This window comes from Lampetra fluviatilis, chromosome 43 (assembly GCF_964198595.1).
Source record: "Lampetra fluviatilis chromosome 43, kcLamFluv1.1, whole genome shotgun sequence".
Taxonomy (NCBI): domain Eukaryota; kingdom Metazoa; phylum Chordata; class Hyperoartia; order Petromyzontiformes; family Petromyzontidae; genus Lampetra; species Lampetra fluviatilis.
Genome location: NC_136317.1, coordinates 6,630,687 through 6,770,156, shown reverse-complemented (window position 1 = coordinate 6,770,156; position 139,470 = coordinate 6,630,687). Strand labels below are relative to the sequence as shown.

Sequence of the window (139,470 nt, the reverse complement as noted above, 5' to 3'; positions counted from 1 at the left end):
GAGGCTTGAGGGCGTGGCTACGAGGCTGGGGGCGTGGCTACGAGGCTTGGGGGCGGGGTAGGGGCGAGGGAGGGTGGCCGCTAGGAGGCGGCAGTGCACGCGGCAGCGGGATGCGACCTGGACCCACGTGGTCAGCGGATAAAGCGATGACGCCCGCGAGTGACGAGGGCGCGTCGCTGCTGAGATCGCGAATGACGAGGGCGACCGTGGGCAGCCCTTTCTCGTCGTCTCTTTCCACAAGAAACATTCACTTCGTTTCGACACAATCCGTCGGATGTGTAAACAGACACAATATATATCCATAATACAGGGTTTTTTGGGGTTAGATCGCGTTAATATATTAATGTGTCGTTAATATATTTACACGATCTAACCGCAAAAAAATGGTATTATGGATGATATTGGTCGCGAAAGCCTACGTGTTAAACTGACACAATGTATATGTTTGTGTGGAGAGAGAGATGTATGAATTAAAGTAGATGCATGCATTGTCTGCGTGACCTATTTTGTGAATAAATCGTGAGCATCGCAATGCAGCATGTAATGCAACTCTTTCCGATACCTACCTACGGCATGACAATTGTTGCGACGTTTTGATTTCTCTTTTCCGTTATATATTAGGCAAGATAGAGTACAATATTTCATAAACTTCGTATATCCTAATATTAAATGCTAATAAGTCAACATACGGTAAAAAATGACTGATCTAAATATTAAATAACGTATTTAATGTTGTCGATAAAACTACGGGATCTTTCGTCCTGTATGTATGTTGCATTTATTTCGGAGGTGCGGGGGAAGGACAACAAACCAAACACAAAAATAAATTATACAGAAATGAGTTCATCAATCTCGATGATGTAAAAGTTCATAGCTCCCAGTGGCTTTTCGACACGTGCCAGATGTTCACAGAGCTCACAACGCCGAAGCCGCTGGGTTGATACTCATAGGTTTTTTTCGGTAAAGTCACGTAGGTAAAAAGAAAAAAGAAATAATAAAAATAATAGAAATAATAATAGAAATAAAATAATAAATCACGACGTTTCGGAGGCAACACAAGTCTCCATCATCAGGTGGGACCGTCACAGCCAGATTAGCTGCATCAAGTGATGCAGCTAATCAAGTGATGCAGCTAATCTGGCTGTGACGGTCCCACCTGATGACGGAGACTTGTGTTGCCTCCGAAACGTCGTGATTTTCATTGTTTTATTTTATTATTTTTTATTTCATTTTTTACCTACGTCACTTTACCGAAAGAACTAAGAGTATGAATCCTTGCAGTCACGAAAGCTTCAAATCTAGAATCTCCGTCATCAGGTGGGACCGTCACAGCTAAATCTACTGTATCTTGCCAACAATCTTCACCGCCATACAGCAGTGGAAGCACCAAGGTTCTGCAGCAGCCCGCAGGCTCGTTATTGCTCGGCCCAGTGCATTGTGGGTTGCCTGGTTCATTCATTGCAAGACACAATCCGGTGATTGTGTCTTACCAACACAATCACCTGATTGTGTTGACAAGACAGCAATAGAGGCGACACGCAATGCGCTGTACCGATGCAGGGAAAGCGTCAGGGGGCGCCACGATGGTGAGATGTTATCTCGCTCGCCGAAAATGAAGGAGGGTGTGCGTTCGATCCCGACCCTGACGCCTGCTGTTGTATATTTGGAGTTTGAGTGTCTCTCTCATCATCATCACGGTGGCTAGGAGATGTTAACTACCTCGCCTGGTGTGCAGGAGGTCTGACGCCTGCTGCTGTATATTTGGAGTTTGCGTGTCTCTCTCATCATCATCACGGTGGCTAGGAGATGTTAACTACCTCGCCTGGTGTACAGGAGGTCGTGGGTTCGATCCCGACCCTGACGCCTGCTGCTGTAGATTTGGAGTTTGAGTGTCTCTCTCTTCATCATCACGGTGGCTAGGAGATGTTAACTACCTCGCCTGGTGTGCAGGAGGTCGTGGGGTCGATCCCGACCCTGCCGCCTGCTGCTGTATATGTGGAGTTTGCGTGTCTCTCTCTTCATCATCACCGTGGCTAGGAGATGTTAACTACCTCGCCTGGTATGCAGGAGGTCGTGGGTTCGATCCCGACCCTGACGCATGCTGCTGTATATTTGGAGTTTGCGTGTCTCTCTCATTATCATCACGGTGGCTAGGAGATGTTAACTACCTCGCCTGGTGTGCAGGATGTCGTGGGGTCGATCCCGACCCTGATGCCTGCTGCTGTATATTTGGAGTTTGTGTCTCTCTCCCCGTGGTCGCGTGGATGTTTCTCCCGGTTCTCCGGTTTGTCCCTTCAGAGCATCACGCGTTGAGAGTATTTGGCTGCTATAAAATTTCCACGTGATATAAACCACTTCTTTGAGCCATCATTTGAGACCAGGTTGCTTCTGAAAAAGAGCGATAATGCTCAATGGGCCTTAACATAAAACATTCATTTTTTTCATTGGACAGCTCCCTCTTGCACACTGTAGATCAGTGCAGAGAAAGCCTGTTTTCCCGCTGATATGTTAATGATGATAATACAAATTTACATTGTAAAGCGCATTTCACCCATAGGGTCCCAATGCGCTGTGCATGAAAAGAGGAAATAAAGAGAACCATGGTGAACGGTGAGAACGAGGGCGTGAAAAGCAACGTAAAGAGGTGAGTTTTCAAGACGCGATCATGTCGTTGATAACAAGGTTTGGAGACTGCACTTGTGTGTATCTGTGTATGTTTAGGTGCCTGAGTCGGGTAATATTCCTTTTTGAACCAGTAAAGCCGTGCTTGCTGAATTCAATAATGTTCAAGAAATTGCATTGAGACTCTCATATCCATTAAGTGCCTGCTATTTCCTGCCAGTAACGTCTTCATCACAAACACCTGTCGGGTGGTTGCCACGATGCACCCTTTGATGTAGCAAGGCGCGCTTCTTTCAAACTGCAAGACATTCAAAATGTCGACAAAATACGTCTTCACTTTGACCCACCAAATAAAAAAAACTGCCGTTTAACTTAAATGAGTGCAGCTGTTCGAAGGAAAATTGGCATTTTTTTGTACATTACATTGGTACATTAAAGTCCAACAAACCGGCATGAAAGTTGTATATTTTCAAGTAAAACTTTACGATGCACACACGCATTAAGGCGCCACGGTGGCGAGATGTGAACTACCTCGCCAGGTATACAGGATGTCATTGGTTCGATTCCAACCATGACGCCTGTATATTTGGAGTTTCCGTGTCTCTCCAGTCGTGGTCACGTGGATTTTCCTCCTGGTCCTCCGGGTTTTCCCCCTCCACATTTAGAATCAACATCACGCGTTTAAAGTATTTAGCTGCTGTAAATTCCCACGTGATTAGCCACTTCGTTGGGCGTTGTATATCTCAGTGGGTTTTACCTGGTAAAAAAAGAAAAAAGTTTAGTTTATTTGTGTTGCCCCTGCTGGTCCATCCCTGTTCCCTATGGCCCCAAAGTCAAGACGCTCACAGCGTGACCCGTGGCACCACCACGCGATGGGGAGTAGAGCCAGTTGCCCAATAGGGCAGCAGACCGCGGGGCAAGGTGCGCGTGAGAGGGAAGGGAGGCTGGGGCGTAGGTCCCCAAGACAGACAGAGAGGAGGGCTCGGCTCAAGATGAGCAGCAGGAGGAAGAGAGGATGAGGACCGGGCAACATGGCAAATCGGAGGTGCGGGGAAAGGACAACAAACTAAACACAAAAAGCAGTTTTAAAAGAATGAGTTTTCAATCTAGAACACAGGAGGGAGCTGGTAGGAACGTTGGGTTGTTCGGTCAATGGCCAGGGTCAACGGCGGCGTGGTGTATTCCGCAAATATGGCCGACAGTGAGGGCGGGCACAAGCCGGCGTGAATAGGTTAAACGTTGAGTTTTATAAGGGCACCACGAGGTGACCAGTCCCTCCTCACCCAGCCCTACCCCTCCCACCCCCCACCCAGCACCACCCTCCCCACCCTCCCCACCCAGCCCAGCCCCTCCCCACCCTCCCCTTCCCACCCAGCTCCTCCCTTCCCACCCAGCCCCTCCCTGCACGACGGACGGACGGACACAATAATCCCCTGTGGGCTGGTGTAACCAGGAGGTTCCTACCAGTATTATTTAAAAGTGCATTGCTCCAGTAGCTTCCTGATATGAAAATGGAAGAACGTTCCAGACAGCCGCAGAATCGCATCTGAAAGTGCGCGATGCGGTGATCGTCTTTGCTCGAAGTTCGATGGTGCCGAGATGTCGGGGACGAGAGGGTGGTGATGATAATGAGAAGGGAGGGAAGAGAGGGAGAAGAGGGAAGGAGTGAGCAGAAGTGAGCTGCACGGAAGAGGAGCGGCGTCTGTTCTCACAGGGGGCGGTGGCAGGGAGTGGGGAGGGATTCAGAGTGGGGGTGGCCACATGGAAGTCACGTGGTTTACGAAGAGGAGGCTTGAACTGGCTGAGATGGATTTGTGTAAATTGTTATTGTTGTATCGTCTCGTCAAGGATTGCCATGATACAGGGATACTGCATCGTACGGTATAAGATCCTCGATAATTGTGTCATCTGTTTCGCTAAATACATCATCATATCGTGATCGTTATTTGCTCACATATGACTTGCTGGAAAAGAAAGTGTTAGGGGGAATATTTGCTCCATTTATAAATCCCATTAATTTTTTTTACAACATGTTGCATTACCAGATGATAATTCTGAGACACTGATAAATGATTTGAAGCTTTCGTGACTGCAGGAATCCATAATCTTTGGTTATTTCGGTAAAGTCACGTAGGTATAAAATAAATCACGATGTTGCGGGCGCAACACAAGCGTCCGTCATCAGGTGCTTTCCCGAAACGTCGTGAATTATTTTATTTTATACCTACGTGACTTTACCGAAAGAACCAAAGAGTACTGCTAAATGGCATTATGACTGCAAAACAGCACTGGACATCAACGATCCCAATTTGCCGACGGGAGGATCCGTTTGGCGTTGTGTAAGTTCGAGTTGTTTACGTTTTATCCAAGACCCGTTCTATCCCAAAACCTATTAGTGACAGCAGTGGGCACTAATTTGTCAAGAGGAATGTGCAGGGAGTCAATCCACCCCGCAAAGAGTAGACAAACACAAATTCAGGGATTGCACAGTAGCTGCACGATGTCATCCGTGAGCCACTGCCCTTTTTGGATGGCGCCAACAACAATTTTGCAGTAAGTGGAGGCAGTCATCTTGTGTACGTGTGATGTGTCATAATACCCCGACCGCTATGCAAGCATGGATGACGAAGCGCTTGCAAGTTTTTGCATGCTAGATCAGCAGTTAGCCAGCATTGATTCAAAGTGGGCCTGGCTCTGCCGATGAGACGCCGCGTGTCGCAATCGGTCCAGAGTGCTGCTCGTCTTGAAACAATGCCGCTGAAAGTTATTGCACTCCCAGAAGGTCGTGCGGCTGATGGGTTTTGTCGGAAATACTTTTACGCATTTTTTTTTTTACGTCGAGACGGATACGTGAAGTAAGACGTCATGTCTGCTCGTTGATTTCGTTAACCCGTGGAGCTGTTCCACCAGATTCTGAACGTGTTGCTGAAAGCCCGCCCTAGTAACGGGCGGGTGGAACTGAAGAAAGCCACAGAGTCGTACAACCGCACGGTTGCCCTGCGTAGGTACGTAGCGACTTCTCTATCTCAGTGCATTGAGGCCAAGGCGATGTCATGGCCAATGCTGTAGGTGCGAGCGTATGTTCGTTGACCTTGCCCCGCACCTCCCATCTGCACGGTTGCCTTACGTTCGGTGCGAAAGAAGTTCAGCATACAGTACATACACAATTTCCCCAACCATTCTGCTCACGGTTTCCTTCACATCTTCTTATTCTGTCTCGGGCCGGCTCTCCTTCTCACGCGCTGGACATTCATTGCGTCCTCCCCAAAGAAATGTGTCTTCAATGTTGATGTCACATTCTAGTTCAAACCCCCCAGGGTACGCACCTCATATTGCTCGCCAATGTCATCCCCTGGGCTGGCATTCCAAGTGTTCTCTCTCTGATCATCCGTACGGGAAACACAGACATCGCTCATTATTCACCGCGCCTGTTTGCGTTGTCTGAGTCAGACTTTACGTATTCTGTAGTCAGTCCATTTCTGCCGAAGCTCGAAATGGTGCAATTCATTGGCTTTGGTTTCCGGAATATTTTTTTTTTGGAATGCGCAATGGCGTAACGCGACGTGGTCGTAGAGAGTTCATCACCACACCCACTCGGCACTTGCTGAAGGGCTTAATGATGACTCCAGAGTTTTTGGGGACATGGTACATATCTGACGTTCCACCCTAATTCGTGCCCACTGTGAGCCATGTTGTCGTATCAGCTCGAGGCCTTTTGCAAAAATGGCAAAATTATCTCGCCGCATGTCAATCACTGCAGCTCAATCTACGGGATCGACGCACGCACCTTTGAACTTGGGAACACGGCGTCAGCGGCGGCATAATCACCACTCATCGTAGAAGCTCACGGTTCGAATCCGGCAGGCCGCCCTTGGTTATCGCTGCGGTTGTATTTAACCGTGAACAAAAAAGAATATCGATAAAATACCACGTGGTGCCCCTCGTGACTGTGAACTTTAACCGTCACGTGACCTCATTCCACGTGAGTTGGAGGGGGCATCGTGTGCCGGCGTCACGGCTCAAATTCGCACGCATTTATACACACACACACATTCATACACACACACACATTCATACACACACACACATTTATACAGACACACACACTTATACACACACACACATTTATACACACACACACACATGTATACAGACACACACACTTATACACACACACATTTATACACACACATTTATACACACATTCATACACACACATTTATACACACACACATTCATACACACACACACATTCATACAGACACACAAATTCATACACCCACACATTTATACAGACACACACATTTATACACACACATTTATATAGACACACATTTATACACACACACATTTATACAGACACACACATTTATACAGTCACACATTTATACACACACACATTTATACAGACACACACATTTATACAGTCACACATTTATACACACACACTTATATATACACACACATTCATATAGACACACACATTTATACACACACACATTCATACAGACACAAACATGTAGCTGCAAATGATTCGCTTAGGATTACACACGGCGACCTCGTAGCAGACTATATCCGTCCGTGAAACATCGCGGGAACACGAAATGTGCCTAATTATCGCGGTGATTATTGCCGTGCCACGTGGAGCCCTTTAGAGAAGCTAAGCCGCATCGTCAAAAATTGCCACTGCCGTACGATCAAATGCGCGATGGTCAATGAAACATAAACACTAAAAACGACCTGAATCTGACTCGCCCTTGTGTCTTCATCACGTTCACTACAAGCCCATGGCCTTTGATTGCTCATCGAAGGCAATGCTGTGAAGTCAACAGAGGCGACATCCACACTGTGGCAAAGACAACGTGTGACATTTGCATGCACCGCCTCGTGGCCTCTGCTACTGCTGATGCGTCGTATCCTGAATCTTGGTGCGAATTCATGCTGGGAGCAAGGCGCCGGCTCTTCAGCACTCCCGCTACTGGCTTGCAGAGGCGGTGATGCCCCAATTGACGTCTTTCCCATTTTACGTCGTTTCGCAAACACGTCGTCACGTGATCGACACCACTGCTGCCCGATTGCGTCGCCTCAATCCACACTCACGTCGTTGACGGCATCGTTCGTCCTCCTCGTATCCGTCGCATCACCCTGCCCTGTGCACAAACTACTTTGCGTCGCGCATAAAGAACACATTCCTGCGGAGGGAGCTGGTAGGAACGTTGGGTTGCTCGGTCAATGGCCAGGGTCAACGGCAGAGTGATATATTCCGCAAATATGCCTGACTGTGAGGGCAGGCACAAGCCGGCGTGAGTAGGTTAAACGTTGAGTTTTATAAGGGCACCACGGGGTGACCAGCCCCTCCCCACCCAGCCCCACCCCTCCCACCCCCCACCCAGCCCCACCCTCCCCACCCAGCCCCTCCCAACCCTCCCTACCCAGACCCTCCCCAGACCCTCCCTCCCCACCCAGCCCCTCCCTCCCCACCCAGCCCCTCCCCACCCTACCCTCTCCACCCAGCCCCATCCCTCCCATTTTTGGATGCACGACGGACGGACGGACACAATAATCCCCTGTGGGCTGGTGGAACCAGGAGGTTCCTACCAGCAAATTGACTGTGCTGTAGGGTACAATATATGATTTATGTACAGTATTTTGCTGGTTTGGAAAAAATGTTCTGATTGACGTTTCGATATTTGCCGTCGCAACCTTTTGGGGCGCATCCCTGACGTAAACCGGGGTATTGCTGTAGTTATTTATGCCATTATATCATATGTTTTTAAAATTATCATTTCCACGTATCACGTGCCGCCGCACCACAGTTTTGTATTTTCTCAGTCTCGTAGACAGCGAACGACTCGGAGGCGCGAGGAAGAACCACGGGCGAGCGGGAAGGCAGCCAAGCGGTGAGCCGACACCCCTCAATTCCCCGAGCTCTGCCGTCCGCTATATATGAAGCTTTTATGGACCAATGAATGAGTGTTTACGTGTGGCAGGAAAGCGTAGCACCCGGAGACAACCCACGCGTGTGAGGGGGCAACGCTCTATCCCATCCAGATGGAACAGGGGGAGTCCACATGTTTTGCTGCGCTGTCTTCTCCTGGCGAGCCAGGGTACGGCTCCTCATCGACGCCTACGGGACGAAGGGAGTTGGTACAAAGTCTGTGTGCGGCCATCCACCAACTCTCGCTGCTGCCCCCACAGCGCTGGATCACAGGCAGCCGCGTGCACTTGACAGTAGCAGGGCTTCATTTCTCAAGGAAAAATGTTTCCATGAAATCTCACGGTCTCCTGTTGGCAAAATTGTTCTCTGGATCTCAGGCCTGGATAGCTCCGGCTGACACGAAGCCCCCCTCGACAGTAGTAGGCACACAGCGTTGCGTCTGTTTGTATCTATGTACGTTGAACTTCTTTCGCACCGTACGTTGCCAACCATGCCAATCGGGGGTGCGAGAGAAGGACAACAAACTAAACACAAAAAATAGTTCTAAAGACATGACTTTGCAATCTAGATTTAAAGTGCGTAGCTCCAGTGGCTTCTCAATATTGGAAGGAGGAGCGTTCCAGACGGCCGCAGAAGCGCATCTGAAAGCGCGCGATGCCGTGACCGTCTTTGTTCGATGGTCAGCCGAAAGCAGAGGTGGGACAAAGTCATTGTTATGCAAGTCGAAGTCGAGTCGCAAGTCATCAAATTCATGACTCGAGTCTGACTCGAGTCCAAGTCACATGACTCGAGTCCACATCTCATAGGTGGGACAAAGTCATTGTTATGCAAGTCCAAGTCGAGTCGCAAGTCATCAAATTCATGACTCGAGTCTGACTCGAGTCCAAGTCACATGACTCGAGTCCACATCTCATAGGTGGGACAAAGTCATTGTTATGCAAGTCCAAGTCGAGTCGCAAGTCATCAAATTCATGACTCGAGTCTGACTCGAGTCCAAGTCACATGACTCGAGTCCACACCTCTGGCCGAAAGCCACTGCTGCGACGATGACCGGCGTTCACGTGATGCTTTATACTCCTTGACGAGATGAGCGAGGTATTGTGGTTGATTTGTGGCAAGCGCTTTGTGTGCAGTGAGTGCGACCTTTTTGCAAAATATTTGTTCGGCAACCGGAAGCCAATGCAGTTCTGCGAGCGCTGGACGGACACGGTCGGACCTTGCAGAGTGTGGTAATGTATGCATGTTTGTACCGTGTGTGTCATACAAACATACATACAAATAACGCGACTGGGATGTCGAGTGTTTGCTCACGCAGGCTGTGACGTGGGGCAGATGTTTTCCTAGTGCCCGGGCCAGGCCCAGAGGTCGGTGGCCCTACACGTGGCCTTGGGGTGCCAGGCGCGGCTTGTTTGTTATGGGGCTCGTTTGACCCCAGTGCTGACGGAGGGCGTCGGCAAAGTGATGACATTTCCCTTTCAACATCAAGAGCGTTTGTTGCATTTTGTGCCCGCAAGAGTCAATCGAGTCTGCGTCCAGATAAGCAGAATGGAGATCAGGGCTGGCTGAAACCGCTGGTATTTGGAATCATGGGCATGTGGACTTGTTACTAACCCTAATTGAATGAGTATTTGACAGACAGGGTACTGGTGGCTCAGCTCTCCCTTCAATGTTCTTAAGAGTCAAATACAAAAATGTTAGTACAATAGTTCAGACCCAGTGGTGGGGCATCCTTCAGCCTTTCATCATTGAATTATATAAAGGGTGAGAGCGAGAGCAGAATACATGGCAAATCAAAGCAGATAATACTGTCATCCATTTAGTGTTGAGTTTATTCGTGTTATAAGTATTAACCAGGGTGGCCATGGAGTTTGGACCACGAACCTCTGCAACAAGTGGCAAACGTACTACCGTCAGGCCATGTCACGACCCTCCTAACACTGTTCAAACAAATCGAACAAGTCGGCTTTCATGACCAATTTGATGATTCATAACTTCATTTTGGCTCAGAGCGTGTACGTAACACATTCCTGCAGAGGGAGCTGGTAGGAACGTTGGGTTGCTCAGTCAATGGCCAGGGTCAACGGCGGCGTGGTGTATTCCGCAAATATGCCCGAATGGGAGGGCGGGCACAAGCCGGCGTGAGTAGGTTAAACGTTGAGTTTTATAAGGGCACCATGGGGTGACCAGCCCCTCCCCACCCAGCCCCACCCCTCCCACCCCCCACCCAGCCCCACCCTCCCCACCCAGCCCGTCCCCACCCTCCCCACCCAGCCCCTCCCCACCCTCCCTACCCAGCCCCTCCCCACCCAGCCCCATCCTCCCCACCCAGCCCCTCCTCACCCTCCCCTCCCCACCCATCCCCTCCCCACCCAGCCCCTCTCTGCACGACGGACACAATAATCCCCCGTGGGCTGGTGTAACCAGGAGGTTCCTACCAGTATAATGTGTCATAAACCCTCCTCCACCCGACGTAGACATTTTTTAAAAGTCACATAATGAACAAACGTGCCAGTGTATGAATGTTATAGCACCACCGGTAGTATAGTTGTTGGGTAGCGATTTCACAGCATGTAATCATTGGGTGTGGACGTTTCAGCTTGGTTTTCATAGCCAGCATTGTCAGGCAGTTTCCAGAAATCTGGCAATGTCTATTGGAGGGCATTTTCAGGTTTCTGGCAACTTCCTGACGATGCTGGTTGTAACTAGTGGTGAAACATCCTCTACGCAATGTTAAAGGCTGCGCTGATCGCTCTGTGACACCACCACCAGAGGTGCTGTTGTGGCATTCATAAATTGGCCACGTGTGTTCGTCACGTGACAACTTTGTTATTTTATTTCTATTATTACTTTTATTAATTAAATTTTTTACCTACGTGACTTTACCGAAAAAACCTAAGAGTATGAATCCTTGCAGTCACGAAAGCTTCAAATCTAGAATGAAAAAGTCACTCGATATGTCACTTAATGTCACCTTCTCAAAGCAGGGGCTCCGCGATAAAAACAAAAAAAAGATAAATTTTTTTCGAATTCGGTAAAAAAAACCCTTCAGTATTTTAAAAGCCACAATGCAAGTGGTGAACACGAGACGGTGGTCATTGATACGCAACATCACGGAGCAGTCTTTAAAGGGCCACGTGCTGCTCCAGAGCCGCAGGTTGTCGACCACTTGTCTGGAACCATCAGAAACACCAGGAGACAATTTGTCAAGTGTTAAACATATAATAGTTCAAACACCAATTCGCTGGCCGAACGCATCCTAATATATATAGAGGACTACGGAGCTCGGGCAATTGTTGGCACCGTAGGCTGCTTGCCGCCTGGGCGGCTGCCTCCCCTCGTTTCCCGGTACCTCGGCGACTGTGAGAGACGCGATTCACACGAACGACGCTGCCGCCAAATACAAAATGAAACGTCGCCATCGTGGGTCGATCCCACATCTGCGCGATGTCCCCGTCCCAGAAAGACACTCGCAAGGAGAACTCAGGAAGGGTCGCCAAGATCTGCTGAGAATAAATGCCGAGTTGGCAACAGCGGCGAGGAGAGACCGACTGTGGACGATGGCCAGGCCCTGTAGTGTCATCGCCAGATGACTGGATGGAATTTAAACTAAGCCACTCAACTATTTATTGTTATTATTTGACCAGGTATGGCCCAGTGAGATGTGTATCTCTTTTTCAGAAGCGACCTGGCCATAAATGATAGCGCAACGAAGTGGCTTATCACGTGGAAATTTGTAGGAGCCAAATCTTCTTATTTAAATTAAAACAACCCGTTCATAATGAACGTTCATAATGAACGTTTTTGGATTCGATCGCGTTATTTATAAATGTGTCGTAACCCTCCACCATCCGACACGGCCAATCAGCAAAAAAGTGTCACGTTGACAAAAGACAAATAGTTCACTACTTTAGCCCACCGGTGTGGTGGAGGGTTACGACACATTTAAAAAATAACGCGATCTAACCCAAAAACGTTAATTATGAATAATATTGGTCGCGAAAGCCTACGTGTTAAACATATTTCTACCCGGTACATTTTCAGAGCCAAAAACAACACCCCCACAAGTAAAAGTTTCTTGATTTACAATATTTGCCAACGAATGATCCGCAAAAAAAACATTTTGAGGAGGGGGGGGGGGGGAAATTAACCAACATACGATTCTAAAGCGCGTGCTCAAACACAACTTTATCAATTTCCAGCGCATGACGCTACATTTGCAACGACACACATTTTAGTAGACTCGTGCAGCTTGTCCGTAACATCGAGTCCGGAGTTTAACATTGGAACCTTTGCTGGTGAGCAGACGGGATCTCTCTCATCTGGTTCGCAGGAGACCGTGGGTTCGATCCCGGACCCTGGCGCAGCCTGCTGCTGCTGCTGTATATTTGGAGTTCGCGGTTTCTCTCTCCCCGTGGTCGCGTAGATTGTCCTCCGGGTTCCTCCCGTTGTTCCCTCCACATTTAGAAACGTGCATTTAGAGTATTTGGCTGCAATAAATGTCCACGTGATAAGCCACTTGGTTGAGCTATCATTTGTGGCCAGATCGCTTCTGAAAACAAGCTACATTGCTCAGTGAGCATTACCTGGTCAAATAAAAAGTTTAGTTTATGAAGTTGAATTGCTCAGTTGGCGTTATCGCGTACATGAAAGTGTAGTTTTCATTTAGTTTATAAACCGGCAAGGGGGAAGGAAGAAGTGGGGGCGGGGGGGGGCACAGAAAAGGGGGGGGGGGTAGGAGAGGAGGGAGGGGTGGGGGGGACATCGCCCACCTTGGACAGATCTCGGGAAGTCAGGGCACGAGGCAATTGCCGAGGTATTGAGCAATATGTGTGGTGTGTGTGCGTGATCAATGTGTGTGTGTGTTCAATGCGTGTGTGGTGTGTGTGCGCTCAATGTGTGTGCGTACATTAATGTGTGTGTGCTGAATGTGTGTGTGCTGAATGTGTGTGCGTGATCAACGTGTGCGTGGTGTGTGCTCAACGTGTGTGTGGTGTGTGTGTGATCAATGTGTGCGTGGTGTGTGTGTGCTCAATGTGTGCGTGGTGTGTGTGTGCTCAATGTGTGTGCGTGCATTAATGTGTGTGTGGTGTGTGCGTGATCAACGTGTGCGTGGTGTGTGCTCAACGTGTGTGTGATCAATGTGTGTGTGTGGTGTGTGTGTGGTGTGTGCGTGCGCAATGTGTGTGTGTGCTCGTGACGACCACGGCACAGGAATGATTAACAGGCACTCGCGGTGGGGAAGCACGCACGCGGGCCACTGGGCCAGGGAAAAATGTTTGTACCGTGAAATATTCGCGCTCTTGGCAATGCAAGCGGAGATGGATTTTTCTTTCGTAAAATAAAAAGGGGGGCAAATCTGGACGCTGAAATGGAATTTTTAAGATAAAGGATTTCAATTTGGATAGATATTACCGAAGTCTCTTTAACACCATTGTTTGTTCGTTATTTCAATTTGTTTGTATCTTCCCCATTGCATGCAAGCGTGTGAATAGTACTTCGCGTACGGTGGGGAGATGTTAACTCCCTCGCCTGGCATACAGAAGGTTGTGGGTTCGATCCCGATCCTGACGCCTGCTGTATGTTTGGAGTTTGCGCGTCTCTCTCTCCCCGTGCTCGCGTGGAATTTTCTCCGGGTCCTCCGGTTTTATTCCCTCCACATTTATAATCAACAAACGTTCAGAGTATTTGGCTGTTGTAAATGTACACGTGATAAGCCACCTCGTTGAGCTGTCATTTGTGGCTAGGTCGCATCTGAAAAAAATCTATACAGCTCAAGTGGGCCTTACCTAATAAAATAAATCCTACAGTAGTTTATCGTTAGTCGTATGGCGAGTGAAACGGCAGTTACTCTTGCTTCTCTCAACGAGCTCCTGTACTTTGTTCACATTTTCCTCTCTTTGGCGAGAAATGTATTTCTATATGTGCCCTACGGCGCTTTGAGTACCCTGTCATAGTTTAGTTTATAGTTTTAGGTTAGTTTGTTCCCATTTTACAGGTCTGGCGCAGCATTTTTTACATCGCAAAATGACCACCTACAGAGTGGACAAGACTGAGAAACGAGGATGTGAACGAGACAGTTAGAAAACAATATCTATACAGGACTTGAATTGTATCACGAGCCATACACTTTATAACTAATTGTTTTCACCGGGAATGGTTCGTTGCTAGATGCCTGTTCGAGCATTGCAGCAGCAACCAAACTCAACATCAATCACATCATCATCATGATGAGCAGCAGAAGTCTTCATTTCGCCCACGTCCCTCATCCCTGATGTGTTCATAAAGGAAAGAACGGCTAATCCTGTAAAAGCTCAACCAGAGGCTCTGTGATGAAGGACGCGTAAGGCCCGTAACGTCAGAAGGGTGTGTTTCTTGTTGGAAGTTCGTAGCACCCGTCGGACACGTGACTAGAGAAATCGTTTACAACAACAATAGAAACATCAGAAACAACACCAAGTGCGCCATCAGCTGCAGCAGAAGTCCTCATCTTTAAAACCAGAAGCAACATCAGTCGCAGTTGCCCTCCAGAATAAAAAAAACGGAATGGAGGACGATACGCTGTAAAGCTATAAAACGTGACCCTCAAGTATGGAGGAATCAATTACGCGAATGTTAAGTAGGTGTGTCATGCCCCAAATAAAGTTTCCTCGCTCATATTAGGAATTATGGATCAGGAGTTGACCATCTGCGATTTCGATTACATGCTCAACCCCATGCTAGATCCCATCACATTGCTCGTAAACTATTTCTTTAATGAAGAAACTAAAAACTAAACAATTTTTTATTTCATCATGTAAGGCCCACTGAGCTATATCGCTCTTTTGTAGAAACCACCTGGCCACAAATGATAGCTCAAAGAAGTTGCTTATCACGTGGAAATGTATCGCAGCTAAATACTTTGAACGCACGTTTCTAAATGTGGAGGGAAAAGCCGGAGGACCCGGGGAAAATCCTCGCGACTATGGGGAGAACGTGCAAACTTCAAATACATAAGCGTCAGGGTTTGAATTGAACCCACTACCTCCTGTATACCAGGCGAGGTCGTTAACATCTCGCCACCATGGTGGCCATATATCACACGTGGACAATCCCCCCCTCCCCCCATATACATTGCAGACTCATTCTGTCGCGCCACTCACAACGGCGAGCAGACTGATGATGATGCGATGATGATGCAGAGGATGTCAGTTTCAGTGGTGGGGACACTGTGTCAAGTCAGATTTCAGCCACTGTTTGGATCACAACTCAGAACCTTTACCAAATGTGTGAAAGTCGAACGGTGCCATGTGGACAACCCCAGGACGGTGCCTATAGCAGGCGTCGAAAAATGTGTTGGCTGGAACGGATAGTTGAGCGGTGGTCACGTGTGCACAGCGAGCTGGAGGGTTTGAATTCCACAAAAAATCCCCAACAGATTTGTGTCAAACCAGCCAAGTTATGTAGCGTTCACGAATCATTACGCAACCGAATGACAACCCCACGTGTTCAGTCTTCATTCTTCTTCGTTCGTACGGCAAGGCGAAATTTGCAACATTATATGTGTATTATTATCACGCGTGTTATTATCAGCTACGTATAGATATTCATTCACTGAACACGTTTCATTAGCAATGCCTTCCTCGAGCGCGTGGCGAGCACGTGTCAGCATTACACGTGCAAGTGTAAGTTTGTGAGCCGTGCGATCTATAGTCATAGCTTCGGGGGTAGCGCGACAAACGCCGCCCAGTCCGCCGGAGAGCGGCCGTAGTAGAACGATGGAGTGGTTCACTGCGGTGCGGTCCATTAGGCTTCGGGGGTTCGGAGGATCGGGGGGTCAGAGGGTTGAGGAGTCTCCTTCAATGTCCCACTCCTGGAAGAGGCGTGCGCAGCAACTGGGTTGGTCGAATATCAACGCGTTCGGTGGATCACATCTGGACAGACATATCGGTCCCACGATATTGGCGTCGTAGACTGTTGGGGCACTGCTGGGGGTGGGGGGGGAGTGGCATGACAATGATGGGGGACTGAGGAAGTCAGTCCACCGAGTGAGTCCCACTGAGCTACACGGCCCCACTGCCAGGGCCACTCGGCCACCAGTGGCAGCAAAAATGGGCCACTGCTTCACATTACAAGTTGTATACTTGAGTAATGAGTCCACCAGACGAAGCTGAAGATGACACAATCGTCTTTATTTTCCACACGAGCTGACGCTGCGTGCGACCACTCCACTTCAGCTCCCACCAGGAAGCCCCCAAATCGCCCCACCTCATCCGGTGACGTCACCACTCTCCTCCTGGGCATCCCCTCCCTCTCTCTCATGCCTCACCTTCTCTTTCCTTTCCTTCGTGACGTCATCTTTAACAGTAACCTGGGATTGCGTGGGTCTTTCTACACCCGGATCATGTAAGAATTAGCACTACATCACCCCCCCCCCACTCCTCCCTTTGAAGAAAAAGTTGTGCTCAACCAATACAACCGGTGATAATCCAAGGGATTCAGGGTAATTCTGATGGCAGGGGAGGAAGGAGGTATGAAGGAAAATAAACTACTTTTGTTGGTCAATAAACAACCAATTTTTAACTCAACCGGAGTTCTGTCACTTTGGGTGTGTAAGTGTGGAGAGCATGTGTACAGAACAGAATTTAAGACAGAAATAATTGAGAAACCGTAACACGAGACTGTACACACAAAGGTTCAACTGGACCTTCCAACCGCAACAAGCGAACAACCGACGACAATCTCCGGCATGAAGGAACGACGACGTCATTTTCCTCCATGGTCGTGTGGTCTTGCATGCGGTGGTTGTTCATCACTGTGGGATCATCACCCGAGCCCATGCTGGGTAACCGGGCCGTGTAGCCGCAGCTCGGTTAGATGATGCCGCACTTCCTTGGTCACGGGCGGTCCTGGGGAAAGAAGGCAACCTTGTTGAGGTTGGTTCGTCGTGGCAAGTGGCTTCCCCGACCTCAGCAGTGATGATGGTGAATGAAGGGGTGAAGGTGTAGGTATTCGTGATGACTCGGTTTTTGGTGAGTGTAGTGGGTGCTCCTCCGAGTCTAGTGGTACATCCATGGTGGGCTTTGACCGGTCAGGCTTAAGACGGCCGGGATGTACATACCGTCGCTGACTTCCCAATTGGACAAATACACATTGAGGCCTAAGGATCTCTAAACTTTTACAGGGCCTTGCCACGGATGGTGCAGATTGGGTGAGGTCCCTAAAGGTACCTGTGGGCAGTGTAGCCATGCACTATCTCCCACTTCGAAAGGCAGGGGCGTCACTCCCTTTCACCTAGCCCGTTCATTGGTGAATAGGCAGAAGCTGCTGCAGTTTGTGCCGCTTTCTTCGCCATCTCCCAGTGCTGCATGACCTGTCGTATCACTATCGGCCATTTCGCAGCTCTGGCTGGGAGGTAAAAACGTTTTCGCTCAATGGGAAGGTCTGGTTCCCTACCATACATCAAGTAGAACAGAGAGTATCCTGTCGCCAGGGCCCCACCTATGTGTAAGTCCCAGTCTGCCTGGGTGTCATTGACCACCTGACACAGCATGGAGGTGATGGTGTGATTTAGGCGTTCTACCATCCCATCGGTTTGTGGATGGTATGGGGGAAGTGCGTACTTTCTTTGTACCTAGGATGTTGCACACTTCCTGTATTAGTTTTCAGGATTTTATGTTTTATCCTAGCCTGTTAGAAGTGTTTCAGGGGCCATCACCTATCTATGTACAAAAGCTTCTGCTATTGACTGAGCAGTTCGATCCACCAGGGGCCACGCCACCGGCCACTGCGTGAAGTACTTGACCCCTACTAGCAGATATTTGTGACCTCTGTCGGTGCGAAGGAGGGGTTCCAATATATCCAAGGCCACCAATTCGTTTACTCGCGAAACCTCTATTGATTATAGCGGCACTTTGCTCGGTTGTGCTGGTGGCTTTTGCCGCGCATATTCTACACACGAGGCCGTCCATACGCGGATATCCGACATCATGTTCAGCCAAAAATAATGCGTTTTAATAGTAGATAATGTTTTAAGCTCCCCCAAATGTAGGAGGTGGCGGCAATGCACCTCCATTACTAACTTTTTGCAAATGGAGGTCGGCACGACAACACAGTAGGACTGTGTGTTGATCTCCCAACGCATCAACAGCCCTTTGTACTCTACAAATGTCGACGCTGTTGGAGGCCGATCTTGTTCTGGGCTAGAATTTGCAATGGTACAAATGGGTTCAAGCATCTCATCCACCCATCGCTGCAACTCTTCTTGGCTCAGTCCCAAATCTGGATCGGCCAGGGGAGTCTCTGGCTTGCTTCGGCACTCCATGTCAGGTGAGAGTGGTTTACACCTGGGTGACCCCTTAACACATGCACAAGTACCTGCCTTTGGTAGACGAGATAAAGCCTCCGCATTGGTGTGACACAACCCCTTCCTATGGACCACCTCATAGGTGAATGTTGCAGCCTTGCACAACGGTCAGGAGTTCTCTCCTGGTTACGCAGTACCATTGTTCGGCCGGTGACAATATCCGGCTGCCATATGCTATCACTGCCTCTCTGCCCAATTGCACCTGTGTTAGGATAGCCCCAATGCCGACATTGTTTGCATCCGTATCTAGCGTGAAGAGTAATTAAAAATCTGTGTGTGCCAGTGGTGGCATATCCATGAGGAGCGTCCACATATTTTTTTAAAGCCCTGTCCTCTTCCATATCCTATTAGAACTTCTGTCTGTTACCTGTGAGTGCGTGTCAGGTGGCTGCGAAATCCTGTACAAATCGACGGTAGTAGAAAACAAAACCTATAAATCTTATGACACCTGGCATGGATACGGGGGTTGGCCATTCTCTAACACACCGTGTCTTCTCTGGATCACTCGCCACCCCCGTTGTGCTAACTATGTGCCCCAGGTATCTGACGGAAGGCTGTGCGAGATGGCATTTAGAAGGCATACGCTTTAATCTTGCTTCCCTGATATGTGAGAAAACCAGCCTCAGCCAGTATAAGTGTTCTTGGAAGGATTGTCCGAACATGATTACATCGTCTAAATATATCTTGTAAACGTCCCATTGGAGACCTGTTACTACTCGCTCCATTAGCCACTGGAATGTGGCTGGGGCCGTTTGTAATCCCATGGGGAGACAGATAAAATGAAATAACCCCTGTCGTGTTCTAAAGGCAGTCTTGTTTTTCAAATCGTCATCCAGCAGTAGTTGCCAAAACCCAGATGATTGGTCTAATGTAGAGAAGTGTTTTGCGCCCACCAAGGCATCCAAGGAATCATCAATCCACAGTAGTGGATAAGCGTCCGCCATTGTGACCTTATTGAGTCGACAGAAGTCGACAAAAAACCACAATGAATCATTTGGTTTCTTTACCAGGACGATAGGGGTCCCCCCATGAGGTCATGGATGGTGAAATAATATCAGCTTTTAGCATATCATCGATCGCGTTTTGTACGTGAACTTTCTCGACCGACCCATGCGATATGAATTTTGGCGGTGTGACATTAAATTAAATTGCCCTAAAACATACGGTTCTTGACTAAATATATCTTCAAAATCCTGTAATAATTTCTGAAGGGCCTGAAGTTGTGGTACTGATAAATTATCATCCTGCTCTGTCAAAGCTTCCAGCCAGGGTGTGGCCTCCTCGCATGAACAATTCATTTAATTTTCCACTATTTCCACCTGCACTTCATCACCTCCGGCAGGCTTGGGCCACACGTGTGCCAAAACCGTTCCCCCAAAGGTGTGTTTGCCGTGTCTAAAACGTGGAAAAATAGTTTCTGGTGGTGACACAGGATGGTGTCCGCGCCTGCCAGGGCGTGTCGGTCACTAGCGGAGTGTGATAACAAAGGGGAATCAAGATTTGTGATGTTGGGGTACCGTGAGCATTTCCTTGATTGTCTGCACCTGAATATAGCCGTTCCTCTGACGGCATTTCGATGCACCCTGGTCCATAACAATTTGAATTGGGAGTTAATGTGCTGGAGACGAGTACGAGTCCCGATATAACCAATTTTCCTACTCATATTTTGGTCTCAAACTGTACCAAAATTCCCATGCTTCCCCCATTTCAAAAACGTAGTTGCTGACACTCCTGTATGGACCAGCATCTAAACCTCAATTTCCCCCACCAAGCCTACCACCACCGACTACTCTACTTGCCAACTTGTGCCATTGTGTACCCGAAACCGGCCATCGTTGTGGTGAAAGATTGTGTGTATACAATGGTGGTTGTGATCGTCAGGAAGTATCGACTGGTGGTGCATATGAGGTCTGCGATGGGAACTGGCGAGGTGTCTGGGGTGCCGTGACTCGCCTGCTGGCTGTATCGAGGAGTGGAAAACAGCTGTTGTCGCGAAGTCGGCCCTAGTGGAGCAGCATCGGTATGGCCCCCATGGGCGATGTGGCCCATATGGCCGCATCGGTGACAGGTCACCGGGTTCCGGATCTGGCTAGGTGCTCCGAGTCCCCGGGGCGTAGAGCCCCGAAACGTCCCCCTTACAGCCACCAATATATCTCGCCCAGGTAGTCTGATGTCTACCTCTGTCTTGGCATCTTTCTCTTTATTCTGTGTTCCCCGAACCCCCTGCCATCCTTGATAATATAAGGGTTCTACTATTTGTGCGACCATACGTTGTGGTCTCATCACCTCTTCATGGGCCCTTATGCTCTTTGCGATCCCCAATGAGGTATGTTTGTCCTCCTCCGTGACTGGCAAAACTATTGTACTGGTAGGAACGTCCTGGTTACACCAGCCCACAGGGAATTATTGTGTCCGTCCGTCCGTTCGTCGTGCATCCAAAAATGGGAGGGGTGGGGCTGGGTGGAGAGGGGAGAGTGGGGGGGGGCTGGGTGGGGAAGGTGGGTGGGGAGGGGCTTGGTGGGGAGGGTGGAGAGGGGCTGGGTGGGGAGGGTGGGGCTGGGTGGGGGGTCGGAGGGGTGGGGCTGGGTGGAGGGGCTGGTCACCCCGTGGTGCCCTTATAAAACTCAACGTTCAACCTACTCACGCCGGCTTGTGCCCGCCCTCACAGTCGGCCATATTTGCGAAATACACCACGCCGCCGTTGACCCTGGCCATTGACCGAGCAATCCAACGTTCATACCAGCTCCCTCTGCAGGAATGTGTTTAAAGCCTGTGCCAGTGATAACATACGGTCGGCCACCATAAAGTCCAATGGCCCCGTATCCAGGCCCGGGAAAGCAGCCTCCACTACGCCCATGAGGGCGCTCCTGTAGGCCAAGGCTGACTTCCCCTTTTCCCACCAGCGGTTTTGAAATCATCTTTTTGCGCTCGATGGTGGGTCAAAAATCCCTGCCATCTCTCGATCAGCAGCTTCAGGGTCTTCTTTTTCTCCGCCGGAATGGAGGAACTAATATTTAAAGCATCGTCGCCAAGGGCCGTGCGGAGAGCCTACAGAGCGTCAGGCTTTGTCCACTCTAGGGACATTCAGGTCGCGTAGAATCGCCAAACAGATGCTCCTAAATCCCCTCATTTAGATACAAACTTCTCGACGTTGGGGGGGGGGGGGTAAAGATAACAATATCATCTTAAACATTAACTTTGGCAAAAATAAACTACATTCACTACAACGATCTACATTATTGTAGTAGTAGCAGTAATAAAAATGTCGACTTGTAACACGCCACTGCTGCCCAGTATCCGCTCGCTCTCCTCGAGAGAGAACGACTCAGAGGCAACGCGAGGAGGAACCACAGATGGAGCGATGGGGCAGCAGCCATGCGGTGAGGAGCAATTGTCCCAAGCTCTGCGGTCCTTTATATATTGAGGTTATATCGGCCCATTGATCAGTGGCTTAGATGTTGGAGGAAACCAAAGCGAAACCAAACACATGCGTGCAAAGGGGGAAACACACTATTCCCATACAGACAGAACAGGCGGAGTCCACAATTTTCCGTCGCCCCATCCCCTGACGAGCCAGGGTACGGCTCATCGCAGCAGCTAGCTGTGTGTGGTGATCCATGAACGCTCACTGCTGCCTCCACAGTACTGGGTACAGGCCACGTGCATAGCCACCGCCACCTAATTATATTTGCCAACGCACGTTGCTGATGTTGATGCACTAAAACAGAAGCTCGTTTACAAAAACACAACCGTGCCAGACTGACATCACGATAGTCACAATAATTTGCATTTATACGGCGCTTAAATGCCTCAGCAATTCAAAGCTAAATGTGGAGGGAACATCTCAAACATTCACTCTGGTGGTCTCGGTGCCTTCTCTCCACGCACCTGATGAAGCAGCTGTCGCCTGTTTAGAAAATACGAGAGCAGCATTCGAAGGAGACCCTTAGTGGCAGCTGTTTCTGTGTGGTGGCACACTGCACCGTAAGTGGGGTGCCGTGGTGGCGAGATATTAACTACCACGCCTGGTACGCAAGAGGTCGTGGGTTCGATCCCGACCCTGACGCCTGTATATTTGGAGTTTGCGTGTCTCTCTCCCCGTGGTCGCGTTGATTGTTCGACGGGTCCTTCAGTTTTTCCCTACGCATTTATAAACACGCGTTTAAAGTTACTTAGCTGCTATCAATTTCCACGTGATAAGCCACTTCGTTGAGCTATCATTTGTCACCATGTCACTTCTGAACAAGATCTATACAGCTCAGTGAGCCTCATCTGGTCAAATAAAAAACAGTTTAGTTTATAGTATGCTGGACTTCTTTCGCACCTTACGGACGACCCAACCATGCTAATCGGAGGTGCACCGGCCTGTCAGCGGTAATTATTAAATTTGCGGTGATGATTGCAACTGTGTGTAATGGAAACTGCGTAATTGGGTCTGTAATTTTTTTTTTTAAATGAGGACCGAGATGCGGGCACACGAACAAAGTGGCCTATTCGTATCGAGTGGCATCACGGGAGCTTTAACGTCGCCGCTGTGAAGTGGACGGCGCGTGCCTCTAGGCCTAACAAACACCCGCAGGATTAACCCGGGCAACCTGCCGGATTCGAACCGCAGACCTCCGTGATGCGCGGCAAACCGCTGGGCCATATGCGACCAAATATAAAGATCCCCCGTGTAGCCTCAACGTACTTTTGGGGCAAGTGCTGTTGGCGAGTAGCCCGTGTGAAGGCCATCACGGCACACGGGGGGGTGGGTGGGCCAGCACTACGCCCGGCTGACTCTGTCTCTCGAGTGGCGATGTTTATTGCACACCGCACAAGGTAATCATTTGTGGCTGAGTCGACCTAGGGGAGGCCCATGACCGGTTCAGATAATCGTCACTGGTGTTGGACGTGAGCGGGTATTGAACCCGAGTCGCCAGCTTCGTAGCGCAGCGTAGCGCTAACCTCTCCACCAGCGCTCCCGGTGTGTGACCACTCCCGTAATAACCGGCAGAGTTTTCTGTGACCCATGATCAGGCCACCGTCCACCGACAATGCCCGTCCAGTGCTCGCCGAGCTGCATTGGCTTCTGGTTGTCAAACAAATACTTCGTTATAGGGTCGCACTCATTGCCACACGAAGCGCTCGACACAAAAGTGAACCACAATACCTCGCTGGTCTCGTCAAGAAGCATAAACCACCACCACCACGCGAACTCCGGTCATCCTCGCAGCAGCGGGTTCTGGCTGGCCATCGAACAAAGACGGTGACGGCATCGCGTTCTTTCAGATGCGCTTCTGCGGCCGTCTGGAACGCTCTTCCTTCCCATGTTAGGAAGCCACTGGAGCTATGCACTGTTAAATAATCGAGTTCTAAAACTCTTTAGAACTGTTGGAACCTCATTTGCCAGTAACAAAATATGATAATTGTTTTTTTGTGCGCCTTTTGGCGTTATCTGGTCCAACACCATGTGAGACGAGGCTCTAATGAAAGCTGTCTCGGGTGTGTACCAATCAACTTCAAGGACAGTGCATACATTATCAGAGTTGTGTTTTTTGTTTGCATTCCGACTACAGGTATTGTGGTCAATGCAAACATGACTCCTTGTAAAAAAAGGTGTCAGTTTTGTAGCCAGATATAAGGGTAAAAAAACAATTATCACTCTTTAGAACTGCTTTGTGTGTTTAGGTTGTTGACCTTCCCCAGCACCTCCGACTAGCACGGTTGGCTACGTACGGTGCAAAAGAAATCCAACGTACATACTGTACACACATAGACCCACCACGTCAGATGTTTGAGCCTCAGGAAACCAAGCAGACTTCCTGCAGCTACTTTTTGTTTGAATCACGGCAGCAGTGGTAGAGAGAGACGCGTAATAATTTGGCACGAGTAATGATCCCATGAGGTCATTGCCCTAATCACCGTAATTACTGCCGCAGGCTGAGTATGTGCAGTTATTTTCTTCACAGGGGAGTTTTAAAATAATTGCGCTGAGCGCTTTCGCTGGGTGTGTCTCTCCACAGTGCACCAGGGGAGGGCGGCGAGGGTGGGTGGGGGGGGAGGCAATGAATGCGATTGTCGGGATGAAACGGAAGACGGTGAATTCTGGCAGGAGCTCGAGCGAGGGAGCGCGTTTTTTACGATGCAGAAATCCAGGATGAGTAAACAGCGGGGGAAGCGACATCTGAAAAAATGGAGCGCACCAACTTTGCTCTTTGGTTCTTTCGGTAAAGTCACGTAGGTAGAAAAATGAAAAATCACAGTGATCTGTTATTTTTCTACCTACGTGACTTTACCGAAAGAACCAAAGAGTATGGATTCCTGCAGTCACGAAAGCTTCAAATCAAGATATTTGGCTGCTGCAAGTGTCCACGTGATTAGCCAGCCAATTAATTGAGCTATCATTTGTGGCCAGGTCAAGATCGCACCAACTGTGTTTGAGATGCCGCAGAGTATTGTGGTGTGCAATGAGGGCGTGCGTGGGTTCGATCCCGACCCTGACGCCTGCCGTACATGTGAAGTTTGCGTGTCTCTCTCCCCGTGGTCCGTGTGGATTCTGCTCCGGGCCCTCCCGGTTTTCCCCTCCGCGTTTAGAATCAACATCACGCGTTTAGAGTGTTTGGCTGCTACTGTAAATGTCCACGTGATAAGCCACTTAGTTGAGCTATCATTTGTGGCCGGATCGCTTCTGAAAAAGAGCTACATAGCTCAGTGGGCCTTACCTGGCAAGGACGGAAAGTTAATAGTTCTCCTCCCAAATCCCCTATCATTCTTTTACCCTCCCTCATCTTTATGAGCGTGGTCAATGTCCTCAACAAAGACAAATATCCCCCGTATAGCCCTTAATAGACTGTTGAGGCAAGTGCTGTTAGCCCCAACAATGTCCTCTACGTGACCCCCCCCACACACACTCAATCGCAACCACGTGCCCCTCCCCCCCACCCACTTGAACTCGACACGTGACCATTGGGTGTTGTTAAGCAGCAGCCGCTGAGAACGCACGTGTCGCCAGGCAGCAGGAGCACGCACGCGTGGCTTCATAGGAGGTGACAAAGACAAAGGTTTACCGTGTAGCCTGTAACAGATTGTTGGGGCAAGGGCTGATAGCGAGCACCTAATGAAGGCCGGCACAGCACACGAGGGGGTGGGTGGGTGGCCAGCGCCACAGACACGAATGCCTTTTTCTGACTGAGATGACCGAGATGACTGGCTATTGCACCACCTGTGCCCTCTACTGTGCCAACTTGCTGTGCTTTAGCCACCCGGCGCTCCACTCGTTGTTGTAAGCGTCGCTCCTCCGCCCTCCGTTGTTGTTGGAGGGCGACTGCCTCCAACTGCCCAGTAGCGTCCTTCACGAGCCTCCTCCACTGAGGCCGATCTTGATACCGCTGGTACCGGTCATCGGCTAGTCCACTCAGCTCCACGTCCTCCTGTACTACATCACTCCATCTCTTCTCTAGCCCGTACCGCGCCCGTTTAGCCCCCTCGATCCGGCCGAACAAAAGCTGTTTAGGCATGCGGTGTCTGGGCATGCGGGCTACATGACCCAGCCAACGCAGCCTTGCCTGCCGGAGGAGCTCACCGATGGGACTTTGCCCACACACACTCTCTTACACACATCGGCGAGAAGGCGAAGCGATGGGCAACGCACGGATTGGCAAGACGTGATGCACCCCCCTCCCTCTGCTTTCACCATCGCCGTGCCGACGCAGTCGACGCCTCCTCTCGCCTTCCTCGCAACCCCCGCGGTTCAGTCGTCCCATCGCTCTGCAACGCTGAAATTGCACATTTCAGAAATCGCCGAGTGCCAAGCTCATGACTCGTGGGCAGCGATTATCCAAGCTGCGACCGCGCGCCGAGTCTTTCTCGATTTCACGCCTCTTTGGCAACCTTCGCAGAGCGGACCGCCCTACGCTGTCGAGACGCGACTCGGGGGGGGGTGGGGGCGGTGGGGGGACGTTCCCAGCGACGCGGTTGAGGCAGCTTCCCCAGACACCGCCACGCAGAGCAAATAATAGCGAGGGGGCAAAAAGTCGCAGGGTGACTTGCTGCTCAAATGAGAAATGCCGGCACTTGGCGCTCGTCTCATGTTCGTTTGGCGTCGTTCACCCCGCGCCTTCGATGAGCACTGCTGGCTGTATATGGTGCAGAAGAAGTTCCACGCACAGCCCGTTCTCCTAGAACGCCGCTTGTTGCTTTCATCGCGCCAATTGGATATGACGCGACGATGAATGTATTCGGCAACACATGTTTGTTTATAACGCGGATGCGAATTGGATATAACGCGATCGAGCGAACGAAACTACAACGCGCGGGCAGGAATAAGCGGTCGTTCGGCTGCCCCGTTAGTAGCGTCGCACGAGGCACGGGGATGCTGCTGGATGCTTCGAGATGCTGCCCCACGCGCCTCAGCCGTTGTTCGGCCCACGTACGCATGTCACGTGCTATCGAGGACTGTGCTTCACCCGATTTTATTAATTATAATGCGATTTTTCCATAGCGCGGTGTTTTTTTCAGGAATGCAACTACTACCGTTTTGTAGGACAACAGATCGGACGCACATACATCTGCTCAGAGGCCTGAGCCGTTGGTGGAGATTCCACGTTTCTATGGTAGGGGCGAGTTTATCCGTAGGACAACCGCTGTTGATTTCCCCACGAAGTGGCGCTGATTTTTGTCGATGGGATTTCGATCGGCAAAACCTTGTGACTGCGAGCCGCTAGCCTCACCGCTAGCCTCACCGCTAGCCTCACCGCTAGCCTCACCGCTAGCCTCACCGCTAGCCTCACCGCTAGCCTCACCGCTAGCCTCACCGCTAGCCTCACCGCTAGCCTCACCGCTAGCCTCACCGCTAGCCTCACCGCTAGCCTCACCGCTGAGCCACCGGGCGGGATTTAGCAAGGGCACTAAACTCAAAAACTAAAACTTTATATTTAATTTTACCAGGTGTGGCCCCACTGAGCTACGTAACTCGTTGTCAGAAGCGACATGGCAATCACAAATGACAGCTCGACGAAGCGGCTTAATATCACGTGGAAATGTATCGCAGACAAATACTCTAAACGCGTGATGTTGATTCTTAACGTCGAGGGGGAAAAACACTCCCAGCACCACTTTATAGGATGTTCCTCTCCTACGGAGCGACGAGCTTCAGATGTCAACACTTCAGAGTGTTCAGGAAGATTTCAGATAGACAGCTTCAATATTGCATCGTCAGACTCACGGACGTGACGTCACTCGACACCACGTGGCCTCATTGTTGGTCATTAAATGATTTGGTTGATGCTGCTGCTGTGTCGGCAGTGATGCACAAGCACAGACAAATTTCGATGTAAAGCTTCTTTCGTGACTGCAGGGATTCATCTTCTTGGTTCTTTCGGTAAAGTCACGTAGAAGGGAAATTATAAAATAATAAAAATAAAACAATAAAATAATGAAATTTCGATTTAAAGCTTATTTCGTGACTGCAGGGATTCATCTTCTTGGTTCTTTCGGTAAAGTCACGTAGAGGGAAATAATAAAATAATAAAAATAAAACATCATAAAATAATTCTCACGACGTTTCGGCCACAACGCAAGTAGCCGTCCTCAGGTGAAGATCAGGTCTGTTTCCCTTCTACGTGACTTAACCGAAAGAACCAAGAAGATGAAGCACAGACAACTCGACACGTTCGTCAACAACACTGTGGCCTGAAAATAAAATAAAATATAATCGGTGACGTTTGTCTGACAATGACCCTTTCTTCACAGCACATCAAGGGGATTCAGTCGTGGGCCGCGAAGGAGGGCCATTGCCTGAAACGTCGCCGATCAGATGCGTATTTATACTTTGAATGCCGCGGTGTTGTTCACGCGTGCGCTGAGCCATTGTTGTGACGTCGCCTGAACGTAGCCATCTCCCTTTTCGGAATAATCCGAAACCAAACAGAAATTCGGAATCGTCTTGGCGAGGCAGTGGGGGGGGGGGGTTCCTTTCTGCGCCTGATTTTCGGATTTTCCCCTTGACTATTGGGGATTGCAACCCCGACTCCCAACACACAGCCGTTCCATGTCCAGTTCCAACTCAGAATGGATAACACCAACATCGGCCGTGATATTCTTCCCCGATAAGATTCTGCGATGCAAGCGCCAGAGGCACTTTCAAGACTTTCATGGCAGGCGGCAATCGTCTCTTGCAGGATTACGATGAACACTTTGACGCGGCATTCCTGTTGCGCTGCCAAGGATCGAAGTGTCCCGGTACACGATATCCCACGTGGACTTCGCGACGCGCTGGTGGGAGACTTCAAAGGGGGTTCTGCTCGGCTGTTCCGAGGTCTTTACACAAGCGGGGAATGTCGCAGACGCGCCGATCTGGGGCCAGTGTCTTTCGCAGGCGCCGTGTGTGTTGAGCTCTCGAGCGAAGCGTCGAGTACGAGTCAGTGTGATCACAACAACACGATTATTTATAATGCGCAATATTCGATCGAGACGTCTGAGGCGCGCGTTGAGCCAAAGCTCAAAGCGTGGCCCCTGCTGATGCTGCTGATGCTGCTGCTGCTGCGATGTATCGGACGCTCAGCGGTTGTTCGGGCGTTCGTCTCGCAATGAGCAGATCGCGAGTTGAGAATCGTAATGATGTTTATTCAGACTGCAGGAGGAATCCGATGAGCCAAGGCCGTAATTATAATATATATTGGGGGAGGGGGACACGTCCCCCCCCCACAATATTAAAAATATGCTCAAAATGTCCCCCCCCCAATATATTGCTATAAAATAGATTTCTGTTTTTATGATTGTGGTTATGGTTGTACTTTATTAATCCCTAATCTCTGCCATTACATACAATGAAACAAGAAAAGGTAAAAAAGAAAAAAACAGAGCAATGTAATACAATACACGATTAGACATTATTGTAAAAAAAATTCATCCTTTGTGTTAGTGAATGTTTTAATATTTTAGGCAGGAAATGAGTTTTCAAATTTAGATTTTTGTCTGGGGGGTGGACCCCCAGACCCCCTGGAAGATTTGGTCCCCCCCAGTGTTGACTCCATGGCTACGGCCTTGCGACGAGTTACAAAGCTCGTTATCACAGATGTCCAGTGTTGGGCGGGTAAGAACGTTACAACAACAAACAGTTCAAGCCTGACACGAAGGAGAAGGGGGTCATCGCCCTTCTGGGGTTGACAACGAACCTCGGCCACTTTGTGGTGAAGCCAGCAGCGGTCCTCCTACTCTTCGTTCGGGCCACTGCCGGGGGAGCTGTCATCCTGTGACTGGCTCCGAGGCTCACCGACGGAGAGCCGCTTGGGGCAGAGAAACACCCCGGCTCCCAGTCGCGTTCCGCCACTCTTCGACTTATTCCCGGTGGAAACGAGCCGCTGGTGCCATCTCCATCGCCAGCACAGGGAGGAGACTCGCCGCACCAGAATCAGCAATCCGCAATTCCTACTGGAGAGGAATCCGGCGAGCGACAAAGCGCTTGTGTGTCTGGCGAGACGAGACGCTGCCATTTGAATGTTGGCGGCCGCGATTGCTTCGCTGCGGAACACGCAGACAGACCTCGCGTTCACTCTCGGCCGTGATTCGCGTTTCACCAAAAGCCATCCTTGCTCACGATCTCACGAGCGGTGAGCGCCAGGGGGAGTAGTTGTTGGAGGTACGTGGGCGAACGTGCTCACAATCTACCGCATCTGGGATTAACCGTTCCTGAGCGCAGGGAATGAGATGGATTATGAAGTTGGCAAGAGTGTAATAGGAATCCATACTCTTTGGTTCTTTCGGTAAAGTCACGGAGGTAGAAAAAAATAATAGATCACGACGTTTCGATCGCATCACAAGCAACCGTCTTCAGGTGTGAAACAAACACAGCAGGAGGAATGCTCCTACGTCAGCAGTTTCACACCTGATGACGGTTGCTTGTGTTGCGATCGAAACGTCGTGATCTATCATTATTTCTACCTCCGTGACTTTACCGAAAGAACCAAAGGGTATGGATTCCTGCAGTCACGAAAGCTTCAAATCAAGATGTAACAGGAATGTGAAGTCAGTGCGTACTACACATGGCTCAGACGCGTGGTCATTAACGGAAATACATTTCGACGGAAACTGAAAAGTGCACAAAGAAGCGCGGAGGAGAGACGCACGGACGCAGTTTCATGGCATCATCATGGCAACTCTTAAGAGGCGTCAGTGGGCCTGGGACAGGACACGGCGTGGCTAGAAGGGACGAGGGCTGATGGTCTGCGATAATAACGACGGCGTAGCAGCCAAAGGTCTCGTGGCCGAGAGGAGCGATGGTGAAACCAGCTCGTGCAGCCGGTGCTGGTGAAACATTCACAGCGCGGGATCGTGAGAGGTGGTGGCGGTGACTTGGGAGACGCCTTCATTCAGCAGTGGGTTGACCACGGCTGCTGCTGCTGCTGTTGTTGTTGCTGCTGTTGATGATGATGATGGCGCAAGGAGGAGAGGCAGATGAGGGTGCGGCACACACGCAGAAGCAGCAGTGGATTCACGTGGTCACTGCTACGCGGCACGCGGCTGTGATTAGAAGTTCACCTGCGTGGGTGGTGGGGTGAGTCAGCACCGCAGAGATAGAGAACACGTGGCTCTGCGCAAGTGCAGTGTTACACTAGCAATGCAATGCCCTCTGTGTTCACGGTTATGGTCATGAGGTCTGTGTGTAGGGGACCTGCCTGTTTGGCGACGTACGCCAAAATCCAGCACGGTGGAGGCGGCGAGGGTTTGTGGATCGCGCAAATTTCGATTTAAAGCTTTCGTGACTGCAGGGATTCATCTTCTTGGTTCTTTCGGTAAAGTCACGTAGAAGGGAAATAATAAAAGAATATGAATATGTTGTTATATTATATTAGTATAGGATACTATTGTATTACTTTATTATTATTATTCTATTTTATTATGTTTTATTTGTATTATTTTATTATTCCCCTTCTACGTGACTTTACCGAAAGAACTAAGAAGATGATCGCGCAAATGTCGCAAAACTCGAGAAAGTGCCATGCTCTGGCTTTCCATGAGAAGGTGGTACAGCAAATATGTGGACTCATCTGTTCCATCTGATTGGGATAGAGCGTTGCACCTTCGCACTTGTGGGATTTCTCCTGAATTGTCTGATAACACATTTATATATGGAGGACCGCAGAGCTGGGAAAATTGTTGGTTAGGCTGCCTTCTGCTTGTTTGTGGTTCCTCCTCATGCCTTTGAGTCGTCCTCTCTCTCTCTACGAGAGCGAGCGAACATTGTGTTACAAGTTGACATCATTAATCATTAGATGTGAGATTCAAGAGACCAATTTTTTTTGTCGTGGTGGTTGAAGCACGTGGGCCCGAGAGATCAGGCGACAACAGACCGATGTTCACCAATGGTCTGCTGTACAGCAGAGGTCGGTGACCCCAGGGACAACAACTTCGCTTGTGGTCCCGTGGGGATTTAGCCAACGAGACAGGATTAAGATCCGTCTCTCCCTGCGCAGTGTTCCTCTCTCAAAGACGTCGTGGATCGCTGCCCTCCTTTCATCCAGCTGAGCCCGTTGTATTTTACTCAACAAATTTGCCTTGGATTCTCCTCCTAGTTGCGCCCGGTTGTTTGAATGGCTTCAGTGACTTAATCAGAATCGGAATCTTTATTAAGACTGGAGGAATCCGATGAATCATAGCAAAATGTCCGGTATGGGCGGGTCACAGCAAATTCGCTGTCTTCCCCGGCTTCTTGAATGTTTCCAGTTAAAAGCACATGGATATTCAGTCTCTTGTTTACACATCACTTATCCAATAAATCTAACGTTGCCTTTCTCCAATTATTCTCAGTCGTGTTCTGAGTGTGTTGTTACCCTGTTGCAATCCGTGACACCTTTACGTTACTCGCTTTGTCTGTCCGTGAAATGTGACACATCCTTCTTGAAACATCTCTATTGCTTCTTCTAGTTTGCTGTGTAGGGTCTAAGTAATTTTCAAACTTTCACATCCACGCAGGAAAACAGACCTGCGCTATTCAGCAATGATGCACGTACGCAACGCAACGTAACGCAAGAGTGAACAGGAGCCCACACTCAAGCACACTCAGAGGAGTCTCAGATTTCAGTGAAATTACCCAAGGCTCGCAGAATGAGAGATTTAGGCAACTCTGAAGATGCTAATGTCTCAATATGAGCGCCAGACGCTCCCAGAGGTCACCCTAAGGTATGTTTAGGATGATTGATGATCGTGTAATTGCCTGAGACTCGGATATTCAGACAGTGCCACCCCTAGGATTTCAGGCTTAAATGTTGTTGACATCTAATTGCTTGAACTCAAAATTCATGAAATGAATATCAAAGAACAACGGCGGCACACACAAAAAAGAACACGCCTGGCCATCAAATCGAGGGGTCCCTCGATCAACGCGCCTCTAGAGTGCGAATCCACAGTTACGCGTTTCATCTTCACGGGACTCGCTTCACGGTTACGCGCCCGAGAGAAAGACAAAAAATTGCGAAATTAAAATAATAATAATTTCAATGATAAAATGTAAAATTTAAGGCAACACATTCCTGCGGAGGGAGTTGGGAAGGAACGTTGGGTTGCTCGGTCAATGGCCAGGGTCAACGGCGGCGTGGTGTATTCCGCAAATATGCCCGACTGTGAGGGCGGGCACAAGCCGGCGTGAGTAGGTTAAACGTTGAGTTTTATAAGGGCACCACGGGGTGACCAGCCCCTCCCCACCCAGCCCCTCCCTCCCCACCCAGCCCCACCTTCCCCACCCAGCCCCTCCTCACCCTCCCCTCCCCACCCAGCCCCTCCCTCCCCACCCAGCCCCTCCCCACCCTCTCCTCCCCACCCAGCCCCAACCCTCCCATTTTTGGATGCACGAGGGACGGACGGACACAATAATCCCCTGTGGGCTGGTGTAACCAGGAGGTTCCTACCAGTAAAATATGTTGCAGGTTAACGAACTCAAATCTCAATCTGGTGGCGTCGCCGCCGCCGCGTGATGACAGCGTCAGGGGCTGCGTGCCGCCCTCGTAGATCTACGTAGAAGCAGTCCGCGCAGGCGTTCTAGAAGCCCTGAAGTTACCCCTTATGTAGTCATATTTGTAAGCAGTAATTTTTTATTTTAAATAGGAATTATTATTTGTTACTAAACTCCTTATTCAGTATTTTTTGTACTGTTAGTAATAGTGTTAAGCATCGCATTTATACGTGTTTTGTAAATCCAGGCCTTGAATAATTAAATTGAATGATACCTATTTTTTCTTCGGTAACGCAACCCCCCTTATAACACGTATGTCTATGGCAAAATAGCCTTCACACAGCGCGATTCCACTCGCGCGCTGGTTTTCAGGAGCACACGTCACGTGTTATGTGCGAGGGATGCATGCACGCGCATGGGCCAACAAGAATTCATCCGTGCCGAACGCACCACAGTGATCTCCCTCCGCTCACATTTATTGCCACGGAATTTTTTTAGCAGCGTTCAACCACTGGAAAAAGTATTGCTGAGCTGCCCTGCACCCTGGATACGCACGCATCTGAAGTTCAACTGTGTAACGTTACAATAGCTTTATTTTTCTTCTTGGTTTTTTCGGTAAAGTCACGTAGAAGGGAAGTAATAAAATAATAAAAATAAAACATAATAAAATTAAACAATTCTCACGACGTTTCGGCCACAACGCAAGCAGCCGTCCTCAGGTGAAGAATGAGACACTTCAAGCTAGGAACTTACATATAAGCTGGGTTGGGGGTGGTAGAAGAGCGCCTTAACAAAAAGACAATAGCTTACAATAGCTGCCACCTACAATGCCTGATTTGAATTGGTCAATAATGCCGCCCCCCCTCTCCTCCCCACATACTTACAACCAGAGCTGGGTCCCAGTGCCTCCCAACGTTCCCACAGAGGAAGGCCTCACAAAGCAGTTTGCTGTGGTGATACAAGGCATCATGTTTGCAATAACCACAAAACAAGCAGTCAAAATGCAAACAAAAAGAAACAACTCTGATAATCACCATTGGAACCTCAGTGCGCCTTTTGGCGTCATCTGGTCCAACCCATGTGAGACTAAGCTCTAAAGAAAGCTGTCTCGGGTGTGGACCAACCAACTTCAAGGACAGTGCATATCATTATCAGCTGTTTATTTTTGTTAGCATTTTGCCTGCTTGTGTTGTGGTTATTGCAAACATGATGCCTTGTACAAAGGTGTCAGTTTTGTACCAGTTGAAAGGGTAAAAACCTATCACTATATTTTTCCACTGGTAAAGGAGGTCTCATGGTGTAAAAGCAGTTTGCTGTTTAGCTCATTGGGCCTTGAACTGTGTCAATCTCACGTCTTCGAAACGAACGTCTGAAGTGGCCAATGTTGTTCTTGCACACGATGGGGGGCAAAGCTACGTGGAGCTCGATGCCAATGTGGAGGTCTCTGTGGGCCACAACGAGAAGGCTTCAGCAGAGAGTTCGTGTCGATTTGCTGTCCCTCCTCCTCCGTTTGAAGGAGTGCAAGACTACAGTGGGTGTACTTTGCCACGTGCTCTAGAGTTTTGGTTGCATGGCCACAATCGCAATGAGTGGATTGGAGGCGCAAACCACGTGCTCACAGCACACGTTAAGGGGCCTAATGCATTGGACCTCAATGGTAGTGGCAGGAGTCGCCAAGCGGTGTCGCCGTGATCCGTCGCCCCCAGCCAGGCCTCCTGCTGCTGCTGGATAGGCACGGTCCGGCGTCATCGAGCGAGACGACGTTCCGTGATCGGCACCAGGTTCAGCGTGGGGTGTCCCCCGTGAGCCCACGCGCGGTCGCGGTTTAGTCCGGATCTGTCCTCGACGCTCGGCCGCAGGGCGAGGCGAGGCCGGACGTCTGTCTGGTCGTCTGCTCGTTCAAGACGGAACTTCGTGCCCGAACTAGGCCGAGACACGCTTGGCTACGTACGGTGCGAAAGAAGTTCAACACACGTGCATACAGGCACGGTGGTGTCAGATGAGGTCCCCCACGTGGGGGGGGGGGGGGAGACCATTCGGGATGTCACGGCGTCGTTTGTGACGAAGTCAGATCCACGTGGTCCACAAGGATGATGTCACGGCGTCGTTTGTGACGAAGTCAGATCCACGTGGTCCACAAGGATGATGTCACGGCGTCGTTTGTGACGAAGTCAGATCCACGTGGTCCACAAGGATGCAGCTGCGCCGCTGACAGCGCGCGATGGAGAGCCTGGAGACGGTGGGTGCCGGACGCGTGCAGTGGCCAAGTTCTCGGAGCAATGGAGCGCTGTCGACTGGCCCGCAAGTTGTTTACAAAAGTGAAACAAAGATCGGCCACATTTTCTAAGTGAGAACTTCAACGGGACCGTGTACGAAATGACACTTTTGTCGAGGTGAGGCATTGCTTTTTTTGTAAATGGGCCCCAAACTTTTGTGGCTGATCGAGCACAAGCGGAATACTGTGGGAGTGCAGATGACAACGACTGTGTATATATGGCGCAGGTAGAGTGAATTTATATAACATATTTTTGTAATTGAAAAGGCTCAAAAGACCCGAGATCATGCATTCGCAAGAATACCACTAATCCGCAGTATATATTAAGTGAAAACGGCTTTAGGCCTCGGCTATTTTGAGCCATGTGATAGGCGTTCCCGTGTAATTATTGTACATTAATATGCAATATACCTCACGTAACATTACGTAACAAAGTGCGAGTCCAGATCGAGTGATGCCCTCTTTATTATGTAAATTGTTTGTCGACAATGTTATATCTCACGGGGTAATACCTCTGTCCATGCAACCTGCTCCTGGGAGCAACATACACGGCCAGTTATGCTCAGAGGTCTCTGCCCAGAGTGATTATTATTATAATAATATCCCTGGCAAGCCAATAGTGTAAACTCCACATCTCGGTGGCGAGGCCAATATCTCCAGGACTCCGTGAAGATGACGCTATTGACGATAAAGAGCTCCATGTAGCAATTGTTTTATGAACACCAGAGCAATGGATATGGCCTGTTGAGGTAAATCAGTGAACTTAGTTGTTGCTTATCTCCTGCTGGGAATGATCCACTCCCAGAAGCCACTGTGGCTGACCGGATGTGCTTGTGTGTTTGTGCAGGGACGGTAATGTGAAGGTGTCCGCGTCGTCTGACACACTCACACTGCTACTGCGCTGATGCGTTCTCCACGACGACAATGATTTTGTATCTCACACGAAGTGACTTTCTCCCATCAATGAACGTCAGGCGGACGGAGGGGATCATGGTTGGGGGGGGGGGGTGGGCGATGGGCGTGGGTGGGGTGTTGGGGTGTGCCGAGGGAATGATGAGTGGAGTCGGGGGTGGGGTGCTGGAGTGAGTGTGAGCAGTGGGCATGGGACGAGACGAGCACCCCACACAGCTGCTATATAAACACGCAGCGGGGCTCGTGTTGTTCAAACTCACAGACGAACCAACGATTCAAGAGGGGCATTTATGATTATTATTATTGGGTGCAAAGCTTTCCACTTTCGTACAGCGACCGCGCACATTTGATATTAAAAGTGTTTTACGTGGTCTTTATTTTGCGCGTATATATCTAAAAAAAATCATCATCCTTATTTTGAGTTTGCTGTCAACACTGGACCGTACAGTTAAATAGCTGTGGCCCGCTCTCTTTGAACGGAGTAGCAGCGAAACGACGCGAATTCTCTCCCTCTGGTGAAGCCCTCTCATCGTGACCAGCAGCAGCAGCAGCCACGCGATCGGCATCTCGCTGACATCGTCCGCAGGCACAGAGACGATTTGAAGAAGTTGGCGCGTTCCAGAGGATTCGCGGAGACGTCTCCTCGACTCTGATGGACGGAGTGAGTGAGGTGAGTGCGTGAGCTTATTGTCACCATTATGACATACGTATACCAAGTTTGCAGTCGATACCACATTAGGAAGTGGGTAAAAATTGAGTTACAAGATTTGAGGATACGACAGCGACGACGACAACAACGACAACAATGACAACGACAACAATGACAACAACGACAACAACAATAACGACAACAACAACAGACAGTGAGTTCAAAGAAAGCGTGTAAAATTGGAATCATCGAGAGTATTCTATATGTATAAAGCGCTCTATCTAGCATTTACCGTTATAAACCTTATTCATGTCGTAGTACCCCCGTAATTACCCTGTAATCGGGTAATTTGTATGGGGTAAGGGTAAAAGGTAGGGTAAAGGTAGGCTCGTTGCTTTTTACCTTACCTGCTAAAGGGTAAAAGGTAAGGGTAGAGTGATTGTATTGTGGTAAGGTAAAAGGTAGGGTAAAGGTACGCTCGTTTTTACCTTTTAACTTTTACCTTACCTTGCCGAGGCCTACGTGAGCTGGTGAGGGTGACAGTGGAAGAGTTACGGGGGTGAGCGAGTTGACTTGCACGAGTGGGGAAAGGTTTATTTTTTGTTCACGTGTTGCTGATTTCAATCAACGACTCTAATTTAAATCAACGACCCATAGTTGCACGGAGTTTACGGGGAAGATTGTGTTCGCGTGAGGAGGAGCAGAGTGGGTGACCAGCTCCCGTGATGACGCCTACTCCTTCGTGTTTGTGAATCGTGCATCGAGTCGTTCTTCATTCATTCCCTTATTCTGTTCTGGATGGTGACCACATTCTTCGCGCACGGCCAGAGAGTTTTTAATTTCCCATTTGTGCATCGTCGATAGTTCAATGTGAATGTGCAAGTTTGTTGAGGTGACTGTGTGTTGTCTTGGTGTGGCCTGGGACTGTTGTTGCTGTTGTTTGACTGCCTTTTCCAAGTTTGCGAATTGATGTAATTACGCAATTTGAAAGTGCAATACGTAGTTTATTTGTGAATTATTTAAGGGGTGCCACGGTGGTGAGATGTTAACTACCTCGCCTGGCGTGGGTTCGATCCCGACCCTGACGCCTGCTCCTGTTTATTTGGAGTTTGCGTGTCTCTGTCATCATCATCACGGTGGCTAGGAGATGTTAACGACCTCGCCCGGTATACAGGAGGGCGTGGGTTCGATCCCGACTCTGATGCCTGCTGCTGTCTATTTTGGAGTCTGCGTGTCTCTCTCCCCGTGGTCGCGTGGATTTTCTCCCGGTCCTCTGGGTTTCCCCTCCACATTGAGAAACACCATTACGCGTTCATAGTATTTGGCTGTTATATATTTCCACACGATAAGCCACTTCGTTGAGCTATTATGTGTGGCCAGGTCGCTTCTTAAAAAGAAGCTAATAGCCCAGTGGGCTTTACCTGGTAAAATACAAAATAAAATAAACATATTCGTGATTCCTTTTCCTTTCCTACACTTTGCACTCACATCGTGTTGCTGTATTGTTCGTTGTTGTAACTTTCTAATCCACCCCTCGCTGGACATGTGTGAAAAAGAGCTTCATAGCTCATCGGATTTCTCCAGTGTTGATATTGTTTTGGTTATCATCATCATCAGGTATCCACATAATCTCCTCCTGTGCCATGGTGTGGGTGCCAATGCGGTTCAGGGGTTGTGTTGCCCCAGCAGCTTCGCAGGAGCTGGGAAAGTGATTGGTGCAGAGTGGATGATAGGTGGGTGAGGAGTGAGTGAGTGAGTTCGGTGGTGGGCGAGTGAACGTGGCCTAAGTATGGGGTTGAAGAGTTATGTTAGGGTGTCGCGCGCACATGGGGAGTTTGATTTGTGTCCGCTTGTATGCAGAAATTCTTTCGCACCCTACGTAGTCAACCTTAATTACGTAACCTCATATCGTGCCGAAGATAAAATAATGGTTAGAAAATAAGGGATAGATGACAAGCAAGCTAAGAGTATGTCAGTTTGCTCCTTTCTCTTTACAAAAAAACTAAATCTTAATTAAACATGTTTGAGATTTTCTTCTCGAATTGACGAGAAACATTTAAATCCAAAATCGTATAATTTCGACATACTGTGTTGATTAAAAACGCCTAAAATTCTCACCAAGTTATCATCGGCAAGTGGCATGTCGAGAAACAAATCTCGCCTTCCGTTCAAAGTTGTTGGTCGCTGAGATGTGTTCAATTATTGCAGCAGCCTTTTGCAGACAAGATAGAACGATCATGAGAAATTAAGACCGACTTCTAATTAATTGATCGCCTGAAATGTGTGACGACATGAGAAGGCAAATGGTACGAAGGTGAAAACTGTTATTTCGTATCCCGTACGTACCCGATGACAAAAATATCGATCCGTAATATCGTAACGCACTTTAGAACCCAACAACAAATCCCGTGCCTCACCCTGGCTTCGTGGTGTGTCGCCACTGTTGGCAAGAGACCGGGCGCGGTGGGGACGACTGCGTGGGGTGAATCATCGGCAAGTGAGATGGACTCTTTGGTTCTTTAGGTAAAGTCACGTAGAAAGAAAATAAATTAAATAAATTAAATCATACTAATAGTACTCCGTTATTTCATTTATTTTCTTTCTACGCGACTTCACCGAAAGAAGCAAAGAGTAATTCCTGCAGTCACGAAAGCTTCAAATCAAGTTTGAAGTGAGATTTAAATCGTGACGGTGCACTCGCAAACTAATACGGGAGTTTATAGTTCGGAGTGATACGTGAGCGAGTGTTATCGATGGGTAAGAGTGAGTCGAGGCCAATGTGTGTGTACGAGTTAGGCAATGGGTGAGTAGGTCCGTTAGTACATACCAGCCAGCGAATGGGTTTATTAGTGTCGAAATTAGGAGGATGCATTAGTATGCAGGTGAGTAGGTTTGTGTAAAAAAGCAGTGATTGGTTGAGTAGGTAATTGGTGAGTAGGTGTACTGGTGTATGCGTAAGTGAATCGGTGCGTAGGTGTATACGTGAGTAAGTGAATGGGGTGAGTAGGTGTATTGGGATACTAGCGGTCCTCGACTTACGTCCCCGAGACCTGTTCATACGGCGAATTGTTCGTAAGTCGGAACACAACCATGTACTCTATTTAAATGCGGTCAGTGTTATAATGTGTTATGGTTCAACAAAAAAAGAAGGAAGCATTGTTAAACTAATCAATAAGAAAAAGTGTACATTCGCATGGAATACTGTGATAAATAGTGTATGGTCAATAAAACATAAAAAGTAACATGAATAGGAAGAAAATCAGTTTTATATTCACTTATCTTGAGTCCCGATGCTGGGTTACTTCTCGGAAGGGGTGCACACACACACTTACTAACACACTAACACACAAAGACCTCCCGTATAGCCTTTAATAGATCATTTGGAGCAAGTGCTGTTAGCGAGCACCTATGAATGGCAGAACGGTACACGAGGGGGTAGGTGGCCAGCACCACGCCCGACCGCCTTTGTCTCCCCAGTGGCGATGTTTACACACTGCACCAGGTATTAAATTGAGGCTGAGTCGACGTAGGGAAGGCCCACGACCGAATCAAATAATCGTCACCAGTGTTGGCAGTGAGCGGGAATCGAACCCGGGTCGCACAAGTTCGTAGCGCAGCGTGCCAACCGCTACACCACCGCTCCCCACACACTCACACAGATACATGAGTCAGCCAATGGGTGAGTAGGTGTATTGGTGTATACATGAGTCAGACAATGGGTGAGTAGGTGTATTGGTCTGTACATGAGTCAGTCAATGGGTGAGTAGGTGTATTGGTGTATAGATGAGATCCAACCCTACTAATCATGATGTTACGTTGACAACACGAATGAACTACTCTATATATTTATATTGGCTGTAATCGGCTGCTGGAGTCTGCCACATTTCTACTGGCAAAATGCGGCCGATCTTTGTTCACTTTTGTAAACAACTTGCGGGCCAGTCGACAGCGCTCCATTGCTCCGAGAACTTGGACACTGCACGTGTCCAGCACCCACCGTCTCCAGGCTCTCCATCTCGCGCTGTCAGCGGCGCAGCTTCATCCTTGTGGACCACGTGGATCTGACTTCGTCACAGACGACGCCATGACATCATCCTTGTGGACCACGTGGATCTGACTTCGTCACAGACGATGCCGTGACGTCATCCTTGTGGACCACGTGGATCTGACTTCGTTACAGACGACGCCGTGACATCATCCTTGTGGACCACATGGATCTGACTGCGTCACAAACGACGCTGTGACATCATTCTTGTGGACCAGGTGGATGTGACTGCGTCACAAACGACGTCGTGACATCCCGAACGGTCTCCCCCCCCCACCCAGGGGACGTCATCTGACACCACCGTGTCTGTATGCACGTATGTTGAACTTCTTTCGCACCGCACGTAGCCAAGCGTGTCTCGGCCTAGTTCGGGCACGAAGCTCCGTCTTGAACGAGCAGACGACCAGACAGACGTCCGGCCTCGCCTCGCCCTGCGGCCGAGCGTCGAGGACAGATCCGGACTAAACCGCGACCGCGCGTGGGCTCACGGGGGACACCCCACGCTGAACCTGGTGCCGATCACGGATCGTCGTCGCGCTCGATGACGCCGGACCGTGCCTATCCAGCGGCGGCAGCAGCAGGAGGCCTGGCTGGGGGCGACGGATCGCGGTGCCACCTGGAGGAACTCTTCCATTGGACACGGCCCCAGCGATGTCTTGGTGACGACGACCCCAGCCAGTCACACGCAAGCTCTGCGGCTCACGGGGTCTGGCACCAACACGCTGCGCCTGATGTCTGGCGCCCCCTCGCGGAGCCATCGCAGTGCAGCAGGGCCTCCTGCTGCAGGGCCTCCTGCTCTGCAGGGCCTCCTGTTGCAGCGCCTCCTGCTGCAGGGCCTCCTGCTGCAGGGCCTCCTGTTGCAGGGCCTCCTGCTGCAGCGCCTCCTGCTGCAGGGCCTCCTGCTCTGCAGGGCCTCCTGCTGCAGCGCCTCCTGCAGCAGGGCCTCCTGCAGCAGGGCCTCCTGCTGCAGGGCCTCCTGCAGCAGGACCTCCTGCTGCAGGGCCTCCCGCTGCAGGGCCTCCCGCTGCAGGGCCTCCCGCTGCAGGGGTGTCCAGTGGCGAGTTACAACCAGCAAACAATACAACAAACACGACGGGAGTGCAACATGTGGAAAATGGGAAGCAAGTCACTAAATGTGAATAATAATAAATTATTTACATAAGTCATACGAATCAAGATTGGCCAAGGTGAGCAAAAACAACAACAACAACACAGTCCCAGCCCACGCCAAGAGAACGCAACGCAGCAGTAGTCCCCCCATACAAATGGCACATTGCCATTGAACTATCGATACGACACAGGTCATTAATGATCAAAGTTACAAATCACATTTGCAAATGTGACTGTATCCAGCACTAAGGGTTATCGCACCTCCCGACACACCACGACGGTTGCCACCTGCCCGGGTTGCCGGATGTAAATTCCGGGACGCTCCGGGTCACTGATGCGGGAGGGCCCAGGAATTGGCGTTTGGTTGGCACCGGGAATTAATTTGTCCCGAGATCCGTGAGCGGCATTGCTGTGTTGAACTTGATTCCCGTAAGCTGGCACAGTGTCGATGATGGACCTCGTCCTGACCGAGAGAGCACAGTGTGGCCCAAAAGTCAGGACACGCGATTCGTGTAAGGCGCGTCTCGCTGAACGAGTGAGATACCTTCCAGCGAAAATCGCTCGTTAAGCGAAAATTCGTTAGACGATCGTCGCTTTCCCTCTGACTGCCACGTTAAAGGCCGGGCTACGTTCCGGGGCCCAACATTTTCCCACTCTTGAACAACTTTTTGTAACGTGAGAAATGCAAAGTGTCACTTTGAAATGAAGAATTACAACGCGAAATGTAACGCCACAGAAGAAGAACCACACCGAGCTTACAGGTGCCTGTCCTCAGCATTTGCAATTAATTAGCGCCGCCACCCCCCCACTGCCCCCCAATCTTCACGCCCCCACCGCTCCACCCCCCACGGCTCGCCCCCCACCCCCTCTACCACCCACCCCTCTACCACCCACCCCTCTACCACCCACCCCTCTACTACCCATCCCCACCCACCCCTCTACCACCCACCCCTCGACCACCCACCTCTCTACCACCCACCCCTCTACTACCCATCCCCACCCACCCATCTACCACCCCTCGACCACCCACCACTTCACCCCAACCGCTCCCCGCTCCCGTTAGCTCGCTCGTGCACAATGAAGCGCGCTTCTGGGCACGACAGCAACTGACAGCCTGAGGCTCTCCATTCCTCGCTACCTTCCCCAGGGGCTCGACACAGACGGACTGCCTTCCTCGTCCCATCAGCCCCCTTGCCTCGTGTCTTGAAAAAATACAAACTATTCTTTATATTTATTCTTTTGGTCTTTCGGTAAAGCCACGTAGATAGAAAAATAATAAAATAAATAAAATAATATCAATATCACGACGTTTCGATCGCAACACAAGCAATCGTCATCAGGTGTAAAAATATATAACGGGAGAGCTGCTGAGGCAGGAAAAATACATGGCAGGAGCGCTGCTTATAAAGGCAGGGCGTTATAAAGATTTGAGATGGGTGTAGCCCAAGGGTCAGTGGGCGGGGCTAGAGATGACATTTGCATGTAAATTTAAGATTGGAGAAATCTTGACAAACGAATCTGTGGGGGTGGCCATTGTATTGTGAGAGATTAGCATGTCAATGTGAGAAATTTGCTTCACCTCCTGCATGAGCGGAAAATGCATAGACACAATCACAGTGTTACGGTTGTGACCACGCAACCCAAACTATGGACCGTATATAGTGACTCCGTAGAAACTAACAGAGACGCATAGAGATGGTTGGGTACTCGTAGAGAAAGATTTAAGACGAGCACAGGATTGTCCACCCGAGGCCGAGGGGACGAAGCGTGTCTCGAGCGCTTCCTGCCACCGCTCATCCAAAACGCGCCGAGCGCCTCTTAGTTCCGTGGTCTGTGCAAGACGCACCGACTCAAACTCCCCTTGCCACAACATCGAACATTTAAAATAAAAGCTGTCTCGTTACCGTTCATTTATTTACGTATTTGTATTCACCGCTTACCTTTCTCGTGCTCTTCGTTGCGCACGGCTGAACTTTATTTTGCACGTGGGTAGCAATCTTCTCCGTCTCAGTCGGTGTTCGCCGCTGAGGTCGTGACGGATTCCTCTTCTCGTTCCTGTCTCTCTGCGCCCCCCCTCCGGTACCGTTCCCGTTCTGCGGCAGCGTGCACTGATGCCTACTCTATCGAGGGCCACATTGGCACACAGAATAAAGATTGATTGATTAAAGCCATGGTCGTGTGATCGTGGCCATGCGACCAAAAACTATGGACCCACATAGTAAACCACTGTGGCCTGTGCTCCTTCTACGGAGGAGGAGGAACAGTAGTATGTAATATTTAAAATACTTTTTTTTTTAAACACGCTTTAATGAAACGTACCGTACTCGTAATGGCAGAACTCCGCGACTCCAGGAAATGGCCCCGAGGCTTGCCATAACGTGTGGGGCTGTGGTGATTTACAGCCAACGTCAGTTGAGGGTGGACAATTAGACCCAAGGCGAAACATAACATATAAAAAAGATGGCTTAATTTTGTTTTATTTTTAATGATAGAATATGGTATTGTCACCAGTATGACATAATTATACGAAGTTTGCAGTCGATACCACATTGGGAAGTGGGTTAAAATTGAGTTACAAGGTTTGAGGATACAACAACAACAGACAGATTTCGATTTAAAGTTTTCGTGACTGCAGGGATTCATCTTCTTGGTTCTTTCGGTAAAGTCACGTAGAAGGAAAATAATAAAATAATAAAAATAAAACATAATAAAATAATTCTCACGACGTTTCGGCCACAACGCAAGCAGTCGAGAAGGCAGAGTCTCTGCCTTCTCGACAGACCTGTTCTCCACCTGAAGACGGCTGCTTGCGTTGTGGCCGAAACGTCGTGATAATTATTTTATTATGTTTTATTTTTATTATTTCATTATTTTCCTCCTACGTGACTTTACCGAAAGAACCAAGAAAACAACAGACAGAGTGAGTTAAATAAAAGCGTGTAATTAAAAAAAACGACACGAACTCTCTCTGCTGAAGCCCTCTCGTCCATGGCCAGCAGCAGACCTCTGCATTGGCATCGAGCTCCTGAACATTGCCGCACGCAAGAGTAGAAGTCGATTTAAAGTTCGTTCTTTTCTCCTTCAACCAGGCGACAATTCGCGAGACCGGGGCGCGAGTCCCTTCACGCACAGAGCGGCCCGGCCGAGCCATCCGGATTGCGTCGGCCACTCTGGAAGAGGGCACGGCCCGAGATGTGGTGCTGAGCGGTTGTAGTTGTTGTTGTTGTTTGCGGCAGGGCTGAGTCACGCGATTCGCCGTGGCCACCGGGGGTTGAGTAAAACACGTTTTATTTAGTTTAATCGTCGGTATGCAATTATCCACATTACCGCAAAGAGAGATTACGGAGAGATTACAGTCATTGCAATTGCTGCCTGAACTTGTGCCTCTGAAATTTCAGCGGCACAATCAACGGATAAACACTCGCCACCCTGGCTCCGCTCCACTACTCCGAGCGGTGTATCTGCTTATCAATAACGTATCTTCTCTGGTGAATATCAATACAATATTAATGGGGCGCCACGGTGGCTAGGAGATGTCAACTACCTCGCCTGGTATGCAGGAGGTCGTGGGTTTGATCCAGACCCTGATGCTTATAAATGTGGAGTTTCCGAGTCTCTCTCCCCGTGGTCGTGTGGATTTTTCTCCGGCTTCTCCCGAGTTTTCCCTCTACATTTAGAAACATGCTTTTCGAGTATTTGGCTGCAAAAATGTCGACATGATAAGCCACTTCGTTGGATGCAGAAACCTTGTTCAACGGGAAAAATGGGATTAAGGTCTTGGTATGAGTAAACATGGATTTTTTTTTCGTAACAATGACTACAATAAATTATCAGGAACAATGTGTGTTTTAATTACCTTTGATGATCATGATTTGACAACGATGGAGGTGGTAGTGATGGTGAGGAATTCAGTACGGATTCAGGAGGATGACTTCTCGGAAGATGCAATGAGAGAGCAAAGTGCAGACGCACTCTCCCCTCCCAGTGGATGCTTGGGAGCCACGATTAAGGGCAATTAACAAGCAATTAGAGTCTTATAAAGTACAGTACATATAAACTGCAGTACGTATCAATACTTGTCGGTGGTCTGGCGCTACTTACACTCGTGAATACTGGAGTCCAGCAGGTCGCGAATAGGGAATTGGTAGACATAGAGTAACTCGCGAATAATGCGAAACTCGCGAATCCAGAACTCGCGAATAACGAGGGTTTACTGTATAGCTGAGTGGGCCTTACCGGGTAAAAAAAAAAAAGTTTAGTTTGAAATAGAAAGTTTTGGAATCTCAAGGTGGCAGGGCGATATGCCCCATGCCCACCCTCCCTCACCAGGAACACGTCCCCCAGGAGTCTGCACAAGGCTAAACGAGGATACATCTGAGACATTTTTTTTGCCAGAAAGGGTAAAACCTCTTCATATTTTTTTCATACTTTGATACTGGCAAAAGGGAGACCCATCTTGTAGCTGCTCGCCCCGAGATACAAATGCCCTGATAGGGCATTGTCCTCCTCGTGCTGTTCGCCTTTTGGCGTTTTATCGTCTGACACTGGCAAGACTAGGCCCTCAAGAAGGCTGTCTCTGGTGTAGGACAATCACTTTCAAGGACAATGCCATACATTCATTATCAGAGCATGTTTTTGTTTGCGTGTTCACCACAAGTTTGCGTGGTTAATGCAGACTTGATGCCTTGCAAAATGTTTCTATTTGGTGTTTTAACATCTTAACACCTCCGGGTTTATTGCCAGAGAGGGTAAAACCTATTCTTATTTTTAAATCCTTTATATTAAGTTCACTTGCTTGCTTGCGCGCTTACGACCGTGCAAATCTTTCGGTCGTTTTTTAACCCACTTCCCGTGATCCAATCGAGCTGACATTTTGCACACAGACTCGTTGTGCGTGACAATTTATTTTTTCCAAAATGTTACACTTTTTAGGGAAAAATAAATTATATTTAATTACCAATTGCTTAATGGTGGCAGGCAATCATCTGACCCATAGGTGGCAGCCATCTCAAGCCAGAGGACGAGAGGACTCTAGCCGCCACGCATATAAAGGATTTATAGTGAAAAACTTAGTTTTTACGGGTTAATTTTTTCATACACGAGGATCCACCTGTTGCCTTTGTGTCCCCGTGTGTGTCAGTGAGCGCGAGTCGGGGAGCAACAAGGATCTGTCCCTAGCCACCGCTCCCTCCCTGCCTCCCTCCGTCCGTCCGTCCGTCCGTCCCGGAGGGCGGGGTGAAAGGTCGCTCAGCTCATGGCCGTCACAGGCATGCAGGTGCTCGGAGCCTCGCTGGCCTTCGTGGGCCTCGTGGGGGTCATCGTGTGCACGGCGTCCAACGAGTGGCGCATCACGAGCCGTGCCAAGTCGCTCATGACGGCCTCCTGGGTGTCGCACGGCCTCTGGAAGCAGTGCACGGCCAACGCGATGGGCAGCATGCAGTGCAAGCCCAACTTCACCATGCTCGACCTGGACGGTGAGTGTGCCCAACGGAGGGACGGGCGGACGATGAGCGTCGGATACAGGCGCGTTCGCAAATGTGATTCGTAACTTTGATCCAAATGGGACATTTTTTACTGGTAGGAACCTCCTGGTTCCACCAGCCCACAGGGGATTTTTGTGTCCGTCTGACCGTCGTGCATCCAAAAATGGGAGGAGTGGGGCTGGGTGGAGAGGGGAGGGTGGGCAGGGGCTGGGTGGGGAGGGTGGGGTGAGGCTGGGTGGGGAGGGTGGGGAGGGGCTGGGTGGGGAGGGTGGGGTGAGGCTAGGTGGGGTGGGGAGGGTGGGGAGGGGCTGGGTGGGGAGGGTGGGGTGAGGCTGGGTGGGGAGGGTGGGGAGGGGCTGGGTGGGGAGGGTGGGGCTGGGTGGGGAGGGGCTGGGTGGGGAGGGGCTGGGTGGGGAGGGTGGGGCTGGGTGGGGAGGGGCTGGGTGGGGAGGGTGGGGAGGGGCTGGATGGGGAGGGTGGGGAGGGGCTGGGTGGGGAGGGTGGGGAGGGGCTGGGTGGGGAGGGTGGGGTTGGGTGGGGGGTGAGAGGGGTGGGGCTGGGTGGGGAGGAGCTGGTCACCCCGTGGTGCCCTTATAAAACTCAACGTTTAACCTACTCACGCCGGCTTGTGCCCGCCCTCACAGTCGGGCATATTTGCGGAATACACCACGCCGCCGTTGACCCTGGCTATTGACCGAGCAACCCAACGTTCCTACCAGCTCCCTCCGCAGGAATGTGTTTTTGTGCCAGCTTCAAAGTATGTAGTGTTCGCCTTTTGGCGTTCTCTGGTCTGCCACCGGTGAGACGAGGCCATCAAGAAGGCTGTCTCTGCTGTAGACCAATCGGTTTCAAGGACAATGCCATCTAAATTTATCAGAGGATAGTAATAGGTTTGTACCCTTTCAACTGGTACAAAACTGACACCTTTATACAAGGCATCATGTTTGCAATAACCACAACACAAGCAGTCAAAATGCAAAAAAAAAACTCTGATAATGATATGCATTGTCCTTGAAGTTGATTGGTCCACACCCGAGACAGCTTTTCTTAGAGCCTAGTCTCCATTGGTGTTGGACCAGATGACGCCAGTTGAAAGGGTAAAAACCTATAACTATATTTTGCCACTGGTATTATCAGAGGATGTTTGTGTTTGCATGTTCACCACAAGTACTGTATGTGGTTGATGCAGTAACTTGATTGCGTGCAAAATGTTCCTGTTTGGTGTTTGAACATCTGAACACAACTCTTGTTTTATTGCCAGAAAGGGTAAAAACCTCTTCTTATGTTTTCAAAAACTTCGATTATTACCCCCGAACGGTGTATCGATAGTTCAACCTTAATGTGTAATTCTATTGAGGGACTACTGTGTTGTTGTCTTGTTGTGGTCTGGTATTGTTGTTGTTGTTTTTCTGCCTTGCCCAAGCTTGCATTTGATGTTGCTAAATCGGCAGCAATTTATTTACTTTTGCATTTTATACGTTTTTATATTTCGTGATTTTCTTACCTTTCCTTTTTGTTTGTTGTTGTAACTTTCCGACCCGCCCATACTGGACATCTGTGAAATAGAGCTTCATAGCTCATCGGATTCCTCCTGCAGGCTAAACAAAGATTCAGATTCTGATTAAAGTGAAAAAGGTCACAATGATATCCTGCTGCTGCTGCTCACATGAGCATCGAGGCATTGGTACTCACCTCCTGTTTATAGCCTTCAGCCAGTGGTGGAAACTCCACATTCCTATGGCGGGGATGAGTCCATCCAAAGACGACCCACTGTTGACTTCCTCACAAAGTGGTGCTCATTGCTTAGAGGGAGGGAGGGAGGGCCTAGTCACCCCCCCCCCGCCCCTCCAAAAGCAGACCTCAAGTTGAAGGCCGTTTTCATTAAATTTGGTGACAACGGTGATGATTAGACGAGAGAGAGAGAGCACTGCCAGCGAGATGCAACATTGTGAGGAGTACTGTGGGTGGGCACGCGGGGTCACGGTGTGGGCCAGGGTGGACAGCCAACGGTCCCGGCACGCGACTTCACTTTCCGCTTGAAACACGGCCATAGATGGCCACAGAGCAGAGGTCGCAACCGGGTACCCGATACCCGTACCCTACCCGATACCCGGCTACCCGTACCCGACCGGGTACGGGTAGCCGTTTGCGACCCTGGTGCGGCCGGGTACGGGTACAGGTAGACCATGAGTCACTGGTGAGTAACCGTTTGTCACTCATTTCGGGTAGGGTACGGGTAGCGTACGGGTACCCGTACCCGGCCGGGTACGGGTACCCGTTTGCGACCCTGGTGCGGCCGGGTACGGGTAAGGAATCAAAACCCGTTTGCGACCTCTGCCGCAGAGGGACTTTATTCCGTCACTCCCAAGCATCTTAGCCACGCCCTAATTGGGCACTAAAGGGGAATATCTTCGAACTGGCAATCCTATAGGGTTTCCAGATGTCCCATTGTACACCGAACCCAGACACATTTCTCAGTCAGCCGAGGTCAACCAACACCGCGCATTATCCCGTAATGAAACTCACCACAACAACACCGTTACCAGATCTCGGCACGAATCAATTCCTGCTCACCCGCTGTTTCCCCCCCCCCCTCCCACCCCTCCCCGACCCCCGTGCAGTGTACATCCGCGCGTGCCAGGGCCTCATGGTCTCGTCGGTGGTGATCGGCGGTCTGGCCGCCCTCTGCACCCTCTTCGGAATGAAGTGCACACACGTGGGGCCCTTGACCGCCAAGTCCAAGGCGCACATGTCTCTCTTCAGCGGCATTGCCTACATGTTCTCAGGCACGCTCACTCACTCGCGCGCGCACGCACAAAGACACAGGTCCCCCGTATAGCATAGTAATAGGTTTTTACCCTTTCAACTGGTACACCTTTTGGCGTCATCTGGTCCAACACCAATGAAGACTCGGCTCTAAGAAAAGCTGTCTCGGGTGTGGACCAATCAACTTCAAGGACAGTGCATATCATTATCATCATCAGAGTTGTTTCTTTTTGTTTGCATTTTGACTGCTTGTGTTGTGGTTATTGCAAACATGATGCCTTGTATAAAGGTGTCAGTTTTTGTACCAGTTGAAAGGGTAAAAACCTTTTACTATATTTTGCCACTGGTAAAGGAGGTCTCATAGTGTAAACGCTTCCCCCGTATAGCCTTTAACACGCCGTTGGGGCAAGTGCTGTTGGCGAGCACCTATTAAGGCCGGCACGGAACTCGTGGGGTGTGGGCGGTCAGCACGGTCGGCTACGTACGTGCATACGGGAGGCCCAGGACCGGTTCAAATATTCATGGCTGATGTTGGTCGTGTGCGAGAATTGCACCCGGGTAGCCGCGTTCGTAGCGCAGCGATCTAACCACTCCACTACCGCTCCCCACAACCACGCTAACCACCGCACATTCACGCGTACACACGCGCGTGGGAAAGGGGATCCAGCCAAACACTCCAAGCCACTCTGCTCCGCCTGTTTACTTAATCATTTTTATTTAAGTCCGCCTTCAACGACTGTCCCACGTATTCCGTTGGGATTCCGTGATATCTTCAAAACATTTAGCGCAATGGCTGCGCACGCGACCTTTGCTTCGCTCACATTTGTAGTGGGGTCGAATCAGGCCCACGCCAAGACTGGGAGGCAACACTTTTATTCTCTAACACGACCAACGCTATTCAACGTCCCACGGTTAACTATGTACATTCCGAGCGACTATGCACATTACAGGTTAACTACGCAAGGCGGTGGCCACCGTTCCTCACCACCTAAGGGGCCGTCCATAAATGACCTCACGCACCTAGGGGGGGAGGGGGGTCAGACATTTGTGACGATGTGTGACGAGGGGGTGGGTTTGAGAAATGTGACGTCACATGAAAATGCGCAACTTTAAATAAATACAGACAACACGTTCTACTTAATTAAATAGACTTGTTAATAAATGTTTTCTCCTACATCAGAGTGCAGCGCCACATTAAATACGCACTACAATGACAATAGTTTAAAGCGATTTGAAGCATGTTTTCTTTTCAAAATGGGAATTTGGTTTGGGGGGGGGGGGGGGCAGAGCTTTGTGACGTCATATTTGAGGGGGGGGGGTCTGACTTTTTGTGACGCCGTGTGACGAGGGGGGGGGGGAGAGTCAAAAATCGTCCAAAATCGCGTGACGTCATTTATGGACGGCCCCTAACCACTTGATCGGATTCCCTATACGGAGACTGAAGAGCGAGGATCAGAGAAGACGACTTCTTTCCCGGATTGAACAGCCCCGCTCCCTCTCGGGGCTCAGCTACCAGAGGTCGCAACCGGGTACCCGATACCCGTACCCTACCCGATACCCGGCTACCCGTACCCGACTGGGTACGGGTACCCGTTTGCGACCCTGGTGCGGCCGGGTACGGGTACGGGTAGGCAGTGAGTCACTGGTGAGTCACCGTTTGTCACTCATTTCCCAACGTCTTGTCTCTTCTCACAATTCAAGTTCCTAGAATCAACCCACCCGCGCCTGCAACATGGCTTCATCCCAGAGGTCGCAATCAGGTACCCGTACCCGACCGGGTACGGGTACCCGACCGGGTACGGGTACCCGACCGGTACGGGTACCGTTTGCGACCCGGTCACGTGCTCTCGCGGGTTCGCCCAAACTGTCATGTCCTGACTCGACCTCGTGACATCTGCAAGCTGCCCTCTTGTGTATAGTAGCCCCACGGTCGCCATAGAACGGCCCATTGACGTCGTTACACATTTATCCTGAGCCCACCTCTGCAGCGAGTGGGCTCGCAATAATCGAGCCTTGTTGATACTATGCGACACGCCACCGTGTTGGTCACGTCACGACTCAATGGTGGTCGAATGTGTCGTAGAGCCCTGATATGAAAATTGCAGGACATGACGACATTTTTTTGCACGTGGTGATCAAACGACGTGTTCTGTTAGAGTATGGTGCCGAGGCTCTTTAGACGAGTTCTAGATTTGAAGCTTTCGTGACTGCAAGGATTCATACTCTAAGGTTTTTTCGGCAAAGTCACGTAGGTAAAAAAGAAAATTAAAATTAATAAAAGTAATAATAGAAATAAAATAAAATAATAAATCACGACGTTTCGGAGGCACAGCTAGATTTACTGTATCAAGTGAGGCAAACATTCCAAGATACAAGTTCTCAAATACAAGTTAAGGGGGGAGGAGTTGTACATTGAATCCTGGAGTTCGTGACCGCCACACCTGATCCTCCCACAATATATAATTGTTTTATGCGGAGCGAAAGAAAATCAACGGCTCGTGCGTAACGATCAACTTATTGGGTAAAACCATAAACGTGCGTCAATTCGCCCCCGCATGATGAAATCTGTTCGCGTTACTCGCGGTCTTATCGTTGTGATCGTGATTATTACCGTGACGATTGTTTCCACCCCCCCCCTCCCACTTGCCTCTCCCTGAGCAGGGGCGGCTGCTGTCACGGCCGTGTCCTACTACGCGCACGCGGTCACCATCGACTTCTACGACCCATATCTCATCGGAGCCAGGTGAGCGAATTTGCACGCTCGTTCATCTTTCGAAAACGCTGCTGCTGCTACTGCTGGGACACGTGTGGCCCCCGAAGAACTCCGTGACCTCGGGACGCAGGCATTCCCTGCGTCTCCACGCTGATGCTTCGGTCGATGGGCGACCGAGCTGTTCCCCGTGTGACCCCCCCAAACTAAACTTAAAACAACAACAAAACATTTCGGTAAAAGTCACGTAGAAGGGAAATAATAAAATAATATTAATATAAAACAATAAATAAAAAGTGACCGTAATATTATTTTATTATTTCCCTTCTACGTGACTTTACCGAAAGAACCAAGAATATGAATCCCTGCAGTCACGAAAGCTTTAAATCAAGAAAAAAAAGATTCATTTTACCAGGTAAGGCCCACGGAGTTGTGTAGCTTTTTCTCAGATGCGACCTGGCCACAGATGATCGCTCAACGAAGTGGCTTATCAGCGTGTGGACATTTAAAGCAACCAAATGCCCTAAACGCGTGATGTTGATTCAAAATGTGGAGGGAAAACCCATAGGACCCACAGCAAAATCTACGCAACCACGGGGAGAACAGGCAAAGTCCAAATATACAGCAGGCGTCGGGCTCTGGATCGAACCCACGACCTCTGGGAACACTTTCTCGCTCTGTGTCATATTGTTTAGTTTCACGAGTTATCGTTCAGCTGAGTGCACGCCGCTCGGTTTTGTGCAGCACCTTTGAGACCCTTGATGAAAGGTGCAATATAAATATAATCATTATTTGTGTTGTTGTTGTTACAAGACAAACTTCTCCCCGTATAGCACACACAGGCTGCTGGGGTAAGCGGCCTGAGCGTTTGGTACATTCCCTGCAAGTACACCAATCTATCCTTACGTTGCTGCTTGTTGGGCGTTTGCTTCGCAATATTTGCGAACGGAGGTTCCATTATTAACGCATCGACAGCCGTAGCCTTTCCTCTTTGTCGTTTAAGGCTTCACCACGTTGTAAAAAAAAATCATCCTCCAACAACAAACCAGTCGAGGTTTCCTGACCTGCCCTTTTCCCTGTGATCCCAGGATCCACCGGGTGATTTTGTTACTAAAAAAAGAAACACAATTCAAAGTTTTTGATTTAAAGCTTTCGTGACTGCAGGGATTCATATTCTTGGTTCTTTCGGTAAACTCACGTAGAAGGGAAAAAATAAAATAATAAAAATATAAAAAATAAACACAATTCAAAGTGATTTACCGCTCAAATAGCGCGCGGAGTGTTGGCGCTCCATCTCACGTTTACATCCCTGAGCCGGCCTCGGAGATTTCACATCCCTAAATTTCGTGGGCCACAATGCACCCGTGAAGGTGTTCGTCCTGTACGTGTGGTGAGGTGGGTCCCTGTGTGGGGAGCGGTAACCCGAGTTCAATTCCCTCTCAGTGCCAACACCAGCCAAGATGATCTAAAACGGTCCTGGGCCTCCCATAGGTGGACTCAGCTACAAATTAGTACCCACTAGCGAGACAAAAACGACCGGCGTGCATCTGGCCACCCACCCCCTCGTGTGCCGTGCCGACCCTTCGTAGGTGCTCCTCGCTAACGGCGCTTGCCCCCTGGCTACAATGCGGTGGGGCTGGATCTCTGTCGTCTGTGTGTCCCGCAGGTACGAGTACGGCTCTGGTCTCTACGTCGGCTGGGCCGGCTCGTGCCTCGTGCTGCTGGGAGGGGGCCTCCTCCTGTGCGCCGCCTGCAGGCAACAGCGCGAATCATCGGCGGCGCAGCCCTACCACGCGACACCCCGCGTCTTCCAGTGAGAATCGCGCGCAGTCACTAACCACCCCCCCCCCCAGCGCACAAGCTTCTATTGGGGGGAAGGGCGCTGTCCGTCGATCTGCAGGGGGTTCGCGGCCCGACCCGAATCGACAACGTTCGGCGACTTCTCCGCTCAAACACGAGCGGTCGAGGTTGAGCGCTCGCGCTTCGTTTGTTCACGACTCCGAGCTCCCTCGGCGGACGCGGGATTTCCTGCATTCGCCTTCAGTGGGCGCGTTGAGTCGGTCGACAGGAGGGCAACCACGGTCACCCCCCCCCCACAGTGGCACGCGTTTTTTAATCGACTCCTGGACGGTGGGATGACGGGCTGAGTCAACGCCCTCGAACCCGGGGAACCGCGGTGGTCTCGACTTGCGCCGCTTGGCTCACAGGGCTCCACCTGAGACATGAACTGTGATCTTGCTTCTCTGCACTGGCTCCTGGCTGTGGCTAGTCGAGTGCAATGCACGATCACGTGGCTCGTATTTAAGGCTTTTGTGGGGGCTTGTTGCACTTTGTGTATTCAGGAGGGAATTCAATCCTGGCAAGGTTCCTTCATTAAGATCTGCCGATTGTGCCCTTCTACGCGTACTTTGATCTCAGATGCCTTCTAGGAGGGGGGGGGGGGTGATTGGATGTCTACTGTGGTGTGACCCCCACTGGGAGTGGAACTCCCCCTGGTGACCCCCCCCCCCCACTCGGTAGTCCCAGAGAGCTGTGATGGTCTGGCTCCTGTCGGAGAGCAGTGACACCTTTAAACCGAACCAGTTTAAAATGTTCATCCGAATTAGTTTTTTTACATACTCTCTGGCTCTTCTTCTGCCACCCGGCGCTTGGCTACCGCTCCTCTTTCGTGCACGGCGTGCATGGCGCCGTTTCGTGCACGGTGCCCGCCCTTGCAGCTGCAAATGACTCGTTGATAACTCAGGGCGATCCGCCGGCTTTGCCGTCCGCGCAAACTCCAAGCTGGGCGCGCTGACGCCCGCGGTGCCGTGCGCTCGCAGGTCGTGCGGCGACGGGCGCGCGGCGGGGCTGCGCGTCGTGGAGGGGCCTCCTCCTCCTGCGCGCTCCTCCCGGGGCACGCGCCCCGCAGGGAGGAGCGCGGGCATCTCCGGCGTGCCGGGCTCCGATCGCTCGTCCATGAGCAGCAGCAGCGGAGTTCGCGGACTCCACCACCCCAAGAGCGCGTACGTGTGAGCGAGCGCACGTACGTGTGAGCGAGCGCACGTACGTGGGAGCGAGCGCATGTAGAGATCTGACACCTCCGTCACCGCTCGACTTTCACCACGGACCGACTCGCGACTCGGATGCACGACGCAGAACAATCACGAGCGGCGTTGTGGGGAACGCGGGCACGGGCATGTTACGGTGATGTGTATTTAGTACAGCAGGGCATCGTGCGTGGTGTGTTGTTTTTTTATATATATATTCTATTGCACAAGTACCAACCATAACTCTCGAACTTCAGGGTTATGGTCAGCATGTATTAATGTTATTGATATTCTTAACGTAGAAAAATATGTAATTGAATGAATTGGAAGATGCTTCATTGACATAGAATTCCATGAAGTTATCTTGACATCGACTTGAACGACGGCGAAATGTGCTTTGCTGTAATCGATCTCTGTTAGGATGCACAGTTCGTCAGTAAGTAAACGTGGTTACTATATCAGTCAGCACAAGTGAAATGTAGCAGCCGTGAACATTCTCCCCTTACACGGCTGATGCACTGCCACTGAGTGGGGGGGGGGGCTGGTGCCGGGCAGCTGTCGGCGTGAGACCGACCAGCTTTGGCGTTGGGAGCGCGGCAGTCGCAGGCCTCACCCGCCCCTACTGGTCGCTTGCCAGTGGAGGGTTTTTGCACGAATCCTATCGCATTGCCCCACGCCCAAGAGCCGCACGAGGTTTTTTTTTTCCCCCGCGAGGAATCCTCGGGAGTGTGACAGAGCCCCCCCCGGACGACTCAAGGGGATCTTGCGCCAAATGCGTGCGGCTCAGAGCTCTGCCAGGCGGCAACGGCGGCGGTGGTGGTGGTGGCGGTGGTGGCGGTGGTGGTGGTGGCGGTGGTGGTGGAGGTGGTGGCGGTGGTGGTGGTGGCGGTGGTGGTGGCGGTGGTGGTGACGGTGGTGGTGGCGGTGGTAGTGGAGGCGGTGGTGTTGGTGGCGGTGGTGGTGGTGGTGACGGTGGTGGTGGCGGTGGTGGTGGTAGTGGAGGCGGTGGTGTTGGTGGCGGTGGTGGTGGCGGCGGTGGTGGTGGTGGAGGTGGTGGCGGTGGTGGTGGTGGCGGTGGTGGTGGCGGTGGTGGTGACGGTGGTGGTGGCGGTGGTAGTGGAGGCGGTGGTGTTGGTGGCGGTGGTGGTGGTGGTGACGGTGGTGGTGGCGGTGGTGGTGGTAGTGGAGGCGGTGGTGTTGGTGGCGGTGGTGGTGGCGGCGGTGGTGGTGGTGGTAGTGGTGGCGGTGGTGGCGGTGGTGGTGGAGGTGGCGGTGGCGGCGGCGGTGGTGGTGGCGGTGGTGGCGGTGGTGGAGGTGGTGGTGGTGGCGGTGGTGGCGGTGGTGGTGGTGGCGGTGGCTACGCCGCTGCACGTGGCTGCCTGTGACCCAGCACTGTGGAGGCAGCAGCAGCAGCAGCAGCGAGAGTTGGTGGATCACCGCACACGGATGTTGCATGACGCCTGTCAACGTGGCCAGGAGGTGGCAGTGCAGCAACAATGGTGACTCTACCCGCTCCGTCTCCATGGGATAGAGTGTTCTCCCCTTGCACGTGTGGGGGTTTTTTCCGGGTGCACTAGTTTCTCACCGACATGTGAACACTCGTTAATTTGGTCACCAACACCGTCATATACTAGGGGTCCGCAGAGCTCGGGCAATTGTTGCCGCCGGCTCATTGCGTGGCTGCTGCCTTCCCGCTCCGCCTGTGGTTCCTCCTCTTGAGTCGTTCCCTCTCCGCTAAAGTGAGCGATTACCGTGTGGTGGCACGCGCTGCGATGTGGCATGATACAGTCTGTTCTCCTAGAACGCGGTAGTTGCATTCCTGAAGAACACCGCGTTATGGAAAAATCGGGTTAAAATAAATAAAATACAACGTAGGGTAAATCACAGTCCGCGGTAACACGTGAGATGCGTACTCAGGCTGAACAAAGACTGGGCAGCACCTCGAATCATCCAGCAGCATCCCGCCTTGTGTGATGCTGCCCCGAGGCTGCCGTACGACCGCGTATTCCTACTCGCGAAATTCAATTCCGTTCACTCAATCGCGTTATATCCAATTCGCGTGATGAAAGCAACACGCAGCGTCATAGGTGAACAGACTGTCGCAACCGGCGTTATTCCCAATGGGCAGCACATGAGAGGCCTTACGCTCGTGAGCGCGTGGATCTTCGTGTTCCCCACGGTGGCAGTTTTCAATCACGCGTCTCTGGGCACGTTGAGAGTTTTATTTGTGCTGGAACCAACTCCTCGCCCCCCCCCCCCCCTGCCTCGTACCGTCTGTCAACACCAATCCCTCGCTCACCGCGGGGATTAGGTTCCTGGGAAAGGCCGCGGTAGGCAAATCCTGGGTTAGTAAAGTTCGGGGCCTCTGGGAAATATGGGGTTTGGGGAACCACAGCCACGGTCAAACTCGTCTGTCAACTAAGTTGCCTGTTTATTAACTAAACATACAGTACAATAAAATATAGTACATTACACAATAACAATATATCAAATAAAAATGACATTAACTTTACATACCTTTGGTATAAACGACGATGATAACGAGATGGGGGAAGGGTTGGTTAGAAGTAGGAGGGGCTCTGCCCATCCTCCCCCCTCGGTCATCAAAGACACGAGTGGGCAGGCGTGCATGTACGTCATCGCAATGTAATTGGAAGAAAAACTAAGTCAATTAACTTTATCGTACCGATAAAGTCAGAAGACGATAATTGGTTTTTTACCCTTCTATCTGGCAACAAAACCGACACCTTTTTTTTTACAAGGAGTCATGTTTGCATAGACCACAATACCTGCAGCCATAATGCAAACAAAAAACACAACTCTGATAATATATGCACTGTATGCCAGTGCAGTGCTCCACAACAACGAAGAGACGGACGGCTGCTGAGATACGCAGCGCCACGAGGCGGTCACGGGTGGCGCTGTGGCGCCGAGGAGAAACGCGGTCCAGCGACGTTTGTAAAAGCGCAGTTTGATTCCTTTGCAAAAAGGTTTCTGTTTGGGGGCCGTTCATAAATGGCGTCACGCACCTAGGGGGGGGGGGTGGTCAGACATTTGTGACGATGTGTGACGAAGGAGGGGGGGGGGGTTTGAGAAATGTGACGTCACATCAAAATGCGCAACTTTAAATAAATATAGACAACACGTTCTACTTAATTAAATAGACTTTTTAATAAATGTTTTCTCCTACAACATCAGAGTGCAGCGCCACATTAAATACGCACGACAATGACAATCGTTTAAGCGATTTGAGGCTTGTTTTATTTTTTTGGTGGGGGGGGGGGCAGAGCTTTGTGACGTCATATTTGAGGGGGGGTCTGACTTTTTGTGACGCCGTGTGACGAAGGGGGGGGGGTCAAAAATCGTCCAAAATCGCGTGACGTCATTTATGGACGGCCCCTTGGCGTTTGAGCATCTTAACACAGTTGTTTTAGTGACGGAAAGGGTCAAACCTATTTTGAGTTTATCATACTTTTGATTTAAAGCTTTCGTGACTGCAGGGATTCATATTCTTGTTTTTTTCGGTAAAGTCACGTAGAAGGGAAATAATAAAATAAAAAAAAATAAAACGTTAAATTATCACGACGTTTCGACTGCAACACAAACAATTATCATCAGGTGTGAAAACCACAGCAAGAAAATGTTCTTGCTGTGATAAATGTATTGTTTTATATTTTTATTATTTTATTGTTTTATATTTTATTATTTTATTGTTTCCCTTCTCCGTGACTACCGAAAGAACCAAGAATAGTCATCATACTTGTTAGTGCGTGTTGCGGACCCCGTTCTTACCCGTGTGGAAACTCACATTTCCAGAGCCGCGATCGATAAATCGCTATACAAATAATAAACCGTGTGTGCATGGATCCGCTGTTGGCAAGTCTGTCGTTGGCGATGGATTGCAAATATGTTGAACTTCTTTCGCACCGTATGTAAGCCAACCCCTCATGTCCTTCCACCGCACCTCCGATTAGCACGGTTGGCTACGTACGGTGCGAAAGAGGTTCAACGTACATACGTGCAGCCCAGCAACAGGGTGCTGATGTGTGATCATCCCGCCGCCGATACGATAGACGTGTCCCCACCGTACAATGATGCTCACCAGCAAGTAGAAGGCTGTAAATAGGTCAAAGCATGAACGTGAGCCCTGCCCACCCCCCACTGCTTACAATCGGCTGGTCATCTCTTGCCACCTGCTGGACACTCAGATGCAGAATATATTTTCAAGAAATGTATCAAATTAAATGTATTACAACATTTATTTCTAATCAACGTTTTTGGGTTTAGATCGCGTTATTTATAAATGTGTCGTAACCCTCCACCACCCGACACGGCCAATCAGTAAAAAAGTGTCACGTTGACAAAAGACAAATAGTTCACTGCTTTAGCCCACCGGTGTGTTGAAGCGTGAAACCACAACATTTACAATTCAACACACCGGTGGGCTAAAGCAGTGAACTATTTGTCTTTTGTCAACGTGACACTTTTTTACTGATTGGCCGTGTCGGGTGGTGGAGGGTTACGACACATTTATAAATAACGCGATCTAAACCCAAAAACGTTGATTATGAATAATATTGGTCGCGAAAGCCTACGTGTTAAACTAACATTTATTTCTGTCGCTCTAAGCCATCTCTTTTTTGTTTTAATAATCACTCCTGCATTTGCTCCCACTTAGCAGGGGCGGTGGTGGCTCTGCACGCGGCTGCCTGTGATCCTGCGCTGTTGGAGGCAGCAGCGAGATTTGGTGGATCGCCGCACACAAATGTTGTGAGACACGATGAGCCACATATCCTGGCTCGCGAGAAGGCGGTACAGCAAGAAGGTGAACCTCCACCTGTTAAGTTTGTATGGCAAGGCCGTCATTGTAATAAATATTGGGGGGGGGGGGGACATCCCCCCCCCCCCCCAATATTCAAATATGCTCAAAATGTCCACCCCAATATATTGCTATAAAATATATTTCTGTTTATATGATTGTGGTTATGGTTGTACTTTATTAATCCCTAATCTCTGCCATTACATACAATGAAACAATAAAAGGTAAAAAGGAAAAAACTGAGTATTGTAATACAATACACTATTAGACATTATTGTAAAAAATAAATAAATAATCCATCCCATGTGTTAGTGAATTTTTTCTATATTTTAGGCAGGAAATGGCAGGAAATTAGTTTTCAAATTTATATTTTTTTCTGGGGGGGGGGACCCCCAGATCCTCAGGAAGATTTGGTCCCACCCAATGTTGACTCCATGGCTACGGCCTTGCTGTATGGGATGGAGTGCCACCCCGCCCCGCAAACGCGTTGGTATTTTCCAGGTGCTCCGGTTTCTTCCCACATGTAAACACTCATCAGTTGGCCAATACCACCTTAGTATATGGAGGACGCCAGTGCTGGGGCAGAGATTTCCGCTTGTCTGTGCTCTCTCGCGCAACTGCGTCGTTCTCTCTCTCTCTTAGAGAGGTGGGCGAATGCAGTGTGCGTATGTTACACGTTGCAGTCGTTATTGCTGTAGGGCGGTCATCGACTTACGAACGGGTTGCGTTCCTGAGACTTGTTCGTAAGTCGAACGGTTCGGAGGTCGGAACACAATAGTGTAACGCTATTTAAATGCACACGCGGTCAGTGTTATAACATGTGTTACGGTTCAACAAAAAAGGGAAGCATTGTTAAACTTACAAATAAGACATTGTACATTTGCATTTAATGCTGTAAGAAATATTGTATAGTAAATAAAATATAAAGTAACATAAAGATAAAACAACTGTCTTATTTTCATTTACCTTGAGTCCTGATGCTGGCTTCCTTGTCGGAAGGGGCGCAATGAGTCCCCACAATTGGACACACACAACAACAACAACAGCCATTCGTCACTAAGTGGCGGTGACGTCACCACGACCCAAGAATACGTCCCATTCTGTTTATGAATAAAACATAAAACAACGTCTAATATCCCCAGCACGTACCAATTCACACTGTTTTGGACAATAACGTGAGATGTGGCTGCACCGAGGGTGCTCTCAAAATTCAAATTGCGTTGCATTCTGCAAGCTGATGCATAGCTGCGAGGGTTGGTACGTCGGAAATTAAAGATGGTTTCAGTGGGTCGAGTTTGCTTCGTGCATGAGCGTGAGATGTGAGACATTGCAAAAGCGACCTGCAATGCTTTTGTGCTGCGGTTGATTGGAAAATATATTGGACGTGGCCAAAGGTCTCCCATCGAGTGGCCGAGTTTAGCACGGACCATGAATCACTGCTACAGCACTGCTTCCTTCCTTCAATAACAACAACAACAACAGCAGATACATGCATCTGGAGCAAAACAAAACCATGCTAACCGGTAACCGTTTTCACAGTGCGGCAACCCGGGAAATCGTTTACTGTGGAATGTCAGTCGCGGATGCAGTGCCACCGATTGCCGCCTGCAAACGCCACGGCAGCTGATTGGGACAGAGGTGGCGGGAGGGAGGCGGGATGGTGGGTGGGAGGGCAGTGATTTAAGAACATTGCCCGCATTGTTTGCACTGCCACGCCTGGAGATCGAATCTATCCGGCGACCTCTGGGTTGCAAGCAGTCCGTCCCTGTGTGCTGCTCGCCACGGTTACCATCACGTCGCACGCGTCTGGCAGCCCGGATGTTATTCCATCCACATTTCTGCCGTTCGATTTTTAACACTGACGCGCGTGCACACACACACATTGTAACTGGCTATGCCATTTCTTTTCGACTTCCACGTCTCACGGCAAAGCCACTGGCAGCCGCACGGCTAGAGATCGGTGGTGGGGGGGCCTGCTCGGCACGAGGATTAGAGCATAGCCCATGAAAAAATCACGACAGCCACCGCTCAAACACCACCGCAACACACCGCACTGCGATTGAAGAGGCGGCTCCCTAAGCGTGCGCACGAACGCCGCTCGGCACTCACTCTGCCGTCTCCCGCACATCCACGCTTGTCGTTACCATATTTATTATTTATGGAGCTTTGCCTCTGGGAAATGAAGAAAGAAATGCAAACGGAGACGCAGTCCGACGCGAAGCGTGATTAAAGCTTGACTCAGGATTAAGAGATGCGAACACCACAGCCACCTCGGGGGCTCCGAGACACCGGAGGTGATACACGGGGAGAGGTTCCAGAGGTGAGGAGCATGCGGAGAGATGGAACGAGCGAAAATCGATGACATTTAATTTTACAAGAAAGTTACACAACCAAGACAAAGATCCCACCTCGTAGCCTCAACCGGCCTTCAGGGTGAGTGATGTTTGTGAAGGCCCGGTACGGTACACGAGGGGGTGGGGGACCAGCACCACGCCCGACCACCTTTGTCTCCTCAGTGGTAATGTACTGTATACACACCGTACCAGGTACTCATTTGAGACTGAGTCGATCTAGGGGAGGCACAGGCCCGGTTCAATTAATCGTTACTGGTGTGTTGGTGGTCGTGAGCGAGAATTGGTTTGGGGTCGCCGGGTTCGGAGTGGAGCACGCTAACCACTGCGCCACCGCTCCCCACACAACAACAACAGATACAAAGGCACAATACCACCAAAGTAGTGCATTTGGGGCACACGGTGAGCATTCCAAAGTGTAAAGCCTACGAAAAACTACGGGCTCACCAAATAATATAATTTCGTTACGAACGAGGAGATACAGAGGCGATAGGATATAATTAAATCGAAGGGCTTCAAAAGAAACATCAAGTGAGTGAGAGAGAGAGAGATAGAGGAGGCGCACGGAATGGGTGGAACACCCCGCAGGGTGCACAGACACGAGCCAGCCAGCCACGATCCACACTCTGCCCCGCTCACGAGAGGCGACATTGAGACACAAGATAGTAGCAGCAGCAGCAGAAGCGGCAGCGCTGCTTCAACAATAACAGAAAAGCAGCGCCTCTGGGGGTTGTGAGTGCGTGCGCGCGCGTTAGGAGGTGGAGGTCACCAGATTGCTGTAAGAGAAGACGTCCAATTTTAGGCTGGGCAGGTCGCACGAAGGAGGCGGTCTTCACTGCGCACTTTGAATGTGTCTGCTGGTGGTGCGATCCGGACCCGGCCACCACCCGATGTGGAATTCTAGATTTGAAGCTTGCGTGACGGCAATGATTTATACTCTTAGGTTTTTTCGGTAAAGTCACGTAGGTAAAAAATAAAATTAAAAGTGAATAAAAGTAATAATGGAAATAAAATAAAATAATAAATCACGACGTTTCGGAGGCAACACAAGTCTCCGTCATCAGGTGGGACCGTCACAGCTTAAATTGATGGAGTAATTTAGCTGTGACGGTCCCACCTGATGACGGAGACTTGTGTTGCCTCTGAAACGTCGTGATTTATTATTTTATTTTATTTCCATTATTACTTTTATTAACTTTTAATTTAAATTTTTACCTACGTGACTTCACCGATGTGGAATTCCACCAAGAGTTCGATTCCCGCTCACGGCCACCGACACCAGGCGATGAATATCGGAACCGGTCCTGGGCCTCCCCGAGATCGACGCAGCCTCATAGTAGTGCCTGGCGCGATGTGCAAACATCGCCGCTGGGGAGACAAAGGCGGCCGGGTGTGGTGTTTGCCACCCACCCTCTCGTGCGCCGTGGCGGCCTTAATAGGTGCTCGCTAACAGCACTTTGTCCCAGTAGGATGCTAAGGCCAGACGGCGGATCTTTGTCTTTGGTGGGATTGGGTAAGGCAGGAGAATATCTGAGCATCAGAAAAAGAACACAAATAGAGATAGAGGGCGTGTATATCCACATGTCGTGAGTCCAACTGAGTCGCAGACGTTGTCTTGGGAGCAACAATATTTATTCAGTAACTCAACACTCAACAAAACACAACCTACACTTGGGTGTTGAGTGCCCATCTAGCCACGCTACGGCAGAACTAGACACGGTTCGCTATCCCGGTCCGGACCACGAGCTGGGTCACGTACCGCGTGGCTAGAGGCTTCTTTAACCCGACGTGGATCTTCGTCACCAGCAACACAAAGAACCCCGAGCCCCTCACGGGGCCCCCGTTATATCGGCCTGGGCTGGGGCTGGCTCCGCCCCTCGCCCCGCCCACCTTCTAGATCTCTCGAGCTCTTTCCCGAAGGCTCCCGAGAGCTCTTTTATACCACGTGACCGCCCAGCGGCCCCCGTCCACCGGTGGCCCCCCTCCAATATGATCCGGTCACGTGTCGGCAGGTCAACCAGCGTATCATGCCCCAACGTAACCCTGGCTGGCTGACACCCCCTCTCGCTCCCTCACCGGGAGCCCGCACCGCACACTGTACGTGGTGATCACGCGCTGACCAGCGCTCACCCAAGCCCCGCTAGGGCTGGTACTACACCCAGTTAGCGGGCTACACGTAATGCCAACACGTTATCCGCCGTGGCTTCGTAAGCCCGGCACCACACAGTGACATTCACAGTCACTACATATGTACTGTATGTTGAACTTTATTTTGCACCGTACGTAGCCAACTGTGCTAATCGGAGGTGCGGGGTGAACAGTAGGGAAGTGGAGACCGTGGATAAGAGGATTTAACCGTACACTTTCCTGAACTAAAGCCTAAAACAGAACCAAAATGTTGTTGTATGCTCTGGAATTTAAACTCAGAAGAATTGGAACACATGACAAAGCCCGTGCACTGAAGAGATGGAGCGATGAAATCGGCTCATGTTGCAGCCTGTGATGGTTTAGTGCATTGCAGGGCCGTGAGCGATGATGAGAAGGGTTTAGGATCGCGAGAATTTGAGGGTGTCTTGGGAAGGAAGAATTCATCCAGCAGTGGATTGACCACGGGTGTTGCGTGGAACACTGCGACGCTACGCACCCATCGCTCCCCGACTTAGATTCCCGCTCTCAGCCACCAACATTAGTAGCGAAAATCTAAACTGCTCCTGGGCACCCCCCTAGCTTGACTCGGCCTTAAATGAGTATAGATGTTGCGGTGTGAAAACATCAGCATGGGGAAGACAAAGGCGGCCGGGTGTAGGAGCTGCCACACGTGCACCCCCTTCGTGTGTCGTCCTGCCAGTTTGTGCAGTTGGGGGGGGGGGAGGGCGACGTTGCTGTACGTACTCCCAATTGAGTATTGTGCAGGTAATTATTTCGAGCAAATGGATATTTGGCCAATACCAGTTCCATTGGATGTTCCGTTTAAATGAGGATTATGGATATACTGGAGAAATAACAATACGTGGTTTAAAAAAGGAATTCGGGGCAACTTTCTTTGAAAATGTGAAAAGTGGAAGATGTAGAAAACAAGTGATAGATGTAGAAAATGGTTTGAGAATAGTGGGAAATATACTAAACATTTAACAAAACAATTTTTTGTATTTTAGCAGGTAAGGCCCACTGAGCTATATCGCTCTATTTCAGAAGCGACCTGGCCACGAATGAAAGCTCAACGAAGTAGTTTATCACGTGGAAATTTATAGCACAGCGCATACTCTAAACGCACGTGTCTAAATGTAGAGGGAAAAACCGAAAGGACCCGAACAAAAATCCACACGACCACGGGGAGAGAGAGACACGCAGACTCCAAATATACAGGCGTCAGGGTCGGGGTCGAACCCACGATCTCCTGCATACCAGGCGATTGAGTTAACATCTCACCAACGTGGCACCCTACACGGGGAGGAAGCATGGGACAGAGAGAGCGAGTCTTCTTCCTTCGCATGGCGTTTGAAAAAGTCGACATGCTGCATTTGTGATTGTGTAAGGCACTCCTCGGCATCCGGTGGCGGTAGCCGAGTGAAGGTCGCTTGTTCCACCAGAGCACGCGTGGCTGTATTGTGTGGAGTCATCGGTGGTGTGCGTCTGGTGTCTTGCACCTCACCACCGCATTCGCAGTTTGGTGTAGGAGCCCAAACCCCGCCCCCCCCCCCCAGATCGTCACATGTATGGAGTAAATATCCCCGCACCTTTCTCTTGACTTAAAGCTTTCGTGACTGCACGAATTCATGTTCTTGGGTCTTTCGGTAAAGTCACGTAGACAGGTTCAAAGAAAATAACGAAAAAATAACAAAAAACTACATTTCCATCGCAACACAAGCGCTCGTCTTTAGGAAAAGGGGGATGAGCTTCCAAGGCAAACTGTTTATAAGGGTTTGAAATGGGCGTAGCACAAAAGTCAGCAGCCAATGATAATGTAAGTGGTGGGCAGCCAAGCTGACGGTGGTTGGGTTTCCACCAATCAAAGGGCTGCCAGGTGAAAATTAGCATGTTAAAGAGAGATGAGCATCTACATCATGGTACCTCCTTTGCCAGTACCAAAACATGATAATAGGGTTTTCCCCTTTTTTCTGGCAACAAAACAGGTGTTAAGATGTTAAAACAGCAAACTGAAACCTTTTACAAGGAATCATGTCTGCATTAACCACAATGCTTGTGGTCAGAACACGCCTTTTGGCGTCCTCTGGTCTAACACCGTTTAAGACGAGGCTCAAAAGAAAGCTGTCTCTGGTGTGGACCAATCCGTTTCAAAGACAATGCATCTATTTTGGTCTTTCGGTAAAGTCACGTAGATAGAAAAAAAAATCACGACGTTTCGATAGCAACACAAGCAATCGTCTTCAGGTGATAAAATACAGCAGGCGGACTGCTGAGGCAGGAAGGAATATGGCGAGAGAGCGACTGCAGCCATAGGTTATAAAGGTTTGACATGGGTACAACCCAAGGGTTAGTGGGCGGGGCTAGAGATGGAATTTGCAAGAAAATGTAAGATCGCAGAGCTAGCTATACCTCGGCCATTGTGTTGCTAGAGATTAGTATGTCAACCTGTTAATGTCACCCCACGGCTACGGTGCTGAAGAGGCTATTATATTGTTTGAGATTAGAGATTAGCATGTCAATGTGAGATGGCTCCCGCAGCAGCGGCTGTGTTAATGATGAGAGACATTCAGCCGATTAAACAACGAGCGCCACTGCCGCATCGAGGAAAAGGGAGCAGCAGCTGTATCAGTGAGACATTTATCCTGTGAATGTAAAGACATTTAACAAGGTAATGCAACTCAGAGAGTCGGAAATAACTGCTAACATAGGCAGGTAGGATGGAAGCATCACAGCCGGTTATGACTTTACCTGGTTTATAACATCCTTCCAATGATTGCTCAGTTTGTACCCATCTTCTCGGTTGAAATTGTGTCTGGTTTTCTATATCTGGATGGCTTCATGAACAAATCTCTGAAGGTAGCCAGTGGGTTTGCAGAGTACCTTCGTCTTGGAGAAATCAATTCCGTGTGTGCCCACAGCGTTAAAACAATGATCAGCCACGGCAGAGGTGTTGGTCCTACCGTGTTTCAGATCTGCCTTGTGTTCACGAACACGGTCTGAGACATGTCGTTTAGTTTCCCCAATGTAATTACTGCCGCAGACAGCTCAGTTTGTAAACACCGGGGTATTGCATGTCAGGGATCACATCCTTCACAAATGGGATCAGATCACGAATTTTATGTACTGTGTTGAATCGGACCTGGATCTTGTGTTTGCTCATGATTTTGGAATTATTATTTTATTATTTTTCTATCTACGTGACTTTACCGAAAGACCCAAAGAGTATGAATTCCTGCAGTCACGAAAGCTTTAAGTCAAGATTATCAGAGTATGTTTTTTTGTTTGCATTCTGACCACAATCATTGTGGTTAATGCAGACATGATTCCTCGTAAAAGGTTTCAGTTTGGTGTTTTAACATCTTAACACCTGTTTTGTTGCAAGACAAAAGGGGAAAACCCCTATTAACAGAGATGAGCATGTTAATGGAAGATCACAGAGCCACAACCGTCGCAGTTTTTTGGTTATTTTCTTTGAACCTGTCTACGTGATTCTAGATTTGAAGTTTTCGTGACTGCAAAGATCCATACTCTTTGGTTCTTTTGGTAAAGTCACGTAGGTGAAAATTTTAATTTAAAAAGAAAAAAAAGTTTAATAAATAAAAGAAAAAAAGAAAAGTAAATGTATTTTTATTTTTTATTTTTCACCTACGTGACTTTCCCGAAAGACCCAAGAATACGGCCGAGAGCGGTAGACAGAAAGAGTGTGACAGTGGATTTCACCAGGAAGCCTGCGGGCGGGGGTTGTGTGGGAGCGAGGAGGGAGAAACAGCCGGGTTGGGTTATAGCTCGAGTGGCTGTGAGAAGAGAAATGAGAGGCGATAGGTGGGAGGCAACGGAGGGCATAACTAAATCATTGGGAGTAATTTCTTGAGTGGCGAGTTTTTGTGTAGCCAAGTGGAGCGTACAGATGCTGTTAGTCGCAGCTGAGAAGAGGCACATGGGCACGATGGCTTGCTCAACTCACTGAAATAACCTCGAGACATTAAAATATAAAGATACACATTTCGACTGCTGATGTGCAAGCTCCTGAAAAGTTCCTCGGTTCAATGCGAAAATGATTCATACCTATAATGTATACCGATTTTTTTTTTAATAAATCATATTTAAATACATATATAGGGTAGGAGCGAAAGGATTTGGAGGTGCAATATCTGAAGATTATCCCACTCACGGCTCTCGTTGGCCGCTGTATAAAAAACAGGGTCTTGGAAAACACTCCACGCCTTCATAAATGACCACCGTCACGCTCCGAATCGCGGATCCAATTGAACTTCACCCAGTGCCAGGAACCCTCAATATTGATGTAAATGAACGTACACCGCGGTGGTCTTCACTCATTTCCAGAGGAAGCCACTTTCGCCCATAAGACATCACTAGAGTGAGGGGCCACCACACATTTAAAAGCATTGGGTGTTTGACAGCAGCACGACGACGACGATGACGACGACGGGGTGTGGTGTTCTCACTCGGTGTGTATTGTCTGGGGGCCGCATGTCAGCGGCCGCACGAAAGGCCGTCAGTGGCCCATGGGCCTTGCCATGAAGACCGCCCCGCTCGTAACCGCGTGGCCCCACTGCCGCCATTCAATTCGAGCAGTGGCGCTCGAACCGGGGGGTCCGTACGGCCCCCCCCTGGGGGGTGCGTGGGGCAATGTGTCAAGGGGTATTCGTGAGGTGAGTTCTAAATGTATGGAATTATAGCATCCATGAGAGTCTTTGGTGAATAATAAGCACGTATGAATCTGCCAATATAAAATAACGACGATTTGTTTTTTTGCTTTATTCACATGGTGACCTAGAACTATGTAACATACTCTTTGGTTCTTTCGGTAAAGTCACGTTGGTAGAAAAATATTAAAATAAAAAATCACGACGTTTCGATCGCAACACAAGCGGTCGTCGTCAGGTGGAAAAAATCATCCAGCAGTGGAACCCGCTGGTTCAGCAGTAGTACTTCTGGATTATATTTTTTCCGCCTGGAATTTTTTGCACTTTTTGTACGCAGCATGGACGGGTTGTTTCCTTTTTCTGTAAGATGTTATTGTTTACGTATGTGATGTTCAGATTTGTGTACAATGAATTTTAGGTGTATCTTGTAATTGTATTGTTTGTTGCGGTTGAACCCAAATCAAGAGCCGAATGGCTCACAGGGTAAATCCTAATAAATTAAACTGAAACTGAAAACTGACCGCTTGTGTTGCGATCGAAACGTCGTGATATATTTTTTTGTTTCATTTATTTTTCTTCTACCAACGTGACTTTACCTAGAGAACCAAAGAGTATGGATTCCTGCAGTCACGAAAGCTTCAAATCAAGATTTAAAAAATACCTTTATAAACTCATTGATATTTTTGGTTCTTTCGGTAAAGTCACGTAGAAGGGAAACAATAAAATAATAAAAATATAAAACAATAAAATTCTCACGACGTTTCGACTGCAACACAAGCAATCATCATCAGGTGTGAAATCCACAACAATATTTATTTATTTTATTTTCTTGCTGTGGATTTCACACCTGATGATGAAAGCTTGTGTTGCAGTCGAAATGTCGTGAGAATTGTATTGTTTTATATTTTTATTATTTTATTATTTCCCTTCTACGTGACTTTACCGAAATAACCAATAATATGAATCCCTGCAGTCACGAAAGCTTTAAATCAAAATTTAAACTAATTGATTTTAAACAATGTGGTTTCCAAGAGTAGCCAGCGAACGGCGACAAATAAGCTTCACGCGTGCAGAGCGTCTGTTGAATTTAGTTTTCTTTAGTCGCTTGACATTCCCAGCATCATGAAGGAGGTGGTCTCTTTGTCAGCGCTGGGCCATGCTGGAGTGATAGGGGGCCGATAAGGGGCCGTCCATAAATGACGTCACGCGATTTTGGACGATTTTTGACCCAAAAAGTCAGACCCCCCCTCAAATATGACGTCACAAAGCTCTGCCCCCCCACAAATAAAACATGCTTCAAATCGCTTTAAACTATTGCCATTGTAGTGCGTATTTAATGTGGCGCTGCACTCTGATGTTGTCGGCGAAATCATTTATTAAAAAGTCTATTTAATTAAGTAGAACGTGTTGCCTATATTTATTGAAAGTTGCGCATTTTGATGTGACGTCACATTTCTCAACCCCCGCCTCGTCACACATCGTCACAAATGTCTAGGTGCGTGACGTCATTTATGGACGGCCCCGAAGAGGCGGTGCCTTCCACCTTGGACATGGTCTCTCCCAGAGGACATATAGCCACTCGGGGCCATACTCTTTGGTTCTGCTAGGTGTCTAGCAGTGGAGGTCTCTTTCTCTTGTCCTGGGCTTGTTCCTTCTCGAGGCTCGGGATTTCTATCTGAAAGGAATCCCGCTCACACGGGAGCAGATCGGAGAGCCCACGTTTCATGCCGGAGCTGCCGTCGTTTGTCACGGCTTTTTTTTTGCCACCAAATACCAAAAAGCCTCCACACCCTGCCCTCTCTGGCTGCATTGTAGACACATTCTTTAAGATCTTGGCCCGTGCCCAAGGCAATAGAAGCAAGAGGGGGGGGAGTCTTCAGAGGCACGCTCCTCGCAATTATTTACGCGTGCGGCCATTTGTTATCGAGACAGCCCCCGCCGCCGCCACTTGCAAACTCACAATGGTTTACTTAATCGGCTCCGGCAGAACTTACTTTACCCAAGCACCTATGACGATGTTTTTACACCTTCAGTCACAAAGGCTTACGAAGCCTTCGATCGCAGATGCAGTAAGGAGGCTACACTGTATTTCACTGGTAGGAACCTCCTGGTTCCACCAGCCCACAGAGGATTATTGTGTCCGTCCGTCCGTTGTGCATCCAAAAATGGGAGGGGTGGGGCTGGGTGGAGAGGGGAGGGGCTGGATGGGGAGGGGCTGGGTGGGGAGGGGCTGGGTGGGGAGGGGAGGGTGGGGAGGGGCTGGGTGGGGAGGGTGGAGAAGGTGGGGCTGGGTGGGAAGAGGCTGGGTGGGGAGGGTGGGGCTGGGTGGGGGGTGGGAGGGAGGGGTGGGTGGGGCTGGGTGGGGAGGAGCTGGTCACCCCGTGGTGCCCTTATAAAACTCAACGTTTAACCTACTCACGCCGGCTTGTGCCCGCCCTCACAGTCGGCCATATTTGCGGAATACACCACGCCGCCGTTGACCCTGGCCATTGACCGAGCAACCCAACGGTCCTACCAGCTCCCTCCGCATGAGGAATGTGTTCTTAGCGCTCAGATCGTTTTGGAACACCGACGGAATAGCGGCAGAGGGGTTCCGCATGGTGCAGACGAGAGCAGCAGCAGCAGCACACGATGCAATTCAGTTGTGTCTAATCCAGGGCTTGTCGGCAACCACCGTAGGAAACAAACAAAACGCTTTGCCAACACTTTCACCTGCGCTGCTATCGGCAGGTGAAAGGCGCGCGGTGCGGTCGGGTTGCCACTGTGGCCATGTAGGGAACGAGATTGGCGCAGCTTCAAGTCAACAGCTTCCCGTGTTCTCTCCGTGTCTTCGCCTGCCCGATCACGCGCCCTGCCGAGTCAATAGGACGGCGCATGCCAATGGACGGTACGATGTGAAGGGCAGTGGGGAGATGACTCCTGGCAAATGATCATCTCGCTCTTGGAGGGCATCGCCAGGCGAACCCTCAGTGCTGACAACAAACATGATGCCGTGGAATAGGGCTGAACGATTAATCGATTTCAAATCGAAATCGCAACTTGAAACAACGCGATTAGCAATTTTTATTTGCGATTTTAAAAGTCCAAATACTTTATTTTTGGAATTATATTATTATAATAACATTATTTATTTAATTTAACAATTGTTCTATGTTTGATTGTTCTATTTCAAATTTTTTTTTATAAATAAATGTTGGAAGCAATTGATATCTTTTAAGTTCTCATCCTTGCATTAGAATATATAGAGCAGTTCATATTTTGATGGTATCATGTGGTAATGCTCCATTACATGTTTTACATTTATTACGCAGTGAATATTGAACTGAAGCTTGAATTTAACATTTTTAAAATCGCAAATCAAATCGCAATGTCAGAGAAAAGCAATTAGATATTTTCCCCAACTCGTTCAGCCCTACTGTGGAATATTTAACTGGGATAAGACCCCACACACAAGACACTGCACTGCTCATATGCCCCATGATCGCGAGTGTGGATTTGCGCGCACACACACACACGTGTATGTGTCATGTAGGGATGGTGTATTGTATTGGAAATGTAGGGGGTTGTCAGGACAGCTTACGTGTGGTGTTCCGAGTGCTGTCGAGAACACTTTATTGGTTCAGACAGACCTCGGTGTGTTCTCAGCCACTGGTGAAGTTTTACAAGGTAGTGTTTTCGGAATGGGACGTATCCTGTTACGTGTGGGGTAGGAGAGATAGCTAACTTCTTGAATTTTATCACCAGATTGCTGAGAGCATGTTTGGAGCAACCCGCAGTAAAAAAAAATCACGGTCCCTCCAGGTATCCGAATATCAAGAGGCAATATTTCCCTTCCACTGCTGAAAAACAAAACTTGGAATTCGTGTTTTTTTTACATCCGAATCGAAAGAGATGTTTTTTTTTTAGTCGCGATAAGCAACACCAAAAAGTGTGGGGGACAAGGTGGCGGCTTCCACGTTTCATTCGGATCACAAAAAAGTGTCGGAGCGAACCACCGTCCACGTCCGTCGAGAAATTACATATTTTCCCCAACTCGGCCAGGGTCAACGGCGGCGTGGTGTATTCCGCAAATATGGCCGACTGTGAGGGCGGGCACAAGCCGGCGTGAGTAGGCGCGACAGTTGGACTCCGAATGGCACGGTTGGCTACCGTACGGCGCGAAAGAAGTTCAACATACACACGTGCACGTGCATGTATCGGCAAGGCATTGGCTCCAGAAGCCTCACCTTATGAATAAAACGTGTGCTGTACTTAGCCCTTCCCCCCTCTCCAACCATTATATAAACGGAGTGGTAGCTCCTGCAATCTCTCATTTACTTGATACAGCTGTCGTGGCTGTGACGGTTCCACCTGAAGACGGAAGCTTGTGTTGCCTCCGAAACGTCGTGATTATTTTATTTTTATTAATTTTAATGTTTTACCTACGTGACTTTACCGAAAAAACCTAAGAATATAAATCCAGAAGTCGTCTCTGCAATGTTATTGCTCAAGGACGTTAGCGGGCAGCCAGTGAATAAGAAAGCGGCCAGGTATTTGGTTGAAGAGGTGCATTCGTGTTTTTAGTAATTCCGACCTGTTGATGCTTGGTGGGAATTTTGACGTCATTCGACGAGAGAAGGAATGGGAACTCCACGGGCATACAGAACAGGGGTCTCCCCAACAGGGCCCATTTGCGAAGTGGTTGCTACGTACGGTGCGAAAGAAGTGCAACATCCATCCACACCTGGAGTTCAGCCGGGTTGTAGACATCTGTGAAAAAGAGCCTCATAGCTAATCGGATTCCTCCAGCCTAAATACAGATTCGGATTCATGTATCGAACATTTCAGGTTAAAACCGGTGGCCTCGGCTAACGTGGCGTTCGGTAGGGCCGTGATCTCCCTGCTGCAATTTCTTAGATCGCCATGGGGCTCCCCGTCTCATCGGTCACAGTTATGGCAATGGGTTCACCGTTGAGAATGGTAAGAGGCAGTAAATATGACAGATGGATGAATCTGTAGGACTTCTGCTAGAACTCCTTTTTTATTCCAACACGTCGCTCACACCCCCGGGTCCCCACGTGCTTTCGAAGTGCTGTCAAATGCGAGGCGCTCAATTGCAGCAGAGGTGGTCACCTGGGCCTCCAGGGGCCCGGACTTGTGCGGGCTTCAACGTTACAAATCATCGCCGGTCGGAGCGCTGGGTGCAAAAGTGTCGGCACCCACGAGGGTCAGAGCCCGTCCCCGTCTTCGTCCATCCCTGGGAGGCGCAGATCGCCTCAAGGTGGACTGCATCACTCAAATGGGTGAAGCTCGCTGCCCACACACGCTGCGTCATGCATCCATCCGTGTGTGCCGTGAGACTTGCGTGGCGTGTCTATGCATTTGCACGGTGCAACATATTTGTGAACAAATAAAGTTGAGACGGAGTTCATCACAGAGAATGAGTGGCCGTGACAAGGGGCGTCAATTGGCTTCTGGAGGGTTGCTTTATGGGCAGCAGAGCACAGTGCAGCATAAGCAATTGTTGCACTGTACTATGCCCACATGTCTATCCACCCCGCCTCCAACTCGCACAGACCAGAACGAGGTATGGTCAAAGAATCCCCACCATCCACACAGCACGAGAAGCCAATCGTCCCGCAGTGCACTGATACAAGTCACGGACATACATTTGATAACGAAAAGTAACATAAGGTGACTAAACATGCCAAAATGGGAAGTATCCAATTCGTGTATATAACTGGCCACATGGATCAGAAACATTGACAACGAACATGGAACAAAGGCTAAAAAGTATGGAAAAGAAGTACGAAAAGGTGCATGCTTGGAATGACACTCAGGCAGAAGGAACACATGGAACATACATGGCAACTTTTAATCAACATATGGACTGCGAAGAGAATTTAGTGGACTCGGGCAGGAGACAATCCCTCGAAAATGACGGCCGATGGCAGAAACTGGTGACAGGACGACGGCAGCCAAAGGAGGGAAGCATGTCGGAGAGGATGATCACCGGAGATGGAGCAACAGACATCAATTCACGTGCAGCAGTGATGGCATCTTTGGAGCGTGAAAGATGGCGGCGGCGGCGACCCACGTGGGGAGGCGTTCATTCGGCGGTGGATAGATCGTGGTGGGTAAATCGTGGTGGGTAGATCGTGGTGGGTAGATCGTGGTGGATAGATCGTGGTGGGTAGATCGTGGTGGGTAGATTGTGCCAGGTGATGGATGAGTCCTCGAAATCAATGTGTGATTTGTATCAGTTTTTATTTTTTATACTTGTTCGTGGTCACTTTGGACATTTTCAAGTGAGCCCATAATCAATGTTGTTCATTCGGTCAAGCTTTACAAGTTTTTATTACCATTCGTAATGCTTAAAACAAAAACTGCAAATGTAGTGCTTTTTATAAAAGCCATAATTCCATTATATTTTTTACCACTCTCCTGTACTACATCAGCACCTGGACACAACTGCACTCTTGAGAGAGCAATGATTTAAATGGTGTCTTTAGCATGTACTATCAGACACAGTTAAAACTTCAGTTGCATTTCCTTGACTGTGGTATACTTGAAGGTTCAATTCCATGAAAACCATCCTGGCGGCAAGCACAGTGAAAGCTACATGGAGCCCTTCTTAAAGCCCTGCGAACTGGGTACAGTTCCTCACAAATTACCATCCACTTCACATCAGAATTGACTGTCGATGACAAGGCAACTCAACGACGCAGTTGTTGATCATGGAAGCCTTTTATAAACACGAGTCTCAAAATGTCAAATTGGGAAATTATTTCAGAAGTCTCTCTCATTCCAACCTCAAAACGACGATCCTTTAACGTGTACAGTGCTTCACTGTGTTCATCTGCAGAGAAAGTAAACCTTTAGATCTTGCCTAGATTCCATTAAGTGCAAAAGCCACCGACTAATTTGTGTTCAGACAATGGTCCCTGGGCTGAGACCATTAAACTCCTTAAACACGATAATCCATTTTGGGAGTTAAAAACTGTTTTTCGTTGTTGTTGTTGTAAGGTCAATTCGTTGATAATTTAGTTCGTGTGTGAGAAGCCCATACCAATACGTGACCAAAACTCAGCACAATTCACAAGAAAGATGGGTGTTACTTCCATATCATGGACAACATCCCCACATTGAAATATTACCGGTCCTCCGAATTGAATTTTACAGGTGTCTATCTCATCACCAGCCACGTGTAATAAGAGTCGCTTGAACAGCACGACAAACCCCGTTGGGCGGCAGGGGCGCTTTCTTCCGCACCGTACGTAGCCAACCGTGGCTAATCGGAGGTGCGGGAAATAACTATAAAAAAACATACAACGTAATTGGTATTGGCCAAACCTCCCATTGCTGAAGAAATACCTGCAAATTACTCAAATGGGGTTATACGCAGCTGCAGCTGCAGCATTTGCTTGCCGACTGTGAAAAGTCAGGAGCCTACGGAAAAAAGCATCGAGTCTTAGTGAAGCCATCCTGGATTAAAAAGCATAATAATAATACTACTACTAATGAAATAAAAGACCGTGTTGCATTGTCCGGTTTGGCGGTCTGCTTACATGCTTTTATTCTTTTCAGTCATGTAAATGAAAGCAACTGCCAACTTCAATTTTGTAGAAAATAATTAAAATGAGTATCGTTTGTTAAATGGAGTGGACCAGGGTTAAGGTATTTTATTAGGTCTGAACGTGATATAAAGAGATTGACTGGCAATGCACAACACACGTTCCTCAGCAGATATCATCGTGAAAAGGTTCCTCGATTAAACCAAACTATGATTGGGACACTAAAACCGAATGAAGCAACGTAAGATCAAACGTCTGTAAATTGCAGAAACATTGGAGATTTCAGAATGGGTACTTTATACCACGATACACTCCACGACTCCTCACGCAATCATCTGGCCCAACCACCTCAATGTAAATTTATAGTTGTTGCTCTACATGAACACCGTCAGTCATACGAAGAAGACGATAGCTGCATTTGAGCAGGATCTACGATGGCTTTGCATACTGATGAGGAACAGCAGTGTGTGAGAATAATTTTTTTGAAGGAAGGCAATTATTGAACTTGCCGAAAAGCACACATTAGCTGTATAGTTCTGATATAAAACTATATTTAGTAAAGGCAGCAGCCCAAATCGGTATTACATTTTTTCCCCCAAAGAAATGTTGGCAGTTACAGATTAAAACACACATTCTCACGTACTCCTACCATAGTATGAGAGCCCAAACAAAGACAAAGATCCCCCGTATAGCCTTAACAGACTGTTGGGGCAAGTGCTGTTAGCGAGCACCTATGAAGGCCTGCACAGTACACGAGGGCGTGGATGGCCAACACCGCGCCCGACCACCTTTGTCTCCCCAGTGGCGATGTTTACACACCACGCCAGGTACAGTACTCATTCGAGGCTGACTCGACCTAGGGGAGGCTCAGGACTGGTTCAGATAATTGTCACCGATGTTGTCCGTGAGCGGGAATCAAATCCGGGTCGTCAGGTTCGTTGCGCAGCGCGCTAACCGCTACACCACCGCTCCCCTAATGACAACGCTCACCCCCCTCCTCTATAAGCCACACACAGTGTATAGCAAACTCGCTCTAATAGCGATCTACCTTTAATTAAAACCCTCATCCTTCGGTCAAAAGGGCAGTGTGTATATTTTTTTTCTCTTTCACTTTATTTTTCAATATAAAAAAAGGAATTAAACCGTGGCCGTTCCAACTGCACATGCAAACCGACTGTAATAAAATAAAAGATGCACGAATAGTAAACGTCACAAGCAACCACATGGTGACAGCGGCACGCAACATCGTGCCCCAGGTGCCACCTCACGAGTTAGCTAGGCAAAGGGAACCAACTAATCACAGACGATGCATTTCCTTCCTAATGGGACAACCACCGATCCGAAAAAATAATATGCTGATCTGCGAGACTTCCGATCCAAAACACCACTGGATTAGAGGGAGCCAACTGAATAAGACTTACACATTATTTATAATATGAGACCCTTACAGGATTACACATCTGTCGGTCTTATTATAGTAAATGTAAATTATTATAATAATATACACGTTTTCAACTTCCAATCAGGTTCAATCAGTGCAGCTGTTCATTCACAGTTAGATTATACATAAGCTATGTACAGTATATATAATATGTACTGCATATATAAATATAAGAGTATTATTATTATTATTATACAGAAGTAAGCAGTCATGGGGGTGGAATTTCTAAAACAGCACAGGTGTAATTAATCACAAACAACGAAACCCTCCGAGCAAACGAAAATAATAAAAAAAAAGCAATCTTTTGACACATACAACATCACCGTGTTTAAGTTGTGGGGACACGGTGCTACACCTTAAACAGGATCAGTGATGGGAGAGAGATGAGGATAGATCGAGGACAGCGCAGACGACGATGGTAGACCAAAAGCTTCTCTCCATTGCAATGCCAAGAGATCGAATTCAAATTCACCGTCAGCCCACCACGGTAACCTTCCAGCTTCAATAAAAACCAACGCCATCCGATTCCTCGTCGATTTGATGGGGTACATCGCCGCGTCAGCCAAATATGTGGTCGTGTGCCCTCCTCCACCTAACACAGCCAATTAATAAAGTTGTCACAATGTCGCAATGCATTACTGCTTCAAGCACGCCGGGTGTCGGGAGTTGCACAATCCACGTTGTTAAATGTTACTTAATCGTTTTGGTCACCAAAAAAAACCTGCTCGCTAAATTAACACAACCTGTTCAAGTTACACCACTTGGCGGGAAGCAAATGAATGGTGGTTGGCGTGTTTAAAAGAGTCCCTGCCACCGGAACGTGGAATTTCCGCAAGCTCGGGACACGAACAATGGGCGAGCATTGCACAAGTCTCACGTTAGCGTCACTTTTTTTGGCGCGGCTTCAAGCACAGACCTTTGGAGACTTCGTTTGAAGTGATGTCTGCGGACATCACTTCACTTTTTGGAAGTTGGTCACAAGTAGGCGAGTTCTGGCCGATCCAAAATCAACTTCCACAATCAACGATTGCATAATGAGTCGGAGGTTTCTGAAACCACGATGGTGCCTACAACACAAACGAGACGATGCATGCGATCATCATTTTTAGTCCCAAAGCTGAAAGTGATTGTGTTTCTCTATCGCTAATAAAAGGCATAGATTTTAACTATACAGAAATTGTGATTCATCAGAGGAAAAAGGCGAAAAATTTCGCTGCAGTCACTACATTGGGTGTTCTTGGATTCCAACCGAAAATGGTTTTGAACATTTTACCGTAACAGTTTTTTGTTTGTTTCGTTTCAACATCACTAAATCAGCAAAAAGTTAAAGTACACCACACAATGAGATGCATCACATCACAGCTCCATGTCAAAAATCATTAACGTCTGTACGGCCACACAAAGCTAAACTCTTCACACATCTACTGCACAAATACACCAAAAGCGATGCGCTGCTGCCGGAACCAAAACCACTTTCCCCACTCATTTTTTTTTGGCGCGGATTACTTTGTTTTAAATAAAACACGTGTTAATATATTCTCTGCATATACTGCAAGCAAAACGAATGGTGTTCACGATACATTGAATCTTAAACAGCCCATTACACCACACCATAACTATGCAAGGTCCTTTATCTGCATTGACAACACAGCTATATACACACACACAATATTTAACTTGTCTTCTAAAAAAAGACTCTGTGATGAGGCTGTAAAAGTTGTGGTGTCACCTCATTCTTAATTCAAATCCCGGAATGTGTTTTCAATGACTAAAAAAATTTTGAGTACCAGAATTCTGAAATGGATTAGGGTCATAAAGTCCATGAAACCTCCACCACAATGCCTCTACAGGGTGTGCCTGTTGGCATGTGTTGTGAATGCATTCTCTTGACAATGCCGTGTCTCCCGCGGCCTTCTCAGCCGCAGTGGCCGTATTCCGCATCACCACTTCTGCACGTGACCGGAGTAGTCGCTGTTCGCCGGGCGCGGGGCATTCGGCTCCGCAACAACCCCGCCCTCGCCGTCTCCGCCGCCACCTTGCCGATCGGCGCGACCGGCGCCGCCGTCTGGGGCGCCTCCGTCACTTGGCAACGCCGGCTCGGCCGCAGCCGCAGCCTCCTCCTCCAGCTGCTGCCGCTGCTGCAGCTTAAAATCGTTTTCCAGTTGCCGTTCGAGAAATTCCGCCTCCTCCTCCTCTTCCTGCGAGATGTCGCCGCCGTCCCCGCCGCCGCCGCCGCGCGTCGGATCGGCGGCCCCGGCCACGGCGGCCGGCGCCGGCGCCGCTTCGGCGCGGCCAAACCACCAGGCGCGAGGTCCGGTGCGCTCCTGCTGCCGCTGGCGCTGGCGTTCGAGGCGCCGCGCCCGTTGGTAGCGCTGCAGGAAGAGGTCGCGCGCGTACTCGTACAGCTGCACGTCCATGTCGTTGAGTTCGCGGATGCGCGCCATTGTGGCGTTGGGCACGTCCACGCCGGCGGCGCGCGTCGCGTTGTACTGGGTGAACGGCGCGATGAAGCGCAGCTGAAACGTGCGCTCAAACAGGAACTGCGTGCGCCGCTGGAACTCGGTGAGTCCGAAGAAGGCCATGCCGCGCAGATTGCGCTTGGCGCTCTCGAGCAGAATCTGCCCGCGGCGACGCTCGATCATGAACGAGGCGTTGTAGCAGCCGACGAGGCTCAGGTCGGCGAGCATGCGCGTCTGTCGGTTGTTGGCCAGGTTGTAGGGGCAGGCCATGAAGTCCGTGAGAGAGACGCCCGCCCAGTCGTCGCCGGCGTAGCAGGAGGGCAGCTCGTGCGGAGTGGGCGCGCGCCCGTCGCACATGTGCAGCGAGGTCTTCCACGTGGCGCCGCGCTGCACGTGCCGCCACTCGCTCAGGTAGCGTGACACGGGGTCGCGCAGCATCGTGATGTAGTAGAAGTTCCTAGTGAGAAGGACGGGAGGAAGGGGGACGCAACGTAAGCCGGACTGTTGGGAATCATCCGCGTGAGGTTTTCACTGCACTCCGCAACACATTCAGCATTCTCAATGATTCTGTGCCTCGTGAACGGGGTTTCAGTATGAACAACTATTCTGGTTAAGATTTCAATAGGACGTTTTTCTGTTGACTCTTTACGCAAGAGTTTCATTTTGCTGGCCCCAAGTTTGGCCAGACAGAGGTCATACGTTTAATGGGTTGGAACAATTAGAGGCAAAACTGGAACATACAGTATTACAATAATTACTCAAATGGGATCAATTGCATCAATAATTGCTCACTACCGGCAGACGAATGCTTCTTTGCAGGCCAAGTATCCGAGTCACCTTACAGGGACAGCTGCCAATGGGGGTGCCCTTTCAAACGTTTGAGACAAGATGCAAATCGTGTGTCGCGTGCCCGTAGAAACGGGTGCTAAATAAAATATTTCACTGGTAGTTATTGTCAGTCTAATAATGATGCCAGTACCCTTTCCGCAGTCCGTCAGAAAAGACCATTGTACCAAAGGGTCATGAATCAGATCTGAAACACGGCAAAATTGAGTCTTCCGCCGTTGCCAATCATTGCTACAACGCTGTGGGCTCTCATGATATTGTCTTTTCCGAGACCAAGGTGCTCTGCAAACCTTCTGGCTACCATCAAAGGTTTGTACACGAAGCCATCCAGATATACAAACACAGACATAACTTCAACCGTGATGATGGGTACAAACTGAGTAATCATTGGAAAGATGTTATTAACCATGTAAAAAATATTTAACTAAACATATTTGGACCATCTTATTTGACAGGCACTATTCTACTTTACCGAGTGTTGACATACCCAGCGTTTAACAGTACTCTCCTTTTGTATTTGGATTGTCAGCCAACACCGATTACAACCCCAAGTGCACCTATTGTTCTCTTTTAACCCCACCCCCCCCCAACACGTTCCATTCATTGGCTACCACATTCAGATAAGCCCCTCCCCCGCTCCCCCTTAACTTGTATTTAAGAGCTTGTCTCTTGGAATTTTGCCTCACTTGATACAGTAATTTTAGCTGTGACGGTCCCACCTGATGACGGACACTTGTGTTGCCTCCGAAACGTCGCGATTTATTATTTTATTTCTATTTTATTATTTTATTATTTATTTTTTACCTACGTGACTTTACCGGAAAAAACCTAAGAGTATGGTCATGAATTAATATACGGAGAAAGCGGTTCAGCAGATACCGGAGGGGGCAAACAACAAAAGGAAGAGAAAAAAGGCTGCTCAACAAAATATAGAAAATCGTCAGCAGGTGGTAGCTTCTTTAGAGCTTACACAATACGGACAACCTATAACGCACCGGGGTCTGCCGTGTGACCTCCCATCGGCAAGGCTTCCTCTCTCTCTGACAACGACGACGCCGCTTGAATCTGTCCCCGAAACGTCAGCTGTTGACGACGGCTACCTGACGAGCGCCGGGCATTTTGTGTGTCACAATCACAAGTTGATTTCCCCGAGTAAAGTGTCACCTCACATCGCACAAATCCTTACAATACTAGCCGCGCACATTGGGCCTGTCGTCACTGCCACTTCAAGGTGAATTTAGAATATTGTACTAAATGTATAACGTCGTTGAAAATTTTAAGAGGGGCTTCCATCAGATAAGGATTATTCTTATACACACACACACGTGTTTTATTGATCGAGTATTGCACTGAAAATCATGGAAATGAAGTGGTTGCAGTGACTGCTGACAAATGCGCTTCTCGCCCCACCATTTAATTTACTCGGGATCACATCTTGCCAGACATGGAGCTAAAAGCATTAATCCTCAGTCGCCACGAGGAACCATCTGGATTGCTCCAAGCCCCATCAGCGGCGGCTCCATGTCAGGATGCGTGCTTACAGCGAGTGTTTACTGGAAAACTTGAAGCCTCTGGAGTAAAACTTCCTGGCTCGATTACAATGTGTCACGACCATTGTTACGTTTGTTTGCTCAGGAGAGGCCCAACTGAGTTTCAATAATCTTTTTCAGGAGGATCCTGCCAAGATTTGGCAGTACATGGGGGTGGGGGGGGGGCGACATTGCTAAAATGTGTAATCCCATTTCAGTAAGGTGAAAGGTAATGTCTCAGCATTGGGATATTTACCCAATACCAGTTAAATTTTACATAAATGTTTTTCCGCTATAAAACGGGACAGCCATATTCTTGGTTCTTTCGGTAAAGTCACGTAGAAGGGAAATAATAAAATAATAAAAACAAAACATAATAAGATAAAATTCTCACGACGTTTCCGCCACAACGCAAGCAGCCGTCCTCAGGTGAAGAATAGGGCTGTCTTTTATCTCATTATGTTTTATTTTTATTATTTTATTATTTCCCTTCTACGTGACTTTACCGAAATAACCAAGAATATGAATCCATGCAGTCACGAAAGCTTTAAATCTAAAAATGGGACAGCCAGTTCGAGGCTCATGCAGAACGGGGAGAGAGACCATACAAAATGCCACACAGAGAGGTACCGAGTTGGGAGTCTAACCCAGGCACTTCTTGCTGCGAGGCACGAGTGTGACCACGGCGCCACGCTGCCGCCTGGATGTAAGATCGAGATGAGATAGAAGGCCAAGCTCATCACAGGTTATTTAATGCGAATGTAGATGGCTTTTGTAGACATGATATTCATCAATTTTATACATGCTGCTGAAGAGTAATTTATACCAGGCTTGTCAATGAAATTAAGATTTTCATTAAAGGCGGATTATTAAATTAAGCTAACGCATAACGAGTAGATATTAAAATAAAATTTAAGTGGATGGACACCATCAAACAATGCACAAATTGTGGGTAATGACTTTAAGTTAATCATGACCGTGATGTAACCGAAGCAAGTTTAGTCTTGCCAACAGAGTATTTTCCTCTAAATTACTAAATAAAACATAATTAATCTGCATTCAATTGAAGTCAAACATTAATTGAAGTGTCATCCTCAACTAATGGGCGTTCAAGTCCATCAAGAAGACCATGAACATCTGCACCTGCTGCAAAGGAGCCTCAAAAGGGGGCTCACCAATTCTGGAGCAAATCCCTTGAAAGAAATCACAATTACCCCCGATTCTGGCTAAACCAGGTCAACCTTCACAAGGTTTCACTGTATAGTGTTAAGATTACACAAATAAATACATAAAAATGCATCTTATCTCGCCAGAACTTTTTCACACCGTACGTAGCCACACGTGCTAATCGGAGGTGCGGACGATGGGCTGAGTCAACCCCCCCCCCCCCAGCCAGGAGTTGAACTCACAACCTTGCGACTGCGAGCCGTTTGCTCTAACGCCGAGCCACCCAAGCCGCGACTAACGATGACGATTAAAAGCTCAGACGATAGGAAGAGGCGTTGTACGTACTACATGTTGAACTTCTTTCGCACCGTTCGTAGCCAACCGTGCTAATCGGAGGCGCAGAATCAGATGTGGGAAGCTAAGCTGGGGTGGAGCCTGGACAATGGTTGGACGGGACACCACCGTGTCAAGCCAGGTTGTCATGGGCAACTGCCAGGCTTTGCCACATCCATGAGAGGGCAATTCCAAAAATCCACTGCTGTCCCGTACCTCTTTAAAACTGATGTCCACGCTCCCTGCCTGCACCAGCCCGCACAAAGCCGCACTTAGCAGCGTGATGACGTGTGGTAAAATAACCCCCGTGACCTGCACGGCATGGGGAGGCCCTGACCCAGCAGTGGATTGACGCAAGGGATGGTTGTGCATTCAAGGTGCTTTTTGTGTTAGTTTGGTGTCCTTCCCCCACATCTCCGGTTAGCACTGTTGGCTACATACGCTGCGAAAGAAGTTCAACATACGTGCATTGCTAGGCTGGAGAGAATGCCATGGGTGAAGAACATCGAAACTCTGGAAAGATAGATCACATAAATGAAACGACATGATGGCTGTATCACTCCCTACACAAACACACACCTCACTGCCTCTGCAGTGATACTGCCCTGGGTGCAAGGCGATATTTAAGGAAGGTGCCGCACCAGTGTTTCAACTGCTGTGCTCGGACAGCGGTGGACAGTACTCGGATCGCAAAATATTTTGTCGTGGACCTCAGGACGAATCAGAACAAACACAAATGTAACCAAACAATTTTTGTTTGGACTGATGGCAAACAAAAATGCATTTATTAAAAATATACTTCCAATATATGGTCCTGGTAGTATATTATTATTCTTTAACAAATAACAGCGTTTAGCCACCTCTATGAATATTATAATGAGTTTTTCATATGCAGTACATTGTGGCAGGACAGGAAGAAAAACAGCGTTTTGGAACAAGAAACGGAATAGTCACATCAATAAAGTAGCTGCCCTCATAAACAAAAACCACACTTGGGCATTACAGGATTAAATGCGGGAAAGTGTTGGTAATCGCTTTCTGGTGGATCATCGTGCAGCCCGTTGAGATCCACCAGAACCAATCATCACAGTGCTGGGTGTAAAGGCCACCGCTGTGCAAGGGTCTTGAATCGAACCGGAGACTTTTGGATTGCAAGTTCAGTGTGCTAACCATTACACCACAGCAGCAGCACACACGGCATGCTGTCCAAACATATATCATCGTGCCTGGCGCCGCCGTAAAACTCAAAATGAGAACTTGTTTTTCTCCACCGATGGCCCAACGCGTTATGTCATGAGTCCTGCCTCGTTTTTTTTTTATAAAAACGGACTTCAGCCTTGCGAGGCGTCAGGAATATATCGCGGCGTTATTCTTTTAGTAACTCGAACCAGGCCTGTCACCACGATTTTTACGTTCGGCCCTTTTCACGTCACTCTTTAAGCACTTCCACAACGTTCTGCAATCGATTCTGGAGATCCCGGAGCGACTGCGATCACCGCCGCCTGGTGACAGGGCATCAAGTGCCGTGCGAGGGATCAGACCTCGGGTCACCCTCTCTTAATGGTGCTCACAAATACCGTGCGCTGCGACCATCGTCCACTCGCACACTGTACCACCACTTGGTACATCTCGAGCGGCGGTATGCAACGCTTGCCCACGCATGCCGATTGTTAACAAATGAGCTCCCTATTAATATTTAACTTGTGCGTGCGTGCACGTGCGGAGCGGTAGCAGTGTGGCGGCTACAGCCCGCTGCGAACCCCGGCCACCTGAGCTCGAATCCCGCTCGCGACCAACACCGGTGACGATTATCAGAACCCATCCTGGGCCTCCCCTACGTCGACTCAGCCTCAAATGAGTACTTGGTGCGATTGTGTGCACATCACCACTAGGGAGACAAAGGTGATCGGGCATGTTGCTGGGCACCTACCCCCTCGCGTGCCGTGCCGGCCTTCATAGGTGCAACTCACTAACACTAACTTGACTTGAAGCTTTCGTGACTGCAGGAATTACTATTTGGTTCTTTCGGTAAAGTCACGTTGAAAGAAAATAAATTGAATAATAGAGTACGACGTTTCGATTGCAACACAAGCAACCATCATCAGGTAGAACTCAATTTGAGAGAAAAAACACAGACACGGAGACACACAAGCATAGAGAGACAACACAGACAGAGAGACACACAACATAGACACACAGAGACACAATGCCTCTGTGTCACTAACACTACTTGCCCATACAGTCTGTTAAGGATGAGGGATATTTGTTTGATATTTGCGGGGATCAGTAAGCAAAGTGGTTAGCACACTGCGCTATTAACCTGGCAACCTAAGTTCAATTATCGCTCATTACCAATGTCAGTGACGAATATCTGAACCGGTCGTGGGCCTCCCCCGTGGTTGACTTTAAATGAGTGGTACAGAGGAAGTGGTGCTGGCCACCCACCCCCCATTGTGTACCTTTTCTGTCCTTATAGGTGCTCGCTAACAGCGATTAACCCAAATGTCTGTTGAAGGCTACATAGGACATATTTCTACGTCTTGCCGTGAGTTTGTATATAAGTTTGTGCATATTGTAGGAGCTGGTGGTGGTGGTAAAGTTCTTGGTATACTGCGTTACGATATGTGATCTAAGATTAATTCTAGGCCATGTGCAACATTAACGCAAATGTGTTTTAAACGTAGCCGGAATTGGGTATACGGCGTGTAGACGGTGTGACGGGGAAGCCATCACTCCAAACAAGTCCAGTCTTTAAAAGTGTAGCTACGCTAGAAGTGGAGGTTTGGCTTTTAAGAGCGCGCGTGGATTTGTTACCGAGTCTGCACGGCCTGTCCCCCACACGTGCCCCAAGGTATCCGCTGTTTGGAATCCAGGCGTAATTCTTTGTCAATTGGCAGTCCTACAAGCAGACAATGTGTGGTCATGTGCTCAACATTCCTTGCATTTCTAAAAACACAAATTCAGTTCAAGGAAGTTTGGTTTGATTAGATTTTAAAAAATGGAATCTCCGCTCCAATGGACTGCTCCTCCCATCTGCATCTGCAAGTCCACTGTCTGTAACCTGCCGTTAAAGTAACACGGTCCAAACCTTGTTGCCTTCACCGCCCTGTGAATGGAAATGGCTACACAAAAGTTTTGGAACTGCGTGCATCCTAACCTTAGGAGGCCTTAAGAACGGATCGTGCGAGGGCTGGGGGAGGGTAGTTGGGGTAGTGCTCTGCCATTCGCTCCATCATCTTGGCGAGACATTTCCATTATCAAGACTTTAATGTACTTTGCAGGGAAATGCTTTGTACTCTCGCTACAAAGAGCTGCTCGAGTGGCCAGCAAATGCACACGTGTGCAGTGAATGAATGTGTGCACATTAACTCGCCCGGCTGCCCCCACATACGCTTGTGTTCTGTGTCTGCACGTGTATGTGTCTCTGCATGTATGTTGAACTTCTTTCGCGCCGTATGTTGCCACACCGTGCCAATCGGAGGTGCGTGCAGTGGTTGCATTGTATCTGGTTGGTACACAGCTACACAATCCTGATAATCTTGGTTTTTAAAAATTAAATTTGCCATTCATGACCAGTGGCAACTGTCTGAACCTGGCCTTGCTGGTCCCCTGTTCTGACTTCAGTCTAAAATGAGACGCTGTTGTGGCAGTGTGGTGCTCATAATAACTGAACAGATAAAGGACATATCACCGCGCTGGACATTACATCGGTCTTGTTAATAAGCTACACTTACTCTGCAATTTCTTATTATACAGACAATGAAAATCAGCAGACTCTCTTGTTGGTCGCGGGTCACTGAAATGAACGTGCAAGAGTAAATGAATATCCGGAAGGAACAACCAGTGGTGCGGAGACAAGCTGACTTAACTCACCCGCCTATAAACAAAGCACAAATACAGACCATGCACATCACAGTCCACAACTGTCTTGGATTTGACTAACCAGGTGAGAGACCAGTGCAATTCATTAATAATCTTGCATACAACGTTTTGATGCAATTTCAGTCGATGATATTTTTCACGAATTAAGATAATGGCAGAAAACCGCACCGCCGATTAGCACGGTTGGCTACGTACGGTGCGAAAGAAGTTCAACGCACATACAAAACAATATTTCCACTCACGAAAATGTAATTACCGGCTCTTGAGACATCCACATTAAAGCATACCACAGCATGCACTCTGGGGGTTCCCTGCGGAAACAACCCAACATCCCGGGGAGAACCGCGCCAACCGCCGTTGTACCAACCGGTTCGGCAGCAACCCAATGGCCCCGCTCGGCTTACCCAGTGCATGTACCCAAAGCGTAAGCAGACAACGCAGACGAATGTCGACCCGTGACAGAACGATGCCGGCAGCTTCGGCGGGCGCGCTGGCCGGCAGGGACGAGAGGGTGCAGCGTGAGGGTAATGTGGGCTCACGGCTGGACAGGCTTGCCCGAGAGCGATCGTGCGACGACGGCGGAGTAAAAAAAAAAACACTCGTAGACACCGATCGATGCCTGTCTGCATGTAGGGCCGATTTACGGCGTGTCCGAGCAATGAATCCAGCCATGCATCCCGCCCGCATGCGCGCGCTCGTCACTTAAGCGCCTTCTGCCAGACCCCCCCCCTCTTCCTACCACACTATCCCCCCCTCCTCAAGCCCATTTTCTGCCGACATCAACATCCCTGTCAAAGGCACGCATGTAGGACAGCTACCCCACTCTCGCTGCTGCAAAGCCCGCCACGACAACGTGTGCCTAAGTAACCAGGTCATCGGACCTCCTCGGTGGTTGATGTCTAATCCATGTTGAATTTCTTTGGCACCGTACGTAGCCAACCGTGCTAATCAAGGGTGCGGCTGGCAAGATTCAAATTGGCGAACACAGAATGGAGTAAACTGGGTCTCACGCTTGGACTATAATTCCCATCTGCATCCCCATTCCATTGCCACGTTCATCAGAAAATAATATAAAATCTACTCCTTGATTCATAGTATGGTGGTCGTAAGCAGAAGCAATCATTTGCACAAAAACCCTGATTTCATAACGTCAAATTATATCTTTGTCAATCCTTCGATAACACCAGTTTCCAGCGACTGGAAACTGGTGTTACTTATTTACCAATGTCCTTTTATTTTTAACACTTATGATGGCCACAGGTTACGGTTGTTTTCTTCAACACATACCTTTGTATTAGCATCAATTAAAGCCGAGATTTCTGCACGCAGCACAATTTCGTTCTTTATGACAAAGCATTTTTATAAAACAAAAAATTACTTCATCCTATATTATCCTGCTTCTGTTTCATCAGCGCATTCATGAACCGTCTTCAGCAGCTCTCCTAGACACCCGAGTGCTCTCCCCCATACAGCAGAGTCAGTGGTCGTGTTGACTCTATTAAAGCGTGACTTGTTGTATAATGATGGCCTGACACTTGCACGTGATATCAGAACCTAGGTGGTGCATTGCTAGAGCGCTTGACTTGATGTCAAGGCAACCCATCATCCCTCTGAGGTGGAATAACCTATTTCGTGGAAAGCCAATGGTGGCTGCTCTGCAAAAAGAATGCCTACTTATAGAGGAATTCAAAATTTCCACCGCTGGTTAATGACGGCCAACAAAAATGTACAATGCTCAATCGTCATGCTTTTGGCATGGGAATGCCGACTTCAATCACTCTGCTTATGGAATCCATCATCTCATTTCAAAATATCCACTCCACACTCGTGGAGTTATTTTTTTTCACCATCGTACAGGCGAGTGTATGGGACACACGTACAAACAAACACACGCTTTGCCAGAATCAAAATTGCAAGCAGCCATAGCTCAAGCAAGTGCCCTAGCGCCGTTATAAAACCCTTGCGCAGAATACAAAACCACACGGCGTGTTTTTGTTATGCAAACTTATCATCCTTCGTGCGCTTCAAAAGTCATTGCATTGTTGTTCCCCGTAATTGCACTATTAGGGGGAGAAAACGAAGCCGAAGATAAAGGTGTGGGCATGGACAAAGGTGGTTGAAAGGGAGAATGGGCGAGGAAAAGATGCAGTGCAATTGAGATGGATAAGGCCGATCCAAGGTCATGCGCACGTGTGTGTTCCCAGGCACCACGTGACTCATTAGTGATCACTAGCCAGCTTGTCCTGACCCTGAACCCGATACTTAGCGATGATAAAAGGCGCTCCACATCGTTCCCTTTCATCCCTACCCATTGCCCGCATCCACAAATGCACAAGACAAAGACCCCCCATGTAGCCTTAACAGACTGTTGGGGCAAGTGCTGTAAGCAAGCACCTATGAAGGCCAGCACCACGCTCGGCTGCCTTTGTCTCCCTCCTCACCGCAGCAGGTACTCATTTGAGGCCGAGTCGACCTAGGGAAGGCCCAGGACCAGTTTAGATATTCGTCACTGGTGTTGACCGTGAGCGGGAATCGAACCCGGGTCACAAGTGTTCGTAGCGGCACGTGCTAACCGTTGCACTACCGCTCCCCGAAAGACAGACAAACACGCACGCACACGCTCAGCGTTATGAGTCTGTACACAAAAAAGTCAGCTCAATCTTGATCGAAGCAGTTTTAGTTGATGGAACAGGAAGGAAAACTCAACGTGCAAATCCGTAAACAAACAGCGTCGCAATAGAAGAGATGAAAAGGTAAAAAAAAAACATTGGGAGTGTGTCGGCGACCACTGTATGAATAAACCATCCACACAACATGCGCAGCACCGCATTGCGATTCAAATACTTTCCTCAAATGGTTTCAAAAGATTGTTAGACTTCTCTTAAAATGCGCACTTGTGTAATGGTTATCTCGATCACGATCAACAACTTTAGAGTGCAGGAATCTCCGTGCAAAATCTCAAAAAAACATTTTCAGATGCACAAGCTCTGAATCGATGATATCTTGAAAGAAATGCAACTCATGCCGGATGTTTCTCACAACTAAATTTACATTTCTAAAGCATCCATTAGATTACGTTTGCCATGAACGTCACTCATTGATTCCTCCACCCACGTTGAAAACTGTTCACCAGACTCGACTCTTTTAGTCTTAGCCCCATGCTGTGGTCAACCACCACCACAATACTGCAGGTCACAACTCACTTACCCCAACCACCACCACCACCATAATTGTAGAGGTCACAACAACTCACTCACCCCAACCACCACCACCTTAATTGTAGAGGTCACAACAACTCACTCACCCAAACCACCACACTGGAAGTCAAAACAATTATTGTACTTACTATATTACTGGTAGGAACCTCCTGGTTACACCAGCCCAAAGGGGATTATTGTGTCCGTCCGTCTGTCGTGCAGGGAGGGGCTGGGTGGGGAGGGGAGGGTGGGGAGGGGCTGGGTGGGGAGGTTGGGGAGGCGCTGGTTGGGGAGGGTGGGGCTGGGTGGGGGGTGGGAGGGGAGGGGTGGGGCTGGGTGGGGAGGGGCTGGTCACCCCGTGGTGCCCTTATAAAACTCAACGTTTAACCTACTCACGCCGGCTTGTGCCCGCCCTCACAGTCGGCCATATTTGTGGAATACACCACGCCGCCGTTGACCCTGGCCATTGACCGAGCAACCCAACGTTCCTACCAGCTCCCTCCGCAGGAATGTGTTCTTGGTTCTTTCGGTAAAGTCACGTGGATAGAAAACAAAAATCTAAATTAAAAGGAATTTAGATTTTAGTTTTCTATCTGTGTGACTTTACCCAAAGAACCAAGAATATGAATTCCTGCAAGTCATCAAAGTTTAAAGTCTAGATTTATTGTACTTACGGCTTCTTTCATCGCACTGCTTAACTCAGGAATTCCCTATCACCGGCTCAATTTCCCAAGTTCTTATACCGTTGCGCAATTCCAGAGACGTATTGTAACTCTTTATCCATCACAATTTTAAATTGGGCCTGTACTCAGCAACTGATTTTTACAAAGAACACCCTCAATGATGACATGGCAACCAGACTCTAAAAGTGGCCAGAATGACAGTACATTAATGATTTCTTGAATCTTAACTGTGGATAATTTAGTGTTGTCCCCTCATATGCTGCAATGTTTTTCCCCTCTGTAAAGTGAATTCCTCCTGCCAGTCGCCAGACAAGTCATTAATGGCAATGATCAAATATGAAACATGAAAGGGTCCTCCTGAAATTAGTCCTCAGACACAATGAGGCTGTCACGGATACATAAAGGCAATATCACAATGTTGTTAGTGATTGAATACCTACCTGGGTTCTGTCCTGAAGATGATTGGCATAGTTGCGAAGTGAAGCGTCGTATTCGATTGCTACATTTGGTTCTGAGCATTGTTCAAATTACCCGGTGTGAGCTGAAATAACAACCGATATATCATGGGACCTCCTTTGAACATAACAAAATATGAAAATAAGTTTTTCCCCTTTTTTCTGGCAACGAAACAGGTGTTAATATGTTAACACACCAAACTGAAACCTTTTACAAGGAATCATGTCTGCATTAACCACAATACTTGTGGTCAGAATGCAAAAAACACTCTGAATAATATATGCATTGTCCTTGAAACTGATTGGTCCACACCAGAGACAGCTTTCTTTTGAGCCTCGTCTCTGGTGTGGACCAATCCGTTTCAAGAACAATGCATATATTATCAGAGTATGTTTTTTTTTGCATTCTGATCACAAGTATTGTGGTTAATGCAGACATGATTCCTTGTAAAAGGTTTCAGTTTGGTGTTTTAACATCTTAACACCTGATTTAAAGCTTTCGTGACTGCAGGGATTAATATTCTTGGTTCTTTCGGTAAAGTCACGTAGAAGGGAAACAATAAAATAATAAAAGTATAAAACAATATTGTTATTGCTTCCCTTCTACGTGACTTTACCGAAAGAACCAAGAATATCTTAACACCTGTTTTGTTGCCAGAAAAAAGGGGAAAAACCTATTATCAATAACCGACACGTTAAAGCACTTGTGGCCTGTGACAATTAAAAGTGTTTGTCTATTTTGGGGTGGTGGAGAGTCCCATGACAGATATTTGGCCAAATCATTATATTGTTCGAATTCTAATGAAACGGGCCTAAATAATGGGTTTACCTAATTTCAATCATGGATAGGATAGATTTGAATAAAAAAAAATCCATTAATGTGATTAAAATAGTTACTTTATATATTTTGATATTCTTCTAATAATATTCTGTAATTTAAAAAAAAGTTTTGCTGGCTGGCTGGCTGGCAGGGTCACATCTAAAGGACATGCCCATTGCTTGTTATTCCCAAAAATATTCTTCTCCTCACTAAACTCAAAGGCATCCTCTTGTATGTGGAATCCTAATGTACTTTCCTATGCCATGGAAATATATTGCTGTGTGTGAGAATTTAGTAGGAATTGCATGACCATAATTCCATGCATATTATACAGCAGCAGAAGCATAAGCAGCAGGTGGCCGGGCCCATTACTGGGAGCTCTCAGCTCTCCTGGTACAAAGATGGTTCGAGTGGAACCAAATGGCGATCTATCCTCATTCCTCGGCAAAATCATTCCACCATGGAGGTCTCAGCCGCCTAGTAAACAAGGAACACCTCCTTAATAAACCGCACATGCTACTCTTTCAGTTAAAATACATTCACGTTGCTTCTTGACTATGCAATTCAGCACTCACCGATTTGGCGTAATACGAGAGTATTGTGTGAATATAGACCAGAGAGACAGGACAGGGGTGAGAATTCTCACAATTATATCTGCACCCACCCCCCCCATGCACTCCGCCGCTCTCGCATCCCACAGTGAACAGAGCTGGCAGGGCCATTTCTAGCGCCCACCGAGGGTGCTGATTGCTGACTGGGGTTGAGAGTCCACTTCACGTGTGAATTAGACAACACCCGAGACGCTGCCGCCCGTTCAGCTCAGGAGCTACGCAAAATGCAAAGCCACCAAATCACAGAGACACGCCGCGCCTCCCCCTCCCCACCCCCCAGTGCGTGAACTCGGTGGAGTTTACGGTGGGAAAAGTCAGCGCGTGTTTGTAACATAAAAACTTTGCATGTTTATGACGTGATGTGGCTTCTCCTGACAGCACCATTATCAACTGTCCTGATGAGAATTTAACGTGAAAACGCTTAGGCACAAAGACGCAGTGCCCTCCAGTAAGCCGGGTATGTATTTTGACAGCAATAAAGCGTAAACAACGACTATAATCGTTGGATTTAAAGAAGTGCTTAAATAACCCAGCATCTCAATTCGAAGGGGACACCCAGGGGCAGCTGTTCATGTGCAGGACAAAGGGACTCAACCACCAGTCTGCAATTGTGCATGAGCGAGGGGGTGATGGTTGCCATGTAATCCCAAATGAGTCTTGTATTTTTTTTTTCCATTACGTCCATGACGCTGGCACATAACGGTATACTCTGTTCGAATGCCGTCGTGTGATCTTTAACGTCCACCGTGAAGTAGACGACGCATATTCTACGGTTAATACATCCACAGTATCAACCAGGGCGGCGTGCTGGACTCAAACCGGGGACCTCTTCAACAAGCGGTGAAGGCAATACCGCTGGGTCAAGTCGATGCTCCATGTAAATAAACTAGGCGAGACTCCAAGGCTTAGTGCGGAACCAAAGACAAAGATCCCCCGTGTAGTCTTAACCGACTGTTTGGGCAAGTGCTGTTCACGAGCACATATGAAGGCCGGCACGCGAGGGGGTGGGTGGCCAACACCACGCCCGGCCGCCTTTGTCTCCCAAGTGGCAATGTTTACACACTGCACAAGGTCCTCATTTGAGGCCGAGTCGAGCTAGGGGAAGCCCACGACCGGTTCAGATAATCGTCACCGATGGTGGGCATGAGCGGGAATCTAAACCCGGGTCGCCAGGTTCGTAGCGAAGTGCGCTAACCGCAGCACCACCTCTCCCCATAACGTAGGAAGAACCAAAAGCAACAGACTCGTTTGCATTCCATTACTACATCACGTAGCTGCACAGCGAGGCCTCTGCGTAGCCCCAACACTAATCCACTAATCCGCAGCCACGGTGGGGTCTCCACCTGCATGGCAGTAGGCCTGTTACCATGGCTACACCATGAGGCACACTGCATGCTGGGAGCTGCTCAACTGTTTCAGAGAGCCCAGTGTGGGGGAAAACCATAATGGCAGCACTGCATCTTTATTATAGGCATCCACTGGAAATGAAAAAGTTAAGGTTTATTTTGAAAATGTTAATGTACATAGCAGAATTCAACTGCCACATTAAACTAGATTTATATAATTGTAATGAAATAATATACTCCAAATGTGCGTGCTTGCATCTAGCATTTAGGCCACTTCTATCTGCACAGTGAAAAGTATTTGGGAAACATTTCTGTATAATATTCTTGGTTATTTCGGTAAAGTCACGTAGAAGGGAAATAAAAAAATAATAAAAACATAAAACAATAAAACATTCTCACGACGTTTCGACTGCAACACAAGCAATCATCATTAGGTGTGAAATCCTGAGATTGTTTTTATTGTTTTATATATATTTTATTGTTTACCTTCAACGTGACTTTACCAAAAGAACCAAGAATATGAATCCCTGGAGTCACGAAAGCTTCAAATAAAAATGTCTCTATAATGTTCAATCGCCTTACCCCTCCTGTCTAGACTTACCACTCTTTTCCCTACTCCCCTTTCGATGTGATGGTATGAGAGCAGCGTTTTCCCAGGCCTTTGCCAACTGCTCACCTAGTCCATGCCACTCTTCTCAAACTGCTATTCGCCAGTTCCTCCAGCGTCTGTAGAATCCCATTTACTCGGGAGGAATATCACACACACTGCTGTTGCCTTAGCAGGCATAAGTGGTGTAACGGCTCGTTTAAACTCTTTACAGGTTACTTCCTTAAAAACGTTAGCATGATATGCTTATTGCAAAGGAATTATCTTCCAAACACATACGTTTTCGGAGCTATTCGGATTCATATTAGACTTTTCAGATAGGCCATGCAATGAGCTATCCAAATTTGTGTCGCGATGACCCTCCACCACCCGACACAACCAAATCAATTTAACTGCCCGTGTACAAGCTTTTAAACACATCAATTATTATCGTTTCAGCTCACCGGTGAGCTGAAGGAACAGCTCTCACAACTAAATGTGTCAATCAGATAACGCGATGTTTCAACCTGAAACTACAAGACCCACGAAGTCAGAATACAATTCATGAATTTTCATGGATGGTGGTGGAGAATGTTAACGACAGAAGTTTGGCCAGATAATTAAGTGGCTTTATCCAATAATCTATTAAGAATCAGATGCTTCCCCTTGTTGATGCTTTCATTGGTTCGTGAGTTGCTTCCTCGACCAATAGCTCGCAAAATGGGCTGCATCACACTTCCTGTACTTCCTCCTCTTTCTGTGCCACTGCAATCCCTGACCAGTTCCAATCTTCTGAGAACTCCTCTTGCGTTTACGGTTCTTAGCAAAAGAGAGAATGTTTTTTTCCCATCTTCCTTTCGCCCAACGATGAGCTACACATTCTGGCAATTCTCATCGAATCCACAGCCCTACATTTTCCAATGGTTATGTTACATTACTTTTGCGGAACTGTGAACACATAAAGCATGAATTAACTTGGCAACGTTACGCAATAAAACCTTCAACGATGAGAAAACAAAGGGGCCGTTTTCCTACCGTTTACAATGCAGCTTTCCGGAATTGGTGCGAAAAAACTGGCCTTTTCCACTCGTATACATGCATGCACACATATTTACACAAGAGTAAAATACAGCACTAACAATTGCTTTGCCGAATTGTGGTAATAACGCAAGGGACACATAATTGCAGGCGCCGAAAATAGAATGGTATCCTCTGAAGTAGCCCACACACACAGCTAATGTTAGATTCTTTTCAAAGATTTTTTTTTTCCTGGAGGAAGAAGGAGTTTTAATGATGACAGCTCTAATGAGTGGCAGGGGTCCCTTGTTAGGGGAAATGGGTTTAAAGAAAATATATATAAATATGTATTCCCGGAATTTAACGAGCCAGGGGCATCTGGCGAGTGCGAGGAACGAATAACGTGTCCCACTTCAATGCTCTGATGTACACACGTGCACACCCCATCGTCAGACACATTCTATCCACTGCTGGATAAAAGGTCACAAAGCCAGCAAGGATATCACCGGTTACACCATTGGAACCTCCTTTGCCAGTAGCAAAATATAACAATTGATTTTTTACCCTTTTATCTGGCAACAAAACTGACACCTTTTTTGCATTGACCACAATACCTGTGGTCGGAATGCAAGAAAAACACAAGTCTGATAATGTATGCACTGTCCTTGAAATTCATTGGTCCACACCCGAGACAGCTTTTCTTAGAGCCTAGCTCACATGGTGTTAGACGCCTTTTGGCGTCATCTGGTCCAACACCATGTGAGACTGGGCTCTAAGAAAAGCTGTCTCAGGTGTGGACCAATCAATTTCAAGGACAGTGCATACATTATTAGAGTTGTGTTTTTGTTTGCATTCCGACCGCAGGTATTGTGGTCATTGCAAACATGACTCCTTGTAATAAAGGTGTCAGTTTTGTTGCCAAATAAAAGGGTAAAAAAATACAATTATCATATCACTTGATACGTTTTCCATGGCGGTCTGTCTGCAGCACTGCAAAGTTACTGTTCTAAGTTAAAATCCAACCTTGATACCAGTTATTTTCCATGCCCCAAGCTCATCTCGATCCGCTATTTAAAAACATATAAATTTTCGTACAACTCTCAGAAAATATGCGAACGTACCATAGCTCGTAAATAAACGTTGGCATTGATTCATGTTTTGAGTGCCTGTTTTTACTTTGTTGAAGTCTTGAAATATACTTGTATTTGGACATTAAACATTAATGCAAACTGTATTGTGGAAAATATTACCGCACAAGCAACAAAAACTTTCACACCAAACAGAATAAATTTTGAGACATTTCAAAATTTAGGCCCAATGTGTTGAGCTAGCATACATCATGAAGGTCAGCATTGTATGGGGGGGGGGGATACGTCACAAACACCATGCCCAACCACCTTCGTCTCCCGAGTATAAGACATCAAGTATTGACCCTGGGGGCGAAGGGGGGGGGTGTTGCGGTCACCGAAATAAGTTTCGCAAATTTAGAATCCACTATAACGCCACTTCCTATTTTCTCTCGCATCCACGAAGGACAAACCCCACCTGGCGCAAGCAACGGCACTGGAACCTCGGCAGCCCGCGGGCCTCTCTCGCCGTGCGTCCATGGGCAAGTAATAAAGCAGCCGTGATTATCATCTCAGGACGGCACGAGACAGCCCGGATCCGCACCGCATTAAGCCCATTAAACGCCGCCAAAACATCTCTGGAACAAGACGGGCATGCGCGAAGGAGATGGGGGGGGTGGGGGGCGGCAGCAGCAGGTCTCAAGACGCCGGTTGCCGAGATCACATCTGACGTGCAAATGAGCTATAAAAGGGAGCACACGAAGCGGCACTTGAGGGCAGAGAGAAGGGTTTACGCAGCGGGTTGCTGCATTGCGGCTGAATGCTCGCATTCCCTATCTTGCCTCGGCGGAGTGATGTTCGCACGAAAGGCCAGCTGACTTTATACAAAGCAAATTTAATACGGCACATCGATTGAATTTACACACTCGCCAGACGTCAAAGTGCTGAATAAAGAATTTCAACTGCTAATGACACGGTCACAAGTCTGTAATCCGGAGTCCTTTGTCAATCTATTGCTAGTTGCAGGCTACAAAGAATTAAACAATTGTTTTTGTCCGTGAAAAGAGATTTCTTCTTTTCTCTGACCTATTAGTTACTGCGTAGATTAACTAAAAGTTCACATTTAAACTATGTTCAAAACTAACCCTAAGTAGGAAGACTAAGGATACAGACCTAATCCAAATAACCTATCATCTCCACAGCTTGGCGACATCCAAAACCACACAGCCAAGACCTGAGTTAGCAAATACTTTGTTGACAAAAATACTCCAACTAAGTATTAATATATGATTACATTGACTTAATTTTATTTAATGTTGTGTCGACCTGGGCCCATATATAATAACAATAAATAATAATAGTAAGAAGAAGGGTGCCTGCCTGTAACATCTGACAGTTCACCAGCATTGATTCAAGAGCGCCTGACTGCTGATGAGACACTGTGCGCCAAAACCGTTCCAGAGTTTTTATGAAACATTTGAATCAATGCCACTGAAATTGTGCACTCCCAGAAGGCCGTGGGGCCAAAAGCCCGTGTAAGAAAAACTTGTATTTTATTTTTCATGTGGAGAGACGGAAAACATGAATGAGAGTTATTGTCCGCTTATCTATTCTGTTAAAACTAACTGGGGCGTGAAGGCAACGTATCGCGGCGGTATTACAGTGACTTGGGATGGGAGCCGTGATGTACTTGCAGCACCACACTGCTGCACAACAGAGTGTCTGCTGAGCAGCAGTACAGTGAGGACTCTAGATTTCCATACTCGACAATTGTTTTGGTTCTCACTCCGGCTTTATCTCCCACCTGTAATAACATGTCAACATGGACGGGACAAAAATTCCAAGCAGAAAACAAAACCTGACTATGTCAAGGTGCTTTGCTTGACTAAGATTATAAAAGCCTTAACGGGAACCGCACAAACCCTACACACCAGTCCAGTACAGATGCCATTAGGCCTCTGGCTAATGGCAAAAAATAATATCGTGTTAAATAGCTGATAATTTGAAGCATGTTTAGTGCCTTTATCTAAATGGTACTTTACATTGTCACGTTTAGCATACTCGTTGGGATTTTCGGTAAATTCTAGATTTGAAGCTTTCGTGACTGCAAGGAATCATATTCTTAGGTTTTTTCGGTAAAGTCACGTAAGTAAAACATCCAAATTAATGAAAATGAAATAAAAACAAAAATCACGACGTTTCGGAGGCAACACAAGTCTCCGTCATCAGGTGGGACCGTCACAGCCGAATTAGCTGCATCAAGTGAGGCAATGATTCAAGAAGTAATCCCTTATAAGCAAGTTGAAGGGGGGAGGAGAGGGGGGGGGAGCTCATCAGAATGTGGTAGCCAATGAATGGAACGTATCGGGAGGGAGGGGGGCGGGGCTCAAAGACAGCACGGAGTGCTAAGTACAACGCATCGGGAGGGGGAGGGAGCGGGGCTAAAACAATGGACGACGGCTTGGACGCGGTTGCTGCTGCACACGCCAACACAATGGACAGAGAGGGGGGAGGGGAGGTCTGATACACATGATAGACAAAAGAACGAAAATGCCCATGTTTATACCAATGCTGGCTGAACAATGAAGAGAGCACTGCCAAAAAATAACTGGGGATGTTAACACTCGGTAAAGTAAAGTAAAATAGTGCCTGTCAGATAAGATGGTCCAAAAAAAAGTGTAATTAAGTCTTTTTTGCGTGGTTGATAACATCTTTCCAATGATTACTAAGTTTGTACCCATCATCACGGTTGAAATTATGTCTGTGTTTGTATATTTGTATGGCTTCGTGTACAACCCTTTGATGGTAGCCGGGAGGTTTGCAGAGAACCTTGGTCTCGGAAAAGACAATTTCATGAGAGCCCACCGAGTTGTAGCAATGATCGGCAACGGCAGAAGAATCAGTTCTGCCGTGTTTCAGATCTGACTTGTGCTCGCGGACACGATCAGAAACATGACGTTTCGTTTCTCCAATGTAGCAATCACCACAAATGCAACTCAATTTGTAGACTCCAGGATACTGTAAGTCAGGAACGACATCCTTCACAGATGGAATCAGATCACGGATTTTATGCACTGTACTGAATCGGACTTGGATCTTATGTTTGTTTAGAATTTTGGAGATCTTTTTGGTCACGCCTGCTATGTATGGTAACGTGATGGTTTTGGTCGGAGTTTCAAGTGGCTGTTTCTGTGTGGTGGGAGAGACAGCTTGGCGGATAGTACGGTCAGAGTATCCGTTCATCCTGAGGGCCCGATGTACATGTCTTAATTCACCGGTCAGGTGGTGTTTGTCAGAAATGCCATGGGCTCTGTGGTATAGCGTTTTGATGAGAGAATTCTTTTGAGATGGGTGGTGGTGGGAATCCGGTTTCAAGTAGGAATCTGTGTGGGTGGCTTTCCTGTAGACAGAATGTCCCAAGGATCCGTCAGGCCTCCTCTCAAACAGAATATCCAAGAATGGTAGTTTACCGTCTTTCTCCACTTCCATGGTGAATCTGATGGATGGGTGTCTAGAATTGATGTGGTCCAAGAAGTGGTTCAATGCTGGGAGGCCATGTGGCCAGATGACGAAAGTGTCATCCACATACCTCTTCCACAGGGAAGGACGCAGGGTAGATGTCTGGATGGCGTCTGATTCAAACTTTTCCATGAACATGTTGGCTATAACTGGTGACAAAGGGGAGCCCATAGGGGTACCCTCATTCTGTTTGTAGAAGGTGCCATTCCAGGTAAAATAGGTGTTGGTGAGGCAATGCCTAACCAGCGCAGGTGCATCAGAATTCAATCCATGTTGGACTAAGTCCTCAATTATTGTTAGGGTGTCTGGTACTGGGACTTTGGTAAACAAAGATACTACATCAAAGCTGACGAGGATGTCATCAGGAGATAGTACCATGTCCTTAGCCATAGAGACTAATTGGGTTGAGTTGAGTACTGCCGAAGAGGTCTTGCCTGTGAAAGGGAGCAGAGTATCTGATAGAAAACGGGCTAGTTTGTACGTAGGAGAGTTTATCGTCGACACAATGGGTGGTAGCGGGGTGCCTTCCTTATGGATTTTGGGAAGACCATAGAGTCTGGGAGGTCTTGCCGCCGATGGTTTTAGAGAGGGACGTTTGCTTGGTTCGATTAGGGAAGTCGAACTCGTGATGATACTGTTAGTTTTCGTCGTTAGGCTTTTAGTGGGATCGTTTTTAATTTTGGAGTAGCTCCCATCATTAAGAAGACCCACGATTTTGTTGTTGTATGAATCTTTATCCATGATGACCGTGGCATTGCCCTTGGTAATACCCATCGCTTTCACACTCACATCCGCTGCTGTGTCCTCACCGAACTCTAAACAGATCTTATTTAAAGCTAGCCTATCACTAATCTCGGAGAGAATAAGGTTACTCCGATCTGAACTCGATAATTTAGACAAGACTCTCTTACAAACACATTTAATGTTAACACAAAAAATGTCACCTTCTGATTGGAACCACGTTGATAACATGACTTATGCTTCTGCTGACTCAATGTCAGCCAAATGCAAAGCTAACCTGATTTCTAAATTTAACCTCCTATCTAAGAAGAAACCAGAGCCACACATCGCAAAGCTGGATGTTAACAAGACCGTGATTAATCAGAGTAACATCCCAATTTCTGACACTCTAAAAACGGTACTGGCCAAAGGACTAAATTTCGCCGTCACCCCTAAATATATACCAGTAGAGGATATGATTTCTCAGATTGATGTAGCCCTCAGAGGCATAGGACACATCCATGCGGATGTAGCAAGAGCTGAAATAGCTACTATTCTTAAGAATGCTAAGAAACCCACTAGTAACATCAGCAAAAACGAACGCTCTGAACTCGCGGACCTAAAAAAGAGAGATGATATAGTCATCCTGTCGGCAGACAAGGGCAATGCTACGGTCATCATGGATAAAGATTCATACAACAACAAAATCCTGGACCTTCTTAATGATGGGAGTTACTCCAAAATTAAAAACGATCCCACTAAAAGCCTAACGACGAAAACCAACAGTATCATCACGAGTTCGACTTCCCTAATCGAACCAAGCAAACGTCCCTCTCTAAAACCATCGGCGGCAAGACCTCCCAGACTCTATGGTCTTCCCAAAATCCATAAGGAAGGCACCCCGCTACGACCCATTGTGTCGACGATAAACTCTCCTACGTACAAACTAGCCCGTTTTCTATCAGATACTCTGCTCCCTTTCACAGGCAAGACCTCTTCGGCAGTACTCAACTCAACCCAATTAGTCTCTATGGTTAAGGACATGGTACTATCTCCTGATGACATCCTCGTCAGCTTTGATGTAGTATCTTTGTTTACCAAAGTCCCAGTACCGGACACCCTAACAATAATTGAGGACTTAGTCCAACATGGATTGAATTCTGATGCACCTGCGCTGGTTAGGCATTGCCTCACCAACACCTATTTTACCTGGAATGGCACCTTCTACAAACAGAATGAGGGTACCCCTATGGGCTCCCCTTTGTCACCAGTTATAGCCCACATGTTCATGGAAAAGTTTGAATCAGACGCCATCCAGACATCTACCCTGCGTCCTTCCCTGTGGAAGAGGTATGTGGATGACACTTTCGTCATCTGGCCACATGGCCTCCCAGCATTGAACCACTTCTTGGACCACATCAATTCTAGACACCCATCCATCAGATTCACCATGGAAGTGGAGAAAGACGGTAAACTACCATTCTTGGATATTCTGTTTGAGAGGAGGCCTGACGGATCCTTGGGACATTCTGTCTACAGGAAAGCCACCCACACAGATTCCTACTTGAAACCGGATTCCCACCACCACCCATCTCAAAAGAATTCTCTCATCAAAACGCTATACCACAGAGCCCATGGCATTTCTGACAAACACCACCTGACCGGTGAATTAAGACATGTACCTCGGGCCCTCAGGATGAACGGATACTCTGACCGTACTATCCGCCAAGCTGTCTCTCCCACCACACAGAAACAGCCACTTGAAACTCCGACCAAAACCATCACGTTACCATACATAGCAGGCGTGACCAAAAAGATCTCCAAAATTCTAAACAAACATAAGATCCAAGTCCGATTCAGTACAGTGCATAAAATCCGTGATCTGATTCCATCTGTGAAGGATGTCGTTCCTGACTTACAGTATCCTGGAGTCTACAAATTGAGTTGCATTTGTGGTGATTGCTACATTGGAGAAACGAAACGTCATGTTTCTGATCGTGTCCGCGAGCACAAGTCAGATCTGAAACACGGCAGAACTGATTATTCTGCCGTTGCCGATCATTGCTACAACTCGGTGGGCTCTCATGAAATTGTCTTTTCCGAGACCAAGGTTCTCTGCAAACCTCCCGGCTACCATCAAAGGTTTGTACACGAAGCCATACAAATATACAAACACAGACATAATTTCAACCGTGATGATGGGTAAAAACTTAGTAATCATTGGAAAGATGTTATCAACCACGCAAAAAAGACTTAATTACACTTTTTTTTGGACCATCTTATCTGACAGGCACTATTTTACTTTACTTTACCGAGTGTTAACATCCCCAGTTATTTTTTGGCAGTGCTCTCTTCATTGTTCAGCCAGCATTGGTATAAACATGGGCATTTTCGTTCTTTTGTCTATCATGTGTATCAGACCTCCTCTCCCCCCTCTCTGTCCATTGTGTTGGCGTGTGCAGCAGCAACCGCGTCCAAGCCGTCGTCCATTGTTTTGCCCCCCCCCTCCCCCTCCCGATGCGTTGTACTTAGCACTCCGTGCTGTCTTTGAGCCCCGCCCCCCTCCCTCCCGATACGTTCCATTCATTGGCTACCACATTCTGATGAGCTCCCCCCCCCTCTCCTCCCCCCTTCAACTTGCTTATAAGGGATTACTTCTTGAATCATTGCCTCACTTGATGCAGCTAATTCGGCTGTGACGGTCCCACCTGATGACGGAGACTTGTGTTGCCTCCGAAACGTCGTGATTTTTGTTTTTATTTTATTTTCATTAATTTGGATGTTTTACCTACGTGACTTTACCGAAAAAACCTAAGAATATTTTTCGGTAAAGTCACGTAGGTAAAAAATAAAATAAAATTAATGAAAACAACTAAATAAAATCATGACGTTTCTGGCGCTTAAGCGGTTGTGCTTTCGCTACGTTGTCCCCACCTGAAGAAGGACGCTTGTGTTGCGCCCAAAACGTCGTGATTTAATTTAGTTGTTTTCAGTTATTTGATTAGATTTTTGACCTACGTGACTTTACCGAAAAACCCAAAGAGTATGAATCCTTGCAGTCACGAAAATTTCAAATCTAGAACGTTTAGCATACTTGGCAACACCGTCTGATTAGCGCAGCACCGTCCGATTAACGCAGCACTGTCCGATGAGCGAAGCCCCGTCTGAGTATTAGCAAAGCACCGTCTGATTCGTGTAGCACCGTCCGATTAGCGCAACTGCACCGAGTCACAACAGCCTAAAGATCCCCCACTCAGGAGTCTGTTCGCAGGCTCACACGACTAACCGTGGACCCCCCCATCCTTGTTGTTTACCTAACTACTGAGACCGCCGATGCTTGAAATATTTTTCTCAAATACGATTGCCACCGTTGAATGCAATATAACGCCTAGTGAAATATTTAATGAGCTAAGCCACTGTGTGTGCGCGCGTGCATAAATAGTGACCTGTGATAATATGAACTGAACAAGTCTGCAAGCGCTGTTGCGTTCAAACTTTTACACATCTCGCAGAGTATATTATTAAAAGGTTACAATTTCTTAGTGTCTACCACAACAAAACCATGCAAATAGCGCCGTGTAATTAATGAAAACCATCGATTTGCAGTTGTCAAATGTGCAAATTGAGTTTTGAAACTGAGTGAGGCTTTCCTGGGTATATAATGGGTGTTGTAATTTTTTTATATTTTGGCACCGCTGTGTTATGGAGAAACCTTTATTGCAATTCAAGAAAAACACAATGAGCCAAGTAGTCTATTGTGGCTGCCGGTTATACTTGCAAACGGCATGAACTTGCGGCATTTTTATATTTCGCATTTTTAAACAACATAGAAAATATATGAGGTGCAACCATACTTAAAGAATCAGAACTATATGGCCCTGCTGACCTCAAGTCACACATTGTGCATTGGTGTGTAAGAGAAAATAACAAGGCAGTTATTATAAAGCATATGCATTGCAAGGAGTCTCGTGTTTTAAAGTAGGTCATGTGCTCTTTTTGTCATTTCTGCAAGATACGTATCATTTTATGATCGGCGCTATTCATCTGGCTTTAAAATATGGTACGTCGTAAATTGTGGTGCTTGAAGTTATGAATATAGCATCGGTAGAGCTGGTGCTTTCAATTAATATTGCATTTTATGTACCGTCCACTGGGTTGTATCTATTTGCATATAAAAAAAAAACCACAATGTGAATGCTTGCATGAATGAAAGCAGCTTGTGGTGGGCTGTGAAGGGGCCGCAGTACTGGGTTTACTGTGGGCGGGGAGGGGGGTAAAAGTCGACATTATTACAGCTTGGAGCCGGTTTCCTTAGGAAAAGCACTATTAACTTTCAACTGATAGGAGTGGCCATGGACGATTGTGTTCATTACTTTAAAGGAGGACGGCTGAGTGGGCCCTGAACTCGCTCACAGGGACCTCGGTGATAACGTCGGCAGGCTCCTGCGGCACTGGGAGCCGGGATAGAGGCCAAGACGACCGCGCCGTGGCGTGCTCTCCAAGCGCATCCGGTGGGGCACAAGTTGCTCCAGGGCCTGGGGCTTCTGGTCAGTGGCGGTTTGGGTCTCAGAAAGGAGCGCTATTCCATTTGAGCTCTCAACTCCTGCGGCAGAGGGATGCTCTTCCTGCTAATGAGGACTTGCCCACAGGCTGACCTTTGGGGGTCGCTGCAACAAAGGGGGTGGGGGGGGGGGAGACATTGTCCCCGGTGCCAAGGTCGTTAATGTTGTGCCAGGGTCGTTAATATTGGGCCATGATGGCACCAACTAGGATGCAAGCCTGGTAGACTCTAATACTAGCCTCTAGGTGTTCGTCACAATTTTCCCAGGGGTGAGGATCCCTCATCAGGGGACAAGCGGTATCTCAGGGTCCTTGATCTGCACTGCATGTTCAAAAACGACCTTCCATCATAGGGAGACGGCGAGCCTGTAAAAGGGTTATTTCCCCCCCGCCGCCCCTCACCCGCGAGCGTCTCTGCCTCTCTGCCCTGCACTTGAAGGACGAGACGGGAAGCGTTGTGCGGGCGCTGCAGCCAAATGTTAGAATGATCCAGCCTCAAGGAACGAGGGGCGGCGATCACGAGGATACGCGGGAGAGCGTCTCCGAGGCCACATCCTACACAAAATCGACAACGGGTTTATTTTCCTGCCACCATTACCGATGCGGAGAGCCCAAAAGCCGTCAGACTAATGGCCAAAATGAAACTCCCGCGACATTGCTGCCGGGTACATATAAATCCCCTGAGACTGCGGAGTATCCCCTGGAAAAGTAAAATAAATGAAACCCGACTGAAAAAAAAGCATTATTATGAAGAAAAAGAAGGGAGCGATACTCAGCTCACCATCTATCGTGGGCGTGCGGCAAAAGGGAGCCGGTTACAAGCGCCCGTAACGAGGGTGCCCCCCCCCCCCACCGTGCTCAAAGTTTAAGCTGTGGGGAGCCTCAGTGGGGGGGGGGGGGTCAGCGTCGATTCTCATGGCTGCTACTCCCGGCAAGTTAAGAATTTTTTTTGGTCCCTTTAACGCAATCGTCCGTTGGCTTATTGAGAGAGACAGCAGCAATTTTGTGAGCATAGTTACTGAGAGAAGGAAAAAAAATACTTGCAGAAATGTTTTTACATTTACGTATGCGGTTTTAACTTCAACACACAAGGGGCGGCTCCTTACGAATTATATCATGGGGACTTTGCTATTTGCATTCATGAGAACTGATTCCAATTTGCAGAGGTTCAACAAAACAACTGTGCAAACACATTCAGTGGCAAGCCCACTGAAAACTGAAACTGCCTTTCCAACAAAGTACAAGGAAAGTCAGTGGAGCCCCCACTCGCACAAGCATGGGGCGGGCACTTCAGTCTTCTACCTGAAGCCAATGGCGGAAATTCCACATTCCTGGAACATGGGGCAAGTCTATCCACAGGACAATCACTGCCGACTTCCACATGTCACCTTTAAGAAAACATTTATTTTACTTAACCGGGTAAAGCCCACTCGGCTATACAGTTCTTTTTCAGAAGTGACCTGGCCATAAATGATAGCTCACCGAAGTGGCTCATCATGTGAGAATTTATAGCAGCCAATTGTTCTAAAGGCATGTTTCTAAACGCGGAGGGTTAGGCTGGAGGATCTGGAGAAAAATCCACGCGGCCACGAGGAGAGAGATACGTGCAAACTCCAAATATACAGCAGCAGGCGTCAGGGTTTTGATGAAGAAAGTAAAACTCATCCCTGGTGGGAACCACCAGCACTGCAAAGAATCTCAGCAACGCACGAGCCCCGACAAGCAAGATGAATATATATGGAGGCAGACGGCATGCTGGCATGTAGTGCCAACTCACCTGTGCCCTTTGACCACATCACAGCCTTGCAGTGCGTATAACCGTTGAGCAGGAATATATATAAGTATGTAATGAAAGCCCATGCTAAATAGCACCGTGCAGCGCCATTAAGCCCAGTTGCAACTTCAACAAGCCTTGGTATGGATGATGGATGGATGCTTTTGTATTGATAATTGACAGCGCACTCCTTCTCGACGCTCGCCACTGCTGACCTCTCACCCACCACCTGCTTGCCAGCCCACCACGGGGGGGGGGGGGGGAGACCTCTCTCAGCGACATCCTTCACGCCGCTGACGCAGGATGTTTGTTTCCGCTCGACGGTCGCTGTGGAACGCACCCCCCCCCCCTGCACAGGTGTCCCTTTAATGTCAATGAATGGAGTTCAGAGAAGAGTTCAGGCAAAGCTGCAGGGGATGAGGGTAGGCAAACGAAGCTGGGGGGGAGGGGGGGGGAGGATTTTTTTGTTTTATCGACCTTGGCTGAAAACCACAGCGGTATTTCCCTTGCGTCGACCACGCTTGTGATTTAGTCACACCGGCGCAGTTTAAAGGCATTGCGGGCTGGGGTTGTTGGTGGTTCTTTTGCGCAATGTCTTCTGTTTACTATCGTGTTGCTATGGCTGTATGGTTTAATCTTGGTGTAACAATGGACTCGGGGTCGCGAGCTTTGTTGTCAGCTATATGGCAACCGAGGCAAGCGTTGCTCTGTTGCTAACCAGAGTGTTGTTGCGAAGGTGGTGGGCTCGCCACCCTCGTGATGAATAGTTTTTGTTGTTATTCATGAACGTTCATCGACTCTTACGTGCTCAGTTTTTTTGTAAGTGATGACAGTAGCACGACAGATCACCTCTCCCGGTGAGGAAGGCGCGTGTGTGCTTCCCTTCTGCCAGACGGCTGCGTCTATTGCAGAAAAGGTGCTCAACGTACAGAATATCAGCACTAATCTGCACTTGTACAGACAGATACTTTTTAAAACGGAGTTCGCCAAGGTACATATTATTTTCCACGTTTCAATTATCCTCTTTAAATGATTCACAAGACACACTTGGAAGAAGAAATGCTTAACACGCAGCCCAAACCAGAAAACCGCATTTGGATTACAAGCGGTCGCGAAAGTTTACGCTTTAAGCTAAATCGTTTCAAACTATTTCCCTTGTTTTTGAAAGAATCGCACGATGCTTAAATCAAGTGGAATGCCAACTGTGCAGAGCACTGCAGATCGGCTATCGAGGGAGTTTGCAGGGATAGCCTCACCGGCAGTTCCCCGTGGCAGGAGATCCATCACACAACCAGCATGGCCAGCGTGGAGTTACGAGCAGCAGCTCTGGTCTGTCCTGGCGATGTTCATCTGGGTATCGGTGAGTATACAGTGGCGGCTATTTGCCCAAACTTGGGCGCAGCACTATTCATGTGCGATTCAGATAAGTAAACCCAAAGAATGTCCTTTGGGGTCTGCCCAAAGACAGCCACAGATGAGTCACCCCTCCTGAGTGTACCCAGGATTGACTTTAGATGATCGGACTGAGGATTTTCCTGTTCTGCAAGGTGTAGTGCTGTCGGGGTGAGCCTGTTGCTTCTACCTGTTCAAGGCTGCATCGCCCATGCTTCCTGCTTCAGGGGTCAAAACGCGGGTAAGCCCTGCCAGTTGATAACTGTGACCACGGCTACATCGTTGCTATGGGATCCTGATGCTTCTGCCTTCAATATGATCCACGCAGAAAACCTCGATGGTGACGGATGGCTTTTTACTCCAGTAGGTCTAAGCGGCCCCTTAGCCTCTGGAATCTATTGCCTCCCTTCGCCCCTCGCATCCCGGTCATGTAACCGGGCTGAGGGTTATTTTCTGAGAACACTTCCCATTGAAACGTCACCGGAGCAGCTGCACACCTGCTTGAGTTGCCCTCCCCAGCGAAGTTTTCCCAAGGTGGTGTTTTGTCCAGATGACGCTCTGGGGATGAAGTTCGCTTAGTCCCAGCTAAGCTTGGGACTCAAGTTGACCGTCCTGCACATTTGCCGCACTTTTGCGCATCGCATTTCCGTCAAATGTCCCAAGTGCCCTTTGCGCTCCTCCTCTGCATGTGGGAGTTGAGGTCACATCCTTGCAGTCCCCACAGGATGATGTGCGATGCCCAGACAGACAAAGCGTAAAGAACGCGTGTATGTCTTCTGAATAACTGCCGTGCATCCGCAAAGCACAGGCATATTTAGAGCACGGCTGCATGATTAATGGCGGGGTCTGTGCAGAAAATAATGAAACGCATAAATAAATCTGCGTGCTTAAGCGCGAGCAGAGAAGCTAGTTTCCGAGTGGGAAAACGAGCCCCCTACTAATTAAAAAAAACTCTAAGAAATTCCCATACTGTACCAAAAAACGATTACCCACAAATTAACTCTGTTTACAATTAAATATCTCTTTATGTGTGCGTGTATGTCGAACTTTTTTTCTGCACCGTACGTAGCCAACCGTGATAATCGGAGGTGCGGGGAAACCCAAAGTGTAGGGAGGGCTCAGATGTACGGCCCCCCCCCACCGCCCGATGGAACAGACTTGGAGCGAATCTACGGGACGCGTTTTCTCCACAAGTCGACAGCAGCGTGGCGTCATTAAGAGGGGCGCCCCCGGGAGATGCCCCGCTTGAGATAGAGGAGACGCATTCTTCACGGGGCGACGCGGATGCCGAGATTAAATGTAGGTGAACGATGGAGCACACACACACACACCTTGTACCAGCCATGTGGAGAGAGCAGCAATGCCACGAAGGTGTGTCTGTGTGTGTGTGTCGACTCGGCCTGAAAATGGGTACTTGGTGCGGTGTGTAAACATCGCCACTGGGGAGACAAAGGCGGTCGGGCGTGGTGTTGGCCACCCACCTCCTCGTGTACCGTGCCGGCCTTCATAGGTGCTCGCTAACAGCACTTGCCCCTACAGTCTGTTAAGGCTATACGGGGGATCGTTTTGTCTGTGTGTGTGGGGGAGTGATGGTGTAGCGGTTAGCGTGCTGCACGACGAACCCGGCGACCCGAGTTCGATTCCCGCTCACAGCCAACACCGGTAACAATTATCTGAACCGGTCCTGGGCCTCCCCTTGGTCGACTCAGCCTCAAATGAGTACCTGGTGTCTTGTGAACATTGCCAATAGGGACATAAAGGCGGCCAGGTGTGGTGTTGGCCACCCACCCCCTCGTATGCTGTGCTGGCCTTCATAGGTGCTCGCTAACAGCACTTGCCCCTACAATCTGTCAAGGCTATACGGGGGATGTTTGTCTTTTTGTGTACGTGTGTGTGTACGTGTGTGTGTACGTGTGTATATGTGTGTGCAGAACCTCTTTTGCACCGGCCGTAGCCATCCGTGCTAATTGGAGGCGCGGGGGAGACTACAAACTAATCACAAAAAGCAGTTCTAAAGAAATTAGTTATCAATTTAGAAGAAACAGTAATGGCATGACCTGTGTGTTACTGCACAAGTTACTTGGCGATGCTGCTGCTGTTGGCAGTGGTGCACAAGCACTATTAACAACCATCTCAACGCATTCGTCAATAACACTATCACCTTAAACAATATATATAAAACGTGACATTTCAGGCAATGGTCCTTCTTCATAGGAAATAGATAGGATAAATAAAGCAAGTAATATGCAATACAATAAATAATTGAACCAACACAAGGAATTATTTAAGCTACGGGAATGTTACTGACGAACGTGTTGAGGTTTCTGTTCATGTGTGTTATGTTCATGTGTGTTAGTTGTGAAACATATCCGTGACTCAATATTACGAACATTGATTCGCATTCTTCCTTAGAAATCCAGGAAAGACTGTCGCTGCTCTGGAAAGCGTTTGAACAGGTTGGAAATGCCCGCTCATCATGCGGGCAGAAGACCGGTCCAGTGCACCTCGAACCAAGTGACGTGCAATTCTTGTGGCTGGGATTCAGTCTGACAATTGCGTCAATGAGAAGAGAGGAAGGAACAGCACACCTCACACACACACCCCTCAACCGTACCGCTACATCGCAGTCACTAAGGATGCTGCAGGACAGCACGACTTTTAAATAGATAAACCGAGTGCATGGCCCGTGTTAAGCACTGTGCACAACACACCTGAGGACGTGATAGATTATGTTGCTAACTTCATGGCTGACTTCAATTAATTATTAGAAGTTATATCCTTGGGACCTTGGTCAAAAAGGAAGCTGTAACAAATGCAATGTTCAGCCTCGCATCCGAGCACATCACACTCCCTGGCATTTGCCTTTCCCAAGGGAAGAGTCTGCACTAAGTCATAATCGAAAGATTTTTCCTCATAAGCTGCCTAACCACACAGACAGTAAAACAATGCATCTGTCCCAGCAGCTGAAAGCAAAAATGTCCGTTGCAGCTATCAAGTGGGCCATAAATGATCGTGAAGAAAATTCTCAGCAACGAAGCTGGATTACAAGTTAAAGCCAAGACTTTCAATATTTAAAGCCAATGCGATATCATAACGGTCCAATTTATAACAAAATAACCGTTACATTAACGAGGACTCCCCCATCAGAAGTGGCCAGGGGGCATTGCCCATCTTCAGCTGTTAAACAAGATAACATTCATATTGAAGGCTCCCGCTTTGTAAAGTTGAAGTGCAAACCCTGGGGATCTCTGTACCTTCTCCAATGGCACTGTGACAAGATTGGATTTTTTTTTCTACCGCAGATGAGCAGTGTCACACTGCCCCAACGGAACGTCCCTTGCCTGGCACTCATCACAACTACGGCACAACCGGAGCACGCGCGAGTAGCTACGTAACCCAAGGGTGGCACAGTCGGGTTTTTTATAATCGGGTTTAATTGTCTTTTTATATTAAACCCGATCATCTGAGATTGGGAGAAATCTGGTTTGATTGGTTCTAATTGCAGAACCGCACTTCGCCAATTTCTCAACGATGGGCTTCATCCATTCCAAGCTAAGGAACTCACTGGCGCCCACGATTGTGGAGAAGCTCGTGTTCATCAAGACCAACCTGCCCGCCGCATTCTACGACTACCCCGTGCCCGACGGCCCCCCCGAGTACGATAACAGCACCGACGAGGAAGCAGCCTAAGCCTTGGATCAGAGTTTCGTATTCATTAAACCAGGTTTTAATTCCCCGAAATCGGGTTTAATTGTATTAAAGAAAAAACCCGATGCCTGCCGCTGGAAAAATCGGGTTTTTTCCAGTTTAGGCGATGGGTAACGGGCAAAGCGACCCCTACTGATATTTGTCGGCAGCTGATGGTGGTGATACATTCGATGGGGATGTTTTTTCAGCTAGAAATTCGTTTATTTACCCGTGGAAAAACAATGAGTGTTTATGACAGAGGCAAGGGGTGGCTCCTATCTAGGACAAATAAAGATTCTATCTCCATGTCACCAATATCCTCATTATCACCAATCTCTATATAATAATATGCCTGTTTGTCTGTAACGCTGGCCGGGAGGGGAGATGGGGTGGGGGGGTTATGACACCACGCTGGTGAGGGGGAGGGGAGGGGCTGATTGACCTCAGAGATGCTGGGCTGTTGGAATGAGGTGTATCGACGTCACGCAAGATGAGGGGGGCTGATGACGTCACGCAAGATGAGGGGTGATGTTGTGAGGAGGGGGGGGGCTGATGACGTCACGGGACGCAGAAGTTAGTGAGGAAACGGGCGGAGTGATGACGTCGCGCGACACTGGTGAGTTGGAGCAGAGGGGTGATGTGATGACGTCATGTTAGAGTGGTGTATGTCAGTAAGGGGAGAGGTGACGACACACCAGACGCGGGGGTGGTGAGGAGAGGGGTTCGTGACCTCACGCGATATTGGTGAGCTGTAGGAGGGGGAGTGGTGATAAAACGGACATATTCGCTATCATTTTACCGCAGAGGTTCCTGCTAGTGTTATTTTAATCATCATCACAGCTGAGAGGACAGTACTGATAGCTTGCAGTCATCCCCATGCTGTGTATGGTGCAAAAAAAGTTCTGGCCACATGTATACAAAGTCACAACCTCCGCTTTTCAATTACATCGTCCACAATGTCCTGCCGAGTCTTATTCTGAATTTATATTTTATTCCAAACTATCTTGCTTCATCTGCGTGGCCCCTTTTTCTCTCGAATTGTTTTCCGTAAGAGTTCGGCTCTCTGACCCAGGCATGCGTCAAACAGCATCTGTGCAACTCACATCTCCTGAAAAGGAGGTAGCTGATGAACAATGCTGTGATTGAGTGTAATAAGTAATATTTAAAAATACTTTTTTTAAAACATGCTTTAATGAAATGAACCGTATGAGTAATGGCAGAACTCCATGACTCCAGAAAGTGGCCGCCAAGCTTGCCATAACATAAGGGGCCGTGGTGATTTACAGCCAACGTGAGTTGAGCGTGGACAATTAGACCCAAGCCGAAACATAAGATAATAAAAAAATGTTTAAAATGTTTTTTGATAGAATATAGTATTGTCATCAGTATGACATAACTATACCAAGTTTGCAGTCGATACCACATTGGGAAGTGGGTTAAAATTGAGTTACAAGATTTGAGGATACCACAACAACAGAGTGAGGTAATAGAAAGCGTGTAAAAAGATTGTTTATTTTTTTTGGTAGAATATAGTATTGTCATCAGTATGACATAACTATACCAAGTTTGCAGTCGATACCACATTGGGAAGTGGGTTAAAATTGAGTTACAAGATTTGAGGATACCACAACAACAACAGAGAGTGAGTTAAATAAAAGCGTGTAAAAAAAATCTACTTTTCAACTCGGTTGAGTATGCCTATATATCGGTTTGGCATCCTCAACATCAAAATTTCAAAATATACCTGCAGACTCTAATGGTGGCAAAGACTCATCTACAACAGCTGTTACATTGTACTCCGGAGGAGGTAGTGTTGTGTTTTGGAACGTTACAACAGCCCTGCTGGTAAAAAAAAAACAATCAGAAGAAACAGCACTGTTTGTACTTTGAGGCTTGTTTTTAGTTTATTAATATCACTAATCACATGCAGGAAAAGTTTAAAGTTTCTAGATCCTTTCAAATAAATCTGAGACGTTTCACTCTCAAACAAGTTGACCGAAAGCTTTCGTGACTGCAGGAATTCATATTCTTTGGGTATTTCGGTAAAGTCACGTAGATAGGTTCAAAGAAAATAACAAAAAACGACGACGTTTCCATCGCTTGTGTTGCGATCGAAACGTCGTAGTTTTTGGTTATTTTCTTTGTACCTATCAACGTGACTTTACTGAAAGACCAACAAGTGTCTTAACGCGTGAAGTAGCGCTTGTTAAAATTAGATAAAATTTTCTAGAGCAGGGCGGTAGCAGAATGCTTGGTGCACTACGGCTTGAACACCGAAGAGATGAACATCGATCGTTCAACCCGCACTGCCCAGCGGTCAAACAACCCTCATGGACCAAGAAGGCACGGGGGAAGTCTTCATCCAGCAGTAGATTGACAGAGTGCACAAGAAGTTGCGTGCGTTATAAAACTAAAAAAGTTCATTGTTGCTTGTTGGGGCGCATACTTAATAGTAGCCAGTCGTCTCAAGAAACGAGTGGCTTGCTGTTCAAGGTCACCTTGCGTGTTTCATGATAAATTGGGAGGAGGATCGGAATGAGGAGTGGGGGGGAGGTGGTTTCATTCCAACACAGGGCCTTGGGGCCTGAAAATCTCCGACGGTAAATGCTCGCCATGCCCCTTCCCCTAATTGGGCACCTAACACGCCAGTGTACATAGCCTGCATTTAATTAGAACAATAATGTATAGCGTGCACAGAATGCGGGGCTGGTGGGATCTTGCACCTGTCCCCCCATTCCACGTCAGAAGAACCCCCCGTGAGCCGATCCCATGTGAGCGGTCCGAGTGAGATGAGGGGGTAGGTAGGTGGTGGTGTGTCCGCATCGGCTGGCGTTTACGCGTGTGACAGGGCGTGAACAAAATCTCTGGTCGTGTAATCGTGCAGTGTCATAAGCGCAATTCCAAGTGTGTTTTGGGTAGATAATTAGAGACTTTGAAATTACTCCACTGGAAAGATACTTTCACGAAATATTACCGTCAGAAAAGCCACGCTTCTCAAGCGGCGTTATCACACCAGCAGCAGCACCGTCATCGCTGGCCGAGACCGGTGGTAGTGCTAACAGCAGCACCGTCATTATTGTCAGCAGCATCACCATCATCATGACCATGGGCAGCGTCAATGTCATTATCAGCAGTGACAAGTCAGACACAGTGGTAAGGTGCGCGGTGACAGAAATGGCGCGTACAAAAAAACTATTGTTTAAAAGAAAAGTTAACATTAGCTCATGTCATAAATTAAAGGAGTGGCTGATGCAGGATGCAAGTATCATCAGGACTGGTGAGACAAAGGTGACACGGCGCTTGGCCATACAACCCTCTTGTACTGGGTTTTCCTGAACAGGAGATCACCAGCAGTACCTGCTGTGACACTGTATGTGCGGACACGGGCGACCTTTGCGTATTCATATGCATGTTGTGCACCGAGTTTGTGCCTTTTCACTCGGCCACAGATGCATCATCACACTGAAGGCAGCCAACGGGGAGCAAAGCATGCATGGTTGACAACTGTGCATGCGTGCCAATCTAACAAGGTACAGTAACATCATCGATTATCCGGTGGTTTAGGGGGGTAGGAGGAGGCAGCAGATTTCCATCATTATTAAAAAAAAACTATTGTTTTTGCACACTCGTGTATGACATTATGTTTTTAGGTGTTACGTATATGTTTGTGTTTAAAATTAGTTTACTTTATGAAATTGGCATAAATAAACATATACAAATAGACGAAAATAAATATCCTGCTGCAAAAAGATGCTGTATTTACTGTACAGTACTTACCACTCAAATCTCGAAGAGTCCATATCATGGGGTGATGTACGTAGTAGTACTACGCTCTTGTTTAAAAACTTGTGTTTGACGATTGCCGGACTGATGCAGCCTTTAGACCGGTGCTCCGGCAAACGCCCAATGACACAACGCCCTTTACAATGAATCCCACTGTGTATATTTTTGTATTTACGAGTTATTGGTCATGAAAAATCTTACATACGTGCAGTATTTTTCACTGTTTAAGTTGTTGTTTGTAGTATATAATGTACCGTAAAAATATTTGACACTGAAATCAAGCATAGCTACTTTCTTTTGGCATGGACATGGTGCAGATCTCCAAACTGGTACAGCCTTAAGGACGAGCGGTTTTCCAGCGATCACCGGAGTGCATGCCGGTTTCACCGGATCAGCCCGGGACCGGCAGATGTTGGAAGCCGGATAATCGATTATCTACTATGAGTATATAGAGAGAGACATTTGAAGCAGATAATATGATTTACAGATGGTTACACAATGTCCCAGGCACTCGTTTGAGGCTGGGTCGACTTAGGGGAGGGCTGGGACCGTTTCAGAAAATCGTCACTGGTAATGAGCTTGTACACCACTCTATCCGTCTTCATCAACACGTTAATAAAATACTGTAATTAAAAAAAGTCACCGTTCCCTTGACTTAGCTTCCCACAGGAATCCGCTGTGCACATTCAAAGTACTGGTGCAGTCATCCTGTGCCAACACCAGCGGAAGCCAATTACACATCGACATTGTTCGCATTCACGTTAAGGCATGTTCCGCCCCGAGTACGAGAGAGAAGATGCGAGGATAATGTAAGAGGCAATGTCAAAATTGCACACAATGGACACACACACACACGCACACGAGTCCTCTGAACTGACACCATGTCCAAGTAGCCAGCTGAGAATCCTCGGATCAAGTCGGTCCTTGGCTGCTGCAAGACTCTCAAGTCCCATGCCAAGTCTTTCGCTGAGTAGCAGCAGCGACCTCCCACACGCTGCTCTTGGGAGCATTCGAAGAGCGCATTGTGTTTTGCCTTGGCTCAGACTACTGAGCACAACTGGGGAATTTTGTGGTTATTTTAAACGATGCATTAATTAGAGCCAGACATTCTGCAGAAACACAGTTGAGCTCCAGTTTCTCCCAGCAGGTTCCCATCTCAACCACAAGTTTTCAAACCCCATAGCAGCATGATGACATAATGAGTGGGAATCAGACGAACCTCATTGTATAATACGGTTTACCCAGTTCAAATTGTAATTCATACCCTGTGTGAAGAATCATAAAACAAACACGAACCCCATTATTAAAATGTGAAAAAGTTAATTGGCTGCTGAAACTAATTCGTATGCATGTCAAATGACTTCCATCTAACGAGCAAATGCCAGGTAATTAGGAGTGAAAGAATTATAGTTATTGGCTAATTTAGACATTCTTCTCGTATCTGTGGAATGTTTCCGTGACCTAAACACGGAAGGGAGCTGGTAGGAACGTTGGGTTGCTCGGTCAATGGCCAGGGTCAACGGCGGCGTGGTGTATTCCGCAAATATGCCCGACTGTGAGGGCGGGCACAAGCCGGCGTGAGTAGGTTAAACGTTGAGTTTTAAAAGGGCACCACGGGGTGACCAGCCCCTCCCCACCCAGCCCCCCCCCCACCCAGCCCCTCCCCACCCAGGCCCATCCTCACCACCCAGCCCCTCCCCACCCTCCCCTCCCTACCCAGCCCCTCCCTGCACGACGAATGGACACAATAATCCCCTGTGGGCTGGTGGAACCAGTGGGTTCCTACCAGTTAAAACATTTTCTGCTAAACCGTTGGACACACACAACACACACGGGAGATAAATGTGGACAAATGTAAAAGTGTTAAATACGATGAAGAGCCCCGGTGGTTGGCATTTCCATCGCTCGGCCAATTTGTATTAATTGTTGGTTCGCTTGGTGTCAGAGATGCCAGGTAAATTCTGTTGGAAACATACAAAGGCTGCGTGTGTGCGATCACATAGTTCCGTTAAATTTTTCAAATATAAGCTTTGTTGAGGATAGGGATGTGTTTCGGCGTGTAATAAATGAGCCTTGCGACTCTCATTACTCACTGTCCCTTAACTGCACGGCAGTCTACAATGTAAATATGCAGCTTGAAGAAATCAAGGTCTGGAGAGCAGAGGAGCAGTGTTTCATAACCGGGGGTACTTGCAACACCTCCCCGCGCGCGACATCTCCCTACGTGCGACATCTCCCTACGTGCGACATCTCCCGGGAATATTCACGCAAATGGCGGTCGTCACATGGGGTGACCGAGCGGGTTGCTGCTCGGTAGTGTCTGCGCTAGCAATTCTAACCCTGATAATTGTTTTTTTACCCTTCTATCTGGCAACAAAACTGACACCTTTTTTACAAGGAGTCATGTTTGCATAGACCACAATACCTGCAGTCATAATGCAAACAAAAAACATAACTCTGATAATATGCACTGTCCTTGAAGTTGATTGGTCCACACCCGAGACAGCTTTCCTTAGAGCCTAGTCTCACATGGGTTGGACCAGATGACGCCAAAAGGCGCACAACTCAAAGACAATGCACCATCAGAGTATGAGAGCTCGGGGTAAGCATTTACACCATTGGAACCTCATTCCAATGGAACCTCGTTCCAATGGTGTAAATGCTTACCCCGAGCTCTCCTACTCTGATGGTGCATTGTCTTTGAGTTGTGCGCCTTTTGGCGTCATCTGGTCCAACCCATGTGAGACTAGGCTCTAAGGAAAGCTGTCTCGGGTGTGGACCAATCAACTTCAAGGACAGTGCATACATTATCAGAGTTATGTTTTTTGTTTGCATTATGACTGCAGGTATTGTGGTCTATGCAAACATGACTCCTTGTAAAAAAGGTGTCAGTTTTGTTGCCAGATAGAAGGGTAAAAAACAATTATCATATTTTTTACCGGCAAATGAGGTTCCAATGGTGTAAATTCTAACCCTACCGTACGTTTAAATTCTTTCGCACCGTACGTAGCCAACCGTGCCCATCGGAGGTGCGGGAGGTCAGGGAAGTTGTGAAGCCTTACGCTACTCACCCGCTGGATGAAATTTGGTAAACCCGTGCACTTGGCCGCTCCCGTCGTGCTCTCCCGAGGCTCTTTCTCTTTGATCGCGTTCATTTAATTTGTAATTTACTGATGCACGTAATAATAAAGCAAAACATTGTCAAGCCTCAAAATAAAGGTTTTTTTGGTTAGATCGTATAAACGTGTCGTAACCCTCCACCACCCAAGTAAGGTTTGTCGCGTAAACAACGCGCCAATTAGTTACTACTTCAGCCCACCCGGTGTGTTGGAGAGTAAATCCACAACGTTTACAATTTTAATACGACATGTCGCTGGTAATTACATCCAGCTTCATAGAGTGATTTGCCGGAATGTTGTGGATTTACTCTCCAACACAGCGGTGTGCTGAAGTAGTAAACTAACTGACGCGTTGTTTACGTGACGAACATTACTGGCTGTGTCGGGTGGTGGAGGGTTACGACACATTTATACTTACGCACATCTAATCCAAAAGACGTTATCATGGATATTGGTCACGAAAGCCTACGTATTAAACATTGTCAAGCCTCGATTTAAAGCTTTCGTGACTGCAGGGATTCATCTTCTTGGTTCTTTCGGTAAAGTCACGTAGAAGGGAAGTAATAAAATAATACAAATAATAAAACATAATAATATTATTTTATTATGTTTTATTTTTATTATTTTATTACTTCCCTTCTACGTGACTTTACCGAAAGAACCAAGAAGATTGTCAAGCCTGTCGGGGAAAATCTTTGGCGTTCCACACCCAACCTTCCAAACGCTCTGCGTCCTGGTGATGTGAGTGACCCCCACTTAAATAGCCATTAAAAAAAATGGAAATGAAGTGTAAATATTTAATTAGATTATTTACTCGAATGTTATTAAGCATTAACTACATGTCTTAGATATTAATTACAAATACATTATTGAAATATTCAAATTTTTCAAATATTAAATTAAATATATCGTCAAATCCTACCAAGCCAGATATATCAATTTGCCATACCAGAATGTAGCAGTAGCCTGTGTAATAATATACAACGTGGAATAATAAAAATGCACGAGAACGTGTCATTATATGCAATCTATAAATTAGCAGTTAAAAGTGTAATAAATTAACTTACACCAATACCTGAGTGTTGGAGATGGTGAGAAGGAGGTGAGAGGAGAGGGGTTGGTGGTGGGGGATGTGGAACGGGGTGATGGGGAGGGGGGGTGATAGGGGAGGGGTGATGGGGCGTGTGGAAAGGGGGTGATGGGGGGGTGATAGGGGAGGGGTGGTGGGTGATGCCACCGCATGCTGCTTGCGATTGGCCAGATAGAGGCTAATCAAGCACGGTACGGGCTAGGGAAGAGATAGACTCATGTGCTGATTGGGCTTGTCGATGACTGGTAGCAGGAGTGTCAAGATCAGCCTGTGTGGAGGAGGTTCGTGAACGACGGTGCTGAGGAGTTGGAGGCAGTCGCCGTCCAACCAGGAAGGGCAGAGGAGCGACACTCACAACAACGAGCGGGGCGCCGGGCGGCTAAAACACAACGAGTTGGCGCAGTCGGCAGTGGCACAGCTGGTGCATCTGGCAGTGATCTCAATCAACCCGTGGCACCTGCTGGCTGTTCCGTGACCTCCTGCCAGCGGACTGTCGACACTTTACGTGGGCCTCAAAGTGCACCTAGCATGGCACAAGCGCCAGTGGTGATGTGACCGCCACTTTGTGGTGAACGGCGGTTGTTGTTGTTGCTGGGGTGGGGTATGGTGTAGAGGGGTGACAGGGGAGGGGTGGTGGGGCATGAGGAGGGGGGGATGGGGGACGTGGCAGCACCTTGGACCGAGGGACACAAACACTTTACAGTACAGCAAAGTCCACATCGCATACCATAACTTAAGTATTATATTTGTTGGCCTGTACAAACACACACATATATTTACCACAATACCTATATGTATACGTGTAGAATAACGCAGGTTGTGCTTTTTTATACATCGATTTTAATTTGTTTTCAAGATCGGCATACTCTGGCCAGCCCCCGACCCCCCATTCGTCGTGCTGGGTGAGTTGATAGGTCTCCTAGGGAGTACGCGACAAACAAAAGGTTGGGGGGTCAACACCGCTGTGGGGGCCATCTCGTGCGTATTATATAACTGCGCTTGAGCATACGTTTCAAAACGGAATCTTATCTTGAACAGGAGCTGCACAAATCCGCACAAGATCAACGGTGCCAACCCGATGCCTTCTCCGTCACGGCAAACGGGGCATGATGACTGCCGTCAGCGAGCAAACTCGGCTCATCGAACGGGGGGCGGGGGGGGCTGCAACTGTCACGAATGCTTTTGCCGCTGCTGAGATGAACCTGCTGCCAAAGTGTGTGGCCTTGGCTTTCATGAGCGCCGACACGGTCATGCCAGAAATAGAGCACACGCACAAAGCCGCCGCTCGTGAGATCATGCCTCTCTCTGTCCGCGATCCCATCTGTAGCCCTGTTGAAACCAGTGGTCTTGCGAGGAACGTCAAGGACATTATCAAAACCATTGCCTCTCCTCACCCACAATAGACCAGACTAAGCGAATGAATTAGATTCAATATACAATGACATGAATACGAGTAGAGGACAACGATGGATTCAACCCTTTTCCATTCACCAGAAACGATTCGAATTTTTTTTTTACTTTACCGGTACGTTTTCAGGTCAGAAGATTTACCGAGGTTCCCACAAGGCCATGCGGGAGGGCGTGTGGTACAGTCTGGCGCGAGCTATCGTAGCGTGCGGTTGTGTCGCTACAGTTCCCTGCGGTGAGTACAATGTCTTTAAAAACAATGGCGCTTGATCTCTCTAAATAAAATTAAACGTTAATCGCTTGTGCGTTCCGAGATTAGCAGTGGATGGGACACCACCCTGCAACTTGCAGATGTCTCGGAATGGGAAAGGGTTAAGAAACTGTGTGTTGGCAGTGATGTCAAAGAAAAATGATCTAGCCACCAATGTACATTTTGTAAATGCTCCAGATATATACTTTTAGTCGGGCAGGCAGCATTAATGGTTAATTTACGGTGAGATCGTTTTCGTTCGACAAGTTTTTAAATCAACCCAATTCTCTCTGTGTTTAAAAATAATTGGCTGCCATGCACGTGTGTGGCTTAACACACATTATTTCATGTGCTCGGCTGGCGTCTTCTTCGCAAGTCATTTTGTCAAGACAGCCTTGACTGTTAAGTTGAATAAAACGAAAGCAATTGTGGAGAAGGCGAGGAAGAATAAGGCGTGATTGTCAAATGAGGAACTAATTAAGGTAAAGTCAATTGAAAAGTGCTTTAAACGGGTGGGCATTACAGTTCATAAATATGATACAGCAATCCCCTTCTCAAATTACGGACGTGGAGTGCAAAGCCACTTTATTAACAGCACACCCACGTGCTTGCGCTCCGAAACTGCCCAACAAGACTACCGAAATATTTCCTCCGCGTGTCAGCAAATGCCCTGTTCAATAAGCATTCAGCATATGTTAGGGGCACGCTCGCTTTAATCAAAAGACGACTCCGGGACTCGTTTGGCGTGGATGCGTCATTATTTTAGCCCGCACGGCACCCGAACCTAATGCAAACTGCTGGACAGGCGAGAAAAAACAATCGGTAGGAATGTCTGAAGGAACTGTGCCAGCCCATATGGGTATAACTTGTGAGTATGTGGAAGAAGCCATAGACAGCCACAGGACCGTGCTGCATTTTTGAGGAGCGACGGAGGTTCCCGCACACATGTTCATGCAACGTGGGGAATTATGTAAGCTATCACCATTCACTAGCATGTGTCCATTTAAAGAGGGGTGACGAGGTTCACGCCTTCCAAGCTCAGGAATATCAACAATTGTTCCTGCCGTAATAAAACGGAATTACCACTTGTGGCTCGGGACCATGAACCTCACGCAAGCACCGTCAAAATGTAAATTTTGAGCACGAACACAAGACACAAATAAACCACTAAACGTACTGCACGACACACAGCACATTCCTGATGTGGCGTCTATGGACGCCTCTGCTGCTGGAGGATGAAGACAATGCGAGGTGTGCGACAGCGAAGGGAACGAGCATGAAAGCACAGGTTGGGGCTTGGGTCCGGAGGTGTTGAGTCGAAGTGAGAGCCCCGGGATTAGGCAATGCGTCACGACTGGCTGCTCTGGGCAATTAGACTGTAGATGCTGCAAACTGTGCCAAGGCCTCTCGTCAACAATTTCAAAAGAAAGGCGAAGCAGCTTGCAAAACAGCTGCAGCTTGTGGTGGGGAGAGGGGCAGTGGTGGAAATGGGCCAGAACGCCCAGGAACGCCGTGGCGGGAGTGAACATTTGAACCCGACTGCGTTCCGGAAGGAATCGAGGATTCATATTTTTTTTATTGATTTGACTCACACTTAGACCCCAAGACTAACAGAAAGATCCACAGACGCGCACAAACACAATTAGAGACCCACAGACACACAGAGACCCACTGACACACAGAGACCCACTGAAGATGAACCCACAGACACATTGAGAGACCCAGATACACAATTAGAGATCCAGAAACATGCACAGAGACCCACACACGGAGCAAAGCTCCTCCTCCTCCTCAGATTGAGTGATGGCGAGGGGAATAATTTATGAGTTCCCCCAGTAATTCCTTCCCATTTCCAGCCCTGGAAAGGGATGGTAAAGGACTCTCTGGTATCCCTACAATTCCATAAAAAAGGCAGTAGTAGATTCCTTGGCACATGACACATGGGCTGGACACACACTCGCACAAGTACCCAGAGGCAAGGGATCAAGATAGCGTGCTTATGCTACAACCAAGCAATTGTCTGGAGTTCAATGACGAACCTCTCCTTATAAACGCAGCGTGAGTTTCTTCAGAGCAAGTGGGCCAGGCCTCAACTCTGCTCACGTGTTTCTCCGTAATCTACATTGCATAACAAAATAGGCACAGAACTGTGAAGTGAATGTGATCTTGTTCACTCTATACATCCTTTCACCAGGCAAGCACTTAAGGATTATGCAGTGGCCAACATATTAATTCTAGATTTGAAGCTTTCGTGACTGCAAGGATTCATAGCAATCGTGCTGTGACGGTTCCAAGTACTTGAAACAGCAATCGTGCTGTGACGGTTCCACCTGAAGACGGCAGCTTGTGTTGCCTCCGAAACGTCGTGATTTTTATTTTATTTTATTAATTTACATTTTTTACCTACGCATTTATTCCTGAAAAAAACCTAAGAATAAGTGGCCAACATATTGTTTCTTTTATATATATAAAGGCCTAAGTGTGGCCCTTGCTGCCGGGAAATTAAGGGTGTGTATAATGATTCGTCAATTAATATTGTTTCTTAAGCTCAAGGTTAACGCATGTTGAATACATTATTTGCGATTGATATCAATCATTTGCAAATGTTTTCCTTCACCGTAATTAAATAAATGCGACAGGGAAAAAAATTTGACGGACAATGCAAATGCAACCATTAAATGAAACGAGAACATTTTTAATTGTTTGACGAGAACCGTGACCGGAATGAGATGTGGAAACGCAGGACCACGCAAGTCCGAGCGCGGTGGTCATCGCGCACGAGTTCTGTCCATCACGAATGCGCGTTGGCAATGGGGTGGAGAGGCCTCCATCCAGCAGTGCAAATAGTCATGGCGCACGATGATGTACGTACGCACTTTGAACTTCTTTCGCACCGTACGTAGCCAACCGCGCTAATCGGAGGTGCGGGAGGAAGGACAGCGAACAGTACTGCGGTGCCCGATATGGAATTGGTTCCACGGATTGAAATGTTCAGAATATCGAGTGAGAAATGTTGAGCCAACGTCCATTGTTGCATCACCAAAGGCACGATGCTGCTGGCATCCACTGCACCAAGAGACATTTTGCGCGTGGATACCACTAGCCTTAGGTTAAGTCCAGCCTCTATTGTCCATCTTAGATATCGCACAAGAGCCCTTCCTGGTGCCAAAAGGAAACCGACAAAAACCTGCCATTTACAAAAAATGAAGCCTCATTCACACAAAAGGTTTGCAAAAGCACAATGAGCACACGGAAATAATGCGCGAACGTAAGCCAAGAAACATAAAAAACGTTACATCAGCTTGCACTCGCCGCATGTCTGAAGCACGGCACGGTGCATCAGGGGGGGGGAGCATGGAGCCAGGGGCAGTGGATGGAAGCCGTGACCTTCCGTTGCACAAAAGGGTCTATCACAACCAGCGCGCAGGTGCCCATGACGTCACAACGACAACAGATCCCCCGTGTAGCCTCAACAGACTGTCGGGGCGAGCGCTGTTAGCGAGCACCTATTTAGGCCGGCATGGCACACGAAAGTGGTAGGTGGCCAACACCACGCCCAGCCTCCTTTGTCTCCCCAGTGGCAATGTTCACGCACCGCACCAGATATTCATTTGAGGCCGAATCGACCAAGTGGAGGGCCTAGGACTGGCTCAGATAATCGTTACTTGTGTCGGCCGTGAGCGGGAATCGAACTCGGGTTGCCAGGTTCATAGCGCAGCGTAGCGCTATCTCTCTCCCACCACCATCGCTCTGCCAGGCACAGTTCAGTCGGGTCTCCTCCACCTCTTCCCTCTCCCCTATGCCGCCAAAGTGACGCATCACTGCATCTTATAATGGAAGCGTTTCTCTGCGGCACCCCAGAGTCAATGTCCAGGGCAGCCGGCGATCGCGCTGCCACCTTCCTTGACCATGTGCCATTTTAACAAACCCCCCCCCCCCCTCTCTTTCTCGCTTGTCGAAGGTTTCGCTTTCACGCCTCCCCCATGAATATCCTCAACAAATTCTCTCACACGAGCAGTGTTCCGGTAAGGAGTTTAAACCCCCTCACTCCTCCGTCAGCCTTAACGGACTTACCCATACCTCAATGTACTCGCTCATTCAAGTCCAGCATTGGAAGGTTTCACTATACGCCCGTGTGCAACTCAATGCAAATGTTTTCTCGTTGATCAAAAATACTTCCACGTTCAGATTCAATATGCGCAAGACCTTTAGCTGGCACGTGCTATTTGGCCCGGCATGCTCATCAACTCATGGATTCAAAAGCAAAAACACAGAATATGCCGTCTGTCGGAGGCCTCTAACCAGCATTGCACACAATTGTTAACCATCTGCTTTGTCGTGTGGACACACGCGCAATGACCCAACTCGGGTATTCATAATTAACTGTAGATGAATTTAATCGCCAAAGAATGTAAGCAGTTTCCATGAACCTTGGGTGAACTTGATACTTTGTTCACCAACCTAAAGACAGACCAGTGGTTTGCAACCTTTCTGGACCGATGGACCGCTGTCAAACCATAAAAAACCTCTGTACCACCGTGCATCAACAAAATATAATTCTAAAAAAATATCATTCCAAATTATCGATTCTGGAACATTCCTGCAGACCACTTCCCATGGTCTTGCGGACCACCAGTGGTCAGTGGAACCACTGTGTTGGGTAGCACTGCTCTAGACGACGACTTGAAGTTTCAAGAATCAAAATCTTAATTGATTATAATTTATCAATGTGTGACCATTGTTCTTCAGCAATTATTTCTACATATAAAATCGAATAACTCTCGAAATATTAACATCCTCCAGAAATGCTCACACAAGTCTGGAAGGGTGAATATGTGCAGTAAAAACGTTTCCCGAGTGGCTCATCCACACCTATCCTGACAACAGAGGCAATGTATCTCAGTATTTTTGGTTGAGAAATTACGAAACACAACTGAACTGCGATAACCATTGGCCAAAAGTGTCAGCGAAAAGTCTGCTCATTAAATCTGCATATCATTGACCTAGACACGGCGTAAGAAATTATTAGGCGGCATCTCTTGGTGAATTATGGGTAGTAGAATAGTGAATATGAAAAGTATATTGCATTGCAAATATGACATTAAGTCCATAAACCTTTCAGAGCAATGTTTTCCAACAGCATTTACGCTGGGGTCAACTCTGGACACAATTATCGTTGTTGTGAATCTGAACCGGCTAGTGCGGCCAATTAAACAAAAGCTGCTGCCGCTGCTGCTGGGTTGTCGGGTCGTCCTTGCCAAAAGCCGTCCACAACCACAGTGCCCCACCCCCCCGTGCAGGAAAGCTAAATTGTACAAAATAATGATGTTCCTTTTCTGGCAACAATTGTGGACGTAATAATAGGGTTGTTCCCCTTTTTTCTGGCAACAAAACCAAAACCTTTTTACAAGGATTCATTTCATAATTGTGGACATTTTAAAATAACTCAATTTAATTTAGAAAAATAGTCTTCAGGACTGAGTACAGTATTGCACATTGTAATTTTGGATGGGAGCCGAGACTTAAATTGACAGTAACCATGAACGTGTCATGTGTTTTGATTGGTGTTATTGCTGATGAACACACAACAACCTGCGAGTCGTAACCCTAATCCTAAATATACCCACGACCGACCACTGCCACAATTCCTACCAGTGTTTACTCGTGAGCTGCCTCCGAAGCAGCAGACATTTCAAGGTGATTGTTTTTTTTTCTTCCCTCTAACGGGCAGGTGCCAGACGACGTCATTAAAACCCACTGCTTTTCAATAAGGATCCAAAACCAACTTTAAAATAAATCACCTTTTTGAAAAATGTAACATCGCTAATGGAGCAAATGCAGATACGACAGACCGATTTTAAAACAACGAACGCAAACACGCGGTAGGTAGACACAAGAGTAAAGGTTTCCTTCAGCTCGAAAATTGCTGCTGTGTGCACCCAACGCTTTAATGAACACAAAGCGCTAAGTATTCTGTGCAAGGGAGTACCACATCAAATGACTTTGGCCAACAACGGGAGAACCCTTGGGCGGCCTTCACAGCAATTCAGACGAGTGCCTTCCATACAGACCCACAGAGTCACCGTGTTGTCAAAGTCAAGTGAGACGCAACAATGATGCTTATGCGTGGAGCGACAACAACACAACTGCATAGCCACCTTTCCGTACCGAATGCAAGCATATTGGCTGCTCAAACGAAGCCGTGCCAAAAACACAGATGCCAATTACTGTTTTTTTCCTCCCAATTAACATTCATTTGTGAGTAGCTAGGTAAGGAAAGGCCGTTTAGAGCAAGGTTGAAAATGAATACAGTATACAAATAGCACATGGACCTTTAACGCCCAACATTTATATTGTGCTGCTATCTGCTAATTGCCCCACCCATTCTGAACAAAGCCGGAGAGCAGCCGAGGTCCATGGAGCAGTGGGAAGAAAGAGTGAGCATTGGGAGGCAGGGACACATTTTTTACTGCTCATTTTATGCACAGGGTAAACATTCTAGATTTGAAGCTTTCATGACTGCAAAGATTCGTACTCTTTGGTTTTTTAGGTAAAGTCACGTAGATAAAAAAGATATATTAAATTAAGTTTTTTTTATTTTATTTACTTTTTTACCTACGTCACTTTACAGAAAAAAACAGAGTACAGGGTAAACATGTTGTGTAGAGTAAAATGATTTAATATTGTTTTGTCTTGTTGCTTATTGCCGTGTACGGCTTCCTGAGAATGTCTGTACTTCGAATATCCATCCTTATCCGTCATTGTCTGTGCTCTGCTAGATGAAGGCCCCCCTCCATCACGGTGTCTCACAGTGTTGCGAATCCACAAAGACAAAGGTCACCCGTATAGATTTAAGAGACTGTTGGAGCAAGTGCTGTTAGCAAGCACCTATGACGGCCGCCGCCACGGTACGCGAGGGGGTGGGTGGCCAGCACCGCGCCTGGTAGCCGTACCGGGTACTGATTTGGGGCTGAGTCGACCTAGGAGAGACCCAGGACTGTTTCAGATAATTATCACTGGTGTTGGCCATGAATTGAACTTGGTTATCAGCGCACGAAAAGCTGCACGACCGCTCCCCACGTGAACGTGATCTCATAGCTCCATCGAAGTCATTTCTATCGTCTTAGGTGCGGTCCGTCCTTTTGTATGCGATTCAGTGGCAATGTACGCAGCGAACCAAGCTCTCAAAAGTGAAGCCCTAAATACAAATAAGTATAAACGATAAACACTGAGGTTCCTCAACAAAGTTAGAAAATATAAAACAAAGGGAGTCGGGCAAAGCGGTAATCACCCGCCAACGTTATTTACAGCAACGTTAAACGGCATCACGCAATAATTGGATGAATAAATAAACAAATATACAAAAAAACATTAACTATCTGGGGCTCGCTGATCGCACAGCTATTATAGCCACTGTAAATTCGTCGCAGGACATGATTTAAGAACCGTAAGAAGAAAGGCTGAACATTCATTTGGGATCCAAGTTAATCATGAGAACAACAACAGGCGTTAACATGCAAGCGCACTGCACTGGATGCATACATTTGGCGGAAGGACGCCATTATGAATACACATCAAAGTTTCCCTGCGGCATCTAGCGAAGGTGGACAATGACATACATAGACGAGCGATAGTAGACTGGAGTGTTTAGAAGCAGAAATAACTTGATAATGAAAGCCAACAAATTATATCAAGCGTAAGTGTCCCCACGTGCAGAACTTTGCACTTAGGGGAAAATTCCGTACTGTGCACAACAAAGTGCAATGCCTTTGGCTTCAGATCTGGGCAGCTCATCTCGAGGCTAAAAAAAACCGAACATAGTCTCAGTTGTTACTGTGCGACGATAATGCACGCACACGGCCAATATCCTTGAATCATTCACTGCACTAAATTTAGATCTAAATTCGGTTCAACAATGATGACTTGGTCAGCAAATATGCAGTGAACCATTCACTTCTCTACCGGACGAAGCAAGAACATTTTTAATAAGTTACAGAAAGATTAATCCTTAAACGATTCCAAAGGCCTACATCACCTGTAGATCATCTATCAATGTGACTTGCTGCTATGATGTATGTTATGGGGGGCGGGGGGATGCTTTACGCTGTGTCTGCAGGATGATTGCATAATTGGGATGTAATTCATGAAACGGAGGAGGGAAAAATCACTGTTGGATAGCAGATGGAGACTCGTTCTTGCTTTGCAGACGCTGCCATGCGAGCCCATTAATCCGGAAATGTATTCAAGAGCGTGAAGCTTGATTTAAGTGTAAAAAAACACCCCCGAACAGATAGCACAACATGTATACAGCAACGTTGATTTCCAGCACACGCAGTGGAAGTTTTGTTCAACAAAAAGAACGTGGCCAGTCCGCCGTTTTTGCGTCGACAATTTAGTTTGTCTGCAATTGTGTCAAGCGGTGAAGATTCAACTCTTTTTTTAATGCAACCTGAAAGCACAATTCAGGTCAAATCATCGTTTCAAAATAAGCAAATTAAATAAATAGGTCTGGAGAGAAAAAAACGGTTGCAAGTGAAAATGTCATAAGGCTGAGGAATACACGGATTTCAATTTGAAGCCTGGATCTCAGTTTTTTGTAACCAAAACTTATTTTTAAAATTAATAAAGTTTTTCACGTGAAAAAGAAAAGAAACTGGTGAAACATCGATGTATTTTTTTTTACCAACAAAATAGCGGCCAGCACTGTCTGTCAAACCCAATGTTTGTCGCCACCGACTGGCAGCACACCTGCCGTTTGTATCAGGTGGAAACGAAACAATTCTGAAGCATCTACAAAGCCTCTTCTTCTTCTGCCTACCCAGCAACGGGATGGATTGTGCATGGCTCACGCTTTACACGCACCACATTATTTTGGCATTATTTTTTCTGTTTGAAATGAGATCTAAGCTCGCACTAGATCTGGTACAATTTTCGCTATGCAAAGGGACTTTTTTATTTCCTTGGTGAGCTCCCTTCGCCTCTAGTCAATTGCAGTGACCTCTGGTTGCCCAACGAGGTCAGTGGCTCCACGAGCCACAGATTGTCTGGTGGAGCAGATTCGGCCCAGCCAATTGACTTACCCAGTCCGACAATTATTCTTCAACTTAAAACAGAAATGCTTTGACCACCCCGGTTGTTTAAAACGTGTTCACGCGCACACACACAATGTGCTCTAAGTGAAATTCACATTCACAGGAAGAACACGCTAATCGTGAAATTGTTTTCTTTGTTAAGCATTATTGATAATACAAAATATGTATGGGTAAAAATACGCATCATTTTTTTTACTACGGTATTGTATTGAAACGGTAAAAATAGAAAGATCGAACACAAGGTTACACAAGAATACGTATTTGCGTGATTGGGTGCTGCAGGATAGCTATTTGCAATGCTTGTGTATAACCATCTATCATACTGTTTACGTAACTTTCAAATTGACCTTTGTGTCTGTGTCTTGTCAGTGTGTGTCATATTCCTCAGCCTCTGATTGCAGTCTTGTATGTGCTGCACATATTGAGTGTCTGCTTGTTTCAACTGTGTCTGGTTTCATACCAGAGTTTGTATCTATGATTATTATTGTACATCGATAACAATTAATGTTCATCAGAATGTGTCTGCACATTGTTCTGCTCACCAGTGCGCTATCACCATGTCACAAGCTACGACCATGTCACAATGTGTACATTGCCTATCCTGTTATCTATCAAACAAAGTACTAGACATGACATTTATGACAATACATTGTCGCTATTCAGGGTTTTTTTATTTCCAGAACCTAATTTTTTTCGTCTCGTTTATAGTTTTGGTCACCCAATTATTTGTTTATGTAAGATCACAGATTTGTACACATGTACCGTGAACGTAAGATTAATACATCAATTTACGGATTTCCACATTCCTAATCTGTGCCCCTATGCATCAGTGTGTTCACCAGGCTGTCTGTACGCACGTAACAGTGCGCGTGTACAAATGGCTGTCTGCGTGTGTACCAGTTTGTAAATTGTCTCACAGGATTGCTAGCCAAGCTTTGGTGGCCAGCACACTGATTATAAACTACGTCACACATGTTGCGTGCAGCAGTACAAATCCGTCAGTCGCCCACGAAGCCTGTGGGTACGTACCCAATGCACACCACCTGCTTCTCCGCAGAGTCAGGAGACAAAACCAGCGATCATTGTATCTTGGCAGCAAAATTTGCCGAATGTGCAGACTTAATGGAGATGGGATTGAAACCACCACCCCGTGCAAAATGGTTTATTGGCGAGCGCGCCCGATCACGGGGCTGTTCAGTCAAGCCTACGACCCGACCCGCTATGTTATCTAGCCGTGCACAACATAAACCACGATTTTTACGGTGCACAGGCACGACAGAGAACCCTCGCCCTGCCCCCTTGTAACCACGAGGCCGGAGAGCTTTGCAACCGGTGGTGCCGCGGGAAAATTCCCAGGTGTGCCCTGATGTTTTCGATTTGATCAACAGAAACACAGGGCAATGAAAGAGAATAATTGACAAACACGTTGACAGAAACCCACACGAATCAATTAAATAAGACAAACACATAGGCGTTGAAATGAACACAGTAGACATAAATAAAACCACAAAATTGATTAACAAATGCCATATTTCCACAATGGCAAAGTCCATCCGTAGCGGCGTTATCAATTTAGAAAGATGCGTGCACACACACACATCATCATCATCAGTCATGAGCAATCGACTGCTGGATTTAAGGCCCACCCCGTAATATTTTGGTTTGGTGAAGCGTGGAATAAATCGAGGTTGTGAGCCACGATCCACCTTTGTGAAATACACAAGGTGATCATCCAGGCCCTTCCCTCCCATCACCTTCCCGTCCTAAAGGACAGCCTGCCCCATCTGCTCGTTTGCCATCACGACAACGATTAACTCCCCCACTCAACAGCGTCCTGCCCTCTTACACCTCGAACGTGGTGCGCCATTCTAGCGGTTAGAGTCTGTGCAGACCCCTAATTATCATCACACCATACACATAATGACCCCCCCCCTCCAATCCTCCAATGATGCCACCTAAACCAGAGCAAATATAACTCGTGGCGATTACGGTTACAGTAATGGTGACGCACTCCACCTTGGCGGTTTCGTCACGTTCACCTGAATCCACAGGAGCCCGTGTCCCTACACCACTGTGCATCAACCCCCCCCCTCCAGGGTGACTCCCGCTGTGCTGGAGGGGGGGTTGGTGAGTTGGGGGTCCTGGAAATGTTGGGGGGATGTTGGGGTAAAGGATGGGGAGGGTACCTGGAAAGGGGGGATCACTGCGACCCCCCTCACCCGCCCCGGTCGCCCCATTGTAAATGGCAGAGCCACCAGTCTATCACCGCACTCACCTCTAAATGTCCCTACATCCTGGCTTGCCTGTTCCATGATGAAAAGATTCATCCATCACGTTCCCCACAACACAAACTCATATTCGCCTCCAATCACTGGGTTCACCCTTAAATGGTATGTACGGTGTAAATCTATCACCGCAACAACTACAACATCGCAACCTCATAAGTAACGACGACGATGGTGAATATTTATCTCCCGGCCACCATCATCACGACTGGCCCATTCAACTTTAACTTGTAACTATTTTTTGTTATTTTACCAGGTAAGGCCCACAAAGCTACGTAGCTCTTTTTCAGAAGCGACCTGGCCACAAATGATAGCCCAACTTAGTGGCTTATCGCGTGGAAATGTTTATCAGCCACATATTCTAAACGTATGTTTCTAAATGTTAAGGGAAAAACCGGAGGACCCGGAGAAAAATACACGTGACCGCAGGGAGATGAGAGACACGCAAACTCCAAATATACAGCAGCAGGCGTCAGGGTCGGGATCAAATTCACGTCCTCCTGCGTACCAGGCGAGGTAGTTAACATCTCGCCACCGTTCCAGCAGCAACAGCTTTCTGTCAACAACCCTCGATCAAGAGGAGGTCGTGCTCCCTGTTGCTGCTCCTACATTCTAGAATTAATTTGCTATGGCCATCCACACCGCACAGCCCCAAGTAATTTCCCCCCCAGCCATTGTTTCTATGAATCGTACCCATGAGCATCTCTATCATCAGCTCATCTCAATTCCTTCGCAGGCCTGTAAGAATGTCAACGCTCCTTGCCTGCTCTAATTAATACAACCCCACAAAAACCACACCTTTAGCACAACAACAACAAAACAAACCCTCCCCGGATGGGTAAAGGGTTCTCCGATTTGTTTGCGTGGTTTTGAGATGCGGTCGGCTAGAGAGACGCTTTGGGAGAGAGAGAGAGGCAGCAGCTGTTGGCGGAATTCACGTCCATGAGTCTCTGGCTCACGGCCACGCGTGACACAAACGTGGAGGACCCTCTTGAAGGCTCGCCCGCAACTGTTCCCGATTGTATCCCTTGAGCACTCTCCGTCAACCCTATGATGCCATTTAGGGGCCATTGCTCCTCGCAAGTGAAGTGTTTGTGGGATGAAGACTTTGACAATTTCCCGACACATCTGCCGTGTTGTCAAGGTCTTGAAAGGCGGCAGCAGCAGCAACATCTCATCCCCCACACACGAGTTGGAGGGGGGGTACATGCCTGTCACGACTTTGTACCCCCATTCATTATCAAAGGCGCGATCTAAACAATACGCCAATGAAAGAGCATCGCTATTATCTTAAGCAGTCTGTACTCGTTATTTGCAATGTTGTCGTCGTCTTTGTGTTTGCTGTGTTTAACGCACCGCGGATCTCCCCGTTGTAAAATAGCCGGGAAAGCTGTGAAAAGCCTCACCATCGTCCAGGTGTAACGAGTCAAACGCACCTCCGATTAGCAACGTGTTGGCCACGTGCGGTGCGAAAGAAGTTCAACAGAGTAGCAGTGCGTGCGTGTATCGCGGGGATGGCTGTTGTTGGGGGGGCTGTTGTTGGGGGGGATGGCTGTTGTTGGGGGGGGGCTGTTGTTGGGGGGGGCTGTTGTTGGGGGGGGGAGTGGCTGTTGTTGGGGGGGCTGTTGTTGGGGGGATTCTTGTTGTTGGGGGGAGCTGTTGTTGGGGGGGGGATGGCTGTTGTTGGGGGGACGTTGTTGGGGGGGGATGGCTGTTGTTGGGGGGGGCTGTTATGGGGGGGGGGGGGGGGTGTTGGGGGGGGGATGTTGTTGTTGGGGGGGATGGCTGTTGTTGGGGGGCTGTTGTTGTTTGGGGGGGTGGCTGTTGTTGTTGTTGGGGGGGGGGGTGTTTACCTCTTGGCGTCGAGTCGGCTGCCCTTGCGCTGCAGCACGGCGGGCACGCAGCTCGTGAGCTCGGTCCAGTCTGCGTGGAGGCCGCAGCTCCATCCCGTGGAGAAGCGCGAGAAGAGCCACGTGTCGCGTCTGCCGGGCCGCAGGCAGGCGCACTTCTTCTGCCCGGCCCGGCACTCGCACGGCAGCTCCAGTTGAATGTTGCGCACGAGGTGGCGGCCGAACGTGGTGCCGCCCGTCTTCTGGATGTGCAGGAACACGATCACGTCGTCGCCCTTGAGGTCGAAGGGCACCGTCTTGTCGAGGTCGCGCGTCGCGAAGTGAAACTTGCGCACGTAGTGAGGGTCGGGCGCCGGGTAGGGGTCCAACGAGGAGGAAGAGAGAGACCAAAGGGACGACGACAACGATGATCCGCCGCCACCGCCGCCGCCGCGATGGGCCTGTGGCGGCGGCGTGAGTAGCAGGAGGCCGCAGCCCGCGCCCGGGCACACGTACTGGTAGGCGATGGTGAAGAAGATGAGGGCCGCCGCCGCCACCAGCAGCGCTTTGCTCAGCCGCTGGTCCATCTCTCGTCCATGAAAAGGCGCCCGGCGAACCACCCCCCTACCTACCCCAGCAAAATAACCCTGAGGGTGACAACAACCGCGCTCGTGTGCCCACCACCGCTAGCGCTCAGCCCCGGCGAATCACGCGGCCGCCACCACCACCACCGCTACCGCCGCCACCGCCACAAGCGCCACCGTCAGGGAGTCGCGGCGCGGCCGGGGGGAGCAGAAGGCGCCCAACAGCGCCGCGGTCCCCCATGGCTCCCTCATCCCGTCGTGCAGTGCGCGCGTCGCGCGGTGACGTCACGTCGCGCGGTGACGTTGCGTCCGCGTGACGCGGGGACTTGTTGTGGAGCAGGGGGGGGGGGTGGAGCGTTGGCGGCCATCTTACGTAGGGGCTCGAGGCAGGGGGGTGGCGGTTGACGCCTATTTCGGGTTTCGCCCGCCTGCAGCGTTGGGCCCCTACGTAAGATGGCCGTCAACGCCCCCCTCCCACACACGCCCCGCGGACCTGACGTCAGGGCTGTTGTACAGCGGGGGGGGGGGGGACGTTGGCGGCCATCTTACGTAGGGGCTCGACGCTGCATAGAAGAGGCAGGCAGGGGGGAGGGGC

General features: G+C 48.2%; 2 protein-coding genes across 2 annotated transcripts; one reads left to right on the top strand and one right to left on the bottom strand.

Annotated features, from left to right (window-relative positions):
• The first annotated feature begins 48,076 nt into the window (after positions 1 to 48,076).
• Positions 48,077 to 56,823, top strand: LOC144946944 (claudin-19-like). The gene is made up of 5 exons (XM_078876010.1): positions 48,077 to 48,296; positions 50,927 to 51,091; positions 53,733 to 53,814; positions 55,448 to 55,594; positions 56,601 to 56,823. Exons 1-5 carry the CDS (start codon positions 48,077 to 48,079, stop codon positions 56,791 to 56,793), a joined length of 807 nt encoding a protein of 268 aa, XP_078732136.1. The 3' UTR covers positions 56,794 to 56,823.
• A 19,726-nt stretch (positions 56,824 to 76,549) lies between these two features.
• On the bottom strand, positions 76,550 to 139,141 carry LOC144947057 (heparan-sulfate 6-O-sulfotransferase 1-like). The gene is made up of 2 exons (XM_078876208.1): positions 138,316 to 139,141; positions 76,550 to 82,702 (listed from the first exon to the last, which is right to left on the bottom strand). The coding sequence occupies exons 1-2, from the start codon at positions 138,876 to 138,878 to the stop codon at positions 81,727 to 81,729; spliced, it is 1,539 nt and encodes a 512-aa protein (XP_078732334.1). The 5' UTR covers positions 138,879 to 139,141; the 3' UTR covers positions 76,550 to 81,726.
• Positions 139,142 to 139,470: the final 329 nt, after the last annotated feature.

What these genes read in the sequence shown, in the direction of transcription:
- LOC144946944 (XM_078876010.1), top strand. Translation starts at nt 48,077, where the DNA reads ATGGCCGTCACAGGCATGCAGGTGCTCGGAGCCTCGCTGGCCTTCGTG. An exon ending in CCATATCTCATCGGAGCCAG is followed by an intron (nt 53,815 to 55,447) that starts GTGAGCGAATTT and finishes TGTGTCCCGCAG; the next exon opens with GTACGAGTACGGCTCTGGTC. An exon ending in GCGACACCCCGCGTCTTCCA is followed by an intron (nt 55,595 to 56,600) that starts GTGAGAATCGCG and finishes GTGCGCTCGCAG; the next exon opens with GTCGTGCGGCGACGGGCGCG.
- LOC144947057 (XM_078876208.1), bottom strand. Translation starts at nt 138,878, where the DNA reads ATGGACCAGCGGCTGAGCAAAGCGCTGCTGGTGGCGGCGGCGGCCCTC. An exon ending in AGCCGACTCGACGCCAAGAG is followed by an intron (nt 82,703 to 138,315) that starts GTAAACACCCCC and finishes CCTTCTCACTAG; the next exon opens with GAACTTCTACTACATCACGA.